The 144,179-nt window shown below is 41.0% G+C and overlaps 1 protein-coding gene and 1 long non-coding RNA gene across 4 annotated transcripts; one reads left to right on the top strand and one right to left on the bottom strand.

The window, feature by feature from the left end:
• The first annotated feature begins 40,628 nt into the window (after positions 1-40,628).
• On the top strand, positions 40,629-59,851 carry LOC120532439 (beta-1,3-galactosyl-O-glycosyl-glycoprotein beta-1,6-N-acetylglucosaminyltransferase 4-like). Of its 2 annotated transcripts, XM_039758429.1 has the most exons (3): positions 40,629-40,752; positions 56,661-56,996; positions 58,333-59,851. In XM_039758429.1, exon 3 carries the CDS (start codon positions 58,334-58,336, stop codon positions 59,633-59,635), a length of 1,302 nt encoding a protein of 433 aa, XP_039614363.1. In that variant the 5' UTR covers positions 40,629-40,752; positions 56,661-56,996; position 58,333; the 3' UTR covers positions 59,636-59,851. The 2 variants fall into 2 exon arrangements, with proteins under 2 accessions (XP_039614363.1, XP_039614362.1); XM_039758428.1 differs by lacking the exon at positions 56,661-56,996 and having other exon boundaries at positions 40,630-40,752.
• LOC120532440 lies at positions 42,190-100,163 on the bottom strand. 2 transcript variants are annotated; one of them, XR_005634295.1, is made up of 4 exons: positions 99,992-100,163; positions 84,852-84,979; positions 43,670-43,790; positions 42,190-43,317 (listed from the first exon to the last, which is right to left on the bottom strand). It is a non-coding gene; the product is annotated as an uncharacterized LOC120532440 (long non-coding RNA). The 2 variants fall into 2 exon arrangements; XR_005634294.1 differs by lacking the exon at positions 99,992-100,163 and adding an exon at positions 85,103-85,168.
• Between the last annotated feature and the right edge of the window lie 44,016 nt (positions 100,164-144,179).

Genomic DNA, 144,179 nt, shown 5'->3' on the forward strand with positions numbered 1-144,179 from the left:
CAGAGAGACACTTTCATGGCGAGTCTTTGTGAGACTTAACCACACCCGGGGCCGGAAATAAAACAAAGAGCGATTGTAAAGATCGCATTAGCACAAACAAATGGAAATTATTACTTGGTTAAATAATGGAACAATGAAAAGAGATCGAATATATTGTTCGGATTGAAACTTTAAGTCGGAGACTTATAGATTGTATAATTCGTGTTGCCATCAGGGATAAAAAAAAGTAGTGTTTCTTCCCAATGAAGAAGCGTACTTGCGTGAATTAAAAGATTCCAAAAACATTGGCACAGTACACATGTAAAGCAGGTTAGAGATAATGGAAGTACGAAAATTCGAAAGTCTCAAAAAATTATAGTAAAGATTGCATTAGCGCAAAGAAACAGAAATTATTACTCGATGAAATAATGGAACAGGGAAAAGAGATCAAATATATTGTTCAGATTTAAACTTTAAGACGGAGACTTGTATATCGTATAACTCGTGTTTCCACCAGGGATAAAAAAAGTAGTGTTTCTTTCCAATGAAGAGGTGTATCCGCGAGAATTAAAAGATTTGTTGTTTGGTGAAAGTGTATTCCTGTGAGAGAAATCATTTCTCATTTCTGTGAATGCTATTTTTTAGACACATTTCTTGTAGAGAGAGAGAAAGAATCGATATTCACTCACGGGCAGTTATACGTTGCATTGTCATAATATAATTCCAAACACGGAATCAAAATTCAATTCAATATTGATGGAAAGGTAAAAACGAAGAAAGATTTAATATATAGACATAGGTGATATGACAGAAGTGCGCCACGCAAGATGCAGATCACGCAGCACGGCAGCAGCAGCAAGCCAGCAGCTGATCAAGAAAAGAGGAGGTAAAAAAATAAAAACTGTATTTGTTTCCCATTGTATCACCATTTAAGAGGGGTTTTCGGAGGAGTGACCAAAATAAGATTTGGACATAATAAGTCTTCTTTATTGGGAACTTAAAGTGAGGAAAATGTAAAAATGTATAAGAGCTGAGAGCGCAGGAACTGTATCTGACAAAAGCTTTCACATGAATGAGAGGTGAAAGGACCATGGACGTGGTCTGTTAATCGTAAATGTTTGAGAGGAGGGTGAGACTTGAAAAAATCTTTTGATAATAGTTTTGTCTCGCAGCACTTGAAAAAATCTCCTGACAATAGTCTCGTCTCGTCTCAAGATTTTCTTTTATAATAGAGAGTCTGAAAATATAGAGGATATTTTATGGGGGGTGAGTATAGGTTGTTATTCTAAATATGGATTTGTTGTGAGTTGAAGTGCTGGTATTCACAAGGGCAGAAGAGGGAAGTTCTGGTATGGAGTGAAGGAGAACCAGCCCACTCCAAGCACTGTTGCTCTTGCTTCGCAAATCTAGCTTCCTTGGCCTGACTTCCACATCTGGGTATTGTCAATGTGGAGTTCCTGCATTGTTACTCTGAGTATGTGTGAATTTTTCACTTAGTACTCTTATTTTCTTTCACATCTTCAGATCTGAGCTGGCTAGGTTGGGGATTCCAGATTATCTCCAATAAGAGTACAAGTATGAATGGATTGGCATGTTAGTGAGCCCTCCGATGGACTGACACCCTGTCTAGAGTGCTTGCCTTGTGTCAAATGCTGCAGGAACAGACTGAGACCCCAGTGAACCTGACCTGAATTAAGCAGATTTGAGAATTATATGACATGGCCATATACTAGAAAGTCCTAAAGTCAAAACATAGCAAATAGTGTAAGATGTAAGAGAGTATGTGTGGTGACCTTGAAGGTATAAACCAGTCAGCTAAACGTGTATCCCAGGAAAAATAAGGGGAGTAATTATATAAGAGAAAACAGAGAAACTAATATCTAGTATGGTGTATCATAGAACTGTCAACTTGGATGTAAATGGGGACATCATGCATTTTATAAGGAAGCTACAAAAGCATTAACAGTAGCAATAGCAAAGTGTACAATATTATATTGAGTGCCCAGTTGTTATCTGTGTGTGCTTTGCCAAGTGTGTGCTAAGGGGAATTCACCCTTTTTGGTTCAGTAATGATAAGGCTGCACACAGACCTAATCAGGGTCTTCCAGATTCTGAAATTATCCAGGGAGTTGCATACTGTAGGAGGTTAAGAGGAAGTTCACTTAAGGCTGGAGCCAGAAAGCATTTCTTCACAAAGATTCCTGGAAGTCTGGAAACAAACTGCTGAATCGTGTGGCGAAAAGGGAAACTTCAAGAAGTATATGGATTAGATATTGGAGCAAATTACCCAGCAACTACGTAAACAAGCTTGATGGACTGAATGGTCAGTTCTTGACTGTCAAATGTGTTATTTTTGTATATGCGCAAGTCTTCAAAACAGTTTGCAGATACCTCACAAGAGGCTAAAGATCAAACTATGAGAGACAGGGATTCCAGAAACACCGTGCGTCCATGTAGATAACAGTACAGTATGGTACCTTAAGAGAGAAAGGGATGGTGCTGGTCAGAGCAGCAGCCACAATTCTTTACAATGTATTTGAAAGAAGTACTTAAGTTTGCAGATGACACAGAATTGAGTAGCATAACAGACAAACCCTGAAGAAAGTCCAGATATCTTCATCTATGCTAAACAATTTCTAGAGTTGAGTTTTTCTGGTAAGGTTTCAGGAACTGGGAGAATTGCTGAACAAGTGGCATGGGAATCTGGGCAAGGAGTACATCAAGTAAGCAGAGTTGTGTTTTCTATTAAATAAAATGAAGTTCTGTATTTTATTATGTTTTTATTTATCGTAGTGCTCTAGAGTGGTGATGTGGTGCATGCTGGTTGGACACTTTGTCCTCTGTTACTACTTACTCCTGGATGGGTGGTGTTAACAGCAATTAGCATTGAATGGGAGGAACAAAAGGCAGACCACCGGGGCCTACTGGCTTAGGAAGTGGACTTTAAATCTCACTATGTGTACCTGACCAAGGAACTCCACCTTTCTGTCTTTCAGAAGTATCTTTAGGTACACTTAGATGGTGTTTGCTTTAGAAAGGCACTATATCTATATATACAGTATAATTCATTAAGTCCATGGCAAGCAAGACGCATGCAAGACATGGAAAGCAAGACGCATGCAAGGCAGAGCCACACCTGGCAACTCACAGAGCCCCGCTCACCAACAATTCACTAAGTGGCCGACCATGGCATGCAAGACAGACCATGGGATACGCACCACAGAGCCCCGCCCACCAACAATTCACTAAGCGGCCAACCATGGCACGCAAGACAGACCATGCGATACACACGACAGAGCCCCGCCCACCAACAATTCGAGCGAGAGCGAAAGCATTTGCCAAGAATGTTTTCATTAATCAAGAATATATAACTCACTAAGCAGCCGACCAGGGCATGCAAGAAGCAGCACGCAAGACAGACTATGTGATACGCACAACAGAGCCCTCCCACCAACAATTCACTAAGTGGCTGACCATGGCATGCAAGACAGACCATGGGATACGCACGACAGAGCCCCGCCCACCAACAATTCGAGCGAGAGCGAAATCATTTGCCAAGAATGTTTTCATTAATCAAGACACACACACAGGCGCTCGCGAGAGAGAGAGACAGAGACACACAGGCACGCAACAGAGAGAGAGAGAGTGAGAAAGAGAGTGAGAGAGAGAGACAGAGACACACACACACACACACACACAGAGAGACACATACGCGCGCGAGAGACACACGCACACAGGCTGCGAGAGAGACACACGCACACAGGCGCGCGAGAGAGTGAGAGAGAGAGACAGAGACACACACACACGCGCACACACACGAGACACACACACACACACACACACACAGGACACACACACACACACACACACACACACACACACAGGCGCGCGAGAGAGACACACGCACACAGGCGCCAAGAGACACACGCACACAGGCGCACAAGAGACGTTGATAATTATGTGGCGTATGCTACGCCGGGGGTTGGCTAGTATAACATAAAGGCCGCTGTGCCTGGTGCCTTAAGAGCTTGGTAGCTCTTTTTATATGGTGACGCAGACATCTCCATCTTCATTGTGTTCTCCGCAGACGTCCATGAAAATGCTTGCATGTCCTAATCTGTCCCAGCAATTACATCCACATCTAATGTTTCTGGTGATGACTATCAGCATTAGCCCAAAGTCTTCTGCCAGAAATAATTCCTTTAAGTCCAGCAACCACAAGGCCTTTTAATTTTACTTCTTTGTCTAAATTGTTCTTGGAAAGTGTGCATCTTTCTGTCTGTTTATGTGGCCTGCAAAAACAGTGGAAGAGAAAGCAGAGATGTGAGCCAGACATCAGACAAAACATTCATATCAATTTTAATGTCTGCTTTTCAATAAGAAAGGGCAGTAAGGATGTGGATGTTCAAAGCACAAGACCGGCACTCAAATGACCATCTTAAATTACTGAACCTACTTAATCCAGTCTTAGACTGCAGGGAGCAGAGCCTATGCCAGCAGCACTGGGCTCAAGGCAGGAACCAAATAAGCTAGACTTCTTTATTTTTACTTCTTTCTTAACATTGTTATTTGGCAGTTTGATTCATGCCATGTGGTTATGTGGCTTGTAACGAGATCACGTTTGATCTTAAGAGGAAGAGAAAGTAAAGAGAGGTTGTTTCTACCTTGATTGTCTGCATTAGTGATTCATAAAGAACAAAAAAGACAAAAAAAAATCAACACAAGCAAACAAAAATAAGATAATAAGATTGTAAGAACAGAAGGAGGTTTGACAAACAAGAGAAAACTAAATACTCCATCAAGCCTAGTTTGTTTAGCTAACAGCTAAGCTTTTCCAATATCTCATCCAGATTTTTCTTAAAGATTGTCCAGATTTCTGTTTCAACTCCATGTCCTGGTAGTTTGTTCCAGATCCTCACAACTCTTTGCGTAAAGAAGTGTTTTCTTTAGCATATCATAATCCCTTGGACCAATAGCGTGAGTTTTCCACAGTCAACTTATACGACAGACATTATAAAATACCAGAAACTATACTGTAAAAGCAAGTCCCCACTTATCCACGGAAGAACTTATCCGCGAATATATATATACGGTAAACAGGTTTAATTGTCCGAGTCTGTCAGAGTATGACATGTCCTCAAGTCCTGGGATGAACTTGGTTGTTCTGTTCTGCACGGCTTCAACTGCTGCTGTCTTTCTTGTAACATGGTGACCAGAACTGCACACAGTGCTCCAGATGTGCTCTCTTTAGTGCATTATATAGTCTGAGCATAACATCCATCTATCCTTACATTATCCAACCCGCTTTATCCTAACTACAGGGTCACGGAGGTCTGCTGGAGCCCCTCAAAACACACAACAAAAATCAAAGTCAAATGAACAATCAAGAGGTCCTAGCACTTGGGTCTTCTTGGAAGTGCCTTTCAGCTTCCACTAACACTAATAAGAAATATCTTTGAAAGGTTTGAAAGAAAGAGGACCAATACGTAAATGTCCAAAGTCGTGAGCTGCCATCATTTATACAGTGGATTCAGAAAGCATTCTGACCCCTTTCACTCAGTGGATGAGTTTTCTATTTCTGCTCATCAATCTACACTCAATAACCCAGAGTGACAAAACAAAAACAAGTTTCCAGAAAAGTTTGCAGATTGTCTAACAATTAAATACTGAACTCTTTCTTTTATATACTGTGGAATATGACCCGGACACAGACAGGCAGATACGTTAGTATTACCCCACACATGTTTATTGTGGTCTTCCATCCTTCACAACAAGTACTCACAAGCCCCCAATACCCCTCAGTCCAGGCCAACACAATGCCTTCTCTCTCTGTCTCTTCAGATCGCCTCTTTTCTCTCCTCCAGAGACCACCCGACTCAAGTCCAGCTCTGAAGGGAGGTGGCCCCTTTAAATAAGCACCCGGATGTGCTCCAGGTGTGTTCCCAGAAATCTCCCACCGACACACCCCACTGTGGCGGAAGTGCCGGCTGTCTTCCCGGAAGCACTCCGGGTGTCCCTGTTCCTCTTCCCCTCAGCGGAAGTGCTGAGGTCCAGGGTCCTCCAGGCATCGGTCTCATCCTGTTTGCTTTAATTCTCCCTAAGATGTGTCTACATCTTAAATGGAGTTCTCCTGTGGCAAACTGACTTGACTGAACATCTTTTAGACCGGGACACAACTGTGTATATGAGGTCCCACAATTCACACTGTATGTCAGGACAAAAAACAAACCATGAAGTCCAAAGAACTCTCCGTAGACCTCAGCAATCACATTGTGGTTAGGCATCGATCAGGGCAACAGGAGAAAACCATTTCTCAAGCTTTAAATGTTAGCAGGAGCAATGCGGCCTTAGATATTTTGAAATGGAAGAAGTTTGGAGCACTATGTTTCTTACCAGAGCTGACCGTCTAGTCAAACTCAGCAACCAGACAAGAAGGGCCTTGATCAAGGAGGTGAGCAAGAACCCCATGGTTGCTCTATAAGAGCTTTACAAGTCCTCTAATGAGTTAGGAGAACATGTTGGAAGGATGACCATCTCAGCAGCACTCCATCAATCATCCGTTCATGTTATTATGGGTAGATAGAAAAGGCATATAACAGTTTAAAGAACTCGGAGAGCATGAGGAAAATGATTCTCTAATCTGATGAGACAAAAATATAACTCTTTGGGCAGAACACTAAGCACATCATTTGATGAAGACGAAGCATTGCGCAATACCTGCTTGAAACCATTCTTATGGTGAAGCATGGTGGTGGAAGTATCATGCTATGGGGGTGCGTCTTAGTGAAACAGACAGGGAGGCTGGTCAGAATTGAAGCGAAGGATGCATGCAGCCAACTACAGAGAAGTCCTTAAAGAAAACCAACTCCTTCAGACTGATGTGACAGTTCAGCTTTTAACATGACAATGACCAGAGGTATACAACCGGCACAATGCTGGAGTGTCTTCTGGACAAGTGTCTTTGAGTGTCCCAGCCAAAGCCCAGACTTAAACTCCATAGAACGGTGGGTCTCAAACTGTAGGGCGGGCCCCTCTAGGGGGGCGCAAAGTAACAAAAAAGGGGGGTGCGAAGATATGAAAAAAAGAAAACAAGAATCAAAAATATGAAAAATACATAAATTAACTTAAACTACATTCTGATACTAGAAAAATTAATATAGAGTTAGATAAATGTCGATAAAAATTAAATAGGTATAACAAAATATCCATCCATCCATTATCCAACCCGCTATATCCTAACTACAGGGTCACGGGGGTCTGCTGGAGCCAATCCCAACCAACACAGGGCGCAAGGCAGGAAACAAACCCTGGGCAGGGTGCCAGCCCACCGCAGATAATAAAATATGCATCTATGATGTATCATTAATTAAAAAAGAACAAACTGGTATTAGTGGGCTCCTTTCAAATAAATGTTAGGGGGGCGCGATTAAAACTGTTATGAAAACTCAGGTCGCAAATACTTAAAGGCTGAGAAACGCTGGCATAGAACATTTGTGGAGAGAGCTGAAGATGGAAGTTTGCAGATGGAGCCTCAGAGGACCTGCTAGGAAGAATGAGATAAAAAGTGTAGAAAGTGAAAGGGTCTCAATACTTTTTCAGTCCACTGTAGATAAGCCTTGTATATCATGTGACCCGGAATTATAAAGAATTTGAGATTGTCCCAGCATCAAAAACAGAACACACAGTGATGTCTCCAGAACAATAATATAATAATTACAAACTGAAACAAAATCCCATGTATACAATAGGAGCAAACATACAAAGACACAGATTACAACGTGTATTTTACACATCACAGCATCAAGTAACAAACATGGTGGATGTGCAGTAATGTATTAAAAGTCTCACTTTAGAACTTGACAATGTGACAAATGTCTGTCAGTCTGTAGACATTCATTCCTCAATAAATGCAGTACGCTCCTTAATAGAAAGCATTTACTCGATTTACCACAAGTAAATAATACTCTGACTCAAAGGGTTACAGTCAGTGGAAACATCAGAAAGTGCAGGAGGCTCAAATTTAAAAAAAAAAAAAAGGAATTTCTTGGCAGATGTCACTTTCTTCTCAGGGTAAATCCAGGTCATGGCTGACTCAGACTACAAGGTTGCCAGGCTTCTTGTTTGCAACAGAAGTAACCTCTGCTCTTCTTAAATATGAAAAGCAGTTTTCAATGCATGCATCTCCAGAGTATTGCGTTTTTTTTTCTGCTTGTCAAGCCCACATAACTATATAAACAGTGTGAAAACACATTTCTGTGAAGATATCGGCCCCTCGGAACAAAGAAGCTAACCTCTTTGAAGCATTCATCTGGAGAGCTTCAATAGTTAGAGGAGCAGAGCAAGGCTGAAAAATCACTGATGCATCACTTGGCATGCTTTATTCTCAAGTTGCCTAATCTCTGAGTAATGAGAAACGTTCTTGAAGTGTTGTGCAGTGCTTGCAATGCTAGGAACAAAGAGCATGTAATGTGTGATTCCCAGCAGCTGTGGAATTTTGGTACAGCGCTCAGTGGGAAACGTTTATCATCTGTGATTTCAGCTGTGCAGATTAAGAAGATGGAGTCAATGTGCATAGGAAAATAAATAGCTGCTTAACAACATAAGCAAACCCAAGATCTCTTTTGGCTCATACTTCATACACAGACAAAGCATTGTAATGCAGAAGAGCTCTGCTTGTACCCTCACTAACAGACTGGTGGTTTGCCTACCTAAATAGGAGCCACCTGAGCTCACCTTTGTCATCAGGAGCCATCTGGTGTTGTTTTTATAGTCATTGAGTCCCAGAGACTGTAAATAAACAAAAAGAAGGTGAAAGAGAGTTGGGTGTCCGGTAATGGAGAAGAATATCTAGCACAAGGGTGGGCAATGTTGGTTCTGGAGAGCCGCAGTGGTTGAAGGTTTTCATTCCAACCCAGTTGCTTAATTAGAAGCCAATCCTTGCCAACCTCAGACCTTACTTAATTTTATGGCTTATTAGTCTGCAATGTAAGGTTCTTATATCGTAGATTTTTTCCTTACCAAGGATATCATCCAAATGATTTGAAGCCTAAAACGGATAATTTTCAATCTATCACATTTTTCTATTAAGTGTTTTATTCAATCAAACAGTGAACACACAACACAAAGATGTAAATGGAAACAAGCTAGCTGGAGAACTGCTGGCTGCTTTGTCATTTACATCATATTGCTACTAAGGAGCCATTAAAATAGTGAATGCAGCTGTTTAAGACAAAAATAAGCAATTAAGGATGGGGAACCTTAACAAGTGAGACCACTAAAATGAAGCATCAAAATGTCACTTAAGCAATAAGTGCTTCAGCAGCAATAATTGACTTCTCATTAAGAAACTGGGTTGGAACAAAAACCTGCAGCCACTGTGGCTCTCCAAGACCGACACTGCCCACCCTTGATCTAGCATATTGATTAGTATAGCTTTCTTTTTTATTAACTAGGGGGCCCCTGCTTGCTTCACTCGCCCACCCATGGCCGTCTCTGCCACTCGCATTTCTTCGAACATTTAAAAGCCCGTACAGCAGCTGTCTTTTTGTCTCACTGCCTTGTCTCGCGGGATGTTCAAGTGTCTCCGAGAAAATCATATCTCGTCTCCTTCCAAGCCTTCCAAGATTTTTATTTTATAATAGAGAGATGTCTATCATATTTTAAAATGTATAAAAAGGCAGGAAAATACATTTCCAATTTTAAAATGCAGGGACGCTGTATGAGCCAATCTCTACTTATGGACATTTACAACGTACAAGATCAGATAAGACCTTTTGTTAGGAGAAGATTTGACCGGGTGTGCAAGGACACTTTACATTTTATAAGCCACACGCATCCAGGAAGAAAGTTTGAGGCCCGGCCAATGTGACTGCAACAAGCCACTAAGGAAGAAAGTTGTGTAAAGTCAGACAACGGGCTGGCTATGAAGAGTGCAGACCAGATGATGCCCTGATGAGAGCTGATCAGAGAGAAGCAATGCAACTACAAGTTTATATGCCACCTGAAACAAAGCATCGACCACTATCAAGTTGTATGGTGTGCAGAGCCGCGTTCAATTTGGTTTTGTTTATGGCACTACAGTAGCTATAATATTAAAAAATTTGATTGATAATACATAAGTAAATGTGTAACTTTCTCTCTAGTTGACTGGGGTAATAGATGTAAAAGAAATAGAAAGTATTGAACTTTTTAGGGGTAGGGGCTACATGATAAAAATTATAAGGGAGACAGTAAAGTCACTCTGGGTCTCTACCGTGATAAAAGAGGACTGACTTAAAGTAGCAGATAACAACAACATTTATTTTTATAGCACATTTTCATACAACAAATGTAGCTCAAAGTGCTTTACATAATGAAGAATAGAAAAATAAAAGACACAGTACGAAAATAAAATAAATCAACATTAACTAACATAGAATAAGAGTAAGGTCGGATGGCCAGGGTGGACAGAAAAAAAAAACTCCAGACGACTGGAGAAAAAAATAAAATCTGTAGGGATTCCAGACCATGAGACCGCCCAGTCCCCTCTGGGCATTCTACCTAACATAAATGAAACAGTCCTCTTTGGATTTAGGGTTCTCACTGAAAGGCTTGATGAAGATGGTCACGTAGACTTCTGGCTTTTAATCCATCAATGTAGGAACATCACGGTGCTTTGAGTAGGTGCTGGTGGCGCAGGCCGCCACCACAAAGAAACCGGAAAAAGAAACAGAAGAGAGAGTAGGGGTCAGTACGGATTTCAGAGCCACCATGAATAGTTATTATGATGAATTGAACATACAGAGTATCAGGATTAAGTTAAAGTGAAGTTAGGAGAAGGCCATGTTAAAGTAATGTGTGTTCAGCAGTGTTTTTAAGTGCTCTACTGTATTAGCCGGGCAAATTCCTATTGGCAGGATATTCACGATTTTAGGTGCATAACAGCAGAAGGCTGGGATAGAGATAGAGGTGTGCACTGAGGAAATCCCTAAAAATTGTAGGCTACCAAATATTATCCCACTTTGTAAAGGGGGTGATTAGAGTTGATCCAAGTAGCTATAGGCCATTATAGTTATTGTGCATCATAGGTAAATTTATAGAAGTATTATCAGGGAAAAGATGAAGCAGCACATGCCAAGAACTGGTGAATTAGAGAACAGTCAGCATGGATTTAGACAAGCAGGTTTGGCTTGTTTGGTATGGTTTTGGGTCTTCAAAGGCTGACAGTGTTTATGCACATTAGGTCTGCTTTTAGTGTTTCCTGTGGTGTGGTCACTGAAGTTGGGACACAAACATAATTGATGGTAAGGAATAAAGAGACGGCTATGAGTGCAAATCCTTATCTGGTCTGCAGATACCAAATCTGTGAAGTTTTCCAAGTTTATCTTTGTGCTCTTTTCTCGCGTGTACAATCAGTTTTGACCCTCTTGTTCTCTTGACCACAATTATTGTATCGCATGTTGGGCTTTGATTTCATTTTGCTTTATATTTTTACGTGCATTTCCCAGTTTTTTGCTCAAACGTCTATCTGCCAGTTCATTGATAGAAGACAGGGACGCTGCAAGTGATCTGAACAAAAATATAATCAATAAGCTGGTTAAGTTTGCAGATGATAACAAACTAGGTGGAACAGTGGATAATCTAGGATCAGCAGAAGCAATGCAGATGAACTGGAGCAGAATACGGACTTTGGCAGGTGGAATTTAATGCAAGTAAATGTAAAGCATAACAGAAGAATAGATTTTAGATTTGAATATGCATTGAGTGGTCTGAAACTGATAGTACATCTTATGAGAAGGAGCTTGGAGTTGTTGTGGACTTGTCACTATCTACATCCAGACAGTGTACAGAAGCCATTAAGGAGGCTAATAAGATGTTATGTCATAAACTGTAGGATGATGTGTGGACGACTAGTCAATAGTGATGAGTGAACATTGCAAACTTCACTTCAGCCTGAGTTCCCCGAAATCACGGTAATGTTAGTGATATTCGTCGAACTTGGTGAACTGCATTAAAGTCAATTGGGAAGGATTAACTGAACTAGATTTGACTGTATTAGAATGGTGCCTTCATCTTTAAAGTGTCGTTGAGCAAAACCTCTGCCTTCATCTTTAAAGTGTCGTCTAGCAAAACCTCTGCCAACTATACTGGACCGATTATCGTGGCTAAAAAGGTGACCTGAGTTGTGCAGCAGCATTGCAAACCACCGTGTCTCTGTGATATCAAAGAAGAAAGTACACAGTGAGAGATGCAATCAAAGATTTTGTCAAAACGAAGTAGAAAGGCCAAAATCATAGTCAAATGTCAGAAAAAATATGAAAATTCGCTAGTCAGCACTACAAGTCAAAGGAGGTTATGCTTACAGTAAGCTGTATAATTTCATGTGATTCTGCTGCTCTAGTCAAAATACAATTGTGCCATCCCTTTGAGTTGCCGACATCACAACCAATGGACAGTAACATACCATATAAATAATAAATAGTGTAGCGCCATGGCACTTCCACCTTTAACACTTGTGGCGCGTGCAATGGGACAGCTTGAGTCTTGCAGGATTTCCAACATTTTAATCCCAGTTTGATACACATATCCTGCACTGTTGTAAATCTCTTGGTAATGTAATGTTCCTTTCTCTTTTCTCTCACACAGGTATTAACAGACAGAAACTGGTAGACTATGGGAAAAAACTCCAGAAAAGACTGACAGCATACTTCAATGACTAAAACAATATAATCACATTAATTGTATTATTACAGTAATTAAGCTTACCTTTCAGAAGTGTGCAGACTAGACTGTTATGACTGAAAAGATCTTGACTGCATCTTCTATTTCAATTTTCTTTCCCAGTTCATACTCTACTGAAATTATAGCCTGTCCATTAAGACGGTCTTTTGTTATTGTACAGTGGAGAGATTTCTTTTCTTTTCCATCAGTTTTAGCTTTGCAAAGCTGCACCCTCTCTCTCTCTCGCATTTGTGTTTTTGGAATGCCTGCTTTTACCCGTCACCTTGCTTTGTATTCAGTCAGTTTCTCTCGATTTGATATGCTGAACTTCTCTGTCGATTGACAAGCCAGCGCCACAAAGTCAGCAGTTGGTGGTCAGAGCTGGAACCGAAACATTCATTGGCCATTCCACTTGACTAGGATGATGTGCCCTGCCATCAAGTTTCTAATTGGTTACATAATAGTTTAAAGCACTTGACTCAAGTGCCACTCTAGGCAGTCACCTATTTTGGAAGGGCTGACCCTGTATGACACACTGGTGAGACCTTATCTGGACTACTGTGTACGGTGTTGGTTTTATTGAAAATCCTGACAAGAGTGGCTAGGCTGACGACAGCACTTAAATACATGAGTTACGAGGAATGATTGAAGGAGCCGAACCACTTCAGGTTAAACAAACGGACATTACGTTTTTTAAATTATGAAAGGAATTAGTAGAGTGGATCCCAGCTTTTATTTTAACATTATTTTTTGTTTTGTCTTAGTAGAGTAATATATTGCTCTACTTTCCCTATTGTATTATTAATATGTAGCCTTTGTCAGAATGCCTCAAATCTCCCAGACTTACCACTGTTTATAAGGTATTATAGTATATAACTTCTCCCCACCTTCCTTTCTACATTTATAACCCCAGGCAAACAGGTGTAGTAAAAGACAAGCAGGACTTAAGTTACAATTTAAATAATGTATTATTGATAATATTCATAAATAAAAGCAATATGCAAAGTACATTTGAATATTGGCAGGCATACAACCTGATAAATGCTGTAGTTTCAGGCAGCACACAAACTTGTTAGTTACTTAAATGTCTCTAGTTAAGGCATCATTTGTGGTCAGCTTTCTTCAATGTCACTACATTGGTTGCCTGTGTCATTCAGAATTGACTTTAAAATACTACTTATGGTTTACAAAGCCTTAAATAATTAGCTCCATCTTATATTTCAGAATGCCTTTCACATTACACTCCAAATTGTAACCTTAGATCTTCAAATGAGCGTCTCATTAGAATTCCAAGAGCTAAACTTAAAAGAAGTGGTGAGGCAGCCTTCTGCTGCTATGCACCTAAAATCTGGAATAGCCTGCCAATAGGAATTTGCCAGGCTAATACAGTGGAGCACTTTATAAAACTGCTAAAAACACATTACTTTAACATGGCCTTCTCATAACTTCTTTTTTGTTTAATCCTGATGCTCTGTATTTTCAATTAATTATCATTACTATTCATGGTGGCTCCAAAATCCATACTAACCCCTACTCTCTCTTCTGTTCTTTTTCCGGTTTTCTGTGGTGGCGACCTGCGCCATGACCACCTTATCAAAGCACCATTGATGGATTAGTGGCCAAAAGTCCACGTGACCATCATCATCAAGTTCTTCCATGAGAACCCTGAATACCATGAGGACTGATTGATATCATTTATGTTTGGCAGAATGCCTACAAGGGGCTGGGCGGTCTCATGGCCTAGAACCCCTGCAGATTTTATTTTTTCTCCAGCCGTCTGGAGTTTTTGTTTTTTCTGTCCTCCCTGGCCATTGGAACTTACTTTTATTCTATGTTAATTAGTGTTCTCTTATTTTAATTCTTATTTGGTCTTTTTTTTTCTCTTTCTTCATCATGTAAAGCACTGAGCTACATTATTTGCAGAGGTGAGTAGTAACAAGTTACATTTACTCTGTTACATTTACTTGAGTAACTTTTTTTAAAAAATTGTACTTCTACAAGTAGTTTTACTGCACCATACTTTTTACTTTTACTTGAGTACATTTATGAAAAAGAAACGCTACTCTTACTCCGCTACATTGGGCAACACTTGACTCGTTTATTTTTTTCCATTTACTCATTTATATACGCTATATTTTACTATAGATCTACTGAATGACTGTTTCACCAATCAGACGTAGCAACAATAATCACATGACTCCGTTTCACTAATCAGACGTAACCATGCAGTCACATGACCACACACTAATTCCTGCGTCTGCAGCCTGTGAGAGATTTTTTAATCATACAGGTCTCCTGATCACTGCTAGACGGTCACAGCTTTGCTGCAGGAACCTTGAGAGCCAACTCCTGCTGAAGCTTAACCATCACTTCACTGAGTGAAGAACAAGCACGTCTTAGCCAAACATGCACAGACACAGACAGTCACGGTAAAGTGAGACTTCTTGTTCGTGCACAAGCTGTCTTGTTCTAATATTATTTTCTATCAGTTGTGCTATTTGGAGGGCAAGTGAATACGCAGTATTATACTGTCAGTGTACAGGATATCTCGTCATTGTCAGTAGTTTGCACTTTTCAAACATACACGTTACTTACTGTAGGTATCGGCTGCAAAAGCTTTGTTGTGAAAAACTGAGATTTGGAACTTTGTGTTATTTCTGCATCTTTATTTTGTAAACATGTTATTTATTTTTACTCATTTTTTGGAAATAGCAGAATTTGCACATTATTTTATATTTTTGTCTGTCTTATTACATTTCTAAAAAATAAATCATTTATTAAGATCAGATACTCAGTGCTTGAGTAGTCTTTTCATCAAATACGTTTTTTACTCTTACTTGAGTAATTTTTTGGATGACTACTTTTTACTTCTACTTGAGTAATATTATTTTGAAGTAACGCTACTCTTACTTGAGTACAATTTTTGGCTACTCTACCCACCTCTGATTATTTATATGAAAATATGCCATATAAATAAATGTTGTTGTTGTTGTTGTTGTTCAGGACAGGCCGCATGCCTGTCTCAATATGGCTGCCAAGCTGTGGTCTTCATTGTGTTGTCCTTTTCATTTCATGGTGTGTGAGATGGTCTTTCATCAGTTTGGTAAGAGAGAGAGAGCGAGGTAAAGCAAGAAAATTTATAGGTTTTCTATCCAACCCGTTCAGCCAATAGGGTGTCGTGGTACTTAAAGGCTTCTGATACAAGACAGTTCCAAACAGCCATACGTCAGACCAATGGGGGAGCAGAAAACATCTTCACACCTGCCACCCCCCAAAACCATTTGTTGAACTAAAGTTTTCCAGTTAGGCAGCCTGGCTTTTCTGAGGGGGTTTGAGAGAGAGACTTTAGCAGAGAATCACTGGTCAAACTGGTCTGAGGCACTTCTCCCAACTCTGTCGTAAAATTACAAAGACACTCATTCCTAAAAGGGGGGAAGGGGTTCTTAACCCATCAAAACCATCGCTGTTCTTATGAATAATGTAACACTAATATTACATTGCTTTGTCCAAGTTACAAATAAAGACATACAAAATATTTATCAACTTGTATGCAAAATTTCACATCACATTTTTGAACAAGAACACCGAGACACTGATGGAAACTTGTAATGGGTAAAAGTAACCCAAATTCAGGAATGTTTACCTTTACACAGAAAACAACTGACACATGGAATAAATTAGTGAGTAGTGTGGTAGGGAGCAGAACATTCTCATCTGGTTGAAGGATAGTCCTAGGTGAGCAGTATGTAAAATCCATGTCATGTTGGGAGGATCCTGTCTTCTTCTGTGTCAATGACCTCTAGTCTGGAGGAAACAGGCAAACCCCGGACACCTGACACAATTTTCCCCGTATTTGCCCCTAAACACACCCAAATGGGCACATTACTGATGGACCAATTACTTCTACACATGTGGCGTTGGGTTTTGCACAGCCTTATTTAATTACAACATAAAGAAGTTATCAAAAATTGTATAATTTGTTTATTCAGAATTTATTTGACTGTCTATTATGTCTTGCTTTATCCTTCACAAAACCTAGAAGTGCTGACTCAATGCTGTTTGACACCCCTTTATTTGGTGCACTGTACATCTCATTTTACACCACCAATTTTATTTGAATCTGGATCATCCCTCCCTGTAGGAAACAAGGCAAGTGCGACCCCGAAGGGCCGATTACTGCAGGGCAGGGCACTCACCTCCCGGATCCCGTCACTCCGAAGCCCCTGCCTCGGTGTGGCCTTCTGCGTCGCTACGCCGGCTGGGCCGTCCATCGCGACAGCGCGACTCTCGGAGCCCGCTGCACTCAGGCGACGCCTGTTCTCTTTCCTCCGCACCCGGGGATGGCCATTCTGCGGTCCAGCGGCAGTCCCTGGCGTAAACCGCTCCCGCGGGGTTGTGCACATGCCACTACTGCGGCGAATGTGTGGGGTCCGCTGCTGCGCCGGGTTGTCCACAGAATTATTTGTTTTTAAAACAGGTCCCCACCTTGACCCAGGTGGAGCATCCTGCTGACTACGCCACTGTGGACTTGAACCCGGACACAGACAGGCGGACATCTTATTTCACCCAACACACGTTTATTTACAGTTATATTCAGTGCACACAAACCCCAATGCCTCCAGCACTGATACCCCAATGTCCAGGCCACACAGTCCTTCGTGCCTCTCTCTCCTGGCCGCCTCCAGTCCTCTCTCCAGCTCTGTCCACTTCCACCCGATTTCCGCTATCGACTGAAAGGAGGCGGCCCCTTAAATAGGAACCCGGATGGGCTCCAACTGCTTCCCGGCACTCCTCCGCAGACACGCCCCTGTGTGGCGGAAGTGCCGGCTGCGCACCCGGAAGCCGTCCGGGTGTCCCCTGTCATCTTCCCCCCAGCACTTCCTGGTGTGGCGGAAGTGCTGAGCTCCAGGGATATCCAGGCACCGGGGCGCCGCCTGGCAGTGGCCACAGGTCCCTACAGGGCTGGGCTCCCAAGCCCTTTACCCGAGGCCCCCAACATAACCAGGGCGGACGCCCCCTCGCGGTCTGGAGGAGGCACAATCCCTCCTCTGGTCCTCCTGGGTGTCCCGGCTGGGCTCCAGCCCCGGCCGGATGCCACACCATCTTAACGTGTAGTAGTTGCCACAAATGTGCACTACGTTAGTGTGTGGAAAGCTCGGCTCACAATGTAAACTGGGGGACAGATGAGGGTGAGACGTGGCTAAAAACTTCTCCTGCTGATCCAGCCCTAAAGTGAAGGAGGACCCACCTCAAGATGAGTGATGTCCCATCCACTATGCCACGGAAGTCCCGCCCCTTTTGGTCACCCCACTGTAAAAGAAATAACTCAACTGGAAGTCAGTGATCATCCAATGGACTGTGACTGTTGGAACCCAGCTATGCAAAAAAAACATTCAAATTTTGCTTGCTAACACTCGGTGATAGTTTGACATTCATCTTTTTTGCACTTGCTATATGTTTTTTAACTTAGCATTGACACTACGACACAGGGATCTCACTGGGACCCTAACACTTTATCCTGTGCTACCTCTTTTCTCTTCACACGGTTCAGCTCCTTCTTTACCACTACAGATTGGTACAGGGACCCCATAACTGTTCAAACGGCCCCATTCTGTCGGCCAATCTCACCATCTCTTTTCTTCCCACTTGTTATGAAAGTACTTAAACTCGTACACTTGAGGCAGTAACCTCTGACTAAGTGAGGACAGTCCACCTCTTTTCTAGTAAGGACCATAGCCTCATCCTTGCCGCCTTACTTTCGGTCACACACCGTCCCAACATGTGCTGGAGTTCACAGCCTGATGAAGCCAACAGGACCACATTGTCTGCAAAAAGCAGTAACACAATTCTAAAGTCACCAACCTGGACCCCCCTGACTGTGCCTTGATATCCTGTCCATGAATATCACAAACTGGTGCAGGAGACAAAGCGTCCCACACCCACTGGCAATGGTGCTGATGTTTTTCTGAGTATGCAGCTACTGATCTCATTGTGATTATACAGGAGCCTAATAGCCCTTATTAGGGGTTCCAGAACCCCCCACTCTCCCAGTACCCGCTGCAGAATCCCTCAAAGACCATCGCACTCCTCATCCACAGCCTTCTATACAGGGTATGTTAAAAAGGATAAATGTATTTGAACAAATGTAACTTTGTTTTTACGTGTTCACAATCTTAGTAATCTTTTGTATGTGTGACATACTAGTGATATGGAGGAAGCTGCCATCATGTGATGTACAGTATATTGTGGGGTACAGCCCGGACACAGACAGCTAGACATGATGTTTTGCACCAACACACGTTTATTTACACTATTTATATACAATAAAGTGAGCACAACCCAGTGCCACAGCACCAATCACCCCTTTAAGTCCAGGCCTCACAGTCCAATGCCTTTCTCTCAGGTCCGCCTCCACTCCTCTCCTCCAAGACTTCCTCCTTCTTCCACCCGACTCCAGCCACCATATGGAGGGAGGCGGCCCCTTTATATCCACCCGGATGTGCTCCAGGTGTCTTCCAGTGACCTTCCACCGACATGCCCTTGTGTGGCGGAAGCACCGGCTGTGTACCTGAAAGTACTCCGGGTGTCCCCGATCCTCTTTCTCCCAGCACTTCCGGGTGCGGCGGGAGTACTGAGGTCCAGGGCTATCTAGGTATTGGGGCGCCCCTGGCGGCAACCACGGCCCCCAACAGGGATGAGCTTCCAATCTCTGTACCCGTGGTCCCCAAAGCAACCAGGGCGGTCACCCCAACATAGTCTGGGGAAGGTGCAAGCCCTCCTCCGGTCCTCCTGGGCGTCCTGGCTGGGTCGCCACCCCAGCCATCTCCGACAATATATTTAAATATACACCAAATGTGCGGGAACTGAATTTAGCAGATTTGAGAATGTTATGTGATATATGTAAATATTATACAATGTTATGTTAAATGATTATCTTATTTATCTGTTTAGATAACTGCAGTGGGCTGGCGCCCTGCCCGGGGTTTGTTTCCTGCCTTAAGCCCTCTGTTGGCTGGGATTGGCTCCAGAGGACCCATGTGACCCTGTAGTTAGGATATAGCGGGTTGGATAATGGATGGATGGATGGATGGATCTATTTAGATAATGTTTTATTAAGCAGGTGGGTGGCAACGTACTTAGCCATATCTCCCGACAGCTCTGGGATCCTGGTTTTAAATCCAAGTCTATATGGGGTTTGCAAGTTCTCTGTGCATCCAGACGAGTTTTCTTTAGGTAATATGGTTTCCACTCCCATCCCAGTGGTGTGTACTTTAGATTAATTGCCTTCTTTGTCATAGCCCTCAGGATAAAAGACACCATATAAGTTAAACATTGCTCTGTGTCTATTGAAGTTTCAATGGCAAACCTTTGACCTTTCACTCAAATAAACAACGTATTACGCACTTTCGATGGGCTCTTCCGAAGGCTTTGGGAAGGATGGATTTCAATAGATTGTCGTATTTAATGGCCTGCGCTTCATGCCAGCAATGATAGTTCATCATAAAGAAAGAACCATTGTTCTCGGCAAATCTCTGTTTTTGAGGTCTGCAGGTTGGGTATGGGGCACCGTGTCGGAGGATGGAGTTTTGGTTACAGTCTCATAAAACGAGTAGGCATTCACCTAGGAATGTGGGCGTCCCCCGGTGAGGCTCGAAATTCAATATCCTCATCTGAAATGAGGTCAAAGTCGCATTCTTTTATATCTTCACTTGACACAACACAGCGGTGTGTGAATGAAAACGGGTTCAAAGATTTGTGAAGCACCTGCACGCTTACACTGCTGCCTTTAATCTCCTTACGGCTTGTTTCATATTTGGCTGAAAATCACAGCATTTGGTGCCTGGAAAAAAAAACAATGGTACAAGGATCTTTAACTTTCCCGTGTAATCATTTTAATTTCATGTATTAACTTTTTTTTTTCAGGGACAGCATGGTGGCGCAGTGGGTAGCGCTGCTGCCTTGCAGTTAGGAGACCTGGGTTCACTTCCCGGGTCCTCCCTGGGTGGAGTTTGCATGTTCTCCCCGTGTCTGTGTGGGTTTCCTCCCACAGTCCAAAGACATGCAGGTTAGGTGCATTGGCAATCCTAAATTGTCCCTACTTGGGTGTGTGTGTGTGTTTGTGTGCCCTGCGGTGGGCTGGCACCCTGCCCGGGGTTTGTTTCCTGCCTTGCACCCTGTGTTGGCTGGGATTGGCTCCAGCAGACCCCTGTGTTAGGATATAGCAGGTTGGTCACTGACTGACTGCAATTTCTAAAAATGATTAAAATGATTACCTGAATACGCTGAGATGATGGAAGAAACGGGGCACAGAAATAAAGCACACTAGACAGTGTAATGGCTGGAAAGGAGAGCAATCTGTAGCTGCTCTATCAGTGTTAGTTTGCACCAAAATCTTTACATCATTATATTTGAAAAATGAAGCAGAACCCTGATTTAACATTTTTGTATGCTGCGTAGGCAATTTGATGAGTGACTTTCAGAAAACATTTCAGTTTAATATAAGTGTTACACAAAGAATGACACCGTTTCTTTTTAATCGGGGTATCTTATATTTATTGCAGAAGTAATAAACACTAAGTTTTAAATATTTAAACTGATCCGCATTTAACAATTTTTCAGTGGTTCCCCAGTATAGCGTTAAAGTTGCACAAGAAAAGATGGGGATTGATGGAAATTCATTTGGCGACGAGGATGGGATTTGCCCCGTGGACAGGAGGAGTGCGCAGGAAACATGGGGCTGACAAATGAACTGCTGTGGACTCGCACCACTAAACATCTCACTTCAAACATTTGCGCTGAGATAACTGCCGGTGGCCAGCAGTGAACCTACAACTTTTGGTACAGTAGTGGTCTCCTTTGTGAGAGACACCACGTGGGAACTGGCATCTCGGATGGAACAGAACCTGAATCCTTACCTGGCAGGGACGCCCATAGCGTGGAAGGACTAGGGTTGATATTCTTTGCGGAGCAGTTTCTTCCCCAAATCAATAGAAGGTAATCTTCCTGGCTTTGGTTTCCCAGTTGGCATGCTGGATATTGTAGTCCTGTGGAGCAGCCCTGTTGGGTACGATGGGAGCCTTCAGGGGGTATTGAGGGCATACACAAGCCCTACTTTTCAGGACTTCTGATTGACCCAGAAGTACTTCCTTTGGGCTGTGCCGTGGCACCAGAAGCACTTCCGGGTCAAAGATAAATGAGGAAGCTCAACCCTCAGTCAGGCAGAGTTGGAGTTGGGAGAGAAGAAGGACAACACTTCTGTATTTGCAGCGTCATATTGGGCCGGATGGAAGGAAGGACTTATTGGAGGTGTTTGTTTTTTTACACTGAACTGTCTTGTGTGGTTTTGTTTGGGGTCTGTGGCTCCCCCTACTGGTCACACCTTACAGCATGAGCTAAATGGTCAGTCATGCAGAGGCCGCTTCTGGACATTGGGAACGGTGTGCTTACTGGTGACATCAACTGAACTCTGTCTCTGTCCGCCCCCACGTATTCAGTACAACGTCACCACTACAATTAGAAAAGGGCTAAAATGGTGGAGGCGCTGCTGTTTTTGTTTGTGTATTTTACCATAAAGAATGCCATTCATCCGGTTGTTTCCTTTGATCCTTGCATTTTCTGACCTGCGTATCCATTTGCAAGTCGGTGACCAATCCTGGATGGTGTGGCAGTCTACTGCTGGGCACCTAACACACACTCATTCATGCAGAGCCAGACTAGAGTCTTCAGTTGTAAAGAAACTCCTTGTATGACATTCACAATTTAAGTAATAAGAACTTTAAAATGAACTGCTTGAATAGTATTTACACATCAATGTATTTTTTCTGTTTTTTATTTGTTGCAGTCGTAGTTCAAGGACTTCACAGTGCAACTCAGAAGGGACAGCATCAAGGTAGGAAGCCAATATGGACCCAGTGCCAATCGATCACGGGGAGGGCACACTCATGTGTTAGAAATGGAGGTCAGAGTACCAGGAGAGGACATGGCAAGAGTGTGCAATCTCAGGGGAAGAATTTAAAACCTGGTCCTTGTCACTCAGTTAAATGTTGATAATCAATTCTAAGACTGTGTAGAGTGAAAATAATTTCCCATTTGTTTATTTTCCAAAATTAAAACTTGGTCCATTTTGATATCACAGAATCCCACCACCTGCCCTGAGAGCATCAGACACAAGTACTGCAACATTCAGGTCCGTTAATCATCCCTACTGTTTATTTTCAGGATCAAACCTTTACATTAATAAGCTGGGGCTGAAGGCAAGAACCAACCCTGGGCAGGGCATCAAACCACAGTAGAGCACCATGACACTTGCTGGCACTGAGTGAACAGAGGAGCAGCTCTAGGACTTAGAAGAATGTTAGGAGAATTTTAATCGCTGCTGCCACCGGTAAGCCAGTCAGTGCTGCACCAGCCACTTTTGGCATTTCAAGGTAAGGTCCATGTTTGGCTTGTAATAGTTGTTGATCATAGCGTATGGGGAACAGTACTGCATATTAGTTATGAACACAAGTAAGAAATACAGGGACTTCTGTGCATGTGACATGAACTTGGGAAACAATACACCGGGGCACCCAATGTCGATCTGCACGTTGTATATAATTTTAGGTAATAAGGCACAATCAGCATCTTTTGCAGACTCCACTGTCTGACGTCGCCATCTTTATTATCCATCCATCCATTATCCAACCCACTATATCCTAACACAGGGTCACGAGGGTCTGCTGGAGCCAATCCCAGCCAACACAGGGCGCAAGGCAGGAAACAAACTCCGGGCAGGACGCCAGCCCACTGCAGGGCGATCTTTATTATTATAAATATTATTATTTAAATCTAGCAAGGCACGATTATCACTTGGCTGCCTGTGTGCCCAAGAGTAAGTCACTGTAATTGGCAGCCATTGGCAGTAATTAGTTTGTGAAGCTCCGATTTGGGATTTACTATTATCAGTGCTTTAGAAAATAAATTTCTAATTTGAACATTTTTAACTTGAGGATAATCTATTTTCTTTTGAGAATAAGGAACAAGAGTCATGTTGACTTAATAGAAGCTGTGTGTTGAGTTAAATTTTAACTTTTAAGAAAAAAGAAATAAATGTAAAGGATGCCACACACCCATCCATGTTCCAAACCCACCTGTCCTGAGCAGGGTCACAGGGAAGCTTTGGCATATCCCAGCAAGGTCAGACAGAAACCAGGAACAGTCCCTGGACATGGTGCCTGTCCATCGCAGGGTGCACACACACACACTGTAATAAGGCACTATATATGCGCCCAACCCGACACAGACTGACAACAGCCACAACACAATCCAACAAAACAACAAATCAACCCTTCAAGTCCTCCACTCCTCCTTGGCAGCTTTGCCTCCCTCATCCTGACACTGGCTCCTGGAGTGGTGGCTGGTGGCTCCTTTCATAGCTCGCCCGGAAGTGCTTCAGGTGCTTGACCTCCTGCTTCTGATGGCACCTCCGGGTGTGGCTGAACTACGGCCCAGACAGGCCCAGGAACCCCTGCAACGCCTCCTGGTGGCCACCCTGGATCCCAACAGGGCTGTGGAGAACTCCATCCCCCATGGAGCCCTGTGGGTATCTGAGGCACCACACTCACCCATGGGGGCTGCCACCAAGTGGTCCGGGGGAGGTACTGTGCAGCTAATGCTTGCTCCCCTTGAACATATAGAGAAGGGGCATCACAGCCGGGCATGGGCCCCGGCCATCAAAGCACACACACACACACGCACACAAACTAGGGCCATTTTGCAATGCTAATTCACTTAACCTGCATGTCTTTGGAAGGAAACCAGAGCAAACCCAAACAGGGAGAACATGCAGACTCCACACAGGTGGCACCCAAACCCCAGTCTCCTTACTGCAAGGCAGCAACACTACCACTGGAGCACCTGTAAAGGATACCTCATTTTTAGAATAGCACAATATGACTTGCGTAATAAAATTCAGGGAAGACAGAGCAAAAAGCAGGAAACAGCCTTGGACAAGATATGAGCCCACTCTCACACTGGGCCAGTTTAATGGTACCAATTAACTTAAAATGCACATCTTTCAGATGCTTGAGAAAAACCAGGATACCAAAGTCAAAGACAGCCACATTTAGTAGGCACAAACTGCTGCAGCGATCACTCTTAATTACTTAATTACAACAGAGGAGGTCCAGGTCAAGAAATCGAAATGATATAATCTTTAACAGCTAAAGTGACCTGCCCCATGATAAGTGGGTCAAACACGAGGCGCCCTGAAGGCTTCATATCTCCCTTAGGTGACTGCATCCCAAAGAGCTGCAGCACAAACGATTCCCAATTTCTCTTAAGGCCTTTTGGCTTCAGAAAAAAAAGGGATGAAAAAAGGTACAAAGGATTGAGCCAAGCATGAGGCACAGGAGAGAACCTGATGCCAGCCTCCTGACACTGTACTGAATGAAGAGCACTTGGAAGAATTAATGAGATAAACTGAAGTTGAATTTGCGGACCTGTTTGATCCAAATTCTGGGTAATGGATGGCAGGACTGCACACAAAGTAAAAACCATTCTTGGACAGGACGCCAGTCCAACTCAGGTGTTGCTCAGGCGTACAACAGACCGACACTCAAATAGGGCCAGTTAGAGCTCAATTAAACTAAAATGTACATATTTGGGGATATGTGCCCAGAGGAAAACCCGTGCAGGCAATGGGTGAACACTGATGATGATGTAGATAGATAGATAGATAGATAGATACTTTATTAATCCCCAAGAGGAAATTCACATACTCCAGGAGCAGCATACTGATAAAAATAATATTAAATTAAAGTGTAATAAAAATGCAGGGTGGAGAGTGCAAGGTAGGTATAACAGGCAATAACTTTGAATAATGTTAACGTTTACCCCCCCCCAGTGGAATTGAAGAGTCGCATATTGTGGGGGATGAACGATCTCCTCAGTCTGTCGCTGAAGGTGCTCCTCTGTCTGGAGATGATCCTATTCAGTGGATGCAGTGGATTCTCCATGATTGACAGGAGTCTGCTCAGTGCCCGTCACTCTGCCACGGATGTCAAACTGTCCAGCTCCGTGCCTACAATAGAGCCTCCCTTCCTCACCAGTTTGTCCAGGCGTGAGGCATCCTTCTTCTTTATGCTGCCTCCCCAGCACACCACCGTGTAGAAGAGGGCACTCGCCACAACCGTCTGGTAGAACATCTGCAGCATCTTATTGCAGATGTTGAAGAACGACAGCCTTCTAAGGAAGTATAGTCGGCTCTGTCCTCTCTTACACAGAGCATCAGTATTGGCAGTCCAGTCCATTTTATCATCCAGCTGCACTCCCAGGTATTTATAGGGCTGTATCCTCTGCACACAGTCACCTCTGATGATCACGGGGTCCATGAGGGGCCTGGGCCTCCTGAAATCCACCACCAGCTCCTTCGTTTTGCTGGTGTTCTGGTGTAAGTGGTTTGAGTCGCACTGTTTAACAAAGTCCTTGATTAGGTTCCTGTACTCCTCCTCCTGCCCACTCCTGATGCAGCCCACGATAGCAGTGTCGTCAGTGAACTTTTGCACGTGGCAGGACTCCGAGTTGTATTGGTAGTCCTATGTATATAGGCTGAACAGGACTGTAGAAAGTACAGTCCCATGTGGTGCTCCTGTGTTGCTGACCACAATGTCAGACCTGCAGTTCCCGAGACGCACATACTGAGGTCTGTCTGTAAGATAGTCCACGATCCATAATACCAGGTGTGAATCTACTCCCATCTCTGTCAGCTTGTCCCTAAGGAGCAGAGGTTGGATGGTGTTGAAGGCGCTAGAGAAGTCCAGAAACATAATTCTTACAGCACCACTGCCTCTGTCCAAGTGGGAGAGGGATCGGTGTAGCATATAGATGGCATCCTCCGCTCCCACCTTCTCCTAGTATGCAAACTGCAGAGTGTCGAGGGGTGTGGTGGACCTGTGGCCTCAGGTGGTGAAGCAGCAGCCGCTACATGGTCTTCATCACATGTGACGTCAGAGCGACAGGCCGGAAGTCATTCAGCTTACCAGGACGTGATACCTTTGGGACTGGGGTGATGCAAGATGTTTTCCAAAGCTTTGGGACTCTCCCCTGTTCCAGGCTCAGGTTGAAGATGCGCTGTAGAGGATGTGCTGAATTTTGAACCCAGGACACTGGATTAAAAAAATTCAAATGGCACTGGAGCTTGAGAACATAAATACAGATGACTCTCCTCAGAAGTGGCACACCAGTCTGATGTCATTATGACCGGTGCGTTTTTTAATTAGAACAAGATCTCTTATATTTTTAAGCCAACTTTTTGTTGCTTTTTGCAGGCTTTCATATTATTATTGGCTCAATCATTTTTATAACACAAACCCCTAAACCAAGCTTCTTGACTTCTAGAAATTTAAAGTAATGTTACTTACCTACAGTGTGCTTCCTCTCGGTTTAATATATGCAGAGTTACAAAAAGCAGTGGCGTGCTTTCCTTTTTAAGGATATAGCGGGTTGGATAATGGATGGATGGATTTAACAAATTAAACACAATCAAGTATAAAAGACCTGGCAGTTGGATGCTGTGATTGTCTTATATGCCTCAGCCATAGCATCCAGTAGTGGCATTTGGTTGTAAAGATGGTGTACCTTCCATCTCCAGGCAGAAAAGAAAAGTCCCAGTAGGAACGAGGAACAGTGAATATGGAGGAAGGAATTCAAAGGACAAGCGTGGATGATACATAAACCACTCTGTCAATGCAGTCATGTGGTCTCATATGACTACATACAGGGCTGGCTCAGCTGTACAATGTACACCTAGGCAGTGATGGTTGCAAGCACCCAAAAAAGAGATATCCTAAAGAGAATCTCCATTTTGGGTTTGCATGGTTTGAATCTGAAACTGAAGGCAAGGAAGAAGGAAGAGGGCTTCCCATGGAGCTCGGTGCCCTCACAATTGGCAACTAAATCGCCACCATCATGATCTGAAATGGATGAGAGGTGGGGAGGGAGATCAGCGCCCATCTCCAGAACCTGTAGATGGAGCTAAAGAAAGGGTTTTGGCAACACCCATTACATGGCGCCCCTAGGCTGGAACCTGTTCAGCTCGGAGTGCATAATGTGGGTAACTGACCCACCATCCTGTCTCAATTCAGCAACCAGTAGAAGTCTGTGAAGCTCATCAAGGAAAGTTTATACAGTAGTTTACCAGAGTCACTGTACATGGAGCAGCTGTTGGGATGTATGATACGAGACCACTGTCTGATACGGCTGAACAAAGAGTGAGGTGTGAACTTCTGTCCCCTGGTATCTGTACCAGTGGCGGCACCAGGATTTCATTAAAGGGTGGGCCTAAATTTGTCCCGAGCAGGCGTAATGTTATTTGATCATTTAAATATACATTCATACATATAAGTCCAGTAATACCAACGTAAAGGGCAATAACTTTTTGTACGTCTACTTTGAATGTTTTTTTTGCTAACTCCACTTACAAAAGGGGGGTGGCACGGTGGCGCAGTGGTTGCGCGGCTGCCTCACAGTAAGGAGACCAGGGTTTGCTTCCCAGGTCCTCCCTGTGTGGAGTTTGCATGTTCTCCCCGTGTCTACGTGGGTTTCCTCCCACAGTCCAAAGACATGCAGGTTAGGTGCATTGGCGATCCTAAATTGCCTCTAGTGTGTGCTTGGTGTGTGTTTGTGTGCCCTGAGGTGGGTTGGCGCCCTGCCCGGGGATTGGTTCCTGCCTTGCGCCCTGTGTTGGCTAGGATTGGCTACAGCAGACCCCCGTGACCCTGTGTTAGGATATAGCGGGCTGGATAATGACTGACTGACTGACTTACAAAAGGTCAAGATAAACCGACTGCCTACCCTTAGAGGATACATAAGACAAACCAGCCCATCAAAATGCGCAGACGGCCCAATAATATCAATTATAATTTTGACCACAGTACAGCATTATGTAACAGTAAACAGTCTGGGTATTGCTTTGCCTTTCTTTTGCAATTTGTGTATGCATGTCTGATACCCAAGTTTTCAGTCCCAGAATACATGAGTAGATTGGTCCTCAATTGGATTACTACTAAAATGCCCGAATCCCATCTTTCGATATCCCGTATTACAGCTGCACACTGTTGAATTAATGAGTCGCCTTACTGGCTGTAACAGAAGCTGGAAACTTTAATACCAACTGGGTCTGTGGCTCGTGAATATCTGGCTGATCCGTCAGTGTTTTACAGCTGGGTGATTGTAGATTTTTCAGCACACACAGTAGTAGCGTTTTTTCGCACACCCATCGTCAAAGTGAACACAGCTAACGGTGGGGTTTCCACTTGACATTGGGGCATCACCAAACTTTTCACTGATATCAGACTCTGGAATGTTTTGGACTTCTGTTTGTTTCCTTTCAATAATAAAACCTAAGACGACAGTTTCCAACATGTTGACGTGAACGATTTGTTCTTTCTGAACGACTCTTTAGTGAATCGTTTGAGTCGATTCGCGGAGTGCTAAAATAATTTTAGTACAGGTACTGGTCATAAAATTAGAATATCATGACAAAGTTGATTGATTTCAGTAATTCCATTCAAAAAGTGAAGCTTATATATTAGATTCATTCATTACACACAGACTCTCCTGTCTTCCTCCAGACTCTGGGACCTTGATTTCCAAAAGAAATGCTAAATTGACTTTCATCAGAGAACATAACTTTGGACCACTCAGCAGCAGTTTTGTCTTTAGCCCAGGCGAGACGACTCTGATGCTGTCTCTTGTTCAAGAGTGGCTTGACACAAGGAATGCGACAGCTGAAACCCATTTCTTGCATACGTCTGTGCGTGGTGGTTCTTGAAGCACTGACTCCAGCTGCAGTCCACTCTTTGTGAATCTCCCCCACAGTTTTGAATGGGTCTTGTTTCATAATCCTCTGCAGGGTACGGTTATCCCTATTGCTTGTATACTTTTTTCTACCACATCTTGTCCTTCCCTTCGCCTCTCTATTAATGTGCTTGGACACAGAGCTCTGTGAACAGCCAGCCTCTTTAGCAATGACCTTTTGTGTCTTGCCCTCCTTGTGCAAGGTGTCAATGGTCGTCTTTTGGACAACAGTCAAGTCAGCAGTCTTCACCATGATGTTGTAGCCTACAGAACTCGACTGAGAGACCATTTAAAGGCTTTTGCAGGTGTTTTGAGTTAATTAGCTGATTAGAGTGTGGCACCAGGTGTCTTCAATATTGAACCTTTTCACGATATTCTAATTTTCCGAGATACTGAATTTGGGACTTTCATTAGTTGTCAGTTATAATCATCAAAATTAAAAGAAATAAACATTTGAAATACATCACTCTGTGTGTAAGGAATGAATCTAATATACAAGTTTCACTTTTTGAATGGAATTACTGAAATAATCAACTTTGTCATGATATTCTAATTTTATGACCAGCAGCTGTATGTTACTAGTTAATTGCCTGCTGTTCATGTCATGTGTTTGGAGAGGCTGAGATTGGCAACATTTTAAGTCAATTATATTTTCTCACCCTTGTTACACAGACGTACACATTATAATTACCATCTGTATAGGCAAGAGTGATAAAGATAACACTGGAGATTTTGCTATGTAAGTTTATAATCAACTGATATTTAATTTAATTAGGAGGTGTGTATTAAAGTTTTTTTCAATTGCTAACAAGCTTTTTTCTATAGTGAAGTCACTTTTTCAATGCTCCTCACAGTTTAGTTTGCATTACCAACATACAGCGCAAACAAACAGGTAATCCCACGTCCAAAGTGCACTACAACCACCGAAGCAATGAATACATACTGTCTCAAAATGGACTCATGCCATCAAAACATTACCACACTTTCATTTCAGCAAGACGACTCTGTCACACACTGAATTGTGACATCATGACAAACAATACAGTATGCATCATCATTGTTTTTCCAGTGACTTTACTCTTATGTCTACACAAACACTGTGAAATGTCCAGAGGCTTCATTTACTGTATAAAGCTTGTGTAGGCATAAAAAAGGCTTGTAATGTGCGTATGCAACCTCCCCATCAAATGTTGGGATCTATAAAAGAAAACTTGACACAACAACAACAGCATGTATTTATATAGCACATTTTCATACAAATAATGCAACTCAAAGTGCTTTACATGATGAAGAAAGAGAAAAAAGACAAACTAAATAAAAATTAGAATAAGGGAACAATAATTAACATAGAAAAAAAAGTAAGGTCCGATGGCCTGGGAGGACAGAAAATAAAAAAAAAAAACTTCAGATGGCTGGAGAAAAAAAATAAAATCTGCAGGGGTTCCAAGCCATGAGACCACCCAGACCCCTCTAGGCATTCTACCTAACCTAAATGACCTCAATCAGTCCTCATGGAATTCAGGGTTCTCATGGAAGAACTTGATGATGATGGTCATGTGGACTTCTGGCCTTTAATCCATCAATGTAGGGACATCACAGTGCTTTGATCAGGTGGTGGTGGCGCAGGTCGCCACCCCAGAAAACCGGAAAAAGAATAGAAGACACGAAAGCTTGATTACAGTTACGTTAACTCTGACCCATGCGTACGCAACGTTTTAGAGAAACTGGGAAATGACAACACCTTTGATCAAGCAGGGAAATGCAGCCAAACCAACTAAATGATAACGCATAATAATTCATATCGCTGAGATGTTACTGTAATGCACTTTGACACGACAAACATTATACATTAAAAACGATGAATATGAAGTAGAGACTGTATTTTAGTTTCGTTTTAAGAGGGTCAATGCTACGTATTGGCACTGAAGAACTTTTTTGCTTTTTTTTAAGTCAGTTTATATTGGCTACTCGTCACTTCTCATGGAATTAGCCAACAGGTCAACCATATCTCAACCAAGATTCACTTCGTCTGCTGTGCTGGAGGCCATTAACCGATCGGCGAGGGCTACATCCAATTTCTGTATGGTGTGGGTGTACATGCCACGTATTTGCAAACCATACAACTTTCAACATCATTAATATTGTCAGAATATCAAATGACTACATCAGCACAGCAGAAATGACTTTGGACACAGAAGGATTTTGTGGATACAATGTTGATGCAGCGCTGTGTATCCAGACTGATGAAAACATTTGCTCAAAGTGGAGCACAATTTAAAACTAATGAATTGTTTTTTATGTGGAATTTTACATTTAATTTTTTGAGCCATGGTAAATCACAGGTAACTGAAACTGAATCCACAAATACTGGATTCTACTGTACTGGAAATTAGTAAATTATTATATTAGACTTGATTCACATGTACATCCTGCAGTAATTACCTAGCATTACCTACTTTTCCTACAATACTTACTTTACCATTCAGTCATCACAGGCACTCATGTTCCAAGCACATAAACACGAGTTTGATTTTTCAAGCTTAACTACACATACCGTACACATTCTAATTGTAATACCTTTTCCTGCACATTCTTTTACTTTGTATATATCCCCACAATCCAATGATCTTCTAAAACACATTGCCTATCCCGTATTTTATTTCTCTTTAAAAACAAATGAATCATTGCTCCTTATGATCTAGTGAGCTTTTCTGCCCCTGTCTGCTGTTCAACTTTCCATTTTGAGCTCTGTAGTAATAATCTTCGTCACAAAGTTTATTCTAAATCATCCTATATAGTGTCACACATGTGTGATTAGGAGGCAGTCAAAGAGCCTAAAGGTGAGTGAAATAGCGCAAGATAGAGGGTTATCACGTGGTACTTACCTAAATCTCTTTTCATTAACAGAAAATCAGAGGAAAAGTAATTACCTCCACTTCCGGATTCAAAATGGCCGTAATGGTGCCGCTTCCGGTCCCACAAGATCACCTCACTTCTGTCGACTCCTGATGACGTTGGTTCCGGTTCCTGTCTCAACATCACATCCTGCCAACCATTTCCTGTCCCATAATCCCTCTGTCTATAAAACCGCCATCTTTACATCAGTAAAATGTTCATTGTTCCCGAAAAGACTTTGAATCAGTTTCTTTATTTATTGTCTGTACGACAATATATGGGGGCGGTCTCCAAACCTTTATCTGTTTTTTGTGCAGTATTTTCTTCTTTATTGAACTTTCCACAATAGAAACAAAAAAAATTAAACAAACAAATGAAATTTTACAAGTCGTATTTAGCAAACTGTTGTGGACTATGGTTGGCAGCTTATCCCGGCCAATACCCCCAAGCCACCATGTGGAGCCCTTCCTGCAGCGTGGAGATGCCCCGAATTCCAGCAGGGCATCATGGACCTTGGAGTTTTCCTTCACAGCCCTGCTGGATACCATGGGGGCCACCAGAGGACGCTGCAGGGAGGCTCAAGGATATATATTATCCGTATAGCCCGGAAGTACTTCCCTGTCACGAGGATGGAAAAAATAAAGTACTTCCGGGCTGAAAAAGAAGAAGAGTTTTCACCTGACCCGGAAGTGCTGGGTAATCACATGGACTGGGGGATCAGAAGCACTTCTGGATCAAGTACTATAAAAGACTGTGGGAAAACACCTGAATCGGGAGGAAGGGTGACAACGCGTCTGGGAGTGGAGGAATGTTTAGAGTATTGTATTATTTATGAGTATTGTGGAGTGGAGGATGCTTGGTGCACATTATTGTCCGAATAAATTTAATTATTGGACTTTTATCTGGTGTCTGGCGTCTGGTCTGAGGGTTCAAGGGGACGACAGCGCCTCCTATCTGTCTTACTGTAAATTTCTTATCCTTGTTACAAGACAGATGTAATCTCAACTGACTGGAAAATGGGACATGTCCATATCTGGAAAGGGAATGGTGATCGCCGGGATTGTGGCAACTGCAGGGAGATAACACTGCTCTCTAGGCTGGATTAGTTCCTTGTTATAGTCATCCTTAATTGGATCTGTGATCACTTGCTCACCTACCACCGACTGGAGCAGTCTGGTTTTATGCCTAAGAAGTCTACCATCGACTGCATCCTGGCACTGAGGGTTCTCATGGAGCGTAAACACGAATATCGGCAGAGTTTCTTTGCAGCCTTTGTCAGTTTTCATAAAGCATTCGACTCAGTTGATCGAGTTGACCTGTGGGACATCCTGAGACTTTGTGGGATCTCCTCGAGGTTGCTGGATATCATGGTACTGATACTGTGAGTGAACCTCTGTGTTTTCCCAGTTGATTCTGGGGTTTGTCAGGAGTGTGTTCCTGCTCCTACTCTGTTCAATGCTTGTATGGACTGGGTGTTGGGCAAGGCCGTGGGGTCAAGCGGCTGTGGGGCATCTGCTGTTGAAGAAAGATTCACTGATCTCGACTTTGCTGACAATGCTGTGATCTTTGTGGAGTCAATGGAGGCTCTAATCAGGGCAATTGAGAGACTGAGTGAGGTGTCTGAGTGTCTGGGCTTCTGAGTGACCTGGATAAAAACCAAGATCCAGGCCTTTAGTGACCTCTTGGGCACAGCCATCAGCAGTGTGTCTATCTGAGGAAAGAGTTCTGACCTTGTTGAGAGGTTTACTTACCTTGGCAGCGATATTCATTTTTCTGGTAACTCTTCCAATGACATCAGTAGATTGATTGGGAGAGCATGGGGGGATCATGAAGTCGGATCACGGAGTCCCGGATAAGGACCAGTACCTGCATTATGAGGGAGCGTCAGTTACAGCACTACGGCCACATGTTGCAATTGCCCGCGGGTGATTCAGCTCCCAGGAACCTCATTGCTGAGCACCGCATATCTGCCAACCGGGATCCCGACCTGCTTCATCATGTGGTGGGTGCAGCAATACTATATCAGTGAATGCTCCCCAACCTGTCCTGACCAACATGTTACAAGGTGCTAATCAATGACAGGACCCATTCAGGCACACATCCACATTTAGAACCGCTACTTAACCTTTGGAGATGTGGGAGTGAGAGCCACGCAGACAAGGGGTAAAATGTGCAAACTGCACATGGATAATGACCACAAGGAACTATACTACATGACACTAGATCCATGAAACAGCACCACCAACCACTGGGCTACCACGTCATCCTTTAAAATGAGAAGAATGACATAAATAAACATTTTAAAAAATGACTCTCTGTTGCATTTTGGTCTTGACATTTTATTTTTGTTTTCTTTAATTTACCTTCTGTTTGCTTTGGGTTGGGTAGCTGGTTATACAACTAATAATTCAAATAACTAATAGTCCTCGAGTTCTTAAGGCCTGTGCTGAACTGTTTAGTTGGTCACTAAGGCTGCAAAAAGGGCCACAGCTGTGGAAAACCTCCTGTAGCGTTCCAGTTCCAAGCAAGACAGGCACCTCATCACCAGCTGACTACAAACCCGTGGTCTGCATATCTCACAGCATGGAGACTTTCGAGAGGCTGGTCCTGTACTGTATGAGTCCTCTTTTGGTACACTACTTGGACCCAATGCAGTTTGCATATTGAACAAAGACTGGAATGGAGGATGCCAATTATCCATCTACTCCTCGAGGCTTATTCTCACCTGGACAAACCTGTCAGCAATGTGAGGATTATGTTGTTTGATTTTCCCAGCTCCTTCAATGCATCCAGCCATCCCTGTTAAGGGGTAAACTCAGAGATATGAGTGAGCCTGTGGTGCCCTGGGTAATGGACTATCTGTTAGGCAGACCGCAGTTTGTGAGGCTCAAGGACCGTGTCTCTGATATGGATGTGAGCAACACTGGAGCACCTCAAGGAACAGTCCTTCTCCTTCATTGTGTATCCTGAAGGCTGACTTCGCAGCTTTGATTAAAGACACGAAGGAGAGGACCCCATCGGCAAAGATCTTCGTTTCAGGTCCACTACCTCTCGTCAGACGATCCGAGTACTACAGTCGTCTGCTAGGATTGAACAACTGGCTACAGGGTTTCTGCAAGAAGAAGGATGTCGGTTTCATCAACAATTGGAATCTCTTTTTGGAAAGGCCGCGTCTCTTCAAGCGTGACGGCCTGCATCCGAACAGTTTCGGCGCCCGGGTCCTCTCTGAAAACATATCGAAGGTAATTTGTTTTCTTGACTATCTATCTCTGCTCTTAACCCCTTGTGAAATGATACTGTTGTGCCAGGACATGATGAATGTTTAATAGAGTCTTCCGTTAAAGTGGACAACATTAATACTGTAATAAGCAATCTCAATGCACGTAGAAAATCTAGGAAATACGGTATAAACTCCAATAATCTAATTAAAATCACTATTTTAGAGGAACATTGTATTAAAACTATAAAACAGATCACAGATTAAACAAAAATACACACAGAGCGGCTAATAAAATAATTTAGTTCCTATTCCAAATATCAATAGCACATAGTATTCATCTCTGCACCTCCAAATATTAAATATGGCACTATTAAATGTTAGAGCTTTGACTAACAAAACGTTTTTTATCAACGATCTTATTAGTGATAAAAAAATAGATTTTATTGCACTAAGTGAAACATGGCTTAGCTCAGACGGCGTGGCTGTTTTAATCGAATCTGCGCCCGGATTACAGTTTTACTCGTGCAGACCGCCAGGGAAAAGGGGCGGATTGGCTAACATTTACTCGAGCGATTAAAATGTAAAGATGTCAGTTTTGGTAAGTTCAAGTCCTTTGAGTATCTCGCCGTTGTTATTCATGGAGATTCTCAAGTTCTAGTATTATCCGTGTATAGACCTCCTAAATATAACGCGTCATTTTTTGAGGAATTCTCTGACTTAATGTCAATTTTAATTACTAACTATGACACACTCCTAATAGTTGGCGACTTTAATTTTCATATAGATAATCAGTGTGATCTAAAAGTAAAAGAATTTATGAACCTCCTGGATTCTTTTGATTTGAGACAACTCATAAATCAGCCTACACATAAAGCAGGTCATACATTAGACTTAGTGATTACTAAAGGACTGAAAGTTGATATAAAACAGATCATTGATATTGGTCTATCAGACCATTTTCTTCTACTTTTTAATATAGAAATAATGATAAAAACACTCATGAGAAGCATATTGTTAAAAACGCTTCTTTGACTCGCAGCAGCTTTAAAACTTACAAACATTTTAAGCAATCAGTCCGTTTATAGTGCCAGCTATAATAGCGAGGATAATGTAAATAGTAAGGTGGAAAGATTTAATACTAAAGTGAGAGCTGCTGTTGACATAGTTGCACCTGAAAAGACAGTGAAAAAATCTTCTAGCATTGTTATACCATGGAAGACCCAAAGAGTGTCTGATTTAAAGAGAACATGCCGTAGAGCTGAGCGTCAATGGAGGAAGACTAAACTTACTATCCACCACGAAATATTAAAAGTCAAAATAACAGAATACAATAACACTGTCCGTCTTGAGAGACGCTGTATTTCTCAAGATTATAAATAACAATGCTAGTAATCCCAGAGTCTTATTTTCTACAATTGATGCCTACTAAACCCAGGTAACTCAAAGGAATGCCTCCTAAGTGCTTCCAGTGAAACCTGTGAGGCTATCGCTGTATTTTCAATCAAAAATTAATGATATTAGAAATAACATAGTATATCTCCCCAACACTAAGGATCCTCCTAAACCCCAGCATCCTGTTATAAACAAATTAAACTCTTTCACTAGGATAGATTTACCTGATTTACAAAAAATAATCTCTCAATTAAAACCCTCCACCTGTGCTTGACCCGATACCAACAAGGTTTTTCAAAGAAGTATCAGGCGTGCTAATTGATAATGTTCTGACATAGTAAATTCGTCATAGATACTGGGGTCTTCCCAGACTGTCTTAAGACTGCTGTAGTTAAACCCCTACTTAAGAAACATAATCTTGACCCTCAGCTCTTGAAAATTTTAGACCCATCTCTAACCTGCCTTCTTAAGTAAAGTTCTAGAGAAGGCAGTCATTATGCAGTTAAATGACCACCTCAATAAACATGCTATTCTTGATAAATTTCAGTCAGAACAAATCACAGCACAGAAACTGCACTCGTTAAAGTAGTAAATGACTTGCGGTGAAATGCAGACAGAGGCCATTTATCTGTTCTCATCCTCTTAGATCTGAGTGCTGCATTTGACACCATTGATCACAACATTCTTAGAAATCGCCTTAGTCAATGGGTGGGCCTCTCTGGCAGTGTCTTAAATTGGTTTGAATCCTACCTGACAGGGAGAAAATTTTTGTTAGTTGTGGGAATTACAACTCGAAGACACATGATATCCAATATGGTGTTCCACAAGGCTCTATCCTGGGTCCGCTGTTATTCTCAATCTACATGCTTCCGTTAGGTCAGATTATCTCAGGGCACAACGTGAGCTACCACAGCTATGCTGATGACACACAGCTGTACTTATCAATAGCACCTGATGACCCTGATTCTATTGATTCACTAACACAATGTCTGACTAGTATCTCAGAATGGATGAATAGTAATTTTCTCAAGTTAAATAAAGAAAACTGAAATTTAGTGATCAGCAATAATGGATACAATGAGGCTATTAGAAATAAACTGGATACATTAGGATTAAAAGTCAAGACGGAGGTAAAAAGCTTAGGGGTGATTGTTGACTGTAATCTGAATTTTAAATCACATATTAATCAGATCATTAGGACAGCATTTTTTCACTTAAGAAACATAAGTAAAGTTAGACCTCTTATATCACTGAAAGATGCTGAGAAATTAGTTCACGCGTTTGTTTTCAGTCGACTAGATTACTGTAACGCACTCCTCTCAGGACTACCCAAAAAAGATATAAATCGTTTGCAACTAGTGCAGAATGCAGCTGCTAGAATCCTAACTAGGAAAAGAAAATCAGAACACATTTCTCCAGTTTTATGTCACTACACTGGTTACCTGTGTCATTCAGGATTGACTTTAAAATTCTGCTTATGGTTTATAAAGCCTTAAATAATCTCGCCCCATCTTATATATCGGAATGTCTGACACCTTATATTCCAAATCGTAACCTCAGATCCTCAAATGAGTGTCTCCTTAGAATTCCAAGAACACCTATGCACCTAAAATCTGGAATAGCCTGCCAATAGGAATTCGCCAGGCTGATACAGTAGAGCACTTTAAAACACTGCTGAAAACACATTACTTTAACATGGCCTTTTTATAACTTCATTTTAATCGTAATTTAACTTAATCCTGATACTCTGTATGTTCAATTCATCATAATAACTATTCATGGTGGCTCTAAAATCACTGACCCCTACTCTCTTTTCTGTTTCTTTTCCGGTTTCTTTGTGGTGGTGGCCTGCGCCACCTCCACCTACTCAAAGCTTCATGATGCTCCAACAACGATGGATGGATTAAAAGGCAGAAGTCTACGTGACCATCATCATCATCAAGCCCTTCCGTGAGAATCCTAAATCCAAAGAGGACTGTTTCATTTATGTTAGGTAGAATGCCCAGAGGGACTGGGCGTCTCATGGTCTGGAATCCCTACAGATTTTATTTTTTCTCCAGCCGTCTGGAGTTTTTTTTTTGTTTTTTCTGTCCCCCCTGGTCATTGAACCTTACTCTTATTCTATGTTAATTAATGTTGACTTATTTTTGTTTTCTTATTGTGTCTTTTATTTTTCTATTCTTTATTATGTAAAGCACTTTGAGCTACTGTTTGTATGAAAATGTGCTATATAAATAAATGTTGTTGTTGTTGTTGTTGTGTACACCTCAGAATATCAATATAATATCAGTTCATGTCACTTGCTAACACTGTCTGGGGATTTAGCACTTATGGAGTGTATGTACAAGGGGGATGAGACAGCGTGTAGGAGGCAGGTGGAGGACTTTGTCTCTGAATTGTCTGCATGGTAATATCAGCAAAGCCAAGGAAATTCTTATTGACTTTTGCCACACCAAATGGCATCTATGCCTGGTCACTATTCAAGGAGTGGATGTAGAGGTGGCCAACTCCTACAAGTACTTGGAGGTCCAATTCAATGACAGGTTGGACTGGTCTCAGGTCACAGAGGAACTATTGAAGAAAGGGCAGAGCAGGTTCTTTTTTCTTGATTGCGTTCCTTTAATTTGGGAAGTGACATTCTTCACATCTACTATAACTCTGTAATGTCCGGTGCGGTTTGCTAAGCTGTGGTGTGCTGAACTGTAACATCACTTCAAAAGAGGCCCAGTTATGGGATGCACTTTGGTCCCCCTTAGAGGACGTAGCAAAGGAGAGGGAATTAAAACAAAACTAAGCACCATTATGAACAAAGCTGCACATCCTCTCTCTGAAACACTAAGGACCCCCAGCCAATGAATAATTCATTGCATGTGCGTCAGGAAATGCTACTGGGACTCCTTTATACAGCAATATGCATTAATACCCCCTTTACTGTGACTTTAACTGTTATGCCAGATATATATATATATTTGAAAGGGATGCCAGATATATATATATATTTGAAAGGGATTTGTTGTTTGTCATAATATAATATTATTTATTGAGCTTCCTTAAAAATCCATACTTCCCCTGGGAACAAATTCAATGATCTATCTATCTATCTATCTATCTATCTATTATATAGTGCCATCCATATCTATCTATCTATCTATCTATCTATCTATCTATCTATCTATCTATCTATCTATCTATCTATCTATCTAGTTTCCTGCCTTGTAACCAGTGATGGCAGGGCAGGCTCCAGCCTACTATATGGTACAATGTTATGTTTCCAAATTGATCACTTGCTTTCTCTAGTCGCATTTCCATTGCAGTACTGTGCTCTGTACGGAGGGCGCGAATCATCCCCCCACGGGACAACAGTCCGCCTCAAAGCAGGGTACGCTTGTCTAAAATAAATCTGCTAATACCCGTAGATATCAGTGGAGATCACCTATCAGCAACTATCTGTACCAAAGCCATTTAAAAATTAAGCCACATTTTTCTTCCATCCTGCTGGGTTTTGAAGCGAAAGTTCAACTTTGACGCCCACCGCTCCCAGTGCAGACACTAAGCAGTTTGTGTTCTCTGCTGAGCTCAACGCCCCGCCTCCCGTGCAGCGCCTGACCACGCCCCTGTCAGTCCTTCAAAATGAAGCCTAGTGCGCCGTGCGTCGGTCGAACAAGCAGAAGCTGCTTTCCAGGTGAGCAGCACAAGTTTGCAGTAGGACGTTGACCCCTCCTCACAGAACCGTAAGTGTTACATCTTCTCTTCTTAAATATTGCAGCATATGTCCACTGTATACAATACCTAATACTTCTGCTTTTTCAGGCTTGTTGACTTTTTTTTTCTTATGTCAATGGCAACTTCACTTGTACTTTTCCACCAGCATGATTATCAATCCTTCCCCACATGTCCAGAACTGAACATTAATCTGGATGTCATCCGCTCAACCCATTACATTAAGACCGCGACATGTAGTTAGTAAAGAGAATTTGCAATACCGGTTTCGAACCACCTTTACGGTCCCCGAACACAGGATGGAGTCAAATAAATCACTTTAAAAGGCAGCACGCTGCCCACCATTAGACTCCCTCACGCCAGCGCCCAAAGTTTCCACCTCTAGTGTTGTTCCGACGGGCACCGCCTGCGCTGTGATCGGCGATCGGTGATCGGTTAATACTCAGCAGTTAACGGGTGGCATTGCATCCTGCCTCACAACTTTCTTCAACGTTAACGCTCCGCTACTTTCCGACGGCCGTTAATCCTGTACATTATCAAACAGCTGAAGTAGGAGTGTAGTTTTATTTATTTTTATAGCTTCATAGTTCAGGCTTCCGCTCAGTTACCGTTCTTTCTTTTGCAAAGGAAATCCGCTTCTGTCTTTTGACAGCCCGGACCTGACAGCGGTAAGCACACATCCTGGGTTCAAGTTTAAGGGTTAAAACCTTTTTTCACCAGTTGTAACGAGTAAACTGGAATTCCTGCTCTGCCTTGTAAAAAAGATCACCTGTAATCATTCAGTCTGTAGAATACAATGCATAGAAGAGAGTCCACCGATAAAGGAGCATAACTCGGATTAAACCGTGTTTCACTTTTTATTCAGATCTGACAAAGAACTTAATTCGCAGAGTCAAAGCGCGGAAACATTGTGGAGACTAATTTAAACCTAACATTTTTGTAGCCTTCGTAAGTTAAAATATTTGCCACGCACAACATAATTAAGAAATAATTATCATCTGGCCATAGCTCAACGATAATATTAATACACATATATTGTAAGGTTCCATTTATGTTAATCAGTCTGATTGTGCTTTAACTGTTTTAAACACGTGTATGTATTGTGTTATTAGTAATTTGTAAAGTAATTGTAAACTTGTTACAGAACCCTGCACTATGCAAACATAACCTGAGTTGAACTCTCATTCTCAAGTCCAGTTAAACCAGTTCAGAGTTGTGTTGCTGAGAACTGGACAATATTGGGTTGAAACACAGCAGCCAGCCCTGGATGGGGCCATTTATGAACATCCATACTCTCACTAAGCCTTGACCAATTTATAATTAGTAATCCCTCCAGACATAATCGTGTGTGTAATATCATGTCAGACTTGCGTAATACAGTTTAGGGCTGTGGAGTGCACGAGCATGTCCCTGCAGTAGTTGGCACAAGGCAGGAAATATTTTACCATTTACCCAACGGAAGGCAAATGACATCCAAAGCAAAGAAAATAAAAATAAATTGCCAAGTCTATTAGAGGTCCCACTCACACACACTCCCACTGCTTTGGGGTATTTGGGAGGAGTGTTTGGAGTGTGTCTGTACATGTATGTGTATGCAACCGATATATGTATGTAAATACAGTGCAATCAGAGAGTATTCACACCCCTTCACAGTTTCACATTTATTATGTTGCAGCCTTTCAACGTTTAACATTCATTTTTTTTCCTTCATGAAACAAAACTTAATTCCCCAGAATGGCAAAGCGAAAACAGGGTTTTAGGAATTTTTTCAAATTAAAAAAAATAAGTAAAAAAACTGAAATATGACATTGACGCCAGTATTCAGAGACTTTGCTGTGAATGGTGTATCCCACTCTGTTGAGGACCATTGAGATGTTTCTATAACTGGTTTGGTGTCCTGCTCCAGTCAATTCAATTGACTAGGAAAAGCACACACACCTATTTATGGAAGGTCCTACAGTTGACAATGAGAAAAGAACGAGAAAGAAAAAAAAAAACAAGCCATGAGGACAAAGGAACTGCCTTCAGAGCTTAGAGACAGGGTTGTGTCATAGCACAGATGTGGAGAAGGAAGCAAAGAAGGTTCAGAAGAGCACAGCAACCTCCAGAATTCTTAAGATGAATACGTTTGAAACAGCCATAGCTCTTCCTAGAGCAGACCACCTGGCCAAACTGAGTAATTGTGAGAGAAGAACCCTGTTAAGAGAAGTGACCAAGAACCCAATGGTCACTTTGGCTGAGCTTGAAAGAACCTGTTTGGAGATGGGAGACACTTCCAGAAATACAACCATTACTGCAGCACTACATTAATTTGTGCTTTAAGGCTGTGTGGCCAGGCAATACATGAAAGTCTGCTGGAACTTTGCAAAAAGGCACCTGAAGGACTCTCGGACTGTGAGAAACAAGGTTCTCTTGATGGATGAAACCAAGATTTGGCCTCAATTCCAAACGCCATGTCTGGAGGAAACCAGGCACCGCTTATCACGTTCCAGCAGTGAAGTCTGGTGATGGTAGCTTCATGCTTTGTGTTTGTTTTTGTGTCAGGAAGTTGGAGACTCGTCAAGGTTGAGGGAAAGCTGAATGGAGAAAAGTAGAAAATGAAAACCTGATTTAGAGTACTCTGGACTTCAAGCTGGGTCAACGTTTCATCTTCCATTAGGTATTAATGCTTACAATGATGTTTAAGTTTATTTGTCATTTCTAGCCATATCTAAAATGCTTTGTGGAGAAATTGTGTTACTCGAGACCTGAAAATGTGCAAAAAGGGAAAAACCACAAAAGAAGTAAACCAAGACAGTGCTAAATTCACAAAGTCCAACCAATACTTATGTAAAATAGTTGAATGCTATGGGTAAAAATAAATAATTATATACAGTATATAAAAACAGGCTTGTTATGTGCATGTTACAGAGAGGTTAGCAGTCTTACTGTCTGCTGAAAGAAGCTGTTGCTCATTCTTGGCTGTTCTTGATTTTACGGAGTGATATCTTCTACCAGACGGCAAGAGATTGAACAGTCCATGAAAGGGGCCTTCTTCTTGATGTTCAACCTGAAGCAAGAAGAACACAGGAGTGACTTAGGGACATCTCTGGGAATGCCCTTGAGTGGCCAGACTTGAACCCAATTGAACATCTCTGAAAATGGCCGTCCGCTGACAAAATCTCAGAGGATCTGTAGAGAAGAATGGCAGAAAATCCCCAAATCCAGCGGTGTGAAGCTTGTTACGTCAGGCCCAAGAAGACTCTGCATTGAAATCGCTGCCAAAGGAGCTCAACTTAGTACTAAGTAAAAATCTAAATACTTGTGTCAAGGTGACATTTCACTCTTTTATATTTGATACATTTGCAAAACATCCTAAAATCCAGTTTTTGCTTCGTCATTCTGGGTATTGAGTGTGGATAGATGCAAGAAAAAAAAATAAAACAATTTTAATATAAGACTTCACCCTTTCAAAAAGTGTAAAAAGCGAAGGAGTCTGAATATTTTCTGTAGGCTCCATATGTATCTATACATATAAAGGAGAGTTGGGATCCGAGAGACTGTGTTTGTGTGTTTGTGGAGGGATGGAGAGTTAAGGTGGGTGGGGGAGTCACGTGATCATCTCCCCTCCCATTCACTTCATTTCGCTCCGAGCTGAGCTCCGCAGCTGACGCGGTCTTGCCGTTCTTTTCCTTAGTGTTTAGTCCTCTCTCTCCTTTACTGATTTACTGTTTACTAGACGCAGTACTTACTGAATAGTATTTTTTCCTTTAGTGTTTCTACTTAGTGTTTCTTAGTGTTTAGTAGATGCGGTGTGCCGGTGTTGCGGTTTACTGTTACTTTCTACTTGTTTTTGTACTTTAGTGTTTAATAGACTTTTACTTCATCTCATTTACTGTTGTTCCCGGCGGTGTTGCCTTTTCTCCCGTTTCTATTTTTTATGTAGCCTATTCACGAATTAGTCATAGAGAAAATTTATATATTTTGGCTCCAGGAGGACAAACCAAAAATGTTGTATATGAAGAAGCTCTATAAGTCGCATGTAGATACATAATTATTCCAACTACAGCGACTGCAGCGAAGCGCACGTGGTCTGCTAGTAGAAGATAAAATCCAAAGTAGCGTTTAACCCTGAAGACTACCACGCTATCAATTATTGAATGCTTGATGCTTTTCAGAGTCATGAGGGCAGAATGTGCCCCAACAGCTTAGGGCATCAAGACAAGTCCCAAATGGGATGGCAGTTAGTTTCAGGGCACACTCATTTGCTCACAACCACAAATTCCATTTCACCGGGACATTTTGGAGTCTTGAAGTTAGGATATGCAAGTTACATGGTGAACACCCAGTTCTAGGTGCTACCATATGGAACAGCAACGCTAAGTATTACAGTACTGAGTTAGGAAGTTATTACTTTGTATATAGAAATTAAAGCATATTAAAATTACTGCTATCACGTTTTATATAGGGCCTTTTTAGTGATGCTGTAGATACTCAGCCATTGATCTAAAATGGCTGGTTTTCCCAACAAAAAACTTGAATGATCATCGGTAAGTTCAGCCTTTTCTAAGCTTTACTGTAATTTCATTGCAGTGCTCCTTTACGTGAGGTATTACAGTAGTCGAGTGGGCGCGCCTGAACTTCCTGTAAGCAGAGAGCAGTAAGGCAGACTTTGCCAGAGAGAGAGAGAGAGAAGATGGGAATATTCAGATTAAAGAAAATGGAGTGATAAACCGAGAAAAAGGAATCGGAGGAGTCATCTTGTGCAGTTAGACAAACGGCAAGAAAAGCTACTTTAATGAATTCAGACCTTTTTATTTTGTACTTTGATTAAAACTGACACTGCTTGTGTTGAGTTTGGATAGTGAGAAAGCTTGTGTTAAGTACAGCAGCTCACATTTTCAAATAGGAAAATAAAAGATAAAGAAGAATTCGAAATTGCTGCTTAATAAATAGGCTTGTTAGCTGAACAGCAAATTGTGTCCATTCTACTTGTAAACTTGTTAAGTGTTAAAGGCCAGAAGTCCACATAACCGTCGTCATTGTCAAGTTCTTCCATGTGAACCCTGAAAACCATGACGACTGATAGAGATCGTTAGTGTTAGGTAGAATGTCTAGAGGGGGCTGGGTGGTCTCGTGGCCTTGGACCCTCCTTGCAGATTTAGTTTTTTTTCTCCAGCCATCTGGTTTTTTTTTTTTTTGCTTTTTTCTGTCTTCCCTGGGCATCGGTCCTTACTTTTTATTCTATGTTAATTAGTGTCCCCTAATTCTATTTTCTTATTTATTTCTTTTTCACCATTATGTAAAACACTTCATTTGTATGAAAATGTGCTATATAAATAAATGTTGTTGTTGAAGTGTGTTAGCCTTGTATGTTCTTGGTAAACATAACTTGATAGATTTTCTGCTTTTTTTAAAAGGTTTGTACTGTGTCTAGTATTAGCTTGTGTCACGCAGCTGTGTGCCCCAAATATGCCACCATGTTTGTGACCCGTCAGGGTGGCCCCCTCTGTGAATTTAGCACAGTTGTCTGAGCTGTTGGAGTCGGTGGTCCTCCATGGAGAATCGAGTATGATCGTTAAATCTGGGGGTCCACTCTTTCACCAGAGCATTAAATGAATCAAGCTCGTTCGTACGTTCTATTCCTCCTTGGTGAATCAAGCACGATCGTCAGAGTGGGGGTTAGGGGGGACGACCAGGATCTGCCCCAATAGAGACCTGAGATGCTGCTGCAGTGAATGAAGCGCAATCATTGGATCAGTACACACACACATACACGCACACACATACACACATACATACACACACACACATACACACATACTCACACACACACGCACACACATACACACACACATACACGCACACACATACACACATACACACACATACATACACACACACACACACATACATACACACACACATACATACACATACATACACAACACACATACACACATACATACAAACGCACACATACATACATACTCACACATACATACTCACACTCACGCACACACTCACGCACACACACACACATACACACTCACACACTCGTACACATACATACTTTGACTTTTATTTATATGTATATGAGATTTTGTTAGACAAGTGGTGAAAACTTCTTTTTTTTTTTAAATTAAGCTGTGCTTCAGATAAGCACATTACAGAAAAAATGAAACCTTGTAATCATTTGTGCCATATGAATAACAGATAAATATTTTCTGTACATATTTTATTAGTTAAAAAGTAGGTACTTTAAGGGATTTTTATTTATTTTATTAGGTTTATGGTTACTGAACAATAAGCGCACAGAATTTCATTTTGTTAATTAAAAAATAATCCAGTAAGTTTAGTTTATGTATAAAAACACCAAAGAACAGTTTAATGTTAAACATGAGGTTTCTATGCACCTGTTGTGCAGGAGTTTAGAGTAAAATGTTTTTTTAAAGGGACAAAAAAAAAAAAAATTTGCAATTGGAAGCGGCCAGTTGAGAAACATGAAATCAGTGACCAGCCCTCAAAATACCCGATCAGTCGGTCCTGACCTTTCATTATAATCAGTTTCACAAATGCCTGAGTTTGAATGGTCCGTGTGTCCTTATGAATGAAAGGCAACGCTGTAACCTTATCATTTGTTGCATAAATTGTTTATTTTCGACTGATCTACTGTACTTGCATGTCATTAGTACTTTCAGACTATATTAAATAATCATATTATTCAGAATTAAATTGACTGCACTTTGTTCAGCATTAAGTTGTGCCAATCATGTTAGGTTAATTCACGTGCTTCGGAGTGCTAAATGTCTATCATATTTTTAAAAAATGGATAATTTTATAGTGAAGTGAGGAGTTTGGAGAGCCGCATACATTGAGCACAAAATACATTTAAGCTAAATGGACCCTGAGCAGTCGGCCATGAATGCAGAGTTGGTGAAGGGTGAAGTGGCTTTTACTCCTTATGCTCAAGGGCTTTTGTTAATCCATTGATTACTTTTAGCATATTTGCCTGGGCACCGTGATTAACATTGTGTATGTTTTTCGGATTAGGAGTTGCATTTACTTTCTTAAAAGATTCCTTCGGCCATACTGTATGTTAATGGAGCAGCTGAAACTGCCCTAGTTTGTGCAGAGCCTCTTTCTACATGTAAAACAAAAACGGCTGGTTGTTGAAAAAGTGTTTGACACGCCAAGATAAGACTTGGAGTAACTCAGCTGTACTTGGGCCATCTGAGTCTGATAAAAAGTGATGAGCTCTTTACTAGTAACTGTAATAAAATTGGAAAGTATCAGAATGGCATAAATAAATCGGCATGTAAAATGTGACAGAAATTGTGAATTTTAACAGGTTGGCACCATGGTTAGAGCGGCTCCCTCTTAGCCCTAAGAGTTCTACATTTGAGTCCTGGCCTGGCATGTGTGGAGCTGGCAGTGTGTTTCTTTGGGTGTGATTATTACACCCACCTCCCATAATTGTTTGTGTCCGGTTAATGGGCACCTGTGGATATGCCCAGTGTGTGTGTGTGTGTGTGTTTGTGACTGTGCCTTGCAGTGGGTGGATTTCCTGTCCTGAGTTGGATCTGATCTTGTCCCCAGTGCTACTATGGCCCCTTGTTAAATTATATTCAATGGGCACATTGATTTGAGATGGGGATGAGCCTGTCTAATATTCACATTTGAGTTACGAGGAAAGATTAAAAGAGCTGAACCTTCTCAGTTTAAGCAAAAGGAGATTAAGAGGAGAGACATGATTGAAGTTTTTAAAACTATGAAAGGAAATTAGTACTATAGATCAAGAATATGACTTTAAAACGAGTTCATCAAGAACACGGGGACATCGCTAGAAATTTGTCAAAGGTAAATTTCACACAAACATTAGAAAGTTTTTCATTTCCAGGGCACTTCCTAATAAAGTGTGTGTTTGTGCATTCCGGCATTGAGACTCACAGGTGCTAAATGTGGCACATTCGATCGCTCGTCCAGGGTCCTAATAGGGAGTTTAACACACTCGAGAATGTTTCACACATACTCTACTACAGACCCCACCAGGGACATGGCTCTCCAGAGAATGGCACCAACATCACATTAGCAGCCCCTCCGTTAACAGTCCTACTAGAAAATGGCACCAGATAGGTAGGCTGCAAAAGTGTGTGCCATGGGTGACATAAGCTCCAGTGTGACACAGTAAAAGTGCTACTGGAAAACAGCAGAGGCAAAGCAGCACAGCTCCAGGGTCCCAGGGTAAAATCCCAACCTGGACACACTGCATGGGATATTCGCGTGTTTCCCTATTTACATGTTATGTTCACTGAGGGCACTAAACACTCCTGGTGTGAGTTAGGGGGTGTGCATGAGTGTGATAGACATTGCTACCGCAGGCTCTGTATCCCCCACAATCCTGATTTTGACAAAGAAAGCTTAAAAGGTGATGGCTGATCGATTCTTCTATAGGCTGAATGTCCACTGGCACATATAAAGGTCTGCTGTCATTTTAATGTCTTGGCCAGTTACCAGGTTTGTCGCTAAAATCAGCCCCTCAATTAATTTTTGCAGAATATTCCTTTACCTGTACTTAGGCTACTGCCCTCCACTTTGTTTAACCTCCTTGACATTAATCCCAAGTTTGACTCGGGTTCAGAATTCTATGTTATTATGCTTAAGGCCAAGTCAGACAGGGTGAGTGTAATGATCCATTTTGCAGTGTGTAATAAGTTCATGTGTTTAATATGTCACTGCGCTGTGCACAAAAATATTTTACTACTTTTCTTTCTACTCACATGTTCAGCTAACACAAAGCCAGATTTACTATATAAGAACTGCTAGGCAAGCATTTTAAGACAAGACAAGTTAAGGAAAACTGCAAAATGGGCAGTCAGACTGATGACCATTGTATACTATTTCTGTGTGTCAAACTCAGCATGAAACTGCACCCTGTCTTTGCCTTGTTTGGATTTGTATTATTCACAGAAGTGGGGGCCTGCATTGAAGAAAGAGTATAAAGCCTTGGGCCATTGCCCGGCACACCTCTGAAGCCGATGGAAGGATGGGAGATAATGTCATCCAATCCGGAAAATCCTTCCAACGCAATGACGGAAATGGCAGACTCTATTCATCAGGCCTCCACTCCCGAAGGTCTTGTCATGGCTTCCTTCATCTGTTATGCCGCGTAATCCGTCATTAAAGAAGTCCAAGTTATTTCTCCTATGTGATTTCTTACCGGTGTATCACTAAGGGAGGGGTATCGCCTTTCTATATTATATCTAGATAGTTTTAAATTATGTAACATGCTGCAATTACAAAGAACTCATTCCAACAAGGAGACACGATGTTAAGCCTGAATAACTCTCTGGACAGTATTCTACTGCCATCTAGTGGATAAAGTAATATCATGCTTCAAAAAACATAAATATTTCTGTGTATTCTGCCAGTTTATGGTAATTTTATTAATATTCATGGTAGAACCATAATGGCAACCAAAAACTGTAAAGCCAGTTTTAGAGCAAACTGAAATTAAACCATCGCTTGACTTGAGCGATCGCTTGATGTGAAATGATCATCAGACAAGATCGACAGCACAACTTGCCTGGAGTGCTGACAGAAAAAGTGACTTGCTCAGGGTCATACAGTGGAACAGCCTTGGGGTCTCGTGCAGGGGTTTCTAACATTTTTGAAACCAAGCACCCCCAAATGTTGTGCCACCCGAACCCCTAATATAAACCTAAGCCTTAGCTTGAATCTTGGGTTTCTGCTACCATTGGTCCCACAGCATGATTTTGGTTAACAGCAGGCCTACAGTGTTATTCAAAGCAAATACTTAAGGACAGCAGACCACTAAAGCGCGTGTGGTCAAGAAGCACCCGATAGCTGTAGACTCAATCTTTCTCCCTTGGCATACCACCCATAAGAACTGGAAAGTTTTGTGGCACTATTTTTTTTTTTGTTCTTTAATTCTTGCTAAGCACAACTAAAGGAGATTAAGTATTTCTTTAATCCCTCCTCTCTAAAACTGCATATTGGAATTTTATCAAAGGATTACTAATAGTTGGTTCTGTGGGTCTGCTTTGTAATTTTCAGAGTGTATGTCAAATTCTTTTTCAATGAATTATCCATCCATCCATTATCTAACCCGCTGAATCCGAATAGGGTCACGGGGGTCCGCTGGAGCCAATCCCAGCCAACACAGGGCACAAGGCAGGAAACAATCCTGGGCAGGGTGCCAACCCACCGCAGGACACACACAAACACACCCACACACCAAGCACACACTAGGGCCAATTTTGAATTGCCAATCCACCTAACCTGCATGTCTTTGGATTGTGGGAGGAAACTGGAGCGCCCGGAGGAAACCCACGCAGACACGGGGAGAACATGCAAACACAGGTTACATACAACTTACGTAAAAAAAGGGGAGAAATAATTCACAAATGGTTCCAAGTAAATGTAAAGACTGAACCTTCATCACAACCACTCAGTTCTGTTTCTACGCTTTACCAGCTAATGTGTGTATTTTTTTTGATAGGACAAAGGTTACCAAACGCTGCATTTGCATACATTTCGGTCACACCAGTGTTGCAATTTCTACATGGTGTGACTGAAATGTATTATAATACCCTTAAATGAAAGTCTGCAATGTGTATCCCATCACGTCTGAATTGTTTGATTTGTAATTTTAAACTATGGAGCGGGGGGGGATAAATCAAGAAAAATGAACATTATGGACAGCACTTTAAATAGTAGCCTTTACTGAAGTTACCATCAAAGAGTTAAAGACTGCAGAATTAAAACACGTTCTCAGCTTTTATGATCTGGCAGCAAGTCTGTACAGACCACTCACATGGATGAATCTGGGCGCGATGCACTGCAGCTCCTCTGACTGACAAACATATACACCACTGAAGGTGCGTTACAGCACACTGCACAACGCCTGCTTGCAAGTTTTTACAGTTGACACCATGGCATGGGGATTTCAGTGGGTTAAAGTGTAACTTTGTGGCTTACAGCCTCAGAGATTGGCCATAAGGCATGTCAGCCAGCTCCTGCCACTCCACAGTGATCGCTTAAATTGGAATATTATCTAGATGAGAAGAGGTCATTGAGCCCACCAATGCCCGCCAATCCTATAAACTTAATTATTCCAAAATAACATCAAGTTAGGTTTTGAAAGTCCCTAAAGTCCTGCTGTCTACCACTCTACTTGGTAGCTTATTTCATGTGTTTGGGGTTCTCAGCGTGCAACAAAAGTTGTTCCTAAATGCTATAATGGCCGCTTTCACAAGTTTAGCAGAGACTGAAGTGTCATCCTTGAGCTTCACAGTGCTGTGTCATAACTGCGGCATCACACTGCCAGTATGTAGTTTTTGTTAAGATGTGTATTTTATGATTTTCGCCATCCTGTGCCGTTTTCATGGTTCGTTGGCATATCGCAGTCTTTTGCCAGTTATTCATGGTATTGCAGATTTGCTGTTGATTCTCACTGATGTTCTGCATGGTGGGTGTGATGGGCTTTGTATGTGCTGTAAGAAATGTGTTTTTAGATAAACTGGTCTGCTTAATGGTCCGCCACCCCTTTCAGGACTGATTTTTTTCCTGACTCCCCAAGACCCTCAACAGGATCAGCAGGTTGGAAATTCAATAGATGGATGCAAAGTTGCCTTCTATTTGGCTTGCAAATCACAGCCGTGAAATTAAAGACGTATTGTTATAACAGAGAAACACAAAAGGATAGGTGAGTGGTATAAAGCAGGGCTTGAATTCCACTTGTGACAGTGTGCCCCCCCCCCAGTAGAATAACAAGTGGGGGTATTATTGATTTTTGGGAAATTTCATCATTAGGGTTTATAAAGAATGATGAGATCATCACGGACTACCTGATTTATCTTACAGTGTGCACATGCTAAACGAGCTCACTGTGATTTTCTGTCCAGTTCAAAGGCATATGTCACTGAAAAATGATTGATTTGTCTGTGTTATAAATGAATGTTTTCATACAAAATGGAAAGAAAAAAAATATATATTACAGAACCCAACAGCATCCAAAGCTGTACATCAATAAACAATGTGAAAAATGTCCATGGAAAAAAGAAAAAAAAATGTCACGTTACGCGTGTTGTATAATCCATGTGTCTGGAAACACATTCCCATAATACTGCGCTTCTGAACTGAAGACAGGATTCCTGACCAGTCAATGAAGGGGAGAGGCAGATCTTCAGTTCAAAAGTGCAGTATTATGGGAATTTGCTTCTTGTTTATGTGTTTAACAATATTTTAGCAAAAAATGCCTGTTTTTTGCAGATTTTGAGCATACAACTGGATAACTGACACAAGGATTATGAGACACAGTTAATTTGATTTTTTTTTTTTTTTTGTTACGTGGATATTTTTCACATTGTTTGCCATGAATGTGCATAATGTGCCATACTAAGTTAGACCACCTTATGAGCAGGAGTAATAAACTTAGTATACAATACAGTTTATACAGTTTATTTTTGTATAGCCCAAAATCACACAGGAAGTGCCGCAATGGGCTTTAACAGGCCCTGCCTTTTGACAGCCCCCCAGCCTTGACTCTCTGAGAAGACAAGGAAAAACTCCCAATAAAACCTTGTAGGGAAAATGGAAGAAACCTCGGAAAGGCAGTTCAAAGAGAGACCCCTTTCCAGGTAGGTTGGGCGTGCAGTAGGTGTCAAAAGTAGGGGGTCAATACAATACAATATACACAACAGAACAATTCCTTAAGACAGCATAATAAAAATTTTAGAATTACGGTTTAACAGTAGATGATATGACATAATTAGGTTTGGATAATTTTAGAGTCCTGGAGACCTCATCCATCTAGCTGCATCTCCATTTGGCCATGCCACGGCTGAAACATTGCTCCGATGAAAGGACCTCTCTTTCCCATGATTCCTGTGATCCTCCATCAGGGATGACTTTACCATAGGCAGGCAAACAACTTGGCAGGTGGGCCGTGGCACCAATGGCCACATTTGGGTACCGAGAAAAGAAACAGAATAGGTGAGGGTTAGTATTCAAATATAATTATCATGTTACTTATGTTATAGTGCTAATGACTAACAACAGAGATGCAGTATGTACAGTTAATCAGCAGCTCTAGTCAGGATATGCTAAACTGAAGTAGTGAGTCTTCAGCCGGGATTTAAAGGCTGAGACGAGGGGCATCTCTTATGGAAGCAGGAAGACCATTCCACAGTTTAGGGGCCCTGTAACTAAAAGCTCGACCTCCCACTGTTATTTTATTAATCCTTGGAATCCTAAGCAGACCGGCATCTTGAGATCTTAATGTGCTCAGGTTTGTAAGTCATGATAAGTTCAGACAAGTAAGCGGACCTTGGCCATTTAATGCTTTATATGTTAAAAGGAGGATTTTGAAATCTGCCCTAAATTTAACTGGGAGCCAGTGTAAAGATTTAAGAACTGGGGTTATGTGTTCATATTTTCTTGTTCTTGTAATAATTCTTGCAGCCGCATTTTGGATTAACTGGAGGCTGTATAGAGAACAGTTTGAACAGCCAGTGAACACCGCATTGCAGTAGTCAATCCTACTAGAGATAAATGCATGAATTAATTTCTCACAATCCTGTTTATTTAGAAAGCCTTAATTTCCTAATATTTTTAAGATGGAAAAACATGTTTTGGACGACTTTGTAATATGCTTTAAATGACATGCTAGAGTCAAAGATAACTCCTAGATTGCGGGCTGATTCAGTAAAATTAATTGGGATTCCAACTGAGTTAAATGACGACAAAATATTGCTGTGATCAGCGTCATTCCCTCCAACAATTAACATCTCTGTTTTATCTGTATTTAAAGACAAGTAGTTCTCATTCATCCATTCCTTTAATTCACTAACACAACTAATTAAAGACAACATCGGAGAAACTTCATTTGATTTAAATGAAAGGTATAACTGGGTGTCATCTGCATACGAGTGAAAATTAACATTATGTTTCCTAATGAGAGATCCCAGTGGAAGCATGTAAAGTGAAAACAGTAAAGGTCCCAGTACTGAGCCCTGCGGACACCATATTCAACTTCTGTGTATAATGATGGAGTACTGTCAGCACATTTCTGTACATACTGGAATCGATTTGATAAATAAGAACTGAACCAAGCGAGCACGGGGCCTGTAAGTCCAACATCGTTTTCTAGCCTGTGCAGTAAAATAGAATGGTCAATGGTGTCAAATGCTGCACTTAAGTCCAACAACATAATTACAGTGGAATTTCCTTCATCAGAGGATATCAGAATGTCATTTACAACCCGTGTTAGTGCCGTTTCTGTACTATGACCAGTGCGAAAGCCAGACTGGAATTTCTCAAATAAATTGTAATGCATAAGGTGTGACTGAAGCTGACTGGCTACTACTTTCTCTAGTATTTTAGAGAGAAATGGTAAATTTGAAATAGGCCTATAGTTATTTAGTATGTGTGGGTCTAGGTCTGACTTTTTAAGTAAAGGTTTAATGACTGACACTTTTAGTGCATCAGGTACTGTGCCATGCAATAATGAACTATTGATAATGTTTAGAATTGGTGCTACAAGAACATCCATTGCACTTTTTACTAGTTTTGTTGGCACTGGATCTAGGGAACAAGTAGTGGGCTTCATTTTCGAAATTAAAGTTAAGACTTCCTGCTCAGTTACAGGATTAAAATTATTAAAGTGCTGAATGCAATGTGAGCAGGGTCTGCTAAGCTAGTATTTGGTTTGTACTGTGATGCTGAGATCTGGGATCTTATATTTTTAATTTTCTCATTGAAGAAGTTCATAAAGTCTGTACTGCTAATATCTGTTGGTATTTTGCACTGTTGATCTGAATTCCCATTTGTTAATTTAGCCACTGCTCTAAAAAGTACCCTAGGATTTTTATTATTGCTATCTATTAATGTAGAATAGTATTCTGAGCGAGCTTTAAAGAGGGCCTTTTTATATTTATTAACACTCTCTGTCCATGCAATTTGAAAGACATGTAGCTTTGTTGTTCTCCATCTGCGCTCCAGTTTTCGACACTCTAATTTAAGAGCTCGAGTGTTTTCATTAAACCAGGGAGAGTTTCTATGTGCTTTGATTACTTTTGTTTTTAGGGGAGCCACTGTGTCCAGAGCATCTCTCAAGGTCACATTATAATGTGAGTATGGTGGGTAATGTTACAAAATTAATTCCACACACATCAGACAGACTGTTATGGACATGAAAGTGCGCTTATATGCTATTATAATAATGTGGAAATAATATATCATATTTATATTTAGACTGAAGTATACAGCATGATGGGTGGCGCAGTGGGTAGCGCTGCTGCCTTGCAGTTAGGAGGCCAGGGTTCGCTTCCTGGGTCCTCCCTGCGTGGAGTTTGCATGTTTCCTCCGGGTGCTCCAGTTTACTCCCACAGTCCAAAGATATGCAGGTTAGGTGCATTGGCGATCCTAAATTGTCCCTAGCGTGTGAAGGTGCGTGTGTGTGCCCTGTGATGGGATGGCGCCCTGCCTGGGGTTTGTTTCCTGCCTTGTGCCCTGTGTTGGCAGGGATTGGCTCCAGCAGACCCCCGTGACCCTGTAGTTCGGATATAGTGGGTTGGATAATGGATGGATGGATGAATATATAGCATGATACTCAATCAAATATATTTAACTCAATGCCATGGAAATATTTAAAGTATTCAACATGCTGCTTGGCTGCCGGCTCAGAAAGTACGTATTAAAAGATGCTGCCAGTTTCTGCCCTTCTGTATTCCTTTCGGATTGTCGTGGAGGAATCTTTGCGGGTTTCCTCCAGATCTGATATGAGATCTCCCACACTATGCATTATATAAAACCTCAGCTCTTGTGTACAGTTTACATTGTGATGAGACATGCATTATGAATATTAACCAGCCTCTGTCTAACCATTTTATATGTTCTGGATTAATTTTGTTATTAGGAAGGGCTGGGAACATAATGAATGGCAACTATCAACTCTTCTGTATTGTCTACATAATTGGAAAATGAGTTACGGAGGGACAATTATGCTTCTGCTATGATTTTGATTTTGCCATCATCTGCAAATTTCACAAGTTTACTAACTACACCGCAATTAATATAATTAATATACAGTAAATCAGAAAAAGTAATGGTCCAGGACAGACCCCGATTGGCTCCATTGATGACGTCACTCCACGTGGAGCATTCCTCTCTTATCTCCCAGTTCTCCAACTTGAGACCCAGTTTTGTTGGATCTTCGGTGTGGGACTGCAGAGAAGGCTTTTTGGAAGTCAAGGTAAATGGTGTTGTATGCCCTACTGTAGTTGCCTGTTTGAAAAATTCCAACACATTGGTTTAGCAACATCTTCCTCTCATAAACCCATGCTGGCTGTTATTTAGTAAATTATTTTCACATGGGTACTTTTCTAATTTATTTCTTATCATTCTTTCCATAATTTTGCATAGTACAGAAGTAACATTTATTGGTTTGTAATTAGCAAGATCCATTTTTGTCTCGTTTCTTGGAGACTGGAGTCACACTTACAACTTTCCAGCCCTCTTGCACGTCTCCTTCCTCAAGTGACTGCTCAGACAAGCCTAATGTGGGTTGTGAAAGGACACATGTATGGCTGGGCGTCCTGGCAGGGATTGGGGCCATTCTCTGGAGGCCAATATGACCGAACAATGGAAGGAGGCTCAGTCTCAGAAATATACGCCTGCCGTGAGGCAGCCCTGGTGGGGTCCATGGGTGCCACCAGAGGGCGCCATAGAGAGTTATGCTTCCTGTTTTGTGAATGTCAGATTGACCCAGAAGTGCGTCCACCAAGTTATGCCCTGGCACCAGAAGTACTCCCAGATCGAAGACAAAAGGAGCTGCTCGACCTCACTCAAGGAAGTCGGAGTTGGGAGGAAAAGGGCAGGACTTGTGGGAGGAAGAGGAGTTTGGAGAGGAGTTTAAAGGAGAAGACAGAACAGAGAGGATTCAGTGTCCATTGTGTGATTGTTTGCTTGTAAAAAGGTATTTGAAAGAATAAAAAATCTTTTATTTGAACCCGTGATTGTGCTTGTGTCAGTTGTGTCTGGGGTTTGGGACTCAGTGGTGCCCCCTAGCTTCCACAGGTTTTACAGATGAGGTCTTTAATTTTTTTCAGTACAATACCTGGTGAAAGGTAAAATCGCATCAGGTCCAGGGTTTTTTTTTTTTTTAGTTTTCAACAGACTGAGGGTTTGAAGTACATCTGACTCTTCTATTTTAAAATCTGCAAACTTCAAGTTTTCTTTTACTTCTAAAAAAAAACTGTTTAGGTCATTTGCAATTTCCTTCTCATTTTCAATGATTGTTCTTCTGTGTCTCTAAAGTTTTCTAACTTCTCTTCTAATCGTTTTTTTTGCTGGAGTTGCTGTTTGTTTTGTCTTCACTGTCTGTTTTTTTATTTTTTATACGGTGGTACATGATGTTAATGGTGTGAAATGAAAGGTTAATTGATTAGGGAACAGGCAGCCAGCTGTCCTATTCCCAGTGTCATTCCAACATCTCCTAAGGAGATGCTATAACTTCTTGAGGTTTAGTCAGCTATAAGGAAACGACCATGTTGCATATCTAACTGCTGCTTTTCTTTTCTTGTTCTCAGAATGAAGAAGAGAAGACATGCCTTTCTTCCGAATAGATGGAGTCACGTGTTATTTATTTTGGTCCCAGGATGTTTTATATTGTTTCTTTCTGGACTTGTACCTTTCAAGAAAAGAACTTTTCTTGGTGAACCTACCTGGAGTGCCTCTGATTTTCCAGAAGCCCAGTTTCTGTGGGAACATAATAATGTGAACTGTACCGCCATCTACCATCTTGATCCTGTGGAGATTGGCAAGTCCTTGGAAATACAAAAGAGAAATAATATTCATTCAGAAGATAGCAATATTCTGGCCTTAACAGCTAACTGCCAAAGATATTTGCAACTCAGGAAATATTCAGACAAGCCAGTGTCTGAGGAGGAATATCAGTTTCCACTGGCCTACTCTTTAGTGGTGCACAAGCAGGCTGAGATGGTGGAAAGAATCCTTCATGCCATCTACATGCCTCAAAACATCTACTGCATACATTATGACATGAAATCTTCTCCAAAGTTCATAATTGCTGTCAGAAGCCTGGCCAATTGCTTCCCTAATGTTTTTATCGCCTCCAAGCTGGAAACTGTCCACTACGCTCACATGACCAGGCTCAAAGCTGATCTAAATTGCCTGTCAGATCTTGTCCATTCCCAAGTCAAGTGGAGATATGTCATTAACTTGTGTGGTCAGGACTTTCCTCTGAAGTCCAACTTTGAGCTGGTGTCCGAGCTTAAGAAGCTCAATGGCTCCAACATGCTGGAATCGTCCAGGCCAAGTGATTTAAAAAGGCAGCGTTTTGCTTTCCATCATGAGCTGCAAGATGTGTCGTTTGAATATAGCAAGATGCCCGTTAAGACAGAGCGAGTCAAAGATCCTGCACCCCACAACATTGAAATGTTTATTGGCAGTGCCTACTTTGTTCTAAGTCGGGGGTTTGTTGAACACATGCAAGGAAACCAGCTGGTGAATGACTTTTTGGCATGGTCTGAAGACACATACTCTCCTGATGAGCATTTCTGGGCCACTTTAGTGCGTGTTCCTGGTGTGCCAGGGGAGATCCCCAGGTCTGATCCCGATTTTACGGACTTAATGAGTAAAACCCGGCTTGTGAAATGGAATTACCTTGAGGGGAATCTGTATCCCCCCTGTACTGGCAAGCATGTGCGCAGTGTTTGCATCTATGGAGCTGCAGAGCTCCGCTGGCTAATTGGTTACGGCCACTGGTTTGCCAACAAGTTTGATCCCACCATGGACCCCATAATGCTCAAATGTTTAGAAGAGAAACTTGAACAAAATCAGCTGGAGCTGGTTAGTCTGGCCAACCGATGACGATGGAGGAAACACCTTTCTGCCTTAAGGACTTCAGAATAAGCCATGATTTTGCAGAACGTTTGATTGTGTGAATTTCACAAATTAATTTAAATTATTTTGTATTTTTTAAAACAAAATTGTATATTTTTCTATTTATGGTTATTCTGTGCTGTGCCTTTCAAATTATATTTATTGGCATTGGTAATGGCCTACTAAAGAAACTGAACGTTTGTACCCAATTTTCATTGTGATAGATTCACACTAAACTTCAGGTTTCTGGGACAGACTGGGGGCTTTTGGCAATCCAAGAGACAAGGGGAGGTATCACATTTTAACTGCAGGCATTGTTTGGCAATTCATGGATAAAAGTATAACAAAATAACAAATTAACCTTAACCATTCTCCAGTTATTGGAGGGGTCTTATATTTAAGTATCCCACTGGGAGCCTCTTCTTCAGCCAAACTGCCCTTTCTCCCTCTACTGTACCTTTCATGGCCTTCTGGAAAGGCAGGTGACTTTCTTTCTTGCTTCACCACTTTCCTGGGATGGCGTCACAAGCTGGAACATCTGGTTCACCTGCAAGAGTGTATTCTTGCTGCTACCACTTTCGTTAACTCCCAAAAAGAAGCAGGTTAAATTTGGTTTATACTTGACGTGTCCATGCTGGTTGTGAGGAAAACAGGGTGAAAACGATGTCAAGCCCACTTGCTTGGCATGCGCATGTAATGGGGTTTTAGCCCACACAACTGTGCAGCGAATATTTCTGCATCAGCATACAGTATATCCGGAATGTCAAATTTCAAGGAGAGGCTGATGGCAAATGTGATCCTACCAGGTTTAAGTGGCTCCTAGAATGATGATTGAAAGGCTGAATTTGATGCAACAGGTCATCAAAGTGCCAGGAAGGCATGCAAAAATATTTGAAGTGTGCCACCAACTCATGAGAATATCACACTCGAACTCCCTTTGCTGCATTTGGTTAATTGGTCTGCCATTCTACCTTTTTTTCATAAAGCCAGTAATAACAGGCATTGTCACCACCCAATCTGCACTACCTGGCAGCGACCATTGACAATTCGCTGAACAATCATGTTAACAATTTACATCCTCCACTGTGAAATTGTAATACAGTAAAACCTTGGATTGCGAGTAACTTGGTCTGCGAGTGTTTTACAAGATGAGCTAAAATTTTGAATAAACTTTAACTTGATAAACAAGCGAGGTCGAGTAGTACGTAGACGCTTCTGGGTAATTATCTCCCACGCCCCTTCTCAGTCGGCATGTCTCACTCATATAGTCAACATCCATATGAGCGTATACTGTTTACTATAGCATGGTGACAACAACAACAACATATATTTATATAGCACATTTTCATACAAACAGTAGCTCAAAGTGCTTTACATAATAAAGAAATAGAAAAAAGACACAATAAGAAAACAAAATATATCAACATTAATTAACATCGAATAAGAGTAAGGTTCAATGGCCAGGGGGGACAGAAAAAACAAAAAAACTCCAGATGGCTGGAGAAAAAATAAAATCTGTAGGGATTCCAGACCATGAGACCCAGTCCCTCTGGGGATTCTACCTAACATAAATGAAACAGTCCTCTTTGTATTTAGGGTTCTCACGGAAGGGCCTGATGATGATGATGGTCACGTAGACTTCTGGCTTTTAATCCGTCCATCATTGTTGGAGCATCATGAAGCTTTGAGTAGGTGGAGGTGGCGCAGGCCACCACCACAAAGAAACCAGAAAAAGAAACAGAAAAGAGAGTAGGGGTCAGTACGGATTTTAGAGCCACCATGAGTAGTTATTATAAGGAAATTGAACATATAGAGTATCAGGATTAAGTTAAATTAAGTTAAAGTGAAGTTATGAGAAGGCCATGTTGAAGTAATGTGTTTTCAGCAGTGTTTTAAAGTGCTCTACTGTATCAGCCTGGCGAATTCCTATTGGCAGGCTATTCCAGATTTTAGGTGCATAGCAGCAGAAGGCCGCCTCACCACTTCTTTTAAGTTTTGTTCTTGGAATTCTAAGGAGACACTCATTTGAGGATCTGAGGTTACAATTTGGAATATAAGGTGTCAGACATTCCGATATATAAGATGGAGCGAGATTATTTAAGGCTTTATAAACCATAAGTAGAATTTTAAAGTCAATCCTGAATGACACAGGTAACCAGTGTAGTGACATCAAAACTGGAGTAATGTGTTTGGATTTTCTTTTCCTAGTTAGGATTCTAGCAGCTGCATTCTGCACTCGTTGCAAACGATTTATGTCTTTTTTGGGTAATCCTGAGAGGAGTGCGTTGCAGTAATCTAGTCGACTGAAAACAAACGCGTGAACTAATTTCTCAGCATCTTTCAGTGATATAAGAGGTCTAACTTTACTTATGTTTCTTAAGTGAAAAAATGCTGTCTTAGTGATCTGATTAATATGCGATTTAAAATTCAGATTACAGTCAACAGTCACCCCTAAGCTTTTGTGTGTGTGTGTGTGTGTTGTAACGTGTGAGTCCCTGTCTTGCATCCCAAAACACAAGGCTGAGTCTCAGTACTTTAGCAAAACCAGCTTTATTCAGTGTGAAACAGGAACATGACAGCTATTTATTGTAGCGGTATCTGCCACTCTCCAATACACAGACACAGCAAACAGGCAGGGTCGTGACCAAGTTAGTGGCCAAGAAACTGTGGTTACTGAGTTTTCCTTGCATCACCCATCCACGGTAGGCACTTATAGCGTGACCGCAATCTTTTCTGATTCACTTTCACAGTGAACTGCTACGGTGCTGGGAGCCTGTGGTTGCTTTTGGGATGCTCTTCTGTGTGTCGTCCTGTTGGTGGGGACTCCAAAAGAGTTTAGAAACCTTACTGTGCATAAAGCATTTTTTTAAGTTAGTGTTCAAGTGTAGTGATTCTTCAGGAAAAAGCAACTGTCATTGGAGAGGCTCCTTGCTAAAGTCTCAACAAAAAAAAGAAGATTCCAGTGAGCCAACAGATAGCAGGAATTCTGTTAGTTAGAGTGAAAGTCGTCCTACACCTTAACCCTCCTCCTCCTCCTCTCGTCTCCCTCACACCAGCCACGATTCTTTTCAATGGTAATGTGCAGGTTAGTTTGTTTTACATTTTTTTACTTTATATTTTGTGTTAATCACTTTTATATGAATATTTGTGGGTTGTGAAACAAATTATTTGAGTTTCCATTATTTCTTATGGGGAAATTTGCTTTGATATACGAGTGCATTGGATTACAAGCACGTTTCAGGAATTAATTATGCTCACAAACTGAGGTTCCACTGTATATCCAACACTGACCAAACACTGTTACCTTCTGCACCAATCATGCAGGCCGCCACAAGTAGAAATGCATTTTAATAGCTGACAGCGGCGGCACAGTGGCGCAGTTGTAGTGCTGCTGCTTCGCTGTTAGGAGACCCGGGTTCGCTTCCCGGGTCCTCCCTGCGTGGAGTTTGCATGTTCTCCCCGTGTCTGCGTGGGTTTCCTCCCACAATTCAAAGATATGCAGGTTAGGTGGATTGGCAATTCTAAATTGGCCCTAGTGTGTGCTTGGTGTGTGGGTGTGTGTCCTGCGGTGGGTTGGCAGCCTGCCCAGGATTGGTTCCAGCCTTGTGCCCTGTGTTGGCTAGGATTGGCTCCAGCAGACCCCCCTGTGACCCTGTGTTCGGATTCAGCGGGTTGGAAAATGAATGGATATCTGACAGCGCACATGCTTTAGGTTATGTTGAATGCACAAGCTTCATATGGTTGGTATAAACAAGGTTCTCTAACGTTTTATCCATAGTTCCACAGGGAGGCAAAGTAAACTGTGACGTTGCATAAAAAATACACATGAATATCACAGTGACAAAACAGTACACAAAGAAATAACTACTGTAATATCTTCTGATGGTGGACTTCTAGTTTGCAAAAGTCTAGCCGCTCGTGTGCAGGATGGAGGCTTGATGGGGAGGTTCGCTGCACGCCCACCACACCACGCAGCTACTGCCCCTGACTGGACACAGGCTGGATGGATGGGAGGGGGTGTCGCACTGCCCACCCACCACACACGGCTACCCCGTTTGTTCTCGGTGGGCGGCTGCAAGCGGTGACCTGGTTGTGGCTGAACGGAGGCCATTGAGGGTGAACGGGGTGGCGGGGGGTAGCATTATAGGGTGGCTGCCTGTTGAATGGGAGCGTTGGTGGGCGATTCACTACCCGCCTTTGGCTGCACTCTGTTTGTTCTCGGTGGGCAGACGCTGCAGGCAGCATACTGTAGTGGAGGTGACTGTGTGGTGGGTGGGTAGTGAACCACCCCTCGCCGACCCCGTTCCTTCTCAATAGCAAGTCTGCTTGTACTGTTACGCACATAGCAGGAAGTTGTCTCTTGTCAGTACATCAGACGTGTTGATGACAGGTGCCTTCCTGCTGTGATAGCGTGTACAGTGCTGTGCAGAAGAGCTCATCTTAACCTTTTGTCTTCACCCTTCAAGAATGTCTCTGAAACACAAATGTGATGCAAGTGCTGGTGATACAGTAAAGAAGAGAAAAAACATCACCACTGAAAATAAAGTAGAAATAATAAAAAGGTCAGAGAGAGGTGAAACTCCATCATTCATTGGCAGAGCACTTGGTTACAGTCAGTCAACAATAGCATTTATTAAAATAATGTACCTGTTCTGACTTACATACAAATTCAACTTAAGTACAAACCTACAGTCCCTATCTCGTACGTAACCCGGGGACTGCCTGTACATAGACAATGGGGAGCCACCATTGATGTGCAGCATCCGCCTGAATGATGCAATTGCAGACATTTTTTTTGCCTGCTCACCACATGGTAGCTATTAGGTAGTGATAAGGGACAGGGGGTGATTAGGGTCCAGGACGGAAAAGGCTTAATATTAGTCAAGTCAAGTTGGGGAGCATGCACTGGTACAGTGCATTGCTGCACCCACTACATGTCGAAGTAGCTCGGGATCCTGGTTGGCAACCCCCTAGGTAGACAAGTGGTCCAGTCCTACCCTCCAGAAATGACCCTCTATCTGCCGCAGCCAGGTGTTACGTGGGTGGCCCCTTGGCCTGGTCCAGGAACTCAGGTCCCCAACAATGAGGATCTTACGAGCCGGATCACCCTTGGGGAAACGTGCCACATGGCCATGGTGCCGTAACTGACGCTCCCTCACAATGTAGGTAATGTGCCTCCATTTGGGACTCATATTTGACACAAAGTCAAACCAATGGTACCCAAGGACTTTACAGAGAGACACAGTACCAAAGGAGTCCAGACTTCATCTCAGTTCACTGGATAGTGTCCATGTCTTGCAACCATATAGTAAGACAGGAAGCACCAGGACTCTAAAGACTTGGGCCTTCTTCCTTTTGCATAGATATCAGGAGCGACACACACTCCTTTCCAGCGAACTCATGACCCCCCATGCTCTCCCAATCCGTCTACTGACTTCACAGGAAGAGTCACCAGAGACATGAATGTCACTGCCAAGGTCAATGCTCTCTCCACAAACAGACACACTGCTGATGGCTGTGCCCAAGAGGTCATTAAAGGCCTGGCTCTTGGTTTTTATCAAGGACACTCGCAAGTCCAGACACTCAGACTACACAATACAAAGGCAATTGGAATCTGGAAGAAACTCTGATAGGAAAAGATCAGGAAGACCCAAAGTCACAACTGAATCAGAAGTTCCTGCTGTGTGGTGGGAATGCAACACACAAAAGTGGCTCAGGGCCTACATCGTACAGGAACTCATTGATTCATGTAGTGGGAAAATGCCTTACGATATCTAAATCCTTCTTATAGGCAGTAATTTCAAGTTTCACACTTCCCATATTTCCTACATGTAATGCTTTACATTTACTTACATTAAATTTAATCTGCACAAGCCTGCATGCTGTCCACGTCCCTCTGTAATGATTCAACAGATTGAAGATTATCTCCCAATCCACCTATCTTGATCTCATCTGCAAACTTAACCAGCTTGTTACTTATATTCCTATCCAAATCACTTCTATATATTTAAAATTGCAGCTGTCCGAGCACTGACCCCTGAAGGACATCCTCTGCTTCCTGTGTCTGAGCCAATTTTGCAACCATTTACCTATCACACCCTGAACTTCCACTTCTTTTTAGTTTGATGCTCAACCTCTCATGTGGCTCCTTATGAAATGCCATTCTGAAAGTCCAGATAAATAATAGCATTTGCTCCACATTGATTGTATCCTTTTGTTGTTTCCTCCTAGAATTCCAACATGTCAGTAAAACATGGACTCACTCATCTGAACTCATGCCGACAGTCCCATACTTGCCTTGTGCTGCTCAATCTTCTTAATGATTCCTTCCATTAATTTAATTGTGATGCATGTGTAGCTTACTGGCCAATAGTGACTTGGATCTGCTCTTTCGATCTCATTAAATGTAAAAAGAAGGTTTTGAAGTTGATGGATTTTTGCTTGACGTGTTTTTTTGCAGAAGCTGACTTGCGAGAAGTACAGTACTTCAGTCACCTTAATAATGTAATCATAAAGGTCAAAAAAAGAGTCTGTTTGTGTAGAGGCTCAAGTTTATTTTTTTCTCTCCTAGAAACTGTAAAAAGGGTCTCTTTAACTTCCCACACACAAACGCACGCACACAGAGCCTGCAATTATGTCGGCTGCTGCCAGATTCCCTCTCTGAGCTCAGCGTCCAAATGGAGTTCCAGAAATATTAAAGGGCGCCTCGTGTGCAGCTGAAGTAAGACATTCAGGCCAGGAGAGTTTGGACTCGTTGCCCCTCACCCCTCAAGTTCTGACATATAACAAATATGAAGTAGAAATCTTGTTATTCCAGCTCTGTGTTTTTACTGCAATCAGTCCCTACGATGTGTGTGTTAGGTTTACTGACAACTCTAGGCTGACCCTGCCATGGACTGGCACCCTACCTTCTGTCTAATGATAACAACTCCTGAAATCATAAGTGAAAGAATGGATAGAATAAATTGAAATAAACACTAGTGAAACATGCAGACCTACGCTCCTAAATAAAATAAAAATAAAAACCAATTAAAAGATAAAGAGCTGTGGATATTTCCAGTTTTCTAAAATAGTTGTGGTTTTCACTTCCTCTAGAATTTTATAGTTCTGGTGGCTCATTTAAATGAACAAGCGGAACCGCGCTCTTTTGTTTTCACCAATAAAAAAATCCAGCTTGGCATTGGTCACACTGGTGAGCTCCCTTTCCTAAGCAGTGGACTCCAAACAGACATCCACAATCTATGGACGCAAAAATGATGCTTGCATATGGTCAGATGTTTTGAGTATTTGACCAGCATCTTGTTTGTCAGCATGCATTACTCTCTTGCTTTTCTTGCTTTCTGTTTCCTGGGGCATCATTTATAAAGCCTGCGTGACCACAAAATGAGGCTCAAAATAAATTTGAGGACTCAACCTCTCATGCAAATGTCATGATTTCTTAAGGAAAACTTTATGCAAAAGCTTGTGTATATTTATAGCAATTCTAACTTATGCATACGCCAGGGACGTGTGGTCAGGGGAAGCAGGTGAGGCAGAGCCTTTGCTATAAATTTGTTTTCTGTGATTCCAATACCTTTGATCATTTTTATAGTCAAAATCGCCGAATTTGCACATTTCCTGTTCAAATACTGGGGAGAAACACAAGGTGTGGCAGCGATGAGCCTCACCTCACCTTGGACTGCGCTCTCCCTCACACACTGTGTTGATGCCCGTGCCTGTTGCTGTCTCTCTGTATGTCGCCAATATAAGGTTTGCAGACACGTTTATTATGCACCCTGACTTTCCACAGTCTGGCTAATATCTTTAATGAAAGTATGTGACATATTTAGTCTTGCTGATAGGACATAAAACCATAGTAAAAAGGCACAAGGTGAGGCAGACAGTACCGTGACGCATTGAAGGGAGCACATATGAGCCTGACCGGTGCCTGTTGCTGCTGTTCTTCAACTCAAAGGCGCTAATAAGTTTGCGATATCAGAAAGTCAAGGGCATTGCAGCGGTCCGTTTATTTTTATTTTTTGTTCCGACTGACTAACAAAATGGAAGATTAAGACTTTTAAAACTAAAGGAAAATAAGGAGGACTTTTACAGAGAAAGTGACGGTGATTTTCGTGGAGAACGATAGGTGCATGGACTTCATCTATACTAATAAAAGACAAAACCCTCACTGACTGACTGAGAGACTAAGGCACTCACTCACTGACTCATCACTAATTCTCCAACATCCCGTGTAGGTAGAAGGCTGAAATTTGGCAGGCTCATTCCTTACAGCTTACTTACAAAAGTTAAGCAGGTTTCATTCCAAAATTCTACGCGTAACGGTCATAACTGAATCCTACTTATGTACATATATACAGCCATAGCCTGCAGCTCGGTCGCTGTGTGAGGCGGAGTTGCGTCACCCATCACCACGCCGCCCACATAATTGGCTGCCTGCCTATATTGCGTCCCCCATACCCACACCTCCCACATAATTGAGTGCCTGCCCATATAAGGCCGCCCGTCAGCAGCAATCCAATAGACACGCTGCTGCTACGAGGCGTTTGTCATGCCTAATACGATATTCACGAGATACAAGTTTAATGAGAAGACGCAGGGTACAAATGAGACTTTTGATCACTTTGTAACGGAGTTAAAATTGCTGGTGAAGGACTGTGCTTATGCAAAAGAAGATGAGATGGTCAGGGATAGGCTAGTGTTTGGCACAAACTCAGCAAAAGTGCGAGAGAAACTTTTAAGTGCCGTGTCTGAGCTAACATTAAATAAAGCCGTGGACATTGCAAGATCGCACAAGATAGCACAACCACAGCTGAGAACCTTCGATGCATGTACTCCGAGTGGCTCACGTGAACTGACTGTGAATGCGGTACGCAGACAAGCAAGAGCTGCAAAGAGTGCTGAACAAAAAATGCATTACACAATTGAGAAGGCAGCAAAAGAATATGAAGCGAGTGACGCATACAAGCATATTCATAAGTGCAGCTACTGCGGAAACAAAGCACACGGTGGAAAAAGTCAATGTCCAGCTAAAGGAAGACAGTGTAAAAAATGTGGTAAATTGAACCAATTCGCTAAAGTTTGCAGGACTGGGAAAGGTAAACCCGTGCATTCAGTGTGTGATGTCTCAGATAAAGAGGAAGACGAGCTGTTTATTGATGCAGTAATCTGAACAAGCCTTTGTAGACATATCAATAGAAAAGCAAGGTGTAAAGCTTAAGTTTAAATTACGTTCATAGACAGGCTGCTGCTAAATATTTGCAGGAAAATCCACAACTTAATACCGGGAATGCCTGTTAAACATTTTAGATTCACGAGTACCGATTTGGGTAATGAACACTTCGATGAATGAAACCTGTTATCTTTACAACGGTTGACAAACACGGAATGTAACTTGAACACAACACATCCTACAAATACGACCTGATCGAAAGAAATAATGATAGTCAAATACTTGATGACAGCAACACTCATAACAGTCACAAAACAATTACATGGACAATCATGTTACGTTATTTTAAAAATGTTTCCTTTTCTTTTTCAGAACTTCTTTAACACAATACTTCTATGCTGCGAAGCGCGGGTTTTTTGCTAGCTTACAAATAAAGGTAAGACCATAAACTGTTTTCATTTTTATAAAAAATGGGATCATCCAACCTACTATATCCTAATTACAGGTTATGGGGGTCTGCTGGAGCCAATCCCAGCCAACACAGGGCACAAGGCAGGAAACAAACCCCAGGCAGGACGCCAGCCCACCTCAGGGCACACACACACCCACACACCAAGGACAATTGAGAATCGCCAATCCACCTAACCTGCTTGGTTTTGGACTGTGGGAGAAAACCAGAGCACCCGGAGGAAACCCACGCAGACACAGGGAGAACATGCAAACTCCAGGGAGGACCCGGGAAGCAAACCCAGGTTTCCTAACTGCGAGGAAGCAGCGCTACCCACTGCTCCACCATGCCGTGCAAAAATGGGATCAGACTAAGAAAAAACAATCCAATATTTAAAAACTAACTTTTGACCTTAAATAAAATATTCTTTTGCTTTTTTTGTCATCCTTTTGTTGAACAGTCCGTTTTAAAGTTGATTAAAGCATCAGAATTACAAGCTTTAAAAAACAGCTAAATATTTCAATTAAAGTCAAAATTGAAATCATTTTTTCTACACCAATCTATACTTTCATTTGTACTGAATGAATATGAATTGTGGAATTGCAACAGCAAATTAAGAACACATGGAGGGTCTCGCCGCTATTAATTTAACGTTCTTTCTTAGCCGAATATGCACCTTACCTGTGTGTGTGTGAAGAATGCTGATGAGATATGAAACATAACCAGTAGTCAATGTGCATGCTGGCTGCCAATTAAATAGTGAATAAGCTACTCTTTGGGGTTCATATATTTGTAAATCTCACTCTGAAGGAGTCAGTGCCTCACCAGCCCTGGACCTCACCACACATCACTGGCGTACGCAACATTTCACAGAAACATGGAAATGATGACACCCTTGATCAGGCAGATAGATAGATCTTTACTTGTCCCCAGGAAAAAATGTGTTTTTTTTACAGAAGCTCTTTAAAGTAATAAAAATGTAAATAGGTAGATAAGTAAATAAATAAATAAATAAATATACACATACTTTGGTCTGAACACACACCAGAATGACTATAAGGCAAAGACATTAAAAAGAATGAAAAACTTCTGACTTGGCTATCACAGTCACACTGGCCTTATGAAGACTCAATGCTGTTGACATAAATGAGCTCCTGTAGAGTTTCCTGACACGTTTCTGCTGACTAATTCATTGTCTGAAAATCCTCAGTGTGTCAGAGAGATGATGTGCACCATTGTGCATAATGGTACTCAGTTTTGTTTAAATTCTCTCCTTTACTATGACCTACAGGGGGTCCAGGATGTGACCCATAACTGAGCCTGCCCTTTTAATTATCTGGATGATTTGGTGGTCCATTCTTGAGGTGAAGTTACCAGTCCAGCACACCATAGTGTAGAAAATCACAGTGGCCATCACTGAGTTGTAGAACGTGTGAAGGATGTCTATTCCAACATTAAGCGAATGCAGTCTCATAAGGGAAAAGAACCTTCTCTACCCTTTCTTCTATAGTCCGTTTGTGTTACAAGACCAGTCCAACCTACAGTATCATTGATATGGACTCCCAAGTACTTGTAGGAGTAGACCACCTCTACACTCACTTTCTGAAAAGTGACTGGACACAGATGCTCTTAGATAAGGTAAAAGTCAATGAGCAGTTCCTTGGTTTTGCTGATACAGATAATTCTCTTTGCTAAGAAACAAAGTCATCTGTGATGCCAAAATGTGGCTGACAAACATTGTGTCATCGTGGCATGGGCGAACCCGTGATTCATTTACTTTGAGGAAACGTAACTTTGGCAGATGTGACAGAGCTGTATGTGGTGAATGGGTTATTGGTAAGGTAACTGCCTGAACCCTCCATTTTTCATAAGTTCTGCACTGTTTATCATAACAGCAATCACATCATTACAGGTGCCAGGTGATAGTGGCTACCCCCCTCAGACCCTTGCCACTTTATTCCTTTCCTGGACCCCCAGAACACAGAGGGGAGATGTTATAATGCAGAGTATGATCTTATGCTCTCAGTTGCAGAGCACGACCAGATGTTCTTGAATACAGGTGGTGATGTCATGACATGTAAGGAGGGAGCTGCTCTGCCAGAAAGTTCTGCAACATTGTGACTGCATATGTATGAAGCAGATTAGTATCGCGGTGCATTCATAAATGCACATTTACAAGATGACTGAAATTTACTAAAGAGTAAATTTTGTATAAATGTGTGTACACCAGGTTCTATAAATCTGCTTTTTTTAGCATACCCCTTTTCCTGTTTTTTGATCAAATCCACCGAAAGTTTTATAAATGAGGCCCCTGGGTTAGGGTTAGGATTAGGGTAAGGGTAATCACCACACAGCTTCACTCTCATCTTACACATCACAATTTATTTGAGAAATTCCAGTGTGGCTTCTGCAGCAGTCACAGCACCGAAACAGAAAAATAGCACTAACCCGTATTGTAAATGACATTCTGATATCATCTGATGGAGGAAATTCCACAGTAGTAGCATTTAACACTATTGACATTTCTATTTAACAACATATGCTGGAAACTGAAGGTAAATATGGTGTCCCGCAGGGCTCAGTACTCAGACCTTTACTGTTTTCACTTTTCAGGGTTCCATTAGGAACTATTTTTAGAAAATATAACATTAATTTTCACTCATATGCATATTTCACTAATATTTATAATCTGCCTATAATTTAACAGCCTGTAGATATTTGATCTCACAGGCCAATAATCTACTGACTTATCCTTTCAAGGCACAGCAGTGTCCCTTCCTGCTGCAATGAGTCTCCATGAGCTCATCTTTTTCATTCCACATTTCTCTGGTGTCTTGTTTCGCCCACTCACAGTACACTTTGAAAGCTTTCCGTTCATTTCATAGCCCTGTGTTTCCTAGCCATCCATTTTCAATACACACTGTACTTTGGTTTTTCTCATTCAAGTATGCAGGATTATAGTTGGTCCCGATAGCAAGAGTCACAATGTTGGAACCCGGGGCTCATGCACACGGTCACGTCAACACAAGCTTGGGTCGCAGTCCAGCTACTGGCTGGTCCTCCGAGTGAAAGAGCAAACTCCTAAAATTACAATTTTCAAATGTACAGCTTATCAGAAAGGAATAATATAATGAAAGCTGTTTCTGTCTCTCCATATGTGGTCAGCAATCCCATTTTGTGCCCGAACAACAAAGCAAAGCAAAGTTTGTGGCCTTAGAGTGTTCCTTAGAGTGTTGACTTCCAGCCCTGGAATGAAGTGGAAAAGAGTGAAGGTCACATCTGGCTTCCTGCTTAAACCGTATCCTTTCCAGGAGTCACTGGATTTAGGCTTACAGTCTGAAGAGAAAAAACATTTCACCGCATACATCCTCATGTTTGTGATCTCGCTCAGTTATTTTATCACTTGTTATCCACTAAGGCCATTGTGTTCAATGGCTGTGGTTTTTAAAAGGTGGAAATCCTTAGTAAGTTAATCTAACTTTACAAGATAAAAAAAGCAAGCCATCGGAAAATAAAGGAACTGAACTCAAAATTGCATCTTGATCTTAATGAAATTGCTTTAATAAACAGAATAGATTCAGCAATTAGGTCTGCATTTCAGTTTTTTTGCTTTTTCATGATGTGGATTGATTGCACTATAGAAAACAAGATTGAAACTACAACTCGGACAGTAGAGAGGACTATGGGCTTTAAACTTCAGTGTACTTTGGTTTATAATGATTAACAGAATTTGGACCATTTGCTTACATTTATGGGCTGTTAATCAAGTGGATAGTTAGTGTGGAACATGGCCCAGACACAGACAGGTAGACATGGTTTAATCACCCAACACACGTTTATTTACAACTAATATATACAAATGTGCCACACATAACCCCAAAACTCCCCCAAAGTCCAGGCCTTTATCCAATGCCTTCCTCTCAGGTCTGCCTCCACTCCTCTCCACCAAGACTTCGTCCTCTGCACTCCCGACTCCAGCCCACAAATGGAGGAAAATGACCCCTTTTATAATCACCCGGACGTGCTCGATTAACCTCCGCCGGCACTCCCCAGTGTGGCAGAAGTACCGGCTGCGCACCCGGAAGCACTCCGGGTGTCCCTGGTCGTCTTAACCCCAGCACTTCCGGGTGTGGTGGAAGTGCTGAGGACCAGGGTTCACCAGGCATCGGGGCACCCTCTGGCGGTGACCATGGGCCTCTATAGGGTTGAGTTTCCAAGCTCATTTCCCGTGGTCCCCAAAGCCACCAGGGTGGTCGCCCCTTCGTGGTCTGGAGGAGGAATAATCCCTCCTCCGGTCCTTCCGGGCATCCAGGCTGGGTGTCACCCCCAGCCGCTTGCCACAGTAGATAGTGTCAGGCACCAAAGTATAGGAGTGTCTCATAGGCATGTCCATACCTGAAAGCATGGGGATGGTATTGGGTGTGACACCACTAACCTCCTTTTTGGCATCTTTAGAATAGTGGAGAACTCCCTGGAGGAATAACGAGGTCACGTCCACTTCTGACCCGCAGTATCTCCATCCCTTCTACAACTTCCACTGTAAATACTATGGAAGTCATCATTCCGTCTGGTGCACATTCTTAACACAGGCACATGTCAGCTCCAAGGCAGAAGAAAACTGATCCAAACAGCTTTGGAAGCTGTACTTTAATTTAAAAAAATGTTTGTTCTTATCTTTCAACCTGAACACTAAATGGGGGTTTCTCTTAAAGCCCCACATCTTCTTCTTTTGTACCTCTCTTCTGTTCATAGATAGATAGATAGATACATAGATAGATAGTGTGACGGACGTCCAGGGCCACTGCCTGGCTGGGACACCCCTTCCACATATAATCCCGGGGAACAGTCATGGGCTGCACAATACCTCCCCCAAGTTGCTAGATGGCAGTGGTGCCTCAGGGCTTCATGGGAGATGGAGTTCTCCACAGCTCTGTTGGGACCCATGGTGACCACCTGGGGGTGCTGCAAGGGTTCCTAAGCCCGTCTGGGGTTTTTTTGTTTTTTTGTCGTCCCTGGCCATCGGACCTTACTTTTATTCTATGTTATTTAGTGTTCCCTAATTTTAATTATTTATTTTGTCTTTTTTCTCTTTCTTCATCATGTAAAGCACTTTGAGCTACATTGTTTGTATGAAAATGTGCTAAATAAATAAATGTTGTTGTTGTTGTTGTTGTTGTTATTGTCAGAGTAGTTCTTCGGCCACACCTGGAAGTCCAACAGGAAACGGGCGATCAAGCACCTCGAGTACTTCTGGGTGGACTATAAAAGGAGCCAGCAGCCACCACTCTGGGAGCGAGAGTCGGTAGGAAGAGGAAAACGCTTGCCGGGGGGAGTGGTGGTGTGTTTTGTTTTGCTGTATTTAATTTGTGCTTGTGGGACTGTGTTGTGGCTGAGGGATACGGGGAAGACGTATATATATATATATATATATATATACAGATATATATATATACACATATATATACACATACATATATATATACATATACATATATACATATATATACACATATATACACACACATATATATACATATATACATATACATATCTACATATATACTGTATATACACATATATATACAAATCTACATATATATATCTACATATATATATTAGGGGTGGGACTCGATTAAAAAAAATAATCTAATTAATTAGAGGCTGTGTAATAATTAATCTTGATTAATCGTATGTAATCACACATGAATATTTGCCCCAAATCGCAAATGTTTTTTTTTTATTTAAAAGGGTTTTAGTGGACGACAGAATCAAATAATAGACATGGAGATGAATATTGTAAACTCAAGCTCTTTAAATTTCTGAAAAAAAAATGCTTTTAAACTGCATTCCAATTCAAAACAGAAACAAAAATATCATCCCTGGCTAAAATTGGGCAGACTTAAAAATAAAGTGGTATTTTAAGTACTTTAAGTACATTTTCAGAATGGTATTGTCTTTAAATAATAATAACAAAAATTTCAACATAAAGTGCAGTTTTTCTTCTTAAAAGAATAAGGCAGAAACATAAAAGGTAATTTGACCAGCTTCACCTTTAAACTCTGAGTAACCTTAGCCAAAATTATTTTGTACATTAGCCTAAAACAATGTGATCATTGAACATTTTGTAATTAGATGTAATTAGAATTACTAACGGTCATGGAAGTCCAATGATCCCCAGTAAGAGCCACAAAGTCCACTTTCTGTAATGCATCTAATTTTTGCTTTTCAGTGTGCACAAAACCATGCTTTTATCAAGGCTTCCGTCAGGTAGTCTTTTGAAATGAAATTTTCCTCCGATCAGTCGTAGGAACGCGCTTTATTCCGACTCTAACATTTTTGTAGCTCTGATGTGTGCATCAATGTAATCGATATACCATGAAATCATGCATTGACAAAAGTTCCCCTTTGCTTGGAATTGAAAGTGTGATTAAATGCGTTATTTTTTAACGCGTTATGGAGTACATGCATCGAAACTTCTCAGCTGTGCTTGTGCTAAGAAAAGGAAACATTTTAAAAATAACGTAACATGATTGTGAATGTAATAGTTTTGTGACCTTTATGAGTGTTGCTGTCATCAAGAATTTGATTATAATTTCTTTCAATCAGGTTCGTATTTGGACAGTTTGCACAAAACCACGCTTTTATCAAGGCTTCAGTCGGGTAGTCTTTTGAAATGAAATTTGCCTCCGATCAGTCTTAGGAACGCTTTGTATCCATTATTCATAAAGCTTCAATCGGTGATCTGTCTTTCTGCGTTAACCGCATATTTTTTTATACGTCTCAAACCAAGGGGATGCGAGGGTAAAATGAATCGGGAAGCGCGCGTACATACTCAGTGCAGTGTCGGGAATCGAACCTCAGATGTCGGCGCTAGAGGCGAAGTCTCTATCATTGGGCCACGGCGTGTGGTTTGTCTATTTGAGAGTATGTAGATCAGGGTATATATATACATATATATATATATATATACCTGCGCTTAGCAGCGGAGAAGTAATGTGTTAAAGAGGTTATGAAAAAGAAAAGGGAACATTTTAAAAATAACGTAACATGATTGTCAATATACAGTATTTGTTTTGTGAGTGTTACTGAGTGTTGCTGTCATCAAGGATTTGATTATCATTATTTCTTTCAATCAGGTTCGTATTTGTAGGATGTGTTGTGTTCAAGTTACATTCCGTGTTTGTCAATCGTTGTAAAGATAACAGGTTTCATTCATTGATTTGTTTCTTACTGCATTAATAAACAGCTTGTCTCTTTATCTTTTATCTTTATCTCTTTATCTGAGACCTGACACACTGCATGCACAGGTTTTTTTTTTACACTGTCTTCCTTTAGCGGGACGTTGACTTTTTCCACCGTGTGCTTTGTTTCCGCAGTAGCTGCACTTATAAATATGCTTGTATGTATCACACGCTTTATATTTTATTGCTGCCTTCTCAATTGTGTAATTCGGTTTTTGTTCAGCACTCTTTGGAACTGTTGCTTTTTGTCTGTGCACTGCGTCATTTCATGTGAGCCGCTCGGTGTACATGCATCAAAGGTTCCCAGCTGTGCTGGTGCCATATCGTGCTATGTCCACGGCTGCATTTAATGTTAGCTAAGACCCGGCACTTAAAAGTTTCTCTCGCAGTTTCGCTGAGTTTGTGCCAAACACCACCCTGACCATCTCATCTTCCTCTGCATAAGCACAGTCCTTCACCCGTGAATATTTAGCGGCAGTGTTTCTATTGGATTGCCGCTGATGGACGGCTTTATATGGGCAGGCACTAAATTATGTGGGAGGCGTAACTCCGCCTCCCACGGCTATCGAGCAGAAGTCTATTATAGTATATGGATGAAAAAATAGGTTCCAGTTATGACCATTACGTGTAGAATTTCAAAATGAAACCTGCCCAACTTTTGTAAGTAAGCTGTAAGGAATGAGCCTGCCAAATTTCAGCCTTCTACCTACACGGGAAGTTGGAGAATTAGTGAGTCAGTCAGTGAGTGAGGGCTTTGCCTTTTATTAGTATAGATAGATAGATAGATAGATAGATATGAATGGCACTATATGATAGATAGATAGATAGATAGATAGATAGATAGATAGATAGATAGATAGATAGATAGATAGATAGATAGATAGATAGATAGATAGATAGATAGATAGATAGATAGATGAACATCATAATTTCTTTGGCAGGCGTTCCATTTCAGACAACACTGGAGTAGATGAATGTGGTTACCTTGGTTGAATCCCAGGCCTGCACATTCACCGTATTTTCATGCTGTATTGTAATTTATGCTACTGTCAGATCTGTGCCAGAAACATTACCTGATAGTTAAATTTTACTTTGGGTTTGTACTGAGGTTGAGTTGATCTTTGTTAAGATTACTTTGAAAGATAACTTTTCAGGTTTATAGCAGTTTTATTGTGAGAAAGTGTTTATAAATGGCTTTGCGTTCTAAAAATCTTTAACTGGACAAGTTAATACTGGAAATGGCTAAATTATTAGCCTTGTTTTACATGTACATCAGTAATACTTGCATATTCACTCATCATGGACACAGCGTACACAACTCAACACACTACTGTACACTTTATGCTCAATAGCACTTTATTCTCACAGTGTTCAATACATTAGCAGGGGCCAAAAGCTGCTTTGTTTACAAGCCACACTCCTGCCAGGATTCATGGGTATATTGGTATGTTTTCGCATTGCTTCCCCTGAAAGGGCTGCACATCAGGTTACCTTAGCAAAGGCCAAGAGCCACTTAAAGAGCTATGCTTCTGCTGAGATTCATGGATGCGGTGCTGGCCTAAAAGCCTTCCGCTGCCGAGTCATAGTGTTGTGATGTGGGATTTTGCATATAACTTGATAAATGTTTTGTATGCCTTTATTTATAATTTAGGCAAACCAATGTAATTTAGAGGTATTCATGTTTGCCTTCCCCCCACCCCCCTTTTTACAACTGTCTCTTTGTAATTTTATGACAGGATTTGGGGGGATGTCTTAAACCAGTTTTCCCCCACACAAAGCCAGGTTAGCTTAACATATGGTCTTGGGGGGTTGAGGTGTTAAAATGTACTATTTCTCCCATTGGTCTGAGATATGGCTGTTTGGAATTGGCTTGTCTCAGAGGCCTTTAAGTACCATGATGTCCTATTGGTTCTAGGAATTGGAGAGAACATCTATAAATGTACTTGCTCAACCACATTCTCTCTCTCTAACCAACATATGATGAAGAAGCATCTCTCTTGCTAACCTGTGATGATGAAGACAACACAATGAAGAGCACAGCTCAGCAGCCATATTGAACAGGCATGTGGCTGAAAGCTGAGCACCAATGATGCCTTAACTAGCGACATTTTAAGTAACTGCAAGTCTGTGTGCCACCTGAATTACACATCACCATTTTATCAGGTTGTATGGTTGGCAATATTCAAATGTACTTTGCATTTTGTTATTATTTATGAATATTATCAGTAATACATTATTTTATGTGTGACTTAACTCCTGCTTGTCTTTTTACTACATCTATTTGCCTGAGGTTATAGATATAGAAGGGAAGGTGGGGAGAAGTTAAATAGAATACCTTATATACAGTGGTAAGTCTGTGAGATTAGGTATTCTAAGGCTACATATTAATAATACAATAGGGGAAAGTAGAGCAATACATATATTACTCTACCAAGATAAAACACATAGATATGACACTCCATTCTCTAATCTCTACCCGTGAAAGAACATAACGTGAATGAACACAGCTTGTTATATCAGCACTCATAGTCATTCATAAATATCAGTAAACAACAAGACAACTTCAGAGAAGTAATGGTCAAACTTTACTTCAATCATTACTTATGTTCATTTTCAGATTGAGCTAATGTGGTTTAATGGAGTGGTATAAGTGAGACATATCAAAGTGCACTTTAGTGTGTATCTGGGAATTTTATACTGAAACGAATGATAGTTACAAATACTATATTTGTTTCTTGTGATGCATAGTCTTTTGATTGAAGATCACAAAAGAAATTACAGTTACAGAAGCAAAAACATCTTCGGTATCTAATCAAGAAGTAATACCATACATATCAAGTGCTGTAAAATGTAGCTCCATATCATATTTGTTACATCTGTTTATCGTTGTCATTGTCAACTTTATTTATATGGCACATTTAAAACAACATAGGAATGCTGTGGCCAAAGTGCTTTACAATAATAGAATAAAAGAAAAACATACAATTAACATGAATAACATAAATAGAAATAAAATAAATGAACATAAATAAAATAAATAATAAATAGAAGTAATGTTACATAATCACAATGAGGAAACCATCAGTATTACTGAAGGTCACGGAATGCTAGTGAATAGAAATGAGTCTTTAACCTCGTCTTGAACAGTTCAATTGTAGACGACTCCTTTATGTGACGAGGTAAAGAGTTCCACAGGCGAGGAGCAGCAGCTGCAAAAGCCCTGTCCCCCATAGTTTTACACTTGGTACGAGGGACAACAAGAGACAACTGACCAGAAGATCTAAGCACTCTAGATGGCTGGTGTAAAGCACACAATTCGGATAAATAGGCAGGAGCAAACCCATGTAAAGATTTAAAAACTAGCAACAACATTTTAAAATCAATTCGAAAACTGACGGGCAGCCAGTGTAAAGAAGCTAATATTGGAGAAACAGAATCAGACTTTCTTGCCCCAACCAGGAAGCGAGTTGGCAGCATTCTGGACCAACTGTAACCTGTGTATTGGGGATTTGATAATACAGCGAGTTGCAGTAATCAAGGCGAGAAAAGATAAAAGCATGAGTAGCTTTCTAAAGATCCCTAGAACATTAAAATAATAATTGTATAATGATAATAATAACCGTTCCCAAAAACATAAAGAATCCATGTATATAAACAGGTTATCTCAAACTTTACCTTAATTGCTAGTGACTGCAAAGGTAACTGCTTTCTTAATGTCATTATGACTGATAGTGTAGAGAACCCAGCGGCGCGGGTGCATCGATTGGGTTACACAATCAACACTGCAGTTAGTTGGTCCCACCCGATCAATAAGGGCTCTCGTTTGCTGACTGCTGCACTAGCAAGAATTTTACCAATTACCAACTCCATGTTTGCAAGAGTTTGAGCGGTTAAGTCAATTGTAATAACTAAAATTCATTTTTATTGTATTCCTAAGAATAACTTAGGAGTACTTTGAAATCACTTCAGCTTTTTTGTTGTCTGGCACCTCCTGACACACTAATATAAGAAAACCCCCACAGATGATGTGCTGTTTTGCTTGTGTTGATATCTACTTATACAAGAAATCAAGCGTTTGTGTGCTTCCCCATATTTTTGGCACAATAGACCCAAAACAACTCATCTTTTGGCCATTTTTGTTCCATATTTTGTACAGGAAATTACACCCTTATGATAAAGAGCAAACCAATAGGTGCACACATGATTAGGGGGACTTAAAGGGGTGTGGGCCACATCAACCGACCACAGGGGTTCTGCTATTGGGTTAGACAGAATGGACAGCTAAAAACTGCTGCTCAGTGTCAGGCACTCGGGTCCTTAATAGATAAAACTGGCAAGTCCTTGATAGAGAGACTGAGGTCAGTGGAACAGTAAGAGATGCCGACACAGAAATGTAATTTGAAAAAAAATGCAACTTATTTTGCAGCAAATGGCGCAAACAGTCACAAAAATTGTGCATTGCAAAAAGGCAAAGAAATAAAAAAATATCCTGTAAAAATTGCATCCATCCAATGGTTCCCTCAGGGTCCTTCTCTGAAATAAAGATACATTTTATTAACCTACTCTTGTTCTGAAGCAACTCCGTACGTCCTCCTGCTCACCCAGCTTATTCCCCTATTCCACTTCCCCGATAGGCTTTTATAAGTTGACAAGGGACCTGGACACCCATCCTGCTGTCACGCGGCTCGTGCACCTTTAAACTTGGGAGTTATCCATGTGCACATGATCACCTGATCACCAGATGGCGCTAGTTCGCTCCCACACACACCTCCGGACACCCGCACTGGTCCTCCTCAACGGCGCCTCCTCCGCAAACAACAAAAGCAACAAAACAAAAAACATTCAAGAACAAATACAGCCTTCAAAGACCCATTGCTGTGCCCTATCTTGTTGCCAAAAAGCCCCAGGCCGTAAGCAAACGTCTCCCGAGGACATGGACAAGCGGCCGCCGACTCAACTCCCAGAAAACCTGCTGAGGAGAGACGACACCAACATCTATCTATCTATCTATCTATCTATCGTATAGTGCCTGTCTATCTATCTATCTATCTATCGTACAGTGCCTATCTATCTATCTATCTATCTATCTATCTATCTATCTATCTATCTATCGTATAGTGCCTATCTATCTATCTATCTATCTATCTATCTATCTATCTTATAGTGCCTATCTATCTATCTATCTATCTATCTATCTATCTATCTATCTATCTATCTGCCTATCTCTATCTATCTATCTATCTATCTATCTATCTATCTATCTATCTCTGTCTATCTATCTATCTATCTATCTATCTATCTATCTATCTATCTATCTATCTATCGTATAGTGCCTATCTATCTATCTATCTATCTATCTATCTATCTATCTATCTATCTATCTATCTATCGTATAGTGCCTGTCTATCTATCTATCTATCTATCTATCTATCTATCTATCTATCTATCTATCTATCTATCTATCTATCTATCTATCTATCTATCTATCTATCTATCGTATACGTGCCTGTCTATCTATCTATCTACTAAATCCTGACTTGAAGGGGGTAAATACTTAGGTGATCAATTCATTTTGTGTTTTATGTTTGTAATTAAATGAGATCACTTTGCACTTTTTGCTTTGACATTAAAGATTCAAATTAAATCTACTGTGATTCAATGTTATACAAAATAATAAAATGTGAAAATATCCAAAAGGCACTGTATTCTGGAAAAAAGAAACAAGAGTATGTGAAAGAGGACTGGAGAAAACAAATCAGAACTAAGCAAAGAGAAGAAGAAGCATAAGGCCACAAATGGAAGACCAGCTCCAGAAATGTATCAGAGAGTTTAAAGGTACAAAACCTTTAGAAAGAAACACAAGAGAAGGCCCATAGCAGTGCCTCTGGCAGGTGATAAACAGTTGATGTACGAATGTTATATTTTTAAAAATGGCATTCAGAGATAGGGTTAAATTAATGGAAATGTTTTTTGCCCTTTTTGCATAACTCAGGATAAAGAGGAAGAGAAACAAACAAATCCAGTCACTCCATAGTTCATAAGAACTGAAGATAACAACAAAAGAGGAAGAAGAAAGAAAGATAGTGCAGCCTTTAAAATCCAATGTCTGCAGCCCTGTGGCATCAAAAAATATCACAAAGGATTGCCACTCTGTTATCAGCCCAGGCAGAAAATGAAGTTAGGCCTCTCCCAAAACAGGAAGCTTCTCTATGAAACACTGAGGAGTGAATGTGCAAAGCGGGGAGCCTCATGGGAGCTGGCAGAGTGCCTGTCCCTGCTTGGCCTTAGTCTAATTACTTCTCCACTGTTTTAGCAGACATGACATAATAAGTCTTTGCAATACTGGGCTCCTATATCATGATTTATTTGGAAATTATATTTTTCCAAGTATTTTTACAGTCTGTCCCTTAGGATGTGTAAAATAGTGAAATAAACAGACCAAACTGTAGCATGCCACATGTACGTGTAGCTGGTGTTGCTTTATCTAAAAGAGAAGTTTAAAAGTGTTTTGACATATTCATGCACCTCAGCGCTTTACAAGAAATGGTCAGACAGACTTATAATTGTGCTGAATCAGACAGAGGTGAGGTCACTGAGTGACAATTTGGTGGGACAAGATTTTCATATATTAACAACCATTATAGGAACATTATGACTTTCACATTTATATTCTCCATTATAAACATTTTGCATACGTCATTCAATAACGGATATAATGTAACTTTACATTTTCAAACCTGTTTAATCTAAAATTCAAGCATCAAACCAAAAAGATCATTAGAACATTAAAAAATATTTGATGAGTACAGGCCTGCCTTTGAAGGTCCACAAAAGTCCTACTGTCTACCATGCAACTTCTACCGTATGTGTAAAATTTACTCTTAGCAAGTTTCCAACTGGGGGCACAGTGGTAGCTCTGCTGCCTCGCAGTTAGGAGACCCGGGTTCACTTTCCGGATCCTCCCTGTATGGAGTTTGCATGTTCTCCCCGTGTTGGTGTGGGTTTCCTCCAGGTGCTCTGGTTTCCTCCCACAGTCCAAAGACATGCCATTTAGGTGCATTGGCGATTCTAAATTGTGCTTGATGCGTGTGCCCTGTGGTGGGCTGGCGCCCTGCCCAGGTTTTGTTTCCAGCTCTGGCATTGGCTCCAGTACCCCTTTAGTTAGGATGTAGCGGGTTGGATAATGGATGGATGGATGAAAGTTTCTAACTGTGCCCCCATTTTCTTCTTGTACTCATTTTAAAGATCCACTGTACTAATTTCCTTCATAATTTTAAACAGTTCAACCATGTTTCCCATTAATCTTTTGCTTAAACTGATAAGGTTTAGCCCTCCTCTTTAATCTTATAATTCATCCCCTGTTGCCCTGTTAGCCTTGTTGCTCTTCTCTGAATTTTTTTCTAGTGCATCTATGCCCTTTCTGTAGCCTGAAAACCAAAACTGCACAGAGTACTCCAGATGAGGCCTCACCAGTGGGTTATAAAGATTGAGAATAACCTCCTTGGACTTGTACTCTACACATCAGGGCGCTATATAAAGTACCGTTCTGTTAGCCTTTTTATTGGCTTCTGGACACTGTCTGGGAGATTATAGTGATGAGTCCACTACGACTCCTAAATCCTTCTCATAAGGTGAACTTTCAATTCTCAGACCTGCCATTGTCTATTCAAACCTAACCTTTTTACCTCATACGTGTAATACTTTACATTTAATTACATTAAATTTCATCTGCCACAAATCTGCCCAAGCCTGAATGCTGTCCAAGTCCCTCTGTAATGATTCATCCATTTCTAGATTATCTGCCAATTAACCTGTCTTGGTATCACCTGCAACCTTAACCAGCTTGCTATTTATATTCCTATCCAAATCATTTATTTATATTAAAAATAGCAGCGCCCTAGCAATGACCCCCTGTGGAACACCACACTTAAGATCACCCAGTTCTGATGAGGTTCCTCGCACCATCACCCAGACCAGCCCTAATTTCAGGACCCATTGAATTGGCCTAACCCAAGGCAGCCTGGCACCAAACTCTAAAGGCAGGCTCTCTGACCTGTACAGGGCTAACAATGGGGCCCAGGCCTTCAAATAATGAAAGTTCAAAAATGTTCATGAAAATGGAGAACAGGGAAACTGTGAAACCTCTCATTTAAAACAAACAAACCAAGATACATATTTTTAAACATTTAATCAAAAATAAGGCCGTTAACATAAAGGAGCAAAAAAGCATCCAAATCTAAATCAGAATCGAAAGACATTACCTTAAATGAAATGTGGGGGTCAAAAGCCAGAAGAAACAAAACAAGCAAAACAAGGCAAGACTCAAAATAAACCATGAGCACTAACCAGCAATGTTGAAACATTCTAAAACTTCATCTTGAATATTGCTGGAGACAGGAACCTTGGCTGCATAATAAGGTGGTCCCATCTTCTTATATTTCACCTACAGGGGGCAGGGCAGATCACACACAACCCTATATAGAAACAGAAAAGCAAAGAGCATCATAAAATTACAGAAATGTAAAGAAAAAACAACCAAAACAGAATTAATAACATATAAAATTAGAAACTGTCACGCATGTGTGACTGGGGATAACCTTTCTGGCTTGAGCAATATAAGCGGTTTGAACCCAAACCAAGAGGAGGCGCTGATGCTATCCATTCTCTCTCTTCTATCCGCAGTACCGAGAAGAGCTTTGGCAACTGACACCACCGTAGGAGCACAGAGAAGGCTCCTCCCCTTCCAGTCAGGACTAAATAAAAGGAGCCAAGTCTTATTTGGAACCTGAACTCAAAAGTGGAAGGAGCTCCTGTGCTGCTTGAAACAGATGTGCTTCAGCTGTTGTTCTATTTTGAAAGCTATTGTGGCTGTTTTGTTTTGTTTTTTTTCTAAAAGACTGGATTGGCCAACTTTTATTTCAATCTGAGGGCTCCTCGAGACTTCCTGGCTATGAAAAAACTTCAACATTTAAACTAAACAAACCAAAAATGGACTTCAGTTGGGACAACAACCCTGTGTTATGATTTGCAGTTTTTTTTTAACCTTTTCTGAAGTGTTTCCTACAATATTTTAACTTAGTTAGAGGTTTATAAATATGGAAAAAAATGACCCGCTGTAACAACCCCTAACAAGAGCAGCCGATAAAAGAAGTAGTTAGAGGTTTATAAATGCAAGGGTTCTGGATCTGATCTTAGTTTGTTTTTAGAAAGTACTAGGGGGTTCTGCCCCCTGCTCGCTTCGCCTGCCAACCCTTGGGTTTGGTTAACCGGATATACTGGACAACTTTAAGAGATTGTTATTTTCATGGGAATTGTTACATATGCATTATTTTCACTTTTACTTTAAAACATCAGTTAAAACAATATTTGGAATTAACTTTTCTTCAAGATTACAATTTTGATTCTGTGTTTGGATTTATATTGTAACTGCCTGTGAGTGAATATCGCTTTTTCTCTTTAATAAATAAACTGACTTTTTTGAATGTTTGTCCCCGTGATTTGTTAATTGTCATGGCAAAAGCTATTCTCACGGGAAACTGTAAATGTTTTAATACGAATGGCGTATCAAGATCTCCTTTCGTGTCTAATTTTATTTGCGGAATATGTACTACATTACCTTTCTTGTTGCCTGTTAAGATTTTGCATGTTACAATTTTTCGACCAATTTTTAATACAACTAATTTGCTCTATTGCATAGTCCATCACTCATATATAAATTGCACAATAACATTATGATACATCCTTCTTTCAACAGTAATTCAGCGGGTGGGAGACGGGAAGGTGTTAACGCTTGTAGATATTCTAAGGGATATTGTAAACTGATGTTTTCATCTTCTGCACAATCACCACCAACTGCTTCAGCACAGTGTATTGATACGCATTTAATCAATTTGCCGTGTAACCGATTGACAATTTTTGCGTTAATTCGTTTGACTTCATCGTTTCTCGCTGCCATATTTAGATGAATGGGCGATTCTAAACTGGATCTTCATAAGTGTAAGTGTGTGTGTGTCTTCATAAGTAAGCCCTTTAATGGATTGGTGTCTGTCCAGTTTAAGTGTCAGAATGCACCTGATGACCGCGGTGTTGTTTGATAATAGTTGTAAGTAGGGTGTGACTTGAAAGAATTTCATGGTAAAAGTTTCCATCTCGCTGGATTTTCTTCCAAAAAGCCTCTTCAAAAAGTCACGTCTTGTTGTAGCATTAGTCTCGTCAAGATTTTTTTATTATAATAGAGGGATTATTGGAAAGCTGAATATTTTTTTTACTACTTTTCCCAGAGAGCTGTTTTGTTTATCACTGGCACTGCCATTTTTTGTTATGGCATTTTACTTTACTTACCAGCAGTTGCAGGAGAATACAGACAATGAGGGAGCAATACTTGACAGCCCGCAGTTTCAAGAGCGCTGTTGTTCAGCAGGAAAGGATCAGAGTGGACCTGAAGCAGTCTTTTCCATAAAGCCTATAAGTGTGTACTGTATGTTTTTACAAAATGTGAAGGCTATGATTTGTTGTTGGTCAGATGTACAGTACATGGTGGCAGGCTCTTGCTTTTGGCTGTGCATTTCCACTTAGCATTACAGATGTAATAACTTGGTGAAGTATATTTAACATCTCATCAAAGAAAAGGTAAACCCTGCACACCACAGTATTGTTATACATGGGAGCATTGAGAGAGTATCATTTGCATGTGTCAAGGAAAACAAAGGAGAACGATTACCAAGGTGACACCAGCACTAACCTCTGTTTTCTGTCCTACAATGGTGGAACACACACAGGAAGAGCTCTGACATCACTTCTGTGCTCCTTGCACCTGCATCACTGTTTAACACTAGAATTACCAGAGCCTATGAGAAAACTCGTAAATCCACCCCACCTTAAATCCGTTTGCACCTCTCCGTTTGCCTCTTTTGTCCTGTAAATGTGTCAATTAAGACAAGCAGCAAGCAAACTGCTATTCCATCCCTCAACGTCGCAGAACGCTCAAAAAGTCCTCCCAGCTCATGCCTTGTTTGATTATCTGAGAGTGAAGTGCTGGAGTTTTAGAGTGGAAATAAGAGATCGTTATTTGGAACACATGCATTTCATGTGTGTTCCGTTTCTACAGTAATCTGTGTAAACACATTGTTAAAACAGAAATGCTTTCATATTTTAGTAATGTTACAAAATGTAGGCATAAACTATAGAATGTATGAAGCCTGAAATCCAAAGATCAAATAAACACTTTCACAAAAGGTTCAAGGATAAGACAACAGCTTCCATGGTGTAGCGGTAAGATTTGTTGACTTGTAATCAACAGTAACCAGTTCGATCCCAATTTCCACTATAAAACTTCAACAGTTCACTTCTAGATAATCAAACAAGGCATGAGCTGGGAGAACTTTGTGAATGTTCTGCGACATTGGGGGATGGAATAGCAGGCTGCTTGCTGCTTGTCTTAATTGACACATTTACAGAACAAAAGACGCTGACGGAGAGGTGCAAATGGATTTAAGGTGGGTAATTCTAGTGTTAAAGAACTCGCTGACCAGGAGACAGTGTTCATTATGGAACCAGCTGCTAACAAACTCTGACCTGTACAAGGCAATTCAATTAGTGGCTGAAAAATCATATCTAGGAGTGTGTTCTTTTTTTGTTTCTTTTTATTTCCTGGACATTAAATGGGGCATTCCTCAGGACCCCAACCCTTTATGATCCATCAAACTCTATTTTACAGTAAGCAAAGTATCCTGTCATTCAGCATATCTGTTCTTGTAATGTGCCAGGGGATGGCGTGCATAATATTTATAGGTGCTGCATAAAAGATGAATTTCACAATTTACTTAGTGTGCCAGTTTCAGATCTCATTTTTATTTTATGTTTATTGCCAGCTAACACAAAGCACAAGAACTCCATTGTAGCCAATGCTGGTCAATAAGGAAAAAAAATTAAAAATCTTGATCCCGGTTCTACTTCAGCAGACATATATAAAAAGGTTCTTCAGTCTCCAGCAATATATAAGAAATTTATTTAACAAAGATGCTGTTTGAGAAACTCCATAAATCTGGCACTGCAATTACAGGAGTGCTGCCAATCCTTTGTTAGGCAAAGGCTTTATAGAGTATGAATATGCAAGATAATATTTTACATAAAGCTGATAACATGTTAATCTAAAATAAACAGGTCCACATATGGTACATCAAATCATCCTGTATGATGTTACATAGAGAGATACCTGATCTAAATAGAGTAAAAATATTACATAAAGGTTTTAAACTACAATGGCCTTGTTCAATTTCTGCCCAAAATCAAGAAACAGTGAAGAGACTTTGGAAGAGGAGGACAAAAAAAACAGATGTGTAAGAAATATATTATTGAGTCACCCTGAAATGAAGAAAGAGGTGTGACCAGTGCAGAAGCAGTCAAGAGCAGGAAGAAATGTTGGGGTACCACCAAAGTAACCCTGTTTAATTAGCACAAAAATAAAAAGCAAATGGGTTAGTAATACACAACTGAAGAGACACTGATAACACTATGAGCCAAATCAGCTATTCCTCCTGTCTTAGTTCTGTAGCTCTTAATGGACTCTGATGCCACCTTCCTTTGCCACCATTTTATATGGCGGATTGATTCCAGCATGGGGTGTTAGCTCCCTTGTTGGAATAAGTTCTTTTGTAATTGCAGCATGTTACATAACCCAAAACTATATAGATATGATATTAAAAGGCGATACCCCTCCCTTAGTGATACAGCAGTAAGAAATCACATAGGAGAAATAACAGCTTTCTTTAATGACGGTTTACGCGGCATAACAGGCGAGGAAGCCATGACAAGACTATCACCGAAGCGGGAGCCCGATGTATACAGTCTGCCATTTTCATCGCTGCGCTGGAAGGATTTTCAGGATTGGATGACGTTATCTCCCATCCGTTCATCGGCTTTAAAGGTGTGCCGGACAATATTTCAAGGCTCTTTCTCCATGTGCAGGCCCCCATTTAGGTGACTCATGCCATTCCAAACAAGGAAAAGAAGATCCAATGTCATGCTGACTCTGACAAACTGAAAAAGTACAATGCCCATTTTGCAGTTGTCCTAAACTTGTCTTGTCTTAAAAAGCTTACCTAGCAGTTCTTATATGGTGAACTCCTGTGTGCTAAATCTGGACTTGTGTTAGCAGTACATGTACATTTATAAAATATTTTTTGTACAGAGCACAGTGACATATTAATCTTATATACTTATTACACGGATGGATGAGAAGGGGTGGGGCTTCCTCTGGAAGTCTTCTATGGGCTGTGGAGAAAGGAGGAGAGCGCCCCCTCTCGTGCTGGAATGGTAATGCTTACCTCAGTCGAGCTTGTTAGGAGACCCCAGCCGTGACAGAGGAAGGCTGACTATAAGTGATAGCATTCGTTCTCAAATTATGTTCAAAAAGTCCCCTTGTAATCGTGGACACAGTGCTGCAACAAGGTTTTTAATTATTTTGTGTGTTCTATTTTAAGGCAGCAACATGCACAAGAAATGAATGATCAAACAGAGACTCTGTGTTGGTCTCCTAGCATTTCTTGGCTGTTTCTTAAACATTTACTTTTTGTAGTGTCCAGTGACTATCCAGTCACTATCACTTTGGAGTCCATCCATCCATCCATTTTCTAACCCGCTGAATCCGAATACAGGGTCACGGGGGTCTGCTGGAGCCAATCCCAGCCAACACAGGGCACAAGGCAGGAACCAATCCTGGGCAGGGTGCCAACCCACCGCAGGACACACACAAACACACCCACACACTAAGCACACACTAGGGCCGATTTAGAATCGCCAATCCACCTAACCTGCATGTCTTTGGATTGTGGGAGGAAACCGGAGCGCCCGGAGGAAACCCACGCAGACACGGGAGAACATGCAAACTCCACGCAGGGAGGACCTGGGAAGCGAACCCGGGTCTCCTAACTGCGAGGCAGCAGCGCTACCACTGCGCCACCGTGCCGCCCACTGTGGAGTCTGAATGGTTAATTTTTTTTTTGTTCAGGTTTTGCTCCACATCCCAAAATCACTTAGCCTCATTGGCTCAATACTGTATATGCATGTGTGTGGGAGCGTGCACGTGAGCATATCCTACATTGGACAGGAAGCATATCCAATGTTAGCTCCTGATTTACACCCAATTCTCTGAAATTGTAACCTATTGCATTATGTGTCCTGAATCTGTAAGGTGGCTGCAGTAACACAGCATCTTTATGCCACTTTTAACAGTAATAAAAAAAGAATGTAAAATGTTCCATGTATACTGACGCCCATTAATCATTTATTTATTAGGTGTGTTTGCATATACAGTAATGCGAAAAGCACCTACTGTCTTCATCGTGTCTGTCAGTTTGTATAAAACTGCCCATCTGAATGTGGGCCCATTTTGTTGAAATTTGGCACACTCACCCCTCAAGGACGGTGGCGCAGTGGTAGCGCTGCTGCCTCACAGTAAGGAGACCTGGGTTCGCTTCCATGTCCTCCCTGTGTCTACGTGGGTTTCCTCCCACAGTTCATAGTGCATTGGCGATGGCAAATTGTCCCTGGTGTGTGTGCCCTGTGGTGGGTTGGCACCCTTTCCGGGGATTTGTTCCTGCCTTGTGCCCTGTGTTGGCTGGGATTGGCTCCAGCAGACCCCCGTGACCCTGCTATAGCAGGTTGGTAAATGACTGACTGACTCTTCAAGGAATTTTGTCAAGAAAGCTCAATCTTCATAAAACAGGAAAGCATTGTGTGCAACTTTACTTATGGATTAATTTACTGTATCAATATCCCCATAGAGAGGCTGCTTTAACTTGTCTTTTTTTGTATATTTTCATCTTTCACTCATTCAACAGCCACACCTGATGGCAAAATGGTAAAACACCTGCAGAGTCGTGCATGTTGCACCAGCCTAGGCTTCATATGCCCTCTGTAGACACTGCTCCTGTGAGTGGACGGTGGCACATGTGACATACTGTACCTCAGTCACAGCTGCTCTTTGAAATCATAGCAGGCAAATTACTTGATGTTTGCGAGTGTAAACGTAAAAGACTCAAACAACTTCACTTATGAAGAAATGAATGACAAGGGAAATAAGTTACCTGGCCTTGACTCTTCAACACTTTATGAAACCAGTGAATAAATATATACAAATATGGATTTACATTACATTGAAAACAGTCTCACAACTGAATTATCTACACATTATAGCTGTTTATTATTCCTCTGAAATTATAAATTATAAGCTGTTTAAGCCTGTGCTGTAAAAAACCTGGGCTCTTAGAAACTACTGAAATCTTCAGAAAAAAAATGAAATGCAGAGTCGGCAGTTTCATTTTGCGGATGTGCTCACCCCCTTGTCTATCAGCAGCTAAGCGAGTTTCTCTCTCCTCGTAGGTTTTGTTTTGCTGATGTGCTCACCTGGCTTGTGTATTAGCAGCTTAGCGAGTTTGTCTTTCATCGGTGGTTTCACTTTGGTGCTTTCTTTGAGTATCATGCTGTAGCCTCACACTTCCAGGCCGGACAGACAGACACACACACTTCCACGTGTAGACATTCATATGTAAGACTAGCTGTGGAAGCCCGTACTGTAAAAAGCCTGGGATCCTATAAACCATGGATTCTGGCACTTAGGGTTAGGGTTAGGGTTAGGGTCACATCAGTTGTGTATTAGCAGCTCCTTGATGGCTTCATTTTGCCGATGAGCTTGCCCCTCTTGTCTATCAGCAGCTAAGCGAGTTTCTCTCTATTTGTTGGTTTCATTTTGCCGATGAGCTTGCCCCTCTTGTCTATCAGCAGCTAAGCCAGTTTCTCTCTCCTTGGAGGATTCTTTTTGCTGATATGTTCGCCTTGCTTGTGTATTAGCAGCTTAGCGAGTTTGCCTTTCATTGGTGGTTTCACTTTGGAGATGCAGTCACTTTCTTTCAGCTTCATGCTGTAGCTTCATATTTCTTTCTTCTTCCGACTCCTTAACTTGGGGGCCACCTTGCCGACTCTATGAGCTTCACGCTGTAGCCTCGTACTTCCGGGCCGGACAGACAGACACACACACACTTCCACGGGTAGACATTTATATATAAGAATGGCAGAGTGGCACTATGACCTGCTTTCTATTCAGAAGCAGCCAGTAATTTTAACTTGAGACTCCAACACAGATTTTAAATCTCCATTGGGTGCTTCTTTGAAAACTGAACTACAATTAGCAATAGATCTTCTGCAAATGTTAAGCAATAGCAGGACATCAATCAGTGCAATTTTTTGCATTACTTGATTTGTTTATGAAATTTATTTCAGCTCCCACAAGCTGATTTGGTCTCCATTTTGTACAACAGTATGCCATATTGTAAAATGCTATTTTATGTGCCCTCCTAACACATGTAATTGCATTCTATTATTACAGTTATTTCTGAATATGACTCACTGTTACTGCTTACAGTTCCTTACTTGTCAGTTGCTGCTAAGCTCTGTAAAATAATGGCAAAACAGGGCAGTGGAGTAACTGTGGCTCAGTTTCCCAGTACTAAAGCACATTGGGAAGATGAATGCATTTCTTGGCTGCCTTCGTTGGCTCCAGTCATTGTACCTGTCTGTCCTGGAATAACTCAATTGTCCCACCCCTTTTGTTAAAGAGCCATTATAATTCACTCAGACCTGACAGCCTCTTAATTATTTAGAAGTTCATATCCGCTCCAGTCAACACTGTGATGAACGCTTTCATAGAAGCTTTGTAAGTTTATCACGAGAGGATCACGCTTTGCTGCCTCACAATCGACACTGCTGCTTTCATGCTGCTGAGGATAGATCAGAATCAGAGGGTCGAGGAACTCAATATGTTAGCCTAGCTTGTCAGCTGTACCCTGGCAGAACTGTGAAAATATTGAAGACATACCCAATTCAGCCACAATGTCCAGCACACTCTAGCCCAGCTCTCTTTCAAACTGAACCTTTGACCTGGTCTGAGGTCATAGATGGGTGATTGGATACAGGAGTGTCTACTAAACAGCTTTGACGTTTATGGTGCGGTCTCTTAGTATCAGCAAATAACGTTACAGCTCTCATTATTACGTTTTAAATAGCTAACTCCTTTATCCAAGGCTACTTACAGTACAGACACAGTTGGTTATGTTTCTTTTGTTTTTCTAATTGGAGCAGAGGCAAGTGAAGTTACTTGCTAATGGTCACACAGTGTTGAAAGCAGGATTTGAACACACCGTCTTAGGAGTTGAGGTCTAAAGCCTCCGCACTATGCCACACTGTCTCCCTATTATTAACATAACACTCTCTAACCCACTTAATCCATTCATGTTCACAGGAGGCTAGATCCTATCTAAGCAGCACTGTGATTAAGGCAGGAAAAAGCCCTGTGGAGAGTGCCAGACTATTGCAGGGTCTCTGATTATGACATCATATTTAGTAGACATCTTTATGTAAGGTGAAATGAATAAAAATCTGACATCATTTTAAGAGCATGGCAAATCCAGCACAAACTTAACAGACTCTTAATAATGTATTATTATTTACAGTACACAGCAAAATATTGATATTGTAAGACTTTCCTAATTCAATTCATGGCCATGGGAAGCTGCAGCCTATCCCAGCAGCAGTGTGTGAAAGGTAGAAACCAGCCTTGGGCAGGACGCCAGTCCGTCGCCGGACCCGCTCAAACATACATTCAACTTAGCCAACCTAGTTATACCAATGAACTCAACATGCAGCAAAACTAGATAACCTGGAGAAAAAGACACAAAGACATGAGAAGAATGTGCAGACTCATCACATTTAACAAACAGGTAAAGGATTCAAACCCCCAAAAAAAAGCTAGATCCATAAAAAATGCTAACCAATGCACCAAGGTTCTGTCATGGCCACTTCTTGTATGGCATGGGCAGATTAAATGAGCTGCTTGGAACCAAAGGGTTCAAAGTAGGGGACTAAACCTTCAGCCTTGGAATTTAAAGTTCAGTATTGTAGCCACTAGAGGAGACCACCCTACATGACCTTGGGCACTATCTGGCATAAAAGGAAAGGACCAGGGTCAAACCATCTGATGAGAGAGGATGTGCAGCATTGTTCGTAATGTTGGACCACCTAGTACTTGTAGCAGTGCCTACATCTACATCCACTGCTTGAACAGTGACTGGGCGTTGAGGCCCTCTGGTGCAGTGAAAGTGAATGGCCAATTCTACCGTATGTTAAAGCTGCAGACAAATCTTTCTGCACCAACAAACAAAGTCCTCCACCTGAGTCCTATTCTGTGTCTCATCCTCTTTACCAATACACCCCATATAAGCTGAATCACCTGATAATTTCTACAAATGACACAACCTGGTGTTAGATTTATAGTCTGGGGTGTACAGAGTGAAGAGAGTAGGAGACAGGACTGTTCCTTGTGGTGGTGCTCCAGTGTTGCTCACATCCATATCAGATGCACAGTCCTTGAGTCTCACAAACTGTGGTCTGCTTGGAAGAGAGTCCTTTATCCAGGGCACCTCAGGCTCACCCACCTGCTTGTCTCCGAGTTTACCCCTTAACAGAGATGTCTGGATGGTATTGAAGGCACTGGAGAAATCAAAAAACCTAATCAACATAGTGCTGCCAACTTTGTCCAGGTGAGAATAAGCCTTGTGAAGCAGATAAATAATGGCATCTTCCATTCCAATCTAGGTTTGTCTTTCACAAGAGGACTCATAGTGCAGGGCCGGCCTCTCAAAGATCTTCATGATTTGGGACATAAGGGCCACTGGCCTGTAGTCCTCAGATGAATCTTTGGAACTGTAAAAAATGCTGAATGTGTTTTCACAGCAGAGACACTTTTTGTAGGATTTTGGGTAGTATTTTGGAAATGCATTGATTATTATTAAAAAATCCTGGCAACATGTTGCCTTTTGGCAAGACCTGTCAATAATCTTCACTGTACCCAGTTCTTATAACTTGAACTCAAACTGTAACATTTGGGAACTAACTAATAAATACTGTATAAATGGCTTGGTAATGCACTTTAAGAGGAGGTTTGCTAGATAACACAGCACTTCTAAATTTGCTTGACCCAGTAAGTTTCTTCATGTGTCGGAGATTAAGTCAAAAGCAGTGAGTGAAGAACAGCTTGCTGGAAGTTAATGAATTCTCCAAATGTTATAAATGTAAAGAATAGTTTTGATTCAAAATGATTTCATATTAAAATGTAATATTTTAAAGAATTGCAGCAGAGCTCCACTCACATTTGGATATTTTTCTAAAGTATGTTATGCTAGCAGCAGCGTGAGGATAAGCACACAGTCCTACACAGTCAGCTATTCTGCTGTTGCCTACCATGTTTTTTGTTCTTTATTATCATTTTAATTTTCTCTGACTAAGGTACTAACCCACATAGGATTATTCATTTATTTTTCCTGTTATAAAATGGTAATGTCTAAAGCTGTTACCAAATTCTTCATAAATGTTCGTTCTCTCATCACCTTTTTCTTCTGCAGCAGCAGGTCACTGCCTGTTTGCCTTTCACTGCACTGTAATGGAGGCACAGCAGTCCTGCCAATGATCATTATTTCTAGAAACATGATGTTTGTGCTTTGTATTATTAAAAAAAAGGAAACTGCTGAGAGACATAATGGCTCTATGAATGGAAGGGAAAACTGTCACCAACATGACGGGGTGGTCTGTCTTTGTGGGAGAGGACTGGAGCGAAAAGAATTAAACCCACTGTATGTAACCAGAGCAGGCAGTGAAACAGGAGCCGGGAGTAGATGACAAGCAAAAAAAAAACAGGGAGACAATCTAACTGTTCAACATGGACACCTTCACTTATTGAGAAATAAGTAGATAAGCTTAGTGGTCAATGTACAATGCATTTGGTGGCCACCTGGAATTGTACACCAATGAAGTCCATATGTGTGTTTTAAAAAGTGAGAGCAGGATTAGGGCAGGTACATATTTTTATATAAACTCATGACTAATTGGACACCACTTATTATAGGGTCTAATCCTTTTCATCTGACAAATTACATTTTGAGTCAACACCTATCACTCAGTAACTAAATACATGAACATGATGTCTAAACTAATTTTAAAGTGCTTATTTCTTACTCTTACCAAAGTTCACTATGTGCCACTTGTGTTACACTAATGCTTTAGTTTAGACTGGCACCATCAATGGTCGACACAGCAGACTCAGTGCATTTCATTTCTCTAAAGGAACAAATTCTGAAGGAAAAACAAGAAGGCTAATTCTATGTAATAAGTATAAGTTTAATATGTCACTGAGCAAATATATCTTATAAACCTGCTTTTTTTCTACTCACATGCACAGCAGACAAAGAGCCAGATTAAGCACAGGGGTTCACCATATAGAACTACTAGGCAAGCAGTATCACATAAAACAGATTGGAACAAATGGAAAATGTGCAGATGCTGTGTACTATTTCTGTCTGTTTAAGTCAGCATGGAACTGTATCCTTGTTTAAGCACTGCCTTGTAAGGAAGTGCATGTTCACCTAAGGAAGGCCCTGCACATGAAGAAAGAGTATAAAGCCATGGAACATTGCCCGGCACACCTTTGAAGCTGATGGATGGTCATCCAATCCCGAAAATCCTTCCACTGCACCGATGATGTTGACTGGCTCTACACCTCGGTCCCCCCACTCCTGGGTTTTGTTATTTGCTTCTCTCGTCTGTCATGTAGCGTAAGCAGACATTAAACAAAGCTAAGTTATTTCTCTTGCGTAATTTCTTACTGCCATTTTACTAGGGAGAGGTATCGCCTTTTATTTTATGCTAGCAACTTGGCACGCGCTACGCTGCGCGTTGGATGACCACAGTTGAAGGACTCAATCGTAAGGACCTCTCGTCGGGTGTCTCATTGGCACGCTTTTGCCTCTTTCTTTCGCGATCACAGCATAATCTGTCTTCTCCCTCTGTAGGGGTTTCAGTTGCCTTTCGTTGTGCGGCAGAGACGCATCGTTGAGCTAATCTGTGTGAATGCTGAGTGTCCGTTTCTTGCAAGCGACTGTCACGCCTTTGCCTCTTTGCTTCGTGATCACGCTGTAATGTGTCCTCTCTCGCATCAGCAGGTTTAGTTGCGTTTTGTTTCGGCATTGTTCCGTAAGGTCTCCTCCGTACAAGTGCACATGGGTAGCTGAAGACGGAAAGGCATAGTGGGTATAGTGAGACACACGAATTGGTGACCAGGGGAACCATCCGACTCAGATGCGGGTCTCGAAATACTCAAGTGCACATGTTATTTATAATTTAATTTTTTTTTTTGTTATTAACTTCCCCAAAAGAGTTAATCCCTGTAAATAGTTAATAGTATATGAACAATATAATCTGTTGTAGTACGGGTGTTAATTAGCGTCACACCTCATAACCTGCATACACCACGTGTTTGGCTGTAACGCCAGAAGCACGGTGGACGCTGTAAGGGTAGGTTGTGGTTTCTGTTTCTTTCGTGATTTTTTTATTTCATTTTATTGATTATTTAATAGGCAGAGGGGAGAAGACGTTAATGTGATGCTCTGTCTATTTCTTTAATTTTGTTTTGAAAAGATTTTTGGGAACAGGAAAAATAAAAGCAAAGGGGAAAGAATGGAGGGGGGTAAGCAGGAATTCTGAGAGGGGACGGACTGGGGCTTTTCTACGGGGCAGCTATACAGCCAAAAGGAACGTGGACCCGGACACGGACACTGCGCTGGGCTTTTATTATATAGATCTACTGGGGGCTCCGCCACCTGCTCACTTCACTTGCCCACCCCCCAGGGTTGGTTAACCGGATATACAATTTTAAGAGATTATTATTTTCATGGGAATTGTTACATATGCATCTTTCAAACTTTAGTAAAAATCAATATTTGCAATTAACTTTTCTTCAAGATCGAATTGAATTTTGATTCCGTGTTAGGACTTACATTGTGACAGCGCAACATATAACTGCCTGTGAGCGAATATTGTTTCTTTCTCTCTAATAAATAAAATGAATTTTTCAAATGTTTTTCCATGCTCTTTCTTCTGCGCCTAGTCGTGACATGTCATCTAGAACATATAAAATTATTGTCCTGATAAAATTTATAAGAGCTGAGAGCGCAGGAAGTGTGTCTGACAAAAGCATTCACACAACTGAGGTTAGATGACCATAGTCTTGTTTGAAAATAGTTGTAAGTAGGGTATGACTTGAAAGAATCTCATGTTAAAAGTCCCAGTCTCACGGGACTTCATACGGCGCCAGTGTTTTTGGAATCTTTTAATTCTTGCTGGCAACACGAATTAGACGATCTACAAGTCTCTGACTTAAACTTTAAATCCGAACAATATATTCAATCTCTTTTCGCTCTTCCATTATTTCACTGAGTAATAATTTCCTTTTATTTGCGCTAATGCGATCTTTCCTATCCTTTTTTTGAGACTTTCGAACCTTCGTACTTCCATTATCTCTAACCTGCTCTGCATGTGTACCGCACCAACATTTTGGAATTCTTTACGACATTCTACTTTGTCACCTACTCTTTCTTCACACCTGGCCCGGGTGTGAAAGTGTCTCTCTAAGAAAATCACGTCTTGTCTCCTTCCAAGATTTTTTTTATAATAGAGAGTTATAGATTTGGGTTATGTAACACGCTGCAATCACAAAAGAACTCATTCCCAGGGATCTAGCACTCTGCTGGAAACATTCTACAATCTGCTGCATACTACATGTCCATATGATATTTACTTACTAAGTAATACATTTTGAAAGCATTTCATTTTTTTCAATCACCCTGTATGGTGCATTTCATTAAGATAATAAAACTGAAACATATTACATGCACATATTTTGACAACTTAAGTCCATGGGTAAATGAGGGTAAGGGGAGTGGGCAGTCCTTAAGCATTACAGCTCAAGATTCTGAGAGTGAGGAATGAAAACTAAAGATCATGTCCTAATCTGACAGGCTAAGATAAATGAACAGGGAAAGGAAACCTAATTGATGTCTTCATGATTCTCAATGGCGTCAGTAAATTCAGTTCATCTAATTGAATTCTTTCTATTAAACAGTGAGTCAGACATGCACTTGAAGACACCAGTGAAAATAAAGGGAAAGAGTGTTTAAGATGGATGCTAAGAATCATTTATTCGCATAAATAGGAACAAACTACTGATTCATAGGTAAATGTTGAGACTCTGATAACTTATTTATAAAGGTACATTTTCATACATGAAAGTAGGTAGAAGTACTATACAATAATGATAGCTAAACATGGTCATTTGACACCCCATTGTAAGCTGGAGGGGTGATTGCACCCCAAGAGGACACAGACGCCCTGGGAATACCCCTGAAACACAGTCTACCTTCACATTGCTCCTTACCCTTCTCACTTGTGCTATAACGTGTAATAAAACTCTTGCGCGGTACTCCGCTTACTTTTTGTGCAGCGCGGTGTCAGTTTTAGTATTGATTTGTTTTGCTTTCTCTCTCTCTCAGACTGCCCCTGCTCCTGACATGAACTCCTTTGAAGAAGAAGATACGCACGCTTACCTTTAATTGATAGACGAAACTGTCACCTCTGTCAAGGAGCAAGTTTGAAGAGACAAATGTTTGTTTGCAGTGTTTGAATTAAAATCCTTCTTGTTTCTATGACCTCCTGGGACTCAGTGCAAATCTGTGACCCAAGCGTGACACCATGTACAGGGATGGGCACCCTTATACTTTGGGACCAAACAGGACCTGAAGAAGACACAGAAGACAGAGGGACAAAAAAAAAAAAAATAAAGGGGTTTTTCAAAAGCAATGACCCAGGTTTTTTTATGTTGCCAACAAAACACAGTCCGCCACTAATGACACAAAATTCTTCTTCTTTCAGCTACTCTCGTTAGGGGCTGCTACAGTGGATTATCTTCTTCCATATCTTTATGGAAATTGGTATTGTGGTCTGCATATTGATTTGGCAAAATTTTACACCGGATGCCCTTCCTGACGTAACCCTACCCATTTATCCGGGCTTGGGGCCGGCACGTAGAAACACACTGGTTTGTGCATCCCCTGTGCTTAGGTTAATAACGCACAAAACTAATAAAGAAAATTAAAACTAAAATGCAACATTTATAGTTAGTATTCCAAGTCCAAAAATGAAGAAAAAAGGGAATAAATGAATTACTAAATGAACAAACGTGTATACACAAGCAAAAAGATAGTCTTCCTCAATGTCAGTTGGGTCAGGAAGATGTTCCACAAAACAGCACACGGTCCCCACAACAAAAACAAAAAAACTAATCTACAAATACATATACATAAAAAATGAACAGTGCACCAAAAACCCAATTAACATCAACACCTCCACCAAAGGAAATGATACTAGTTGATATTTATTTATAAGTACAATAAAAAAATATACACAAAAATAATGAAGAAGCTGCTATGTTTGCTGTACTTAAGTGTACACAATAACAAACACTCACCAGACAGAAAGATCAAAAGACAACCCGTGCAGGCAGGAAGTGCCCGTTATAGGCAGCGCTATTTTTTTCCGCCCAATCACTGCTTATGTCGCCTATTCTCTCCAATCACGGCAGATGCTCGCACATTTCTGCAAGGTGTCTATTAATTACACTGCGGCCACACAACTGCGAATTCATGCACTGCCGACTTCGAAGAAACTGACGACTTACAACTTTAAGGCAGGTTTTTAACCTTGGCTTTTAAACCTGGGATTCGGCACTAAAGAAAATAACACCAATGTTAAATTAAACGCCCAGCACCTTTTCTCTATATAGCAACTGGATGCCATGGAGACACCAGTGCATGGTCCAGGCACCACGCTAACCTTGCGTGGACCTCCTGTAATTTTTCACGTGTCTGGTCATCTTCATCTTGCAGCGCCGTATCGCCGAAGTGGCCATAAAATGAGGATAGAACACAATCCCTAGCACTTTGTATGTTTTATAAGGTAAGTTGCCTTTACTTGTCTTTCATATAACCTAAACCATACTTGAAATTATTTGACTTTGCCCACGTATTGCCCGTCTTTACACATTAACACAGGTTACTAAAGAAGCACAATTTACTGTCTAACAGTAAAGAATCATAACCTGTAGCTTAATAACAAAATTATGGTCAAATGGCTACGGAGGACAGGAAAATAAAAATCTGGTGGGATGTTTGAGAAAATAATGTCAATGCCAATGTCAAATTTATTTATATGGCACATTTAAAACAACATAGGAATGCTGTGGCCAAAGTGTTTTACAATAATAGAATAAAAGAAAAACATACAATTAACATGAATAAAATAAATAGAAATAATGCGGTTGGATAATGGATGGATGGATGAATAAACATAATTAAGTAATGTTACATAATCACAGTGAGGAAACCATCAGTATTACTGAAGGTCACGGAATGCAAGTGAATAGAAATGAGTCTTTAACCTCGTCTTGAACAGTTCAATTGTAGACGACTCCTTTATGTGACGAGGTAAAGAGTTCCACAGGCGAGGAGCAGCAGCTGCAAACGCTCTGTCCCCCTTAGTTTTACACTTGGTACGAGGGACAACAACAGACCACTGACCAGAAGATCTAAGCACTCCTGATGGCTGGTGTAAAACACACAATTCGGATAAATAGGCAGGAGCAAGCCCATGTAAAGATTTAAAAACTAGCAACAAGATTTTAAAATCAATTCGAAAACTGACGGGCATCCAGTGTAAAGAAGCTAATATTGGAGAAACAGAATCAGACTTTATTGCCCCAACCAGGAAGGGAGCGGCAGCGTTCTGGACCAACTGTAACCTGCATATCAGGAATTTGCTAATCCCAGAATACAGCGAGTTGCATTAATCAAGGAGAGAAAAGATAAAAGCATGAGTAGCTTTTTCAAGATCCCTAGAAGATAAAAAAAGGCTTGATCTTACCTAATAGATGAGGCTGGTAAAAGCAACTCTTGACTACAGAATTAATCTGTTTCTCAAAAGAGAGGTTACTGTCAAAGGTAACACCAAGATTGCAGACTTGAGGTTTGCAAAAGACAGAGAAAGAGCCGAGAAGTCCAAGACCAATTTGGGCTTTAGCTGATGGACCCACTATAAGCACCTCCGTTTAATTTTGATTCAGATCAAGAAAATTATTAGTTATCCAGGATCTTAGTTCAGAAAGACAGTTGTGCAGTTGATTCATTGCAGAGTTGCAGACAGAAATATAAACCTGAGTATCATCAACACAGCAGTGAAAAGAAATGTTAAATTTCCTAAAAATAGTTCCAATAGGGTGAAGGTATAGAGAGATCCAAAATGGATCCCTGAGGAGCACCACATTTAAGAGGAGCAGTAGACGAAAAAGAAGAATTTAAAGTCACTGAAAAATGTCTACCAATTAGATATGACCTGAACCAGTTAAGAGCAGCCCCTTTAAGCCCAACAAGATGTTCAAGCCACACCAGCAATATCTAATGGTCAATAGTGTCAAAGGCAGTGGACAGGTCAATGAGGAGAAGGACTGCCGCGTCACCTGAGTCAGTAATAATAGAGATGTTGTTGAGTACTTTAAGGAGGGCCATCTCAACACCATGATCACGCCTAAACCCAGATTGGTAGATCTCAAATAAATTATTGGAGTTAAGCTGATCAACCAATTGATTATAAATAATCCTGTACGGTTCAGAGACCAAAAGAACACCAGCCGTCTTCTGTGCATTCTAGTGTCCATAAAGGCGTCCCCATTAACAGGACACTCTTGTGGTGCTCTCTTCATCTTCCCAGTATCGCATGTGGCTGAATTATACTTGGATAAGTTGACACCACAGCATACCAGAAAGAAAAAAGTAACACGCAAAAGTAGAGGTAAGTGACCAGCCTACAAAATTGCAAATAGAATTGCATTTTATGAAAAGAACTAGTTTCCTTCTCACCTCAGAATGAAGAAATGCTAGTGATGCTAGTAATTTTAGTAATCGACACAGAAATCCAGCTTAAAGTGGTGTGTTTTATCAGTTTCTTGAAGTGCTTGACTCTACTGGCCCGCATATCTCCAGTGGTAAATAAAGTATTCCAGATCTTTGGTGTGTAGAAAAAGCTGCCTCACCAGATCCTTTAGGCTTTGTTATTAGATTACTGAGCAACCGCAACAACTGTTGCACTGCCATGCTGTCCAGTGATTAAAATTGGCATTTAATTAACATCAAACTATCGGTAACCACCTATCCACTATGGCAGAATTCCTCTCCCTGCTACTCTGTTCTATCACTGGCCCTGTTGTGGCCGACACAAAATATTCAGGTGTGGACACACAGATTCATCTGGTATGTTGAACCTTAGTGGGAGACAATCAGAACGTAAAGGAGATTTTCTTAGCGTCTGCTCCTGCAGCAGGCAAAGAGCCCAACAATGACTTAAGAAAACACACCCACTGACGTACAAATCAGTTCATGTTTTATGGTTCGATTTACACATTTTATTTTCCATTTAAATTAGCCAAGCCTGTCATTACATATTTTCTTCCTTACTGACCTTTTTGCTTCTTTCCATAGTTTCTTTCACAGTTTCACTCACTCATGCATGAGTCATGTCTTTAAGCATTTCCTGTACCACCACCACAGAGCGCTGCTTCTACAGTGGGCTGGATCACAAGGCCTGGAAAAAGTACAGTGTGATTTAAGGAGACTTGGTGTCCACCTTCCATTTATATTTATTTATTTATTTGAATGTATTCTAAACAGACTGTCATTGTTACACTGTAAAACTGTTTTGTAATGGTGTTTGAAATAAAACTTTTTTGTAATGGAGGAACCTTTCCTCTGTAATATAAACTTGTGGATTCTGAGGCCATCACTTCAATTATGCTATTTAGAGGCTGACACATTTTAAAAAAGTAAAACAAATGCTGAAATGTTTTCTTGTGTTGCCTCTGTCCCTTCTCTGTTGAGGTGTACTGGTCCATAAACACCTTGATCCAACGCCCTAACTTTAATAAGGCTGTGGGACAGACTGGCATTGCCCATTTTACTGTTCTTTATCACACAAGTTTTTTGTATAAAAAGCAAACTACCAGAATTTCGGTGCAAGAATCAGTTGTCCTCACAGGGCCTCTTTGGAATGCAACCTCAGATAAAATGGTCAGTTTCAAGGAGACAACCCACAGATATCTCCTTGATGCACTTGATCAGGGACAAAGGGCCATAACTTAACGATGGGCCAAATTGATAGACAAAACTTTGTACCAATTGTCGAGCAAAAGTTTGGACTTGTGTGTTCCGGATAAAGAATCAGGATAGATAAAGAATATATAATGTTCAATCATTTTCCTCAATAAATAACTGACCAAGTATAATATTTTTGTCTTATTTGTTTAACTGGTTTCTCTTTATCTACTTTTAGGTCTTGAGTGAAAATCTCATGATATTTTAGGTCATATTTATGCAGAAATCTAGAAAATTCTAAAGGGTTCACAAACTTACAAGCACAACTTTAAAAAACTGCTAAAAACATATTACTTTAACACGGCTTTCTCATAACTTCATTTTAGTATAATCCTGATGTATATTCAATTAATTATCATTACTATTCATGGTGGCTCCAAAATCCGTACTAACCCCTACTCTCTCTTCTGTTCTTTTTCTGATTTTCTGTGGTGGCGACCTGCACGACCACCACCTAATCAAAGCACCATCGATGGATTAAAGGCCAGAAGTCCACGTGACGGTCATCATCAAGTCCTTCCATGTGAACCCTGAATACCCTGAGGACTGATCATTTATGTTAGGTAGAATGCCTAGAGGGGGCTGGGTGGTCTCGTGGCCTGGAACCCCTGCAGATTTAATTTTTTTTTATCCAGCCGTGTGGAGTTGTTTTTGTATTTTCTGTCCTCCCTGGCCATCGGACCTTACTTTTATTCTATGTTAATTAGTGTTCTCTTATTTTAATTCTTATTTTGTCTTTTTTTTTCTTCATCATGTAAAGCAATTTGAGCTACATTATTTGTATGAAAATGTGCTAAATAAATAAATGTTGTTGTTGTTTTTGGAGGGTAACCTGGTGCTGAACTGGAAAACTGAAAGTCTTGTCTTTAATGAATTTAGATGAACCTTCCTAAGGCATAGCAAGTTGCACGAGAAGGAGAGAGTATGCATGCAAAAGCCACACGTTCAATTTGCTAAAGACTTGAGTTGACTGATCACCAACTGCCTAGCAGATATAAATTTTTTACTAGCAGGAGAGTGCACCGTGTGTATAACTTTGAAGAGAAAACTGCAGTACCACCCACATTAAAACTTACAAGACTATATTACTCCCTCTGAAATTTAAAGGTAAGAACTTTAAGGTTTGGACTGCCATATCAGACACCTCATCCTGGCCACTCCTAATAGGAAAAAGGAATGCCCTCTTCCCATGGGTCTTGGCCACCTGCAGAGCGCATAGAGACGGGCTTGCTGCAGACAATGTCAATCAAAGATAGTTGTTTGAAATTGAACCGGAGTTGTCCAGTCAGCTGGGGGGCAAATCCTCATATGAAGACTTGGGACAGCTGGCAAACTTTTCCGCATTTTTCAAATGGCTCTTACTTTCAGGGGAGAGGGCACACCCTTTATGTCTCACATCATGAAGCAGCTATGCGAAAGTTTCAGAATTAAGCAGTTACACTCTACGGTTTATCATCCACAGACGAATGGCCTGACTGAACGATTTAATAAAACCCTAAAACAGATGATTTGGCTGGTAGCCCATGACGATCCAACTTCCTAGGATACAGTTGTACCTTTCCTCCTGTTTGCTGTTCGAGAATGCCCCACAAGCATCAATTGGGATGAGCCCTTTTGAACTATTATTTGGCTAGTGACCATGTGGGGTGTTGGACATTTTTCGGGATGAATGGACGGGGACTCGTGAGACCTTTATTACAGTGGAACGTCAGCAGCGTGAACAGAAGGCACAAAAATGTAATTATGATAAGGCGAGTAAACTCCGCGAGTTTAAGAAGGGGGATCGTTTGCTGGTGTTGATCCCTTTAGATCCACATAAATTTTGGGCTGAATGGCAATGGCAGTGATAGAAGAGCATACTGTATGTCCCTTGTGAATCACAAAGTCAGAACTCCCGGGCGGTAGAAACCCATACAAATTTTGCACGTCAATCTTTAAAAGGAGTGGCACGACCATCACAAAGTCCTGGTCATGGTGACAGTGGTCCCTCAGACTGAGGTCGGTATTGGGGATGATTTAACTGACACCCAGAAATCTCTTGCTATCTCTGATCGAGGGGAACTCTGACATATTTTCGGCAACACCTGGCCGGACAACAATTGAAGAACACAAGATTGTCACTCCACCCAGTGTTACTATAAAGGTGCCCCTGTATTGCCTACCACAGGCAACAACGAAAGTGATACACAAGGAAGTCTATTAGATGCTCCAATTAGGCGTTATTCGGCGAAACAAAAGCGAATGGCGTAATTTCAATTGTACTTGTCTCAAAGTCAGACAGTTCGGTTCTGTATTGATTTTAGCCGTTTGAATAAGATTTTCAAGTTTGTTGGATACCCAATGCTGCATGTGGACGAGCTGTTGGAAAAGCTAGGACAGGCTTCATATATCTCCACCCTTGATCTCTCGAAAGGTTATTGGCAGGTCCCCTTGGAGGAGACTAGTTGTGAAGAGAGCGCATTTGTCACTCCGGATAGGTTGTTTGAGTTTACTGCACTTCCTTTTGGTCTCCATGGTGCACCGCTGACCTTTCAGCGAATGATGGACCAGATCCTGCATCCCCATTCCGCATACGTGGGTGGCTATCTTGACAATGTGGTAGTTTTCAGTGATGACTGGGAATGTCATCTGCCTTCGGGCGATGCTTGACAGTTTATGGCTGGCAGGGTTGACATCCACCACTAAAAAGTGCAAGCTGGGTATGTCAGAAACCCACTATCTGGGATATTCCATGGGGAAGGGTTTACTCAAGCCTCAAATGAACAAGGTGGGGGAGGTGGTTGCATATCCCTGTCCGAAACACAGAGGCAGGTTCGTGCCTTCCTCATGCTTGTGGGGTATTACAGGTGGTTCATTCCCAATTTTGCACATCGGGCTGCCCCCCCCCCACTGACTTGACAAATGGAGGAAAGAATTGGTTGTGTTGTCTGGACCGACGCCTGTGAGAGAGCTTTCGCTGACCTAAAAGCCGCTTTTTCATCATTCCCGGTTCTGCACAATCTAGACTTTTCTAAGATTTTTTCTGCAAACAGATGCTAGCGCTTTCAGTTTAGGAGCGATGCTCTCACAATATTTTGAGGGGGAAGAACACTCCATCACATTTCTCAGCAGAAAGCTGCTATCCACGGATAGTAATTATTTGACTATTTAAAAAGAGTGCTTAACGATTAAGTGGGCAGTGGAAGCCCTTCCTCCGGTTTCCTCCCACTATCCAAAGACATGCAGGTTAGGTGGATTGGCGATTCTAAATTGGCCCTAGTGTGTGTTTGGTGGGTGGGTGTGTTTGTGTGTGTCCTGCGGTGGGTTGGCACCCTGCCCAGGATTGGTTCCTGCCTTGTGCCCTGTGTTGGCTGGGATTGGCTCCAGCAGACCCCCGTGACCCTATTCGGATTCAGCGGGTTAGTAAATGGATGGATGGATGGATGGATGGATGGAAGCCCTCCATTACTATCTCTGGGGACGACGGTTTACCCTGGTGACTGACCATTCCCCGCTACAATGACTGTACAAACACATCTATGGAAGACAGCTTATCTGTTGCCAGGGAAACCACAGGCACCCAGCGCTGCAGCAGCTCATCGCAAAAGCAAATAGGAAGCCAACTGCGGTCACGCTATAAGTGCCCTCGTCGATGGGTGATGCAAGGAACATTATAAATGCAGGGAATAGTATTGCTTGCCCACTAACCTGGCCATGACCCTACCTGATTGCTGTGTGTGTGTGTATAGGAGAGTGGCAGATCCCGCTACAATAAATAACCGTGCTGTTCCTGTTTTAAGCTGAACAACAGCTGGTTTTGCTTTAGAACTAAGACTCAGGCTTGTGTTTTGGGGTGCAAGACAGGGACTCACACGTCACAATATATATATTTGTGAATATCTGTCTTCTGTTATTCTTATGTCATGAATAAGGCATGTTTGGTTCATTTGTTGAACAATTGCCTATTGCCATGTTCAGACCACTCAAATAAAGTGAAAGTTATGTAATGTATACTTTCGTAGATTTATACAGATCTCTTTATATATCTGGTGTCTCAGCTGGAAGGTTAAACAACACACGGGCCATAACCTCACCATATGAACCTTTACATTTATTTTTATTCACCTAGCAGATTCTTTTATCCAAAGCCACTTAGAAAAGAGGTAATATACAGTCATGTGAAAATATTAGGACACCCTTTGAAAGCATGTGGTTTTTTGTAACATTTTTAATAAATGGTTATTTCATCTCCGTTTCAACAATACAGAGAGATTAAAGTAATCCAACTAAACAAAGAAAACTGAGGAAAAGTCTTTTCAAGATCTTCTGTAAATGTCATTCTACAAAAATGCCTATTCTAACTGAGGAAAAAGATAGGACACCCTTGCCCCTAATAGCGAGTGTTACCTCCTTTGGCTGAAATAACTGCAGTGAGACGGTTCTTGTAGCCATCTACCAGTCTTCGACATCGGTCTGAGGAAATTTTACCCCACTCCTCAATGCAGAACTTTTTCAGCTGTGAGATGTTTGAGGGGTTTCTTGCACGTACAGCCCTTTTCAAGTCACCCCACAGCATCTCAATGGGATTCAAATCTGGACTTTGACTTGGCCATTCCAGGACTCTCCATTTCTTCTTTTTCAGCCAATCTTTGGTTGATTTACTAGTATGTTTTGGGTCATTGTCATGTTGCATGGTCCAGTTCCGCTTCAGCTTTAATTTTCTAACTGATGGTCTCACATGTTCTTCAAGCACCTTCTGATACACAGTAGAATTCATCGTGGATTCTATGATGGTGAGCTGACCAGGTCCTGCTGCAGCAAAGCAGCCCCAAACCATGACACTTCCACCTCCATGCTTCACAGTTGGTATGAGGTTCTTTTCTTGGAATGCTGTGTTTGGTTTACGCCAAACATGTCCTCTGCTGTTGTGTCCAAATAATTCAATTTTGGACTCATCTGTCCAAAGAACATTATTCCAGAAGTCCTGGTCTTTGTCAACTTTATCTCTGGCAAATGTCAGTCTGGCCTCGATGTTTCTCTTGGAAAGCAAAGGTTTCCTCCTTGCACACCTCCCATGCAAGTTAAACTTGTACAGTCTCTTTCTGATTGTAGAGGCATGTACTTCTACATCAACAGTAGCCAGAGCCTGCTGTAGTTCTCGAGATGACACTTTAGGGTTTTGGAGACCTCTTTTAGCATCTTGCGGTCTGCTCTTGGGGTGAACTTGCTGGGGCGACCAGTCCTGGGCATGTTGGCAGTTGTTTTGAAAGCCCTCCACTTGTAGACTATCTTCCGGACAGTGGAATGGCTGATTTCAAAATCTTTTGAGATCTTTTAAATCCCTTCCCAGACTCATAGGCTGCTACAATCTTTTTTCTGAAGTCCTCTGACAGCTCTTTTGTTCTCACCATGGTGCTCACTCTCACTTCAACAGTCAGGAGCACACCAAACTAAATGTCTGAGGTTTAAATAGGGCAAGCCTCATTCAACATGCAGAGTAACGATCTACTAATTATGTGCACCTGGTGTGATATACCTGTGTGAGATCTGAGCCAATTTAAGAGGGAATACATGTGAGGGTGTCCTATCTTTTTCCTCAGTTAGAATAGGCATTTTTGTAGAATGACATTTACAGAAGATCTTGAAAAGACTTTTCTTCAGTTTTCTTTGTTTAGTTGGATTACTTGAATCTCTCTGTATTGTTGAAACGGAGATGAAATAACCATTTATTAAAAATGTTACAAAAAACCACATGCTTTCAAAGGGTGTCCTAATGTTTTCACATGACTGTATAATCAAGTAATATAAGCCTGAAGACTGTTTTGAAACAACTGTTACAAAACAAAAGTACAGAATTGACCACCACAAGTAAAGAGCTCTAAACCAAACAGAGCAACACAAGACTAGTTACTCTTGCCTAAGCTACTATGACCCTCTCATTAAAGCCATTATCAATTGGAAAGACGTTCACCGAACAAGAGGGTCTTCAAACACTTGTCAATAAACAGTCAGCAATTAAATGAAGTTGGATAGCTCATCCACTATCTTGGAACTACACATGAAAGTAGTCTGGACCGAGATATCCTGCCAAACAGATGTTGTGTAACTTAGGTCTGTTGTTTACTAGCAGACCTGAGAGGGCAAGAAGGAGCATAGAACCTCTTCAGTTCCTCCATTTACATGAGCGCTGGTCCATAGACTACTCAATAGACAAACATTATGGTATTGGAATTTAATGAATGGTGCTGCTGGGGGTCAGTAGAGTGACATACACCTCCCATATCACCAAAGATGTGGGTTTTAGGTAACTTGGCAACATACATTGGTCTCATGTGAGTGTTTGTGAACCGGCTCTGTAGGGGACTGGCACCTAATACAGGGCTCGTTGGAGTATGCTGTAGCTGCTAGTGATCCTGAACTGAATAAAGTGACTTTGAGAACATAAATGATGATAGCTTGTCCAGTTTTGTTTTAGGACTATGTTTCTTGTTGTTAGAGCAACATAAGAGAAACAATTTAAACTCCCACCAATAATGGAGAAGCAGCAGGGGAGCCAATTAGCACAGGAATTTTAAAGGAGATCCTTCCCCTAAAGACTTTGCTTTAATTACTAGCCACGAGTCCATCTTGAAATAAGTCCCTTCAGTTCTTGTTAAATGTAAACATAACATAGCCTGAGATTCAGAAAAACAATTAAAAGTAATCCAGGTTCAGGAAGGGGTCAGAGTGTATCTGGGTAGCATTGGGTACAAGACAAGAATGAACCTTGGGCAGGGCACCAGCCCTTCATCAGGCCCACACAAATACACAAGGCCAATATGGACTCATCAGTTGAGGTAACATACATGTCTTTGGAGAAAGCTGATGTACACAGAGGAACATCACAACCATCTTGGGGTGAATGTCACTCATTGAACAGATTATTAGGAACACCTATACACCATGCAGATATCAAATCAGCCTATCGTGTAGTGGTAGCACAAGGCATAAAATCATGCATATTCAGGTCAGGAGCTTTAGTAAATGTTCTCGCCTAACACCACAATGGAGAAAATAATCATGATCTCAGTGATTATTAGTGACAGAGATGCTGGTGGCATTTCTATAAATGCTGGTCTTTGGGAATTTTTCACATACAACAGTCTCTAGAGCTTACCCAGAATGGTGCAAAAAACAAAAAACATTCCATGAGTGGCTCTTCTGAGGATAGAAATACATTGTTAATGAGGGAGGTCAGAGGAGAATGACCAGACTGGTTTGAGCTGACAGGCTATGGTAATTAAGATAACCACTCTATACAACTGTAATAAAATAATAATAATAATAATAATACATTTTATTTATACTGTATAGCGTCTTTTCCATGCTCAGCAGTGGTTATGGTGCTTAGAAGAGCATCTCAGAATTCAGTATGAGTTAAAACTTGAGGCAGATGGACTACAATGCTCAAAAGCTACACCAGGGGCCTCATGTATAAAACAGTGTGTAGAATTCACACTAAAACATGGCGTACAGACAAAAGTGGAAAAGTGGGTACACACAAAAAAATTCAGATGTACAAAACCATGAGTAAGCCAACTTCCACGCACTTCTGCTCCAAAAATCCTGGTCAGCGTGAAATGTAATGCATGTGCATGTGCCTGCCACCCCATCTTGACCCCTCCCAGAATTATGCCCCTTTGAATATCCAAATACATATAAATAGCCCTTTAAGCTCAGTGTTTTGAGAAAAGACAATGGCAAAAGATGGGGATAAAAGAAATTTTATCAAATAAGATGTGGAGGCAAGGAAAAACGTACTATTTGTTGGCTTAAGCAGTGGTATAAGCAGCAAAAGGAAGTTGATTAAGTGATACAGAGTAGCGGAGACACTTGAAAGTTCAGGTTCAGAAAGTCGTACAGTGCCCGAAATAATAAAGAAGTGCTCAGATATCAGAGTTGCAGCCCACTGTCTGAGTGTCATATGGAAGCATATTAGAGTACAGAGAAAAGAAAAAAATAGGGACACAATGAAGAAAAAATTGTTGAAATGTCAATTTTAATCTCGAAATTCCCACTTTAATCCTGTAGTTTATTTTGTCATTAAAATAGAACGTTGTAAACTTCATCTTAAAATTTATGTTTAATTTACTAGAGTTTCTCAAATCCTATCGTAACTAACGTAGCATGTTAAATGCTTTGTATTCTATGTGTTCTATCGGTGTGAATCACTATGTGCTTAAATGGGCTTTCTCTTTTGGAGACAGGAGTGCGTAGGCACGGAACTCCACACAGAATACATTAAATTCACATTTTAGAATACTTAGATTTATAGTTGATATAATTTTCATGATGAAATTTATTAAAGCATGTATTAAACATGAGGGCACAGTTGCGCAGTAGCGATGAGCTGGCGCCCCATCCTGGGATTGTTCCTGCCTCCCGCAAGATGTTTGCTGTGCCGCACACAACCCTTGATGAAATAATTCATTTCAGCAGTACAATCTCTGTCAAACGTACCAACCCCCAATTCCTGTCCTTCCGTTTTCCTTCTCCACGTAACCAATTGCCACAATACAGTATATGCTCTCTAATAAATCAAACCAGCTATAAGCTTAGAACTTCAAATCTCCAAAACTTTTAAGGAGCATTGAAAAATCTTCGTAAACATGTTTAATTATTCCATCCATCTATCCATCCAGGGTTGCGCCAGTCCTAGCAAGCATACAATGCGAGGCAGGAAGAATCCCTGGACGGGGCACCAGCTCATCGCTACCACTGCGCTTCTGTGTCCCCACATATTAAATTATTAACACTATTCATTATTTAAATTAAGTTAACAATTTGTCTGTATAATGTATGAGGGGGAGTCAAGCTAAAGTTAGAAAGTGGGATTTATTAGAAAATGGAATGGCAGGTGGTGCAAGTGCATTCAGAAGGGTGGAGACTACATTGACAAGTGACATCATCAGTATTGTTAAGGATTGTTCCATTTTTTAATGAATCCCATTTTCTAACTTTAGCTTGAATCCCCCTCGTAATATATACACTTTGATGCATTTCATCTTAGAAGTATCAAGTATACATCCTAGTATTCTTACGGCACACAGCTCCAAAAGGATAGTCAGTCAGTCAGTCAGTCATTGTCCAACCCGCTATATCCTAACACAGGGTCACAAGGGTCTGCTGGAGCCAATCCCAGCCAACACAGGGCATAAGGCAGGAACAAACCCCAGGCAGGGCGCCAGCCCACTGCAGTACATACACCCACACACCAAGCACACACTAGAGACAATTTAGGATAGACAATGCACCTAACCTGCATGTCTTTGGACTGTGGGAGGAAACCGGAGCACTCGGAGGAAACCCACGTAGACACGGGGAGAACATGCAAACTCCATGCAGGGAGGATCCAGGAAGCGAACCCAGGTCTCCTTACTTAATTGAATTAAATTCCTTTATTGTCATTGTATGGCACAATGAGTTTCAATATGCAAATCCTCCATAAACTTACTTTCCTATAAAATTCTAAAATAACAACAACAATAATAATAGTAATAATAATAATAATAATAATAATATGATAAAAAATGTAAAATATACAGTATGAAATCATAAGTACAATAGACATGTACATATAGTGCAGATAGTGCAAAAGGTTCATTAAGTGGCTCTAGTTGTGCAATATTACAGTTGTAGTGCAAGTTTACAGTGAAGTAATTGTAATTATAAGTACAAACAGTTCTACCGGGAGCACTTGATGGACTGAATGAGTGCATTTAAAGCTCTTGGGATGAAACTGTTTCTGAGCCTTGAGGTCCACGCAGGAGAGGCTCTGAAGTGTTTGCCGGATGGGGGATATTCAAATAGACTGTGCGTATGGCTGAGTGGAATCAATCATATGTTGGTGGCTTTCCTTATGCAGTGTGTGCTATAAATGTCCTCCAGGGCTTGAAGCTGTATCCTGATAATCCTCTAAGCTTTCGACACAACCCACTGTAGAGCTCTCCGACCAGCTGCTGTAGAGCTGTGATTCCACACTCGGATACAATAGGTTAAAGTACTCTGAATGGTGCACTGAGAGTAACAACGCTAAAGCAGCTGTGGTGTTTTGTTTGGCCATTCCATGCACCATTATGTTGTTACAGGCTGATTACAATCAGGTGCCTTAAATTTATAAAGAATATGCGGTTCATTTTAGTGGATTTAATAAAGCCCGTGTCATGGATGTAAATCTAAAAAAGGGAAACCACACAGGAATAGTAGCACTGCTTTGACGCTGGGTGCCGCTAGTTTGCCAAACCAAGCAGAAACATGCGTACACAATGGGTTGTGTTGCCATGAGAGTGTTCATGGCTTTATCCCAAGTTTAGTTTTTATACATAGCGATGTGAGCGTGGAAACAGGTGTACGCAACATTTTTGTGCGTAGACACCATTTATACATGAAGCCCCAGGTTCTAGTCTTGTCAGCCAAAAACAGAAAGCTGAGACTGCAGTGGTCACAGGCTCACCAAAACCGGTCAGATGAAGACTGAAAACAATAGCCTGGTCTAATAAAACTCAATTTTTGCTGAAGCACACAGATGATAGAGTCAGAATTTGGTGCCAACTGCATGAATCCATCCAGGCTGGTGGTGTAATGGTGTGGAGAATGTTATATAGATACACATTGTGTCTGTTAATAAGAATCAATCATCACTTAAATGCCACAGCCTATTTGAGTATTTTGCTGACCACGAGCATCCCTTCATGGCCACAATTTAACCATCCTCTAATGCAGGGGTCTCCAAACTTTTAAACCCGAGGGCCGCATTAACTATCAAACAGCAGTTTGGGGACCGACTACACACTCGAGGTCCAAATAAAAAAGAATCAAAACATAGATGTTGTTTTTAATTATTTATTTAATATTATTTTATTCAGTTATTATTTAATAACACATTGATACACTACTGTACACTTGAACACCTGTATTAATGGGAATGGTGAAATTGTTTCCTGGATGCCAAAATAGCAGACATTTCTGGCTTTAGATTTGATGTCCCTAACATCAACAGTGACTTGAGATTATCATCAGACAAGTTTGTTCTCAAATTGTTCTTCACGTATTTCATTCTTGAAAATGTTTGTTCACACAAGTATGTTGTTCCAAAGATTGAAAGGTACCTTGATGCAAAAGTTTTGACATTAGGAAAGTCTTCCTTGGGCAAAAACTGGTAAAAACCCACCAGTCCTTCTTTGAACTTGTCCCAAAGGAAGTCATTTTCTCGCAACTCAATGACCTCCAGCTGCAGTTCATCTGGGCAACTGGCCACATCTGCTTCAAATGGGTTTTGAAACAGTCTCAATTCTTCTGCCTTTGAATGCAAGTCAGAAAACCACTCCTGAAACTGCAGCTGGAGGTCTTTGATGATCTTGCATGCAAATGACGTGGGGAACACAGCTGTTGCTTCAGCCATGAAGACCTTGCACTGCTGAAAGTGCGTCAAGTTGTTGGCCTGTACTTGTTCCAAAAACAAGACAAGTTTAGATCTAAAGGCCTTTAGGTGGGTGTATAGATCAGAAACTAGATTTTTCTCTCCTTGTAGTTTTAGGTTCAGAAAATTTAAATGACTAGTTATGTCTGCAGCAAAGGCCAATTTCTATACCCACTCTTCATCAGATAGTAATGGCTGTGGCTTGCCTTTACTTTCCAGGAAGTGACCCATTTCCTTCTTTAATTCAAATACTCTGCTCATAACTTTCTCACAACTTAGCCATCTTACTGCTGTGTAATATGGTAAATCTTGAGATTCTGTGTTAGTATCTTTCAACATGTCTCTGAACTGTCTATGGTTGAACCCATGTGACCTTATTAAATTCACCATCTTCACCACAGGATTCAGTACACTGCTAATATCCACATATTTAGCACATAAAGCTGAATAATACAGTGCAGGAACATTGGTTGTGGAATGTTTTTCTCATTACACATCTGCTTCACTTGTCCAACCAAGCCTTTCTTTGTGCCAGTCATGTTCTTTCCTCCATCAACAGTCAGGCAACTGAGGTTAGTCCAGTCAAGTTATAATCAGCAAATGTTTTTTTCAATTCATTGAATATATCCTGTCCGGTAACAGTGCCATACATGCTATGTAGGGAAGCCAGCTCTTGTGTTATGTTCAGGTCTTCATCCACACCTCTAATGAACACAAGCAGTTGAGAGGTGGAAAAGATGTCCAGCGATTCATCCATTGCAATTGAAAAATGGCCAAACTTGCTTGCATTTTTCGCTATTTGAGTCACAATGTTTTCACCCATGTCTGCAACACGGCGGGCAATGGTATTTGCACCCAAAGCTACATTTTTAAATTGTTTCGACTTTTCTGGGCAAAGTTCCTCAGCCACCTCCAACAAACATTCCTTCACTACTTCACCATCTGTAAACGGTTTGCCACTTTTAGCCAGGACATAGGCCACTTTATAACTGGCTTTAGTTGAGGATTCATTTTCATTTGAGGATTTACTGAACAATGCCCTCTGAGATGTGAGTTGATTTTGTAATTTAGAAAATTTTTCAGCACGAACTTTACCCTCCAACTGTGCATATTTCTCCTGATGTTTGCTTCGATGATGACGGCGTAGGTTGTATTCTTTCATCACAGCCACGGTTTTGTTGCAAATCACACACGATGCTTTCTCGCCGGATTTGATAAAGAAGTATTTCAAACTCCATTCTTCTTGAAATTGCCAACACTCATCGTCTATTTTTCTTTTCCTCTTCTTGGCCATCGTTGGGCACTAAAATAAAGTGACTTCAACATGAATAAATAGTGAAACTGAAAGTATCTTGCACGCAATATCGCTCAAAAAACCTGATTATGCAAACTAATTTCGTCGCAATTATAACGCAAATGACCCAAAACAATTTTTAAAAATTCTAATGATTTCTTAAGTTAAACTTACCTGAATATAGTCTGCAAATATATCCACTTATGGTAAAGAGATTGTTGCTTTTAATGTTTCCTCTTCAGAATATTTGGAAAATTCTTGTTAAACTAACGACATTCCCAATACTTTATACACATTGGTAAGTAATTACACGAAGGAATGTATCACTAAATAAAATAGAGTGCAACATGTTTTGCAATTAGACGCCAACTGACACCAACACCTCCTCATCGCGCAACTGGCAAACTGTGATCAAAATAATCAAGTCTTGAACAAGCAGCAAACCATTTAAAAACTCTTCCACTAGATGGCGTTATATCATCTCATTGACTGTGAACAGAAGTAGAAAAAGTAAGCAGCAAATAAGGTTTTGCAATGTAGTGATCGGTTGAAAAACATAACACACTACTGCGCGCCTCTATTTTAATTCGGTAAAAACGTAACGTCCACGTAAGCGGCGGGTGATCTTGGCAGGATACACATAAATTTCCGTATTTTTTTTCCGTAGATAAAAAAGTCTCCACGGGCCGGATGATGTGGCCCCCGGGCCATAGTTTGGAGACCCCTGCTCTAATGGATACTTTCAACATGACAATGTACCATGTCATAAAGCAGAACCATCTCAAACTAGTTTCATGAACATGAGAGTGAGTTCAGTATTCTTCAGTGACCTTCCCAGCCACCAGATCTGAGTACAAATAGAACACCTTAGAGAAGTGGTGGAACAGGAGATTTACAGCATGAATGAGCAAAAGGCAAAATTGTGATGCAATCATGTTAACATGAACCATAATCTAAAAATATTGTTTCCAGCATCTTATGGAATCCATGACATGAAGAACTGAGGCTGTTTTAAGAGCAAAATGAGGACCTACCCAGTTTTAGTATAATCCATTCATCCATCCATCCATCTATTATCCAACCCACTATATCCTAACACAGGGTCACGGGGTCTGCTGGAGCCAATCCTAGCCAACAGAGGGTGCAAGGCAGGAACAAATCCCGGGCAGGGCGCCAGCCCCCCGCAGGACACACACACCCACACACCAATCACACACTAGGGACAATTTAGGATTGCAAATGCAACCCGAGGAAACCGGATCACCCTGAGGAAACCCACGCAGACACGGGAAGAACATGCAAACTCCACACAGGGAGGACCCGGGAAGTGAGGCAGCAGCACTACCACTGCACCACCATGCAACCCTTTTTAGTATAATGTGCCTACGAATTTGTTAAGTGAGAGTACACTGACAAAGGCTGAGTGCAGGGTTCAAACAAAGAGCACTGAATCCACGAGGCATAGTGCTAGCCACTGGGCTACTAAGCCATCAAACAGGAAACAATTGTGCTGTGTCAATGCTTTTGTTGCTGTCCATGTCCAAAACATTGCTGATCAGTGTAGATAGTGCTGCAAAACATCCTGATATATAGCAGTAAGCTCTAAGCAGCTGATCTCTACAGGCTGAAATATTCTGAACTGTCATTTCTCTCATGTCCAAAGAGGAAACTCAACAGTTTTTGATAAAATTAGAGCATACAAAATACATGCATGGATTCTGCAGTCATGTTAGATCTTCATCCCCGTTAACACCATCGTCCTTCAGAGGCTCATAGCGAAGTTGAGTCTTCTGAGCTACAACACTCAAACCTAGACTTCCTGATGAAAACCCCCAGACAATTTGCATTGGAAACACTATGTCTAGTGCCATCACGCACTTGTGCCCCCCAGGGCTGTGTACTCAGCCCATTTCTGTTCTCTCGTCTGACTCACAATTGTAAAGTTGCATTCACCTGTATCACAATCATTATGTCTGGATGACACAACGGTAGTAGGTGTCAGCAGCAATGGGGATGAGTCAGCCAACAGAATGAAGGTATTGTGAAATGATTGACTGGGAAATGTGCAACAATCAATCTTTCAATGTGAACAAGACGAAAAAGATAAAGGTCCAAGCTGTCCACACCCCACTGCACATCGAGGGATCTGTGGCTGAATTTGTCAAGAGCACCAAATTCCTTGGTGTGCAATTGGCATCTGGCCTTACTCAGTCAATTAACACCACCTCCTTAGCCAAGAAGGCACAGCAGCATCTCCACTTCCTTCAGCGGATGAAAAAAGCAACTCTATCTTCCCCCATTTTTACCACATTCCACAGGACTATCATTGAAAGCTGTGAGAGATGGCTGGCAGCTTATCCTGGCCAATACATCCACACCGCCAGATGGAGTCCTCCCTGCAACATGGAGGTGCCCTGAATTTCTGCAGGGCATAATGGACAATGGAGTTCAGTTTCATAGCCCTGCTGGATACCGTGGGGGCCACCAGGGGATGCTGCAGGGAGACACCAAGATTGTTTCTATTACAACACGGAAGTACTACCAAGTCATGGGGACGGAAGGACAGAAGTACTTCTGGGCTAAAGAAAAATATAAATCTTCATCTGACCTGGAAGTGCCAATGGATCACGTGGGCTGAAGGACAGGAGCGCTTCCGGGTCAAGGACTATTTAAAGGACTGTGGGAAACCCAGCAAGCAGAGCTGGAGTTGGGAGGAAGTGCGACAAAGCTGCTGGGTGGAGAGGAGGATTTATTGTATTGATTATTTGTGATTTACTGAGTATTGTGGAGGTGGAAGTGCTTTGTGCACAGTATATAAGAAATTAAATTCATTTCTAATACTTTTACCTGGTGTCTGGACGTGTTGTCTGGACGTGCTATCACAAAGCGTTCTGACCAGCTACATCACTGTCTTCTTTGGGAATTGCAGTATCTTTGACTGTAAGATAATACATCAGATTGTGCACCCTGCACTTTTCAGACCTCCATTAAAGACATCTTGATAAAATAATGCATATTTAAAGTCTATAGCATTGTGAATGACCACTCAAACACCTTCCATAGCTTTTTGGTCCCCTGTTCATCTGGTAGAAGGCTTTGTATTATCCAAACCAGTTCTTCCAGGTTCTGAAATACCTTCTACCCCTTGGCTGTGTGGATTCAACTCTGTGCTGCCCTCAGATCTGTCCGTAGTAGCTTATTTATATACAGTAAATTTGTTACACTTGTTTCTACTGTTGTTTTTTATTATTAGTTATTTATTTATTATTGTCAAATTGTTACTATTCACTTAACTATTATTTATCTTTATTGTATAGTACAATATATATGTAGTATCGTACCTGTTTTGTGTTTATTTATTTCCTGCACCGCAGCCCTGAGGAATGTTATTTTGTGCCACTGTATGCTGCAATGTAATGTATGAAAACTATGATAATAAAGCCACTTGAATTGATTTTCAGTCATTTGAAAAGTGTTTTGAATTTGATCGTTTGGCTGTTAGGTGAGTTTATTGTTCCATTTCATGAAACTGAGCCTGTTCTAGCAGCATTAGGGACACTACAGAAAGCAGTAGAATGAGAAGGACATTAACCACAATGTATCCTGACATATATTTTCACTTTCACTCATACTATACATTTATTTAGAGATCTATGCATTAAACCCACAGGAAATTGGTGAGAACATGCAAAAACAGAAGCTGTGAGGCTGCAGCTCTAACCACAGTATAAGCCTTTACAAAACCTCAGGTTACTGTAAGTGGCATGTTTTTTCTCTCAGCAAACTTGATAATAATTAAATTGTAACAATGTTTTCAATTTTCAGATAAGCCAACCTTATAGAGCATTTTAATGTGGGACGCAACTTTAAAGTACAGTTGTTCTGCTCAGTATTTTACAGGGTTAGACAAATTTAAAATAAGAAAATTAAAAAAAAAAACTTACTTTAGGTCTCTGAGTTAACCGGGATAGGAACTGGGCCACCAGTGATCTGTTTGAAATGTGTGTACTGTTTGGATCTGGATAAGCCATAGTGTTACACTATAATTTTATATGATTGTAAGCTATCAGTCTTCACAGTCATGGGTAGCTAAAATGCAGCAACAGAATGGTACGGATGAGCGTGAGCAGGAGTACCAGGAAGCATCTGACACACCATCAAGGTTTCTGTTACACATACTCATACAATCCCAATATATACCAGTTAGAGTGGTATTTATTGGATTAAGAAAAGAAAAGAAACCAATGTGCATTAGTGGTAGACAAGGTGCCAGACAATCTCAGGGTCATATACAAATATATCTATATAATATAGAAATACATAATGATGTATAGTGTCTATAAATTGTATACTGTTACTGTGTACATTATATAGTTAGTAATCTATATACTATACTAGCCATGTGCGCCCAACTACGTTGCCTGTGTCAAAGTTGTCTGTGAAGGGCTCCTTGTTTAAACGTGGCTGCCAGTCGTGAACTAGGCCCTTCAGTGCACAGCATTATGATTTTTTATAAGGGAAACAAAATTACAAAAGAAAACCCTTGGATGTTGATTCGATAGGAACAGCCTACTCTGAATCACTGTTCGAATCGTAATTATGTGGTGGTGTAGGGTCATTTCTGCTTCTGTCCGTTCACAGTCCGTCTCGTTTTCACGACGCTATCGTTTCCTCTCATGATCTCTTCTCAACCTTTCTCCAATCTCACAGGTTGCTTTGTGGCAATCCAAAGAGTAAGGCAATATACACGGAGCAATGGTTATAAAAGGGGGACACATAGTTATCCAGGCTCTTTAAAGCATAAATAGGGATCACTTCACTGACATGTGAGCAAGCCACGGTACAACTGTGAGAAGCGCAGCACTCGCCGGCTACAAAGTAACAATAATAATTTCCGGAACGTGCTGTTACGTTGTCATTCATTTTCCTCACTGTCTTTCTTTCATTCATATGTTATGTAGGCACGTACCTTTTATCTTCGACAGTCTCATTCTCTAACCGGGCCTCAGGAGCTAACCAGCGTAACACTGTCCACCACCACTTTCATTATTCCGGCACATTGTTGACATCCGTGAGTAACAGCAATGCGTGGAATTCGCAGACAAAGATCAAGATCTAAATGAAGATCTCTTTAGTTAATTTAAAGCACAACAATTTGTTTAGTTTGAATGTCTGTGTTTTGAGGTGTAACTGGAGTACTACAGTCTTCAGTAGTATAAGCCTGGAGGAGATTCTAATTGCAATGTCTATGTTTTAGCTGTCTCTCTACTGCCATCTAGTGCTTCTTCTTCTAATTCATTCGCGGACAAACAAAGATCAAGATCCAAATGAAGATTATATATAGAGATATATAAAATGGTAATGACTATCCATCTGTCATCTTTTAGTTGTGAAATAATGAGGTTAGAACATTGATCTAGGTCTTAATCAAAATGTTATGACATGACATATTGTGGAAATTCAAAAAGGTTATGTAGCAGCAGCTTTGGCAAAGTAACCCATGGTCATTTGTTTATTATGCCAAAGTGACCAGAAAGCCGAGATGACGTGGAAGAAATAAAAAGAAGAGCAGCAAGACCTGCTGATCAATAATCATATCAAAGAAGCTGATTACATAATCATAATCATAATCTGCTGAGTGTCAAATGCAGGATAAAGAATGCAAGGACAGTAGACACAAAGAAATCCATGCTAACAGCAAGAAGATTGTCAAAAATGTGTTCAGAGTTCATAATCAAGTGTGAGTTGTTATGTGCTGCCACACATGTATGTCAGAGGGTCATCCTCCGGGCTCCTTCCAGTTATGTAATTCCACTTCGGGCCAAGAGGGGGTGTTGCTGCTAACTGTTTCGTCTTTCTTTGCCTCCACAGTGACAAGAAATCACCCGGTGAGGGTAATTGACTCCGCCCCCTCTGGTCCCGGCTCCATAAAAACCCAACCGCCAGGAAGGAGGTGTCATTTTTTGACTGGAGAGTAGAAGAGACAGAGCTCTTTAAGCATTTAAGGAAGCCTTGATAGGCAGTAATTTTGCTTGCCTGAATGCCAGAGGGTGGTATTTTTGCTTTTATTTGTGTCACAGAGTGCTATTTCATTTGTGGTTTGCAAGTAAATGGGTAAAGCTGGACTGGCACCCCAGCATTTATCTTGTTTTTCGACTTGTCATTCTGTTGGACAACCACAGTGTGTAAGCAATGGATGGAGAGTTCACTGTTGATTATATCAAGCCTTTTGTTGTGACATGCAACCCCCTCTGTAACTCAAAATGTCCCTTATTGTACTTAATAAAAACAACATGCGTATAAAAACAACATCCTGTTTTTGAATTTATTGTATTTATTGATCAGCAAACATACATAAAGGACAATAAAGTGACCTGTGATTGTATGTTTATGGCAAAGTGAAAGAAAAAAACAAAACGCTGACCACCATAATGGCAGAAAGATGAAGAAGAGCAGACAGAGTCCAGAACATAGGCTGCAACAATGAGAACAAGAAGGAAATGCTTGGAAATAAATGACGGAATCGTCAAATACTTAAAACCTCCAACCATTTGCTTTTACATCCTTAGATCAATGTTTGTTTGAAGTAACTATTTAGAAAATATAACTGCTCCTTAGTTTTAACTTGGCTTTTATTCACATTTTATTTTAGGATTGTAGTTCCAAGTGTTTCACTAGTTATACATTAATTTGAAATCACTTCTTCTTGATAAGGGACCTTGACCTCATTCTGTTTCTTGTCTTAATTTTTTTTTTGTCAAAAATATTTTTGCAAGAAGCCTAAAGTAAAATAATAATAAAAATAAAATAGAAATGTATATGACAATACAGTAAGTATAATTAATATTGCCTTAGTGTAAAACTTTGTAACAATCTGTAAGACACAATATCTGAAGAAGATATTTAGGTAAAATTTTCTATTTTTTTACCTCATGAAATTTTTCCGTACAATTTCATTATAGACAATATTTCTTGTAAATATTCTGTCTGAGTTTGGCAAGAGTTTGTCTTGTTCAGGAATCTCTACAACATTGACAACAACATCAGGAAAACTTCTAATTCTTTATAATGCAACATAAAACTGACCATGGCTGAATGCTGGTTCTGGCAAGTTAATGCCAACTTTTTGTAAGGTTTGCTCTTCTGAGTGTTTCTCTTTTAGTGTTTTTCTGATGGTCATTTTCTTTTTCTTCAATCGATCTATTTGTTTGTATTTTTCTTTGTCTTTCAGCCTTTCTTTTGTTGATGTTTACTTGTTGAGCTGGCCGTTCTTCCAGGAGATGTTGCTTCTATAGGATTTGATTGTCTGTGTCTTTTGTCTTACTTGACGTATCCTTTTTTTGGGTGGCATGTTGTTAGTAGATAGTTAGTAATATTTTCTCCTACAGTAATACTGGCTTGTATGTGGCTGTAATATGCATCACTGTATTGTGTGTGTTTAATTTTTTCTCGCAGTAATACTGGTTTGTATTTCCATAAAATGCCTGTAATTTTCTCTGACAGTAATACTGACTTTGATGTCCGTAATATGACTTTAATTTTCTGTCACAACAGTGGCCAATCAGCAGAGTGTCCCCAGCAACTGATGTAATGTGTGGCGTGCTGCTTATAATCGTGCCTGTGGCGTCTCCCCAGCAAGTACTGTGCAATTCCCCAGCAAGTATTTTAATCTGTGGGGGTGTGCAACTGATTATTTTGTGTGGCGTCTCCCCCGCAACGGATTTTATGTGTGCGGCCGCAACTACCCAATCAGCACTCTCCCCAGCAATGGTGTACTTTATTTCTTATCATGCGCGGTTGTGGCAAGGCCATTCACTGTGTGCCCAGCTTCCAGTGTATGTGCGCCCACGGTGCCGAGCGCATGGGCAGGGCAAGGTGCAATGTGCGGCGTGGCCCGCGCACGTGCACTTCACCAGAAGACACACACACACGGACACCTGGACGCACACAGGGGTTTTATTAAAGAGGATTATTTTAAAAAATCCTGAGACGAGACAAGACTTTTTGGAAGATTTTTTTCAAGTCCCGTGCAATGAGACTTTGGCCATGAAATTTTTTCAACCATATTCAATCGCGCACATGATAATCTCACCTCTTATTCGTGTGAATGCTTTTGACAGACACAGCTTCTGTCAAAGAATTAACGCTAAAAATGTCCATCGTTTACATGGTAAATTGCTTAAATGTGTATCAATTGACTATGCTGAAACAGTTGGTGGTGATGTTGCAGAAGATGAAAACATCAACTTACAATATCCCAAAGAATATGCACAACCGTTAATACCGTCTGGTCTTCCACTGCTAAAATTACTGTAGAAAGGAGGATGTATCCAAGAAAGGTAATGTAGTACATCTTCTGCGGATATGCCATTCGTATTAAAATGTTAACAGTTTCCCGTTAGAATAGCTTTTGCAAATACAAATAACAAATCTCAGAGCCAGAAATTCGAAAAAGTAATTTTATTTAATAGAGAGAAAGAAACAAAATTCAATCACAGGCAGTTATACGTTGTCACAATGAAAGTCCAAACACAGAATCAAAATTTAATGTGATATTGACGAAAATTTAATAAAAAATTTTTTTTTACTGAAGTTTTATAGTAAAAGTGTAAGTTTAAAAAGTGCTTGCGTGTTAATTTGAAAGGCAAACAGAATGAAATCGTACAACGCAACAACTAACTTTAATGCAACATGAAACATTGTTACATTTTACTCTTTTTTAATATGGTTAATTACTCACTGTAATGTAAAATAGTTCTAATATGCATATGTAACAATTCCTATGAAAATAAAAATCTGTTTAAATTGTACATCTGCATCCCCATATGCGAGCGACAGAACTGCAAAGAGGCTAGCGTGTAGCACAGGCACGGGGGTTGGAGAGCGAAGCGAGCAGGGGGCAAAGCCCCCTAGTCTTCTTAACTTTCAGAGCTGTACAGTAAAGGCATTATTCAATCTTCACATCAATCTTCACAACTTTCTTGTCAAGGTTCATTCTGGGACTTGGTTCATTTTTTTGAAAGTTTTAGCATTTTTAATTTTGGTTGGCTTAGTTCAGCATTTCCCATCCTTTTTTTCCATGGTGACACACTTTTTGTCACCAAAAACATCCCAAAAACTGGCATCCACAGCCTTAGCCAGATGGACTCTAGCAGCCAGGAGATGAGTCCAAAGTGTATGCTGTGTCTGCATCATAGCAATCGCAGTGCTGCCTTCTTGCCAGCTTCCCCAGGTCCTAACAGGTCTTGACCATTTGAGGAGCTTTTCCCTCTCAGGTTCAGATTCAGATGTGCTACACTATTATTTCTAAGGTGCACCACTGTGCAGAGAAGACAGAGAAATCACATTTTTGTTAAATAGTTTCACGCATGCCTGTCTGAGGACCACCTTCCTGGCTTTGGTGAGGTAAGCAGTTCCACTCTGGAACAAGAGGGGGCGCTGGAGCTAACATTATCTTCTCTTTACTCCGCTGCTGCCAAGAAAGAGTGAACAGGAAGAACCCTGGCTGAGGTATAACAACTTTAATTTGAGGCCACTGAATATCATTTTCAAGCGAAGCCTTGAAGTCCGAGCATTTGCCTGATTGTTACTAGTGAGCCAGGAAGCTCCAGTCCTTGTCTAACTGCAGCCCCTTAAGGATGCAAGAGGACACTTTGTGAAGCCTTCGATTGGTAGTTAAATGGGGTTGAAGTAAAGGTTTGGTAATGAATCCTTAGGGTTAAATGCTTGCTTTTGTTCTGACGACTGGTGATGATTTTCCTGAAGAAGCTTTAACTTTACTCATTGCTAGCTGAAACGTGAATATATGCCTCCATCTCCAAAAACAAGCCAAACATACAGTAGCGGATTGAACTTTGAATCTGTATTGAGTTTATCCTGATGTTTCATTTTATTCTGTCTCTACTGATATATTATAAAATGTTAATGTTTTATTGCTTTTTTAGGAAGATATTTGAGTAAGCAGAGTATTGAAGAACCAGAAACTGAGGAGTGGTTGCCAATTTCGTGCCAGTGGCAGTTGATGATTTTATAATAATATGGAACACTAAGTTGGCACAGCCCCGTGACCCTGTAGTTTGGATATAGCGGGTTGGATAACGGATGGATGGATGTTGACACAGTGTAGTGGTGTGGTCATTCATCCGGCATAGCTCCCTAATTGCTTATCCCCCTGCTGCTTTTATAGTAATATTATAGAATATATTTTCTTCCACATACAGGGAGATCCTTGGTAGCAGCCTTTTTCATTAATTGAGCACCCCTTACTCAGTGTTTATCATCTTGAATAATATTGAACACATATTAAGAAACAAAATTCCCAATCCACCTACTTTTTTTCTTCTTCTTCTTTTGGGTGCTCCTGTTAGGGGTTGCTACAGCAGATCATCTTTTTTCATATTTTATTTTTCTTTTTCTATACTTTACAGGAAATGGCACTAAATGTTTTTCACCTGTTACCAGTTCTGCTGGAGGTTTGCTACAATCAGAATAAAACTAAACAAAGGTATGAATTGCTGTCTACAGCTGTCTTCAGAAGTTGGTTTAAAATTTAAAACTGCTTTCTCAGCTTGGTCATTTGATTGAGGATACTACATCATGGATTTATTATTATTTTTATTATTTTAATTTTTATTACTAGGGAGCTCCGCCCCCTGCTTGCTTTGCTCGCCCACCCCCGGATTTGGTTTACCGGATAAACAATTTAAAGAGATTGTTATTTTCGTGGGAATTGTTACTAATGCATTATTTTAATTTTTACTTTAAAACTTTTGTAAAAACAATATTTATCCTTTATTTCCTGCCCCAGGCATGGTTAAATGACTTATAGCGCTGCTCGTGTTGTGAAGGGCGGGTCTGAATGCACGCTAAAGAGATGCGATCGGCTCAGCTGGTGTCTTGCTGCTGCTGCTGGCCAACTGCATGATCTGCATGTCGCGCTTTGCATCAATCATTTAAAAGCCTGTACAGCAGCTGTCCTTTCGCAACTTTGCGTCTCTGCCGCTAGCGTTCTGAAGGATGGGGAGAGGAGTAGGTGAGGGCTGAAAGCATGCTAAGGACATGTGCTCGGATCATCTGCTGGCAAGTTGCGTGTTCTGCTTATCGTTGTTTTGAGAGCTGGGAGCACCTAAAGTTTGTCTGCCAAAAGCATTCCAACAACTACTAGGTTAGATGTCTGTGAACTTGTTTTAAATTGTTTGAAACTGGGACGTGACGTGCAAAAGTCACAGTCTCAAGGGTTTTGCTTCCTAAGGTTGTAATGTCTAGTCTTGCATGTCGTCAAAGTGTCTCTCTAAGATGATCTGGTCTCGATCGCTTCGCTACACTCCTGCCACTTCGCGTCTCACACGCTTGCATTGTGTAGGGGGAGAGCTGAATGCACACTAAAGAGAAGCGGACGGATCAGCTACTGGCATTGTGCTGCTTCTGCCGAGGTGTGTGTTCTGCTTGTCGCTCTGCGTGTCGATCATTTAAAAGCCTGTACAGCAGCTGTCCTTCTGTCTCACTGACTTGACTTCCGAGAAGATCGCGCCTTGTCTCCCTGGTCTCCCTGCCAAGAGTTATTTTTTCAATAGAGTGATGTTACTCATATCCTTAACCCGATATCCACATATCATATGTGTTTACAAAGTGTGTTTTAATAAGTTTACATGTGTTTAAAGCGTGTGGGAAGGGTATTTTAAGGCTTAAACTATAAAAAAAAAATGTTTATTTATATGGTCTTTCTATATTGCGGATTTGTACCTATCTCTCATGGGTCTGGAATGTATTTTCCACGATAGATCATGATGAAAACCATAATGTTATTCAAACTGTTGAAACTCTTTGCAAACATGGGGCCATTATCAGTAGTTACAGTGTTGAAATTCTGTACTTAGCAAAGATAAATTTAATGTGTTTTATAAAGCAATTGGCTTAACAGCAGTACCATTTTGGGGTACCGTAGTTAGAATAATGGTCCATTAAATGCCGAGACAAATCTACACTGATATTCTGCCATGGTTCTGATGACTGTTCTGTAATGACCATTGGTTCTTTGGATTATTTTTTTCTAAAACTCAAGATATGTTGCACATTTTTCAACCAATGTGTTTATATAATGATTTATTTTAGACCAGAAAGCTGAAACCCTTGGTGTTTTTCCATACTTTTCCATTCCAAGATGCCATGTTGGAATTGTGGCTAAATAGCGGATGTTATGATATTGGAGATAAATGTTAACTACTCATTGCCAAAAAATGTAGGTAGTTCAGAATTGTTTAATAGTTTGAGGTTATCACAACTTGTGTGATGGCAGGATGGAAATAAGAAGGGTATTAAAAGAAGCAGCATATGGTTCTTATGGAAGTAGTACAAAAAGGTTGTGTGGTACCAGAGTAGGGAAATTTAAATATCATTGACAATATATGGGTGCTGTAAAGCCACAGGAAAGGACGTTGGCTGATTATGGATGTAAAAAAAGGATGACTTAAAAAAAAGTTAATGAATGAGCAGACAGGATTACAGAGGGCAAAATAAGTTGAACTGATGAAACTCAACCATCAGCATCACACATACTGTACATCAACATGGCAAATGCCTTTAATAGAGAAGACTGATGGATTATGTTGTTCTCTGTTGTTGGACATTTGAGTAGCAGCTATGGATCTGCACATGCCATAGTACTGTACATGATGACTTGGGGTACCATAAAATTTGGGTTCTCAAACAGCGTACTTGTCTGTGCAAGTCAACATCTTTCAGTAGATTTCAGCAGGTTTCACTCCCTCTGCCCAAAGAAATCTTACTACAGTGCATCTATACTAATAAAAGGCAAAGCCCTCACTCACTGACTCACTCACTGACTCACTCACTGACTCATCACTAATTCTCCAACTTCCCGTTTAGGTAGAAAGCTGAAATTTGGCAGGCTTATTCCTCACAGCTTACTTACAAAAGTTGAGCAGGTTTCATTTTGAAATTCTACACGTAACGGTCATAACAGTCGATAATGGTTGACAACATCCGCCATGTTGAACTTTCTTATTTATGGCTTCATCTTCATGAAATTTGGTAGGCGGCTTCCCTGCGCTAACCGAAACCGATGTACGTACATATTTCGGTGGTATGACGCCACTGTCGGCCGCCATATTGAACTTTCCAACGTCACTAATTCTCCAACTTCCCGTATAGGTAGAAGGCTGAAATTTGGCAGGCTCATTCCTTACAGCTTACTAACAAAAGTTAAGCAGGTTTCATTTTGAAATTCTACACGTAACGGTCATAACGGTCGACAACGTCTGCCATGTTGAACTTTCTTATTTATGGCCCCATCTTCACGAAATTTGGTAGGCGGCTTCCCTGCGCTAACCAAAACCAATGTACAGTACATACTTATTTCGGTGGTATGATGCCACTGTCGGCCGCCACTTTTCAATGGTCTTTGTTACTTATGGGCCCATCTTCAAGAAATTTGGTACACAGGTTCCCAACGCTAACTGAATCCTACTTATGTACATATATACGTCCATAGCCTGCTGCTCGGTCACCATGTTAGGCCGCATTGGGTCCCCCATCCCAATGCCTCCCACGTTGTTGGCTGCCTGCCAATATAAGGCCGTCTGTCGCTCCAGTCTCTACATTCCCTTCCTTGCTTCGCCACAGGATTTACATCTCCCTGCTGATAACTACAGCCTTTTTATTTAATCCACGGCTTCTCTGCTGTTTTATTGTTCATTTATTATGATTATAGTTATTGTGTAGGTATTTTAGACTTAGTTTACATTGTTCAGGTACCCATTTCCTTTATCAAATAATTATTGGTATATTTTCCCTCAGTTTAAAAAGGTTTAATTTTCTTCTTAATAAAAATTTTAAGGCAGTACTTCGCCGCTGCGAAGTTGTTCAGCTTGTTGGACAGAGCATCTTCATTTGTCCTTGACTTCAACTAGATTAATGGCAGAACACTGAGCTCTGCATGTTCAAACTACCCATAAGCCATTGTGAACGTGTTGTATTGTGTCAGCTGGTATCCAGAGCAATTACCTCATAATTTATGGAGTCCCACAGAACTGGAAGTGGCAGCAGCATTGAAGTATGGTCGAGAAAAGGGATACAGAATGACCCTTAGGAAGGAATAGTTCTGGTTCCCACCCCAGTCAAACTTTTAAAATCCCAAAAAACTGTGAGACTGTCTGTATGCAAAATGAATCTTAGCTGTTTGGCTCATCATTAATGCTGACTGTTACTCAAATCACTTCCATTAGGCTTAACAATTCCTTTTCTGCTGACCAGCTCTAAACCCGTTAGCAAACCTTTTAATATCCTTTTTAGGCACTTTAATTAACAGTGCTGAAATTTACATTATCCCTCTATTATAAATAAAAATCTTGGGATAAGACAAGACTTCTTTTCCTGTGACGAGATGTAATCTTTTTGAAGAGAGACAGACACTTTCATGTCCCACGAGGTGGTCAAGTCACGTCATACTTACAACCTTTAGAAGCAAATCCCGTTAATCTATGACTTTTGCAAGTCACGCCCTATTTACAATCATTTTCAAACAAAACCACAGTCATCTAATTCTTGCTGTTGTTCTCTTTCAGCTATAACCGGACGTACTGTTCTCTTGTTTGTGTGGTTCTCATCTTGCTGGGTTAGCAAAGAAGACATAATTTACATAATACAAGAAACCAGCCTTTCCTGTGCTCCCCTCAAACAAATTCTCATAGCAGACGGTTTATGTTGATATTTGTGTCCTTTGACAGTATTTAACATGAGCCAAGGCTCCTGGACTCATCTTTTTTTTTTGAGCCTAAGGGAAAGAGTCTTGCTAATTTTGCAGGTAAACTTCTAATGGATTATTTAAACTCTTTCTAAAGCATCCAAGCAACCTTCTAACCAACCAAATCCGACGTCACTGTGCTCGCTTGCCACACTGGCTGTAACATTGACTTGAAGTGCAAACATTTTATTAAAAAGCCTAGCAGTAACTATTGTCTTAGTTGTTTACATGGTCATGCCAAACCCATGGCAGCACAGGCTGAGGCATTCAAATATTAATCATTTATGCTTTTGCCTGCCATTAGTATTTGTTGTGCTGAAGATTTCATGCATGAAAGGTTCTAATGGCTTGAAAAAAATCAAACAGGACTGGACATGCAAATTTTGTTTACCATTGAAAATAAATCAACTCAAAGCACCAAAGCAATTCAGTCTTTGTATATTCAGCTGTTCTGCATCAAAGCCTTTCATAGTCCGTAAAACTCCAATGTATAACACTTAACAGAGCAGCCATGAGTGGTGTCTCAAAAAGCAAAGCAAAGCAACGCAAATGAGTGTTAAGGCTCCATGAAACATCTGCCAGTCTAGTTTTTGTAGCTCTTTATACAATTTGGGGTCACAGGGATGATCGGCTCCAACTTTTCTATGTGTCTCCCTCACCACATAATTTCTATTTTGGCATAATTTCTATACTGTCCTGGAGCATAAAGCACATTGACACTAATCAGCTTTTTTAAAATTATCTGACTTATTTCTCAGACTATTTTCAACGACTTCAGTTACCATCCAATCTTCAGGAAGACTAGGGTGCTCTGCCCCCTGGCTCACTTTGCTCGCCAACTCCCGAGTTAACCAGATATACAATTTAAAGAGATTGTTATTTTCATTTTAATTAATTTTTTATTTCTTGATATTTGCCAGTAATAAAGATGTAGTGAATGAGTTATCCCTGACCAGGGGGACTGGAAGTGCCATGCTGCATGATCTGCACATCGCACTGCGAGTCGATCATTTAAAAGCCTGTACAGAGGCTGTCCTTTAGTCTCACGGGACTTCAGAGTGTCTTCTGAGAAGATCCAAGAAGACCTGTTGTGCATGTGTACCGCGCCAACATTTCTTTACAACGTTCTACTTTGTCATCTACTCTTTGTCCTTTATTTCTGGCCCCGGGCGTGGTTAAATGTCTTTCTCGCGGGACGTATAACGCTGCTTGTGTTGTGAGAGGGGGGGCTGAACGCACGCTAAGGAGTTGCGATCGGATCAGCTGCTGTCTTGCTGCTGCTGCTGGTGATCTGCGTGTTATGCTTGTCACACTGCGCGTTAATCATTTAAAAGCCTGTACAGCAGCTGTCCTTTTGTCTCACTGCCTTGTCTCGCATGACATCAAAGTCTCTTCTCCCTTGTCTCCCTCCCAAGATTTTTTTTATAATAGAGAGACAAATCTCATGGATTGTAGTGTTTGATAGACACGAAAGGCGCTGTAGTAGAAAAGATAGATAGAACTCTATTTGTTCTTAGGGGTTTGGAGGAATTTGGCTTTGTACAAAAGCTTTTTAAATAAATAAATTGTCACCAGTAGGGGGCCAAACAGCACCACCAGATTCCAAACATAACCTCACAGGCAAAGTCCCAAGTTTGAACACATTTATATAACAAATTACCCTTGACAGGTCTCTCTATAGAATACGGAATAACAATTTCTCTCTTCTCTCTTTTCTCCACTTGACTGTAACAAGTGGGACCATTAATCCCTTTAGCATGCCTTGGTGGCACCCATGGAACCCAACAGTGAATACCCTGTGGGTATCTGTAGAGGTATTGTAACCCAGGGATGATGCCATCAGGCATTTCAGGGGAGTAAAGGTAAGTTGCCTCCCCTGCTCCTCCATTGTACTTTCATCCTTTATTAAGTTCTTCTGGGATGCCAGCATATCCATTTCTGTCCACCCTGCCTATTTGAGTGGCCTCCCAGCCAGGTAAGGAACCTTGAACCATCCCAGCTGGGGCACCAGCCCATGCCTGTCATCCATTACAAAATACTTTATTAGATAAGTAAATATATATAATACAGCACATATACAGTATGATCTGAACTCACACCAGAATGACTAAAGAGAAAGAAAATTTCAACAGAAAGAAAACCTATGACTTAGCAGCCCCAGTCCCAGTGAGGCATTATGCAGGCATAAAGATTAGCAAAGTTTAGGAAACCTAAATACACAATGGTTTAAATGTAGCCCCTTCCCAGCAACCATTTATGTTCAGGTGTTGGCTGTCATCTATGTTGGCTCGCTTTGCATCTCATTATTGTTTCGCTTTTGGTTAAGATGAAAAGAAGTAATTAAGGCTTCTGAAGCTAAAAAGGTAACTTAAATTTAAATTAGGGCTGTTCTGTTAGCAGAAATACTTGGTGACTAAATAAGAAAATAGCTGAAACCAAAGTCTAGAGCCATGACGGGCCCTTCAGCATATGATTTCCACAGCCCTGCCACAGATTGTTCACTTGTATGTTTTTATGAAGAGAGTGGCACAACAATACAATGGACAGTGCTGATGCCTCACTCTTCTGGGAGAATGAATTTAAACCTTAACACAATCTGTGTTGGTCCCTGACTTGTTGGCTGCCAGGAAAAGATTTAGCCCCCAACTATCTTGACTTGGATTATGCAGCTTTGTAAGTGAATGCATGGACTTTAATTAGTATTTAGTGTAATCTCAACCTGCATTTTACCTGAGAATTTGTCACAGCATCACCGTGAAGAGCGTAATATAAAAATGAATTGAATTGAACAGTCATTATGCTAGAGCTAGAGACAGAGGTAACTGAGTTTACTGTCCTAATGGTGTCAGGTTCAGCTTTGCTGTGTTACAGCAGGTTCTCCCCGTGTCTGTGTGGGTTTCCTCCCACAGTCCAAAGACATGCAGGTTATGTGCATTGGTGATTCTAATATTGTCCCTAGTGTGTGCGTGTGTGTGTGTGCCCTGCAGTGGGATGGCACCCTGCCCGGGGTTTGTTTCCTGCCTTGCACCCTGTGTTGGCTGGGATTCGCTCCAGCAGACCCCTGTGACCCTGTAGTTAGGGTTGGATGATGGATGGATGGATGGATGGATGATGCCTATTAGCTTATGTACAACTTTACCAGGCATTTTGTAATAAGAAGTTACAGATTATTTTTTCATAAATATATTATTAATTGGGTGGCATGGTGGTGCAGTGGTAGCACTGCTGTCTCGCAGTTAGGAGACCCAGGTTCACTTCCCAGGTCCTCCCTGCATGGAGTTTGCATGTTCTCCCTGTGTCTGTGTGGGTTTCCTCCCACAGTCCAAAGACATGCAGGTTAGGTGCATTGGCGATCCTAAACTATCCCTAGTGTGTGCTTGGTGTGTGTGTGTGTGTGTCCTGCCCTGGGATTTGTTCCTGCCTTACGCCCTGTGCTGGCTGGGATTGGCTCCAGCAGACCCCCATGACCCTGTGTTCGGATTCAGCGGGTTGGAAAATGGATGGATGGATATTATTAATTCTTTCAGTCATTTTTCTAATTCCCTAATTCTAATACAGGCTCACAGGTAGCTGGGTGCTTATTCTAGTAACACTCGGTGCAGGCAGGAACCAACCTTGAATTTCAGGGCTCATTCACATGCCTTCACTCATACCAGACCAACTCAGAGCTTGCTTACACATCTTTGGGCTGTGTGGGAGGTAACTGGAATGCCTAAAGAACATTCGCACAGACGGGGAGGATGCGTAAACTTCACACATACAGTAGAAAAGCTGAGATTTGAATTGGGGACTCTGTACCAACATCCAACCCTCCAGAAAGATTTTAGGCCTTTATGATACTGTCACCCTGTCCTTGGTTAGCTCTGGCCTTGCGCCTAAAGCTCCAAGAGTAGGTTTAATCTCCATGTGACTATCATTTAATGAGTTTAGAAAATGGCTCCTGAATGATGGTAGAGGTAATGTTAAGTCTTATCAACAATCAGCCCACTGACAACACTCTTGGAAATGTTGCAGTAGGCTAGGGACTCATTTATAAAGGTTGCGTCTGCACAAAAAGAGGTTTGAAATACTTCCCATGCAAACGTCAGGGCTTATAAAAGAAAACTTAATAAGGGAATGTACGTATATTTATGGCAACTCTGACCCATGTGTATGCAATATTTCAGAGAAATGAGGAAATGGCAACACCCATGATCACCATGAATGCAAACAAATCAGCTAAAGGAAGACTCACACGCATAGTAATTCATATCACTGAGCTGTTATTATAATGTGACTCAGTGTGACAAACATTAAAAGATCAATTGTGATTAATACGATGCACAGATTGTATTTTAGTTCCCTTTTTAGAGGACTGTGTATTTGCACTGAATGTTTTATTTTATTTTATTTTTTTGTCAGTTTTGACTACCTTTTGTCACTTCACAGGAAACTGGCTGACAGATCAGGAATATTTCAGCCAAGCTTCACTCCGTCATGCAGGGCCGGATTAAGACCTTTAGAGGCTCTAGGCAGTTAAAAGATTTTGATGCCCCCATCTGCAGTTACCAGATTGTAAGTTTGTTATATTCCAAAGACTGATATATATCATTGATATCTATCATCGCTATTTTATTATTATTTTTTTATTATTGTGTGTATATATTGTATACTGCTCAAAAAATTAAAGGAACACTTTAATCAGAGCATATCATCAGGTCAGTGACACTTCTGGGATGTTGATCTGTTTAGTTAAGTAGCAGAGGGGGTCATTAATCAGTTTTGGCTGCTTTAGTGTTAATGGAATTAACCACAGATGCACTAGAGGGACAGCAATGAGACAAACCCCAAAAAAGGAATGGCTTAACAGGTGGAGGCCACTGTCATTTTTCCCTCCTCATCTTTTCTGACTGTTTCTTCACTAGTTTTGCATTTGGCTGCGGTCAGTGTCACAGCACCTTGACTGCCATTAGGCATCAGTATGAAATCCTTGGACCCATTGTCAGACCCTGTGCTGGTGCAGTGGGTCCTGGGTTCCTCCAGGTACATGACAATGCCCGGCCTCATGTGGCGAGAGTCTTCAGGCAGTTCCTGGAGGATTAAGGAATTGATACCATTGACTGGCCACCACACTCTCCTGACCTAAATCCAATAGAACACCTCTGGGACATTATGTTTCAGTCCATCCGACGCCGCCAGGTTGCACCTCAGACTGTCCAGGAGCTCAGTGATGCCCTGGTCCAGATCTGGGAGGAGATCCCACAGGACACCATCTGTCGTCTCATTAGGAGCATGCCCAGACATTGTCAGGCACATGTGGTCCATACAAACTATGGAGTACGATTTTGAGTTGCTGCAATGAAATTTCGGTCATTTCTCTACTTTGATTTTCAGGGTGTCTTTAAATTCAGCCCTCTGTAGGTTGATAATTTTCATTTCTATCAAACGATGTGGCATCCTTTCATTCCTAACACATTACCCAGTCCATAGCAGTATAGATATCCAGCATGATTTTTTTCCCATTGAGATCTGATGTGTTCCTTTAATTTTTGAGCAGTATATATATATATATATATATATATATATATACAGTATATATATATATATATATATATATATATATATATATATATATACAGTATATATATATATATATATATATATATATATATATATATATCTTTTTCTTTGGTGGGCTGGCGCCCTGCCCGGTGTTTGTTTCCTGCCTTGCGCCCTGTGTTGGCTGGGTTTGGCTCCAATCAGACCCCTGTGTGTTTAGGAGGCAGTCAAAAAGCCTAAAGGTGAGTGAGACATTGCGATACAAGAGGCTATCACACAGTACTAACCTGAATCTCTCGTTCTTCTCAGCAGGAAAACTGAGGAAAAATAAAGAACTTACTTCCGGGTTCCAAAATGGGCGTCACTTCTGGCACCATACAAGACGACACTTCCGACACTCCCTGATGACATCACTTCGGTTTTCTGTTAAAACGACGTTGCTTCCATCCCACAGCTTTGACATCACTTCCTGCCAGCCATTTCCTGTTTCCATTTTTATTTTCTGTATAAAAATGCAATTTTGTCATGTAACATCCATCAATTGCTATATACATTTTGCTTTTGATCACTCAAACATTTTCTTTTGTGGTTTTTTCCTTGTCCTTTGGACAATATATGGGGATGGTCCCCAAAAGTTTTTTTTTGTGACGCTTCTCCATTGTACTTTCATCCTTTATAAAGTTCTTCTGGGATGCCAGCATATCCATTTCTGTCCACCCTGCCTATTTGAGTGGCCTCCCAGCCAGGTAAGGAACCTTGAACTATCCCAGCTGGGGCACCAGCCCATGCCTGTCATCCATTACAAAATACTTAAATAGATAAGTAAATATATATAATACAGCACATATACAGTATGATCTGAACTCACACCAGAATGACTAAAGAGAAAGAAAATTTCAACAGAAAGAAAACCTATGACTTAGCAGCCCCAGTCCCAGTGAGTCATTATGCAGACATAAAGATTAGGAAAGTTTAGGAAACCTAAATACACAATGGTTTAAATGTAGCCCCTTCATAGCAACCATTTACATTCAGGTGTTGGCTGTCACGCTTCAGGTATATATATATATATATATATATATATATGTAATATGTAATTTTTTAATTTAATGTGGGAGTCTCTTTTTCAGCATTTGGTCCATGGTAAATCTGGCAAAGGAACATTTCTATGGCGCCGACCTTCCATTGATATCCTAAGCACATGTTTGTTTTGCTTACGTTAATCCAGCCCTGTCATCATGCCTGCTGTGTTGAAAGCCATTAGCCGACTAACGAAGCGGTATGGGTGCACATTCATGTAACATGTTTTTACCTTAATAAAAAGATAACTTGCTCCAGTGTCTGTTTTCCTAACGTAATCGAAGCACTTCAGTGCACTCCTATTGCAATAAGGGCACCTACCAAGAATGAAGCTGCTTCTGTTAATACCTGTAAGCAGTGTCATTCCAATAATGTACAAGTCATCTGTGATGCCATGATAAGACTGACAGTCATCAGCACTGCTCTGGCATAATGCTTAAAAGGGCATCTCCTATTATAGATGCCATTCACAGATCTAAATCAGAAAGTGTGTTTTTTCCCTCATCCCGTTACACGCACACTCTGCCGGTGACTAGCGATCCACTTTGCCACCAAACATCAAACCTTTTTTTTTTTTTATTTTATTTTGAGTATAGTGTGGATGGAGCTCACTGCATTTACAGCAGCAGTAACATATTGCCATTCAACATATTTGCACCTGTTGCCAACACTCCTGCTTAGTCCACCAAATAAAAGTTCTTTGTATTCCTCCAAATTAGAGACGAGAACCTCTGTCTCGCACTACTGAATGTATCATGAAGGTCTCCATCATTGTGATTGCATATGTATGACGTTGATTAGCATACTTCATTTATGGTTGTTTCAGGGTGGAATCAGGCAGGCTTTGAGGCACGTACAGAAATGTATATTTACAGGATGATTGTGACTTATAAAGGGTAAATTATGTAAAAATGTGCGTACACCAGGTTTCATAAAATCTGATTTTTTTTTTTTTGGCCATACACAGTTTCTTGTTTTTGGCATTCATGTGCTTATAAATAAGGCCCCTGTGCTGGTGAAATAGAAGCTACATCCTTTGAAAAAACAAATTAACGGTCTACCCTCTGTGAAGAAAATTGGCAGCCCTGGCCCATTAGTGAAAGCTCTGCCTAAAATCCTGAATCAGGCCAGAAAAGGGCTGGAGAGACTCGGGTGAAAAAATATTGGGATTGACTTGTGAAAATGTGTTTATTAGCTTGGAAATTTTGAACATTAAGAAATAAACTGAACATGCGGATACAAATCAGTTTAAATCCAGTTTTCTTATCAAGATCTACTTTAAGACTTGAACTTTTGACCTAAAAAATGTGTTTTTTGGCAAGATCTGCCTAGAAGTTTTGAATCTCTGGAGTAAGTAGTTTTTCTGTCAAGATTTGCTCAAAGATTATTTAATCCAAATAATGATTTTTAGATAATAGTAAGTGTGAAGCTTATAATGCATGAAAGCAGAAGCAAAAAAATTAGACATAAGAATTTTTTTAAAAGAAATATTGCTGCACCCTAAAAGGCAAAAAACATAAGGAATAATAACAACAGAGAAAAGACCATTCAGTCCATTAAGCATGAATGTTTAGCTAATAGCAAGCTGTCCACATATCTCATCCAGGTACTTCTTAAAGGTTGTCAAGAGGCAAAAGTAAGGAAGCAAGAGAGGATCTGCACAACTTGGAGCAAATATTCTTAATGTTTAGTATAATGAAAATGAACAAGATCTACAGAAGACAGCAAGGACTGATTTTGTGTCATCGTTGCTGAACTGGTGTAAGAAAATGATTTACAGTGGGATGCAAAAGTTTGGGCAACCTTGTTAATAGTCATTATTTTCCTGTATAAATCGTTGGTTGTTACGATAAAAAATGTCAGTTAAATCTATCATATAGGAGACACACACAGTGATATTTGAGAAGTGAAATGAAGTTTATTGGATTTACAGAAAGTGTGCAATAATTGTTCAAACAAAATGAGGCAGGTGCATAAATTTGGGCACCGTTGTCATTTTATTGATTCCAAAACTAATTATTGGAACTCAAATTGGCTTGGTAAGCTCAGTGACCCCTGACCTACATACACAGGTGAATCCTATAATGAGAAAGAGTATTTAAGGGGGTCAATTGTAAGTTTCCCTCCTCCTTTAATTTTCTCTGAAGAGTAGCAACATGGGGGTCACAAAACAACTCTCAAATGACCTGAAGACAAAGATTGTTCACCATCATGGTTTAGGGGAAGGATACAGAAAGCTGTCCCAGAGATTTAAGCTGTCTGTTTCCACAGATAGGAACATATTGAGGAAATGGAAGACCACAGGCTCAGTTCAAGTTAAGACTCGAAGTGGCAGACCAAGAAAGATTTTGGATAGACAGAAGCGACGAATGGTGAGAACAGTCAGAGTCAACCCACAGACCAGCACCAAAGACCTACAACATCATCTTGCAGCAGATGGAGTCGCTGTGCATCGTTCAACCATTCGCGCACTTTACACAAGGAGATGCTGTATGCAGAGTGATGCAGAGGAAGCCTTTTCTCCGCCCACAGCACAAACAGAGCCGCTTGAGGTCTGCTCAAGCACATTTGGACAAGCCAGCTTCATTTTGGAATAAGGTGCTGTGGACTGATGAAACTAAAATTGAGTTATTTGGGCATAACAAGGGCGTTATGCATGGAGGAAAAAGAACACAGCATTCCAAGAAAAACACCTGCTACCTACAGTAAAATATGGTGGTGGTTCCATCATGCTGTGGGGCTGTGTGGCCAGTGCAGGGACTGGGAATCTTGTCAAAGTTGAGGGATGCATGGATTCCACTCAGTATCAGCAGATTCTGGAGACCAATGTCCAGGAATCAGTGACAAAGCTGAAGCTGCGCCGGGGCTGGATCTTCCAACAAGACAACGACCCGAAACACTGCTCAAAATCCACTAAAGCATTCATGCAGAGGAACAAGTACAACGTTCTGGAATGGCCATCTCAGTCCCCAGACCTGAATATAATTGAAAATCTGTGGTGTGAGTTAAAGAGAGCTGTCCATGCTCGGAAGCCATCAAACCTGAATGAACTAGAGATGTTTTGTAAAGAGGAATGGTCCAAAATACCTTCAACCACAATCCAGACTCTCATTGGAACCTACAGGAAGCGTTTAGAGGCTGTAATTTCTGCAAAACGCGGATCTACTAAATATTGATTTCATTTCTTTTTTGTGGTGCCCAAATTTATGCACCTGCCTGATTTTGTTTGAACAATTATTGCACACTTTCTGTAAATCCAATAAACTTCATTTCACTTCTCAAATATCACTGTGTTTGTCTCCTATATGATAGATTTAACTGACATTTTGTATCGTAACAACCAACGATTTATACAGGAAAATAATGACTATTAACGAGGTTGCCCAAACTTTTGCATCCCACTGTATATTACTTATATTTTGTATTTAATCCTTTATCTCTGTATTTCTGTGTTTTAATAAATAAGCTAATTTGGTATAGCTTGTTACCATTTTATGGTCTCAGAAGGTCAGGTGAAGGGTGTCAACTTAGGGTTTTTATTGAAGGGCTAAGTAGGGTTAGGCTGACGTCACATTACGTAACTTCTTGTTGTGGGGTATGTCCGATTAGCTTACCGCAGTCTCAATCTCATTGCCAGACCATGTCATTTTAAATGCCTGAAAATAGATGACTATGTCAAACATTTAGTGGTCAGATGGTTACTGTCCAGCACAGTCATGCTTGCCTCTGTTTCTGACTCCCAACAGCAAGATGCCTAATGGAGCCAGTGCTGCACAATGGGTTCAGCAGCAATCTCATCCATTTATTTTTTACATTCTGTTATGGTATATAAAAAATGAGGCATCAGACATATGAGCTTCACTTCTCTTTCTGGGGGCCAAAGCCCCCGAACTGCCCGACGGAGTTGGCCCTGTATGAATGGTTAACAACTGCAGTCTTGGCCCTTTTTTCTCTTTTCCATTCTATTTTAGTATGTAAAACACAGGACATCAGAAAGATGAGCGTCTCTTCTGTTGGTGAGGTCCAAAGTCCCTGCATGTTCCTTACTCATCGTCGCTATATTCTATGTATTATACTTCCAGATTAGTGTTCATTGGTTGTTAGCTTAACTGCACATGCAACCCACCCCAACGACTAAAGACAAAATCAACCTTGTTTGATTTTATCGGAGCGACTCACAGACTAGTTGGTCTCAGTCGCTGAGCATGTGACATTAGATGATCGGCTTCACAGAGGGGACTGGGTGGTGACCTGGAACCCCTGCAGATTTTATTTTTTTTTCTCCAGCCACCTAGAGTTATTTTTGTTTTTTCTCTCCTCCCTGGCCATCGGACCTTACTTTTATTCTATGTTAATTTGTATTGTCTTATTTTAATTATGACTTTGTCTTTTTTTCTCTTTTCTTCATCATGTAAAGCACTTTGAGCTACATTATTTGTATGAAAATGTGCTAAGTAAATAAATGTTGTCGTTGTTTCGCCAACTGCCTCTGACTCGCTAAGATCATATAAATGAAGACTACAACTGTAAATTGCTGGATAAGCTGTCTGATCTGACATAAGCTTTTGGGATGTTAATTGCAGATCTATGAGACAATGGCCAACAACTGGGTAACAGGTAACTAAACCTGTTAAAGTCTTAGCATCATGTGCCAGGACCAGAGATCTGGAACTGGAGGGTGAGTCTTAAGGGTCACCACAGCCTCCATATCTCTCACTCCCTATCCTGAAAAGGATAGATGGACAACCTGGGTATCCCTCTAGATTTAGGTTTAGAAATATCACAGGGTCTGGGGATTTTGGGCTCTAAGGATTTTATACATGAAAGGCTTGATAAATATTAAACAGGACTGGACATTTGCCTTTTGTTTACCATTGACTATAAATCAACTGAAACCACTAAAATCAGTTCAAACTTTGTGTATTCTACTATACTACATCAAAGTCTTTCATAGTTCACACAGCCACATGATGCTGCACTTTAGAAAGTACTCATGAGTGGTATACCAAAACCAAAGCAAATCAAGTGAGTGCTAAGGAGCCATGAAACATTAACAATCAGCCAGTCCAATTTTTGTACCACTTTATGCTACCCTGTCCTCGGCCAGTTTTGGCTTTGCTGCCAGAACAGGCTTTGTCTTCGTGTGAGTGAGAACTGGAATTGAACAAGTTGAGAAAATGGCTCTTGAGTGGCTGAAAAATTTACATTTTGAGGAAAAGCAGTTATATCAGAGCATACCTGCTCAAGATTACCGGGTTTACTCTTTGTGACAAGATGGAAATTTCAGCAATGAAGAAAGCAAAAGTGCTATTTCTTTGGTTTTGAGAGGAGCCAGTTGAGGTAGTTTGGACATGGAGTTAGAACATCCCCTGGATATCTCTCATTAGGAGTGTATGAGGCACTGCATACTAATAGAAGTATAAGAGCA

This window comes from Polypterus senegalus, chromosome 7 (assembly GCF_016835505.1).
Source record: "Polypterus senegalus isolate Bchr_013 chromosome 7, ASM1683550v1, whole genome shotgun sequence".
NCBI lineage: Eukaryota > Metazoa > Chordata > Cladistia > Polypteriformes > Polypteridae > Polypterus > Polypterus senegalus.

What these genes read in the sequence shown, in the direction of transcription:
- LOC120532439 (XM_039758429.1), top strand. Translation starts at nt 58,334, where the DNA reads ATGAAGAAGAGAAGACATGCCTTTCTTCCGAATAGATGGAGTCACGTG.